Source organism: Oncorhynchus mykiss, chromosome 10 (assembly GCF_013265735.2).
Source record: "Oncorhynchus mykiss isolate Arlee chromosome 10, USDA_OmykA_1.1, whole genome shotgun sequence".
Taxonomy (NCBI): Eukaryota; Metazoa; Chordata; class Actinopteri; order Salmoniformes; family Salmonidae; genus Oncorhynchus; species Oncorhynchus mykiss.
The window spans coordinates 41,904,662-42,048,840 of NC_048574.1; the positions used below are offsets into that span (position 1 = coordinate 41,904,662).

At 45.2% G+C, this 144,179-nt stretch overlaps 4 protein-coding genes across 8 annotated transcripts; 3 read left to right on the forward strand and 1 right to left on the reverse strand.

The window, feature by feature from the left end:
* Positions 1-49,545: 49,545 nt before the first annotated feature.
* On the forward strand, positions 49,546-62,139 carry LOC110533893 (short transient receptor potential channel 7). Its single transcript, XM_021618482.2, has 12 exons — positions 49,546-50,257; positions 56,433-57,195; positions 58,042-58,224; positions 58,596-58,760; positions 58,890-59,106; positions 59,288-59,530; positions 60,012-60,276; positions 60,429-60,624; positions 60,924-61,145; positions 61,245-61,331; positions 61,442-61,517; positions 61,653-62,139. Exons 1-12 carry the CDS (start codon positions 49,866-49,868, stop codon positions 61,790-61,792), a joined length of 2,949 nt encoding a protein of 982 aa, XP_021474157.1. The 5' UTR covers positions 49,546-49,865; the 3' UTR covers positions 61,793-62,139.
* Positions 62,140-74,623: 12,484 nt separating this feature from the next.
* LOC110533894 (eukaryotic peptide chain release factor subunit 1) lies at positions 74,624-80,737 on the forward strand. Of its 4 annotated transcripts, none has more exons than XM_036990294.1 (11): positions 74,624-74,642; positions 75,521-75,631; positions 76,765-76,940; positions 77,081-77,220; positions 77,474-77,612; positions 77,711-77,901; positions 78,029-78,158; positions 78,286-78,468; positions 78,586-78,650; positions 78,872-79,019; positions 79,160-79,747. In XM_036990294.1, exons 2-11 carry the CDS (start codon positions 75,546-75,548, stop codon positions 79,240-79,242), a joined length of 1,341 nt encoding a protein of 446 aa, XP_036846189.1. In that variant the 5' UTR covers positions 74,624-74,642; positions 75,521-75,545; the 3' UTR covers positions 79,243-79,747. The 4 variants fall into 4 exon arrangements, with proteins under 4 accessions (XP_036846189.1, XP_021474159.1, XP_021474158.1 ...); XM_021618484.2 differs by lacking the exon at positions 74,624-74,642 and adding an exon at positions 74,735-75,154; XM_021618483.2 differs by lacking the exon at positions 74,624-74,642 and adding an exon at positions 74,736-75,119 and having other exon boundaries at positions 79,160-80,737.
* An 8,342-nt stretch (positions 80,738-89,079) lies between these two features.
* On the forward strand, positions 89,080-100,129 carry LOC110533895 (F-box/WD repeat-containing protein 11). Of its 2 annotated transcripts, none has more exons than XM_036990295.1 (13): positions 89,080-89,233; positions 90,834-90,896; positions 93,048-93,270; positions 94,530-94,716; positions 94,913-95,003; positions 95,111-95,248; positions 95,451-95,569; positions 95,696-95,945; positions 97,459-97,577; positions 97,732-97,842; positions 98,171-98,249; positions 98,332-98,496; positions 99,037-100,129. In XM_036990295.1, the coding sequence occupies exons 1-12, from the start codon at positions 89,195-89,197 to the stop codon at positions 98,491-98,493; spliced, it is 1,581 nt and encodes a 526-aa protein (XP_036846190.1). In that variant the 5' UTR covers positions 89,080-89,194; the 3' UTR covers positions 98,494-98,496; positions 99,037-100,129. The 2 variants fall into 2 exon arrangements, with proteins under 2 accessions (XP_036846190.1, XP_036846191.1); XM_036990296.1 differs by lacking the exon at positions 99,037-100,129 and adding an exon at positions 98,716-99,006.
* Positions 100,130-100,164: 35 nt separating this feature from the next.
* LOC110533896 (fibroblast growth factor 18) lies at positions 100,165-107,065 on the reverse strand. The gene is made up of 3 exons (XM_036989349.1): positions 106,861-107,065; positions 102,362-102,468; positions 100,165-102,053 (listed from the first exon to the last, which is right to left on the reverse strand). The coding sequence occupies exons 1-3, from the start codon at positions 107,063-107,065 to the stop codon at positions 101,766-101,768; spliced, it is 600 nt and encodes a 199-aa protein (XP_036845244.1). The 3' UTR covers positions 100,165-101,765.
* Positions 107,066-144,179: the final 37,114 nt, after the last annotated feature.

Consider the following 144,179-nt stretch of genomic DNA (forward strand, 5'->3'; position numbering starts at 1 on the left):
GCAGAGAGTAGCAGCAGTGTAAAAGAGGGGGTGGGGACGACGACAATGCAAATAGTCTGGGTAGACATTTGATTAGATGTTCAGGAGTGATATGGCTTGGGGGTAGAAGCTGTTTAGAAGCCTCTTGGACCTAGACTTGGCGCTCCGGTACTGCTTGCCATGCGGTAGCAGAGAGAACAGTCTATGACTAGAGTGGCTTAAGTCTTTGACAATTTTCAGGGCCTTCCTCTGACACCGTCTGGTATAGAGGTCCTGGATGGCTGGAAGCTTGGCCCCAGTGATGTACTGGGCCGTACGCCCTCTGTAGTGCCTTGCAGTCGGAGGCTGAGCTGTTGCCACACCAGGCAGTGATGCAACCATCTCGACGGTGCAGATGTAGAACCTTTTGAGGATCTGAGGACCAATGCCAAATCTTTTCAGTCTCCTGAGGGGGAACAAGTTTTGTCATGACCTCTTCACGACTGTCTTGGTGTGCTTGGACCATGTTACTTTGTTGGTGATGTGGACACCAAGGAACTTGAAGTTCGCATCCTGCTCCACTGCAGCCCCATCGATGAGAATGGGGGCGTGCTCGGTCCTCCTTTTCCTGTAGTTCACAATCATCTTCATTGTCTTGATCAAGTTGAGGGAGAGGTTGTTGTCCTTGCTCCACGCGGCCAGGTCTCTGACCTCCTCCCTATAGGCTGTCTCGTCTTTGTCAGTGATCAGCCCCACCACTGTTGTGTCATCGGGAAACTTAATGATGGTGTTGGAGTCGTACCTGGCCGTGCAGTCTTGGGTGAACAGGGAGTACAGGAGGAGACTTAGCACGCACCCGTGAGGGGCCCCCGTGTTGAGGATCAGCGTGTCGGATGTGTTGTTACCTACCCTTACCACCTGGGGGTGGCCAGTCAAAAAGTCCAGGATACAGTTGCAGAGGGAGGTGTTTAGTCCCAGGGTCGTTAGCTTAGTGATTAGCTTCGAAGGCACTATGGTGTTGAACGCTGAACTGTAGTCAATGAATAGCATTCTCACATAGGTGCTCCTTTTGTCCAGGTGGGAAAGGGCAGTGTGGAGTGCAAGAGAGATTGCATAATCTGTGGATCTGTTAGGGCGGTATGCAAATTGGAGTGGGTCTAAGGTTTCTTGGATGATGGAGTTGATGTGAGCCATGAACAGCCCTTCAAAGCACTTCATGGCTACAGAGTGAGTACTACGGGTCGGTAGTCATTTAGGCAGGTTACCTTATTGTTCTTGGGCAAAGGGACTATGGGGGTCTGCTTGAAACATGTTGGTATTACAGAGGTTGAACATGTCAGTGAAGACACTTGCCAGTTGGTCAGCGCATGCTCACAGTACATGTTCTGGTAACCTCTGATGTTCTCATGCATGTTTCAGTGTTACTTGCCTCGAAGTGAGCATAGAAGTTATTTTGCTCGTCTAGTAGGCTTGTGTCACTGGGCAGCTCTCAGCTGTGCTTCCCTTTGTAGTCTGTAATAGTTTGCAAGCCCTACCGCATCCGACGAGCGTCGGAGCCGGTGTAGTAAGATTCGATCTTAGTCCGGTATTGACTCTTTGCCTGTTTGATGGTTCGTCCGAGTTCATAGCAAGATTTCTTATAGATTTCTTATGAGTCCCACTCCTTAAAAGTGGCAGCTCAACCCTTTAGCTCAGTGCGGATGTTGCCTGTAATCCATGGCTTCTGGTTGGGGTATGTACGTACAGTCACTGTGGGGACAACGTCATCAATGCACTTATTGATTTAGCCAGTGACTGATGTGGTGTACTCCTCAATGCCATCGGAAGAATCCTGGAACATATTCCAGTCTGTGCTAGCAAAGCAGTTCTGCAGCTTAGCATCTGCTTCATCTGACCACTTTTTTATTGACCGAGTCACTGGTGCTTCCTGCTTTAATTTTTGCTTGTAAGCAGGAATCAGGAGGACAGAATTATGGTCAGATTTGCCAAATGGAGGGCGAGGGAGAGCTTTGTACGCATCTCTGTGTGTGGAGTAAAGATGGTCTAGAGTTTTTTTCCCTCTGGTTGCACATTTAACATGCTGATGGAAATTTGCTCAAATGGATTTAAGTTTCCCTACATTAAATTCCCAGGCCACTAGGAGCGCCACCTCTGGATGAGTATTTTCCTGCTTGCTTATGGCAGTATACAGCTCTTTGAGTGCGGTCTTAGTGCCAACATCAGTGTGTTGGTATGTAGACTGCTACGGAAAATGCAGATGAAAACTAGGTAGATAGTGTGGTTTACAGCTTATCATGAGATACTTTATCTCAGGCGAGCAAAACCTTGAGACTTCTTTAGATATCGTACACCAGCTTTTGTTTACAAATATACATAGACCGCCACCCCTTATCTTACCAGTGGCTGCTGTTCTATCCTGCCGATACAGTGTAAAACCCGCCAGCTGTATGTTGTTCATGTCGTCGTTCAGCCACGACTCGGTGAAACATAAGATATTACCGTTTTTTATTTCCCGTTGGTAGTTTAATCTTGCTCTTCGGTCATCGATTTTATTTTCCAATGATTGCATGTTTGCCAATAGAACGGAGAGCAGTGGGGGTTTACTCACTCACCTATGAATTCTCAAAAGGCAGTCCAACCTCCGCACCTTTTTCTCTGTCATTTCTTCACGCAAACGACAGGGATTTGGGCCTGTTCCCGGGAAAGCCGTTTTTCCTTCACGTCGGACTTGTCAGATTTGCTATTAAAGGAAAAAGCTTCTTCCAGTTCGTGGTGAGTAATTGCTGTTCTGATGTCCAGAAGTTATTTTCGGTCATAAGAGACCGTAGCAGCAACATTATGTCCAAAATAATTTTAAACAAATTACAAACAACACAAAAAAAACTGTTTGTTAGGAGCACGTAAAACATCAGCCATCCTCTCCGGTGCCATTATACAAAGGGCTATTTCATACAAAAGTGCTTTGTCAATTTCTTTAAAATGTACAATTCAACAATTTGAAAGGAATTCAAGAGTTTGTGTTTATGTTCCATTTTACAGTTTGCTACAACTTTCTCATAATGATACAGATCATTACACTGTAAAATGTTAACTACATCATAGTTACTTAATAATGGCTAATGTGTTTATTTGTTTCTGCTCTCTCAAACCTAGTGTGCGGGACATTCTGGGAATGTGTGTGTGTGTGTGTGTGTGTGTGTGTGTGTGTGTGTGTGTGTGTGTGTGTGTGTGTGTGTGTGTGTGTGTGTGTGTGTGTGTGTGTGTGTGTGTGTGTGTGTGTGTGTGTGTGTGTGTGTGTGTGTGTGTGTATTCAACTAGAGGAATGAGAAGGGTTTCATATATGTCTGCATATTGGTATTTACATGCATATAGGTGTATGCATGTGATTGGAGACCTTATGTAATTACATTTTTTGGACTGACTCAGGGTCTCCGGTTGCCATTTAATTAGCTCATAAATCAATTGCAGCCTGTAGTTGAACTCCTGTTGGAGTGCTTCCACACAAAGTGAGTAAGACTTATTTATTACGGAAGAACCTGGTCTTGAACTGTTGAGATAACTAGCACTGCATCAATTGTTGGTTCATTGTCGAATCCTTCAAAAGTGGGACACATAAAATGCCATCCGGCTCCCACACCTAAACGTGTTTTATGCCAAATAACTGGTAAGTTACTGTCACGTTCGTTGTAAGGAGGAGACCAAGGCGCAGTGTGATATGCGTACATTCTTCTTTAATAAAGAACAAAACATTGAACAAACTAACAATACGTGCCGCTAATATGGATAGTGCAGACAGGCAACTAAACATAGAACAAGAACCCACAAATACCCAAGGGAAAATGGCTACCTAAATAGGGTCCCCAATCAGAGACAACGATAAACAGCTGCTTCTGATTGGCAACCATATCAGGCCACCATAGACATACATATACCTAGACCTACAAAACCCCAGATATACAAAAACCCTAGACAAGACAAAACTAGCATACCCACCCTAGTCACACTCTGACCTAACCAAAATAATAAAGAAAACAGAGATAACTAAGGTCAGGGCGTAACAGTTACTGTGCAAAGTCATTTTCAGTTGTTACTTAAGAAATGTAATTTGCACTTGTATTTTAACTAGACAATTTATTTCTGAGATGACATATTTGTCATGATTATGGAGCTGCTGTCTCTTAGAGGTGGTAATAGCCAGAACTAACAGATTGTCTCACACACTTCATTTCAGATATTCATCATATCAAAACTAAAATATAGTTAGACAAATAAATGCTAAGTAATGTCTTTGTCAGGGTTATAAACATATATTCTATGAAATGGCGTAATAGCATTACTGGTATTTCACGAGCTGAATCCCTATTGACAGTGATCCAAAAATTATCTAAGGTATTTTCATATAAAGACATGAACAATATAGTTGCCATTCCACCTAAATCAACAGATTGACACCACAGGCGGCGGGTGGTACCTTAATTGGGTAGGTCAGGCTCATAGTAATGGCTGGAACGGAATCAATGAAATGGTATCAAACCCATCAAACAGATGTTTTCCATGTGTTTGATACCACTCCATTTACACCATTCCAGACGTTATTGTGAGCCGTCCTCAACTCAGCCTCCTGTGCTTGACATTATGATTCCTCTGACAGCTATTATTGTGCTCAGAAAGAAAAACAGTTTACCTTTTAGAACTATTCTGAATAAAAACTGTGGGAGCATAATGCCATAGTGCCCTCTATTGACAACCTGAGGTAAAATGTCATTACGGTTCCAGGAAGCTAAGCATCAGTATGTTATCAAATTTAGCATGAATTCAACATTCTCATGGCCTCAATATCCATTAATTCAGTCACCAGCCTGATTTATTGTCACCACCCTCATCAATTGGTCTAAAACCATTTAACTCAATCCTCACAATGTCTCCCACCTGACCACACCCAATAATTTACTGATCACATGCTCACACACCACCTTAAACTGGGCCATGACAAGTCAGTCAACCTCTCTCAACTTCTCTGATGTTCCCTGTCTCATGTGGCTCAACAGTCCTCCACCCCTCCTCTCACCACTCATTGTCCATGTCTGAATACCCATACTAGCGTACTACATTCATAAACTGCCTAATATGTACTCATCGTTGCATACTATTTAGCACATACTGTTTTAGAAAAAGTAGTATGACACGGCCGCAAGGCAGTAGCAGCTCTTTACTGGCTGAGTAGGTGGGGTTGGGTTCAGTGATGATGGATTTTTCCAAATTCAACAGACATGCATCGTATTAACCAAACAGATAATAGCTCACATCCAATTTGATTAATTTCTGTAAACTCTGAATAGAATAGGAATGGAGTTATAAGCCTAAGCAGGATGGTTATAGGCAGAATAACTCATTTGACCTATACTGGAGCCCATATAGTCCACCTATCCTATTTAAATAGGAAGGAAGAAACAGAATTTTGGTTCTATTTCAACATATTTGTTAGTAAAACCAAAGTGCTGTAACATACACGTACGAGTCAAAAGTTTGGACACACCTACTCATTCAGGGTTTTTTCTTTATTTGTGTTCTACGTTGTAGAATAATATTGAAAACATCAAAACTATGAAATAACACATACTGTATGTGGCCGGACGCCTTGATTCGGTCTTATGTAGCAAAATTTGAAATTGTGTTTTTACAGTGGATAAAAGCAGAGACAGAGCTACAAAATGAGATATTATACACTGCATTTGAGGAACAATGGGAAAGTAATTCTGCTTTGAAAGTTGACAAACTTGTAACCTCACTTTTGAGAAAATTACTTTGGAATGTTTTGCTACCTACTGGAGAGATCTTCTTTATCTACACCCATCACAGCATTGTTCACACCCTCTTAAGCTTTAGCCCCCACCCAAACTATGACAATTTTACTTGCTCTAGCAGAGCTGGTTAAGCTGTTTTCATGTTATCCAGAGCGTTGGTGACTGTAACTGTGCTGCTGCCAACAATTTAATAGCATTGCCATATTCAACAGTGTTGAGCGTTCGTAAATTCATCAGTTATTCTGCGCTCTGGCACACTCAGACGTGAATGTTCTGAAATTGGAGTAGATGGCCAGACTTAATTTACGAATGCACCCGAAATGGTTGCATGCATAGTGGAGACTTTTGTTAAGGCTAGCTAGCCAGTTAAACAATTAACCATAATCCCAATTCATGACGTTACTACCCTGCAGGTAGCTAACCAACCAGGTTCAATACTAGCTAGCTCACATTAGACTATAACTAGACAAGCAAATGACTGAGATACAAATAATAGGATCATACATGTAACGTTAGATAGCGAGACAGCCAGCCAACATCAGCTAGCTAACAGTACACTTTAACTTGCATGGACTCCACTTTCTGTCAAAATTAGAAACAAGTAATATCTGAAAATGTAACGAGCTAGACAATCTTACCTGTGTACATCATATATGGATGCATCTCCTGTCACGGACGCCATGGTTGCCCTTAGTTTGAAAATATAATCCGGAGACAGGTGTTTTCTCCATCTCTTTTGCTATCATACTTGAATTCCACTGATTTCAAAACTCGGTCCTCCAGAAAGTGAAGAGCAACACTTTTGCATTTTTACTGCGCCATAAAAAATGTTTAAAGCCGGGTTAGACAGGATTACCTACACATAATGACCAGCTCAAATAGACAGAAGAGTGATTTATGGCAGACCAATGCAACCTCATCTCTCGGCATGTCCAGCCCACTCATTGTCTTAGCCAATCATGGCCAGCGGGAAGGTTTCTTTTTCTAGGCTCATAATTATTTTATTTTTTTCATATTTACAGATCGCATATAAGTTTTTTATTAAGGCACATGAAAGTTCACATGTTCGAGAAGGCATTTCTGTCAAAAAAACGCATTTTGATTAAAAAAAGGTTTAAACGGCTCTCCTGTGAAGTAGTGACCCGCGACAAACGGCTAGTTTCATGAAATGGTTCACACATGGAGGTGTGTTGGGTCATTGTCCTGTTGAAAAACAAATTATTGTTCCACTAAGCGCAAACCAAATGGGATGGCATATTGCTGCAGAATGCTGTGTTAGCCATGCTGGTTAAGTGTGCCTTGAATTCTAAATAAATCACTGACAGTGCCACCGGCAAAGCACCCCGACACCATCACACCTCCTCATCCATGCTTCACGGTGGGAACCACACATGCGGAGATTATCCGTTTACCTACTCTGCTTCTCACAAAGACACGGTGGTTGGAACCAAAAATCTCAAATTTGGACTCATCACACCAAAGGACAGATTTCCACTGCTATAATTTCCATTGCTCGTGTTTCTTGGCCCAAGCAAGTCTCTTCTTATTATTGGTGTCCTTTAGAAGTAGTTTCTTTGCAGCAATCGACCATGAAGGCCTGATTCATACAGTCTCCTCTGAACAGTTGATGTTAAGATGTGTATGTTACTTGAAATATGTGAAGCATTTATTTGGGCTTCAATTTCTGAGGCTGATAACTCTAATGAACGTATCTTCTGCAGCAGAGGTAACTCTGGGTCTTCCATTCCTGTGGCGGTCCTCATGAAAGCCAGTTTTATCATAGCGCTTGATAGTTTTTGCAACTGCACTTGAAGAAACTTTAAAGGTTCTTGAAATGTTCTGCCTGAAATGAATCCATAATATGGATTTGGCCTTTTACCAATCAGGGCTATCTTCTGTGTACCACCCCTACCTTGTCACAACACAACTGATTGGCTCAAATGCATTAACTAAGAAGGAAAACAATTCCACAAATGAACTTTGAAGAAGGCACATCTGTTAATTGAAACAAAATCCAGGTGACTACCTTATGAAGCTGGTTGTCATCAAGCTGTCATCAAGGCAAAGGGTGGTTACTTTGAAGATTCTCAAATATAAAATATATTTTGATTTGTTTAATACTTTTTTGCTTACTACCTGATTCCATATGTGTTGTTTTGATGTGTTGTGAGGTCTTCACTATTATTATATAATGTAAAAAGAGTAAAATAAAGGAAAATCCTTGAATGAGTAGGTGTGTCCAAACTTTTGACTGGTACTGTATATACAGTTGAAGTTGGAAGTTTACATACACTTAGGTTGGAGTCATTAAAACTTGTTTTTCAACCACTCCACAAATTTCTTGTTAACAAACTATAGTTTTGGCAAGTCGGTTAGGACATCTACTTTGTGCATGACATAAGTAATTTTTCCAACAATTGTTTACAGAGATTATTTCACTTATAATTTACTGTATCACAATTCCAGTGGGTCTGAAGATTACATACACTAAGTTGATTGTACCTTTAAACAGCTAAGACAATTCCCGTAAATTATGTCATGGCTTTAGAAGCTTCTGTTAGGCTGATTGACATCATTTAAGTCAATTGGAGGTGTACCTGTGGATGTATTTCAAAGCCTACCTTCAAACTCAGTGCCTCTTTGCTTGACATTATGGGAAAATCAAAAGAAATCAGCCAAGATTTCAGAAAAAAAATTGTAGACCTCCACAAGTCTGGTTCATCCTTGGGAGCAATTTCCAAACGCCTGAAGGCACCACGTTCATCTGTACAAACAATAGTACACAAGCTTAAACACCATGGGATGACGCTCAGGAAGGAGACGCGTTCTGTCTCCTAGAAATGAACGTACTTTGGTGCAAAAAGTGCAAATCAATCCCAGAACAACAGCAAAGGACCTTGTGAAGATGCTGGAGGAAACAGGTAAAAAAGTATGTACATCCACAGTAAAACGAGTCCTATATCAAAATTACCTGAAATTCCGCTCAAAAAGAAAGCGAGTAAGGAAGCCTACAAAACCTGACTCAGTTACACCAGCTCTGTCAGGTGGAATGGGCTAAAATTCACCCAACTTATTGTGGGAAGCTTGTGGAAGTCTACCAGAAACGTTTGACCCAAATTAAACAATTTAAAGGCAATGTTACCAAATACTAATTGAGTGTATGTAAACGTCTGACCAACTGGGAATGTGATGAAAGAAATAAAAGCTAAAAGAAACTTCTTACGCCAGAAATCCCGTTAACGGGATTGATTTGACAACAGCCAGTGAAAGTGCAGGGCGCCAAATAAAATTCCTCAAACATAGAAGTTTTACATATCATTTTAAAGATAAACTTGTTGTTAATCCCACCACAGTGTCCGATTTCAAAAGGCTTTACAGCGAAAGCACACCATATGATTAAGTCACAGAAAAACATAGCCATTTTTCCAGCCAAAGAGAGGAGTCACAAAAAGCAGATATAGAGATACAATTAATCACTAACCTTTGATGATCTTCATCAGATGACACTCATAGGACTTCATGTTACACAATGTTTTGTTCGATAAAGTTCATATTTATATAAACAAATCTCAGTATACATTGCCGCGTTATGTTCAGTAGTTCCAAAACATCCAGTGATTTTGCAGAGAGCCACATCAATTTACAGAAATACTCATCATAAACATTGCCCGACAATGTATTTTTTCACATACTCAAACGGCCTACTATTTAGGACACAAGTATGGGTTTTTGGACAAGAGCCAAAGGTTTCCTGCTACCCCCATCTCACTTGGCAACTCATCCATTGGTTATCTCACGTGGGAATCATTACCTGATCCTGGGTGCTTCATAAGGCTGATCCTATATCGTCAAACCAACCCCCACAGACTGCTGTGTATAAGTACTGCATAAGTACTGTATAGTGTAGTCGTATAAACGCTATCACATAATCCCCTCTCTAAGAGCCCAGTTTCCCACTGGCCGATCTGAAAATTCCCTCTATAGGTGTCCAGTGTAATGCCTATAAATTCCCCAGCCTTTGAATAGCTTCATAGGATCTTATTTATAAACCCCCTCATTTGGTAAATCAATGTTCAATTAAATTGCATGGCAAAAAATGAGTATGATGGTCCTGTTTAAAGCCACCTACTGAGTAGGAAAGAGGAGTGAGAAAGAAAGCCTGATTCAAAGAGCAATACAAGGAAGAATCAAGGAGAACGATGTAGCCTTTAAAAAGACACCAGACTGGCACAAAGCAGCTTTTAAAGACATGGAAATGTGTTCTGACTAAAAAGGATAGCCTCGAACCCTCAAACATAATAATGGTCCAGACTCATGAAAGCAGGAGCAGGGTCATTGCAGACGATTGGATCTACCCACTCCCACAGTTATAAAGTCAGCCACAAAGTCAACAAACACCCCCAGTCAAATTTGAAGTGTGGTTTTCACCATGCAAAAATAAGTTTGAATAGATTGCAACAACATAGATGTTTTATTCTTTTTAATAAAGGTCTGAAAGCTATTTAAAACCGTCATAATTATCTTTTCAAAGACATGGATTCTATGGTGGAAAACCTTGGAAAATGTTTCTTCTTAATAAACATGGGTGATGATTCACCAGTGATAGAAATATATAACATTATAAAAGATAGCTTGCTGTAGGTTGGATGGGGAATGATATGAGTTCCTACACTCCCAGTCGCTATTCACATCATAAGAAGGAATTTCCCTAGACCACGCCCATCCCAATCTACAGTTTGCAATGTTCCCATGTAAGAAAATAGAGCCTGTGAGGAGAGCTCTGTGGCTTCAGGCTATTCGGCATTGAAGAGTGGGAAATTATGGGGACCCAGTGTCCAAGTACACATAACAATCCCACTGGGCGAAAACTGGTTTAATCAACATCGTTTCCATGTAATTTCCCCCCAAAAATGTATATGTGATGACGTTGAATCAGCATGGAAAACTGCTTGGATTTACAAAACGTCCTCAACGTAAGGGAATTTAGTATTTTTTTAACACAACTTTTGAACTTAAATCCACGGAAGCCCTGAATCCCAAGGCAACAACAAAAAAAGAAACATAGACTCTCGGAATTCTCGTTTTAACGACTTAGTATCTATTTTTAACAATTTAGTATCTCTTTTGAATTACTTATCGAAAAACATATTCCTGATTGAATTGTTTAATTAGGCCTAATTTGTTACGTAGCTTGACAGACAGTGTAATGATTGCTGCAGCCATTCCTTCACCGACGCCATCCATTGATATGATTGATAGCCTAAAGCAAGGCTGATTTTGAATGCCAGCGCATGTCAATGGGCGAGTGTGGATCTAGGGAACAGAGCATCATTTGAGAAGATTTTTTAAAAATCTGGTACTGCTCAGCCGAAAGCTCTGGGCATGCTCTGCCTAGAATTGTTTGTTTCCTTTATCACTGTTCTCTTAATTAGACATATTTGTTTGTAATGATTTAGCTTACCCCACCCACAGTAGCCCGAAGCAAATTAACATTTGCTTTGTTAATTCTCAGCAATTTGATCAAAGGTGGTTTTGGTACACCCTGTACAATACAAAGAAAGATACTTGTGCACATGTACAATTGATGCCAGTTTCAGTTTATTTGCTACGCTTTCGGTCTAGCAGACCTTAGATTAGAACACACAGCCAACGTACAGCCTGCACTGACAGTGTAGGCTAGAGCTGCCTCTTTCAAGCAGCGGGACACTAATCCGCACAATTATAAGAAATCCCGAACACCCTCCGACTAACCATCAAACAGGCAAAGGGTCAATACAGAACTAAGATTGAATTCTACTACACTGGCTCTGGCACTTGTCGGGTGTGGCAGGGCTTGCAAACTACACAGACTCTGGAGCAGTGGAAACGCGTTCTCTGGAGTGATGAATCGCGCTTAACCATCTGACAGCCGACGGACAATTCTGGGTTTGGCGGATGCCAGGAGAACGCTACCTGCCCGAATGCATAGTGCCAACTGTAAAGTGGCAACAGTTTGGACTTTGTGGCAACAGTTTGGAGAAGGCCCTTTCCTGTTTCAGCATGACAATGCCCCCATGCACAAAGCGAGGTCCATACAGAAATGGTTTTTTTTAGATCAATTTGAATGAACTTGACTGGCCTGCACACAGCCCTGACCTCAACCCCATCGAACACCTTTGGATGAATCAAAACTCTGACTGCGAGCCAGGCCTAATCGCACCACATCAATGTCTGACCTCACTAATGCTCGTGGCTGAATGGAAGCAAGTCCCTGCGGCAATGTTCCAACATCTAGTGGAAAGCTTTCTCAGAAGAGTGGAGGCTGTTATAGCAGCAAAGGGGGGACCAACTCTATTTTAATGCCCATGGTTTGGGAATGAGATGTTCAACGAGCAGTTGTCCACATACTTTTGTATTGTAGTGTATCATGCAAAATGGATGATGGCGATCTACAAATTAATACACACCATACGAAAAGTAACATATCATACTAATTGGAGTGTCCCAGATTTCTGTTTACTATGTTACATCTACCCCTGAGTCCAGGTTGGCAGAGCATGCATGCCCAGAGCCTGTGACTGAGCAGTGACATTCAAAATCAACCCTGCTTTAGCCTATCAAAGAACGGTCAATGAATAATCATATCAATGGATGGAATCAGTGAATGAATGGCTGCAGTAATCATTACACAGTCTGACAAGCTGCATCACAAATTCAGCCTAATTAGACAAAATAACAATTAAGTCATTCAAAAGAGATAATAAGTTGTTCAAATGACTTAGTATCTCGTTTGAACGACTTAGTATCTCAATTATCTCGTTTGAATGACTTACTAAGATTCTAATTTTAAAAAATGTGTCTTGGTCTTCTGGGCTTCCATACAAATCCAATGACAAGGTGACATTTTTTGTTGAATTCACGTTAGTTGACAACTCAACCAAACGTAAATCAAAACTAAATGTTGAACTGATGTCTGTTCCCAGTGCGATGTGTTTGGAAAACATTTCATCACAGGTAGTAGTTACTTTGTTTAGTATAGTCCGTTAGTAACTCCACTCAGGGCTTGTAACTACGACTCACTAGTAAAGTTTGTTTGTGTTGTTGGTCATGGCTAGCTTGATGTTCTGGTCGATAGCTAGCAAGCCCTCACTCTCTCACGTGGCTAGCACTGTCATGAAAAGGGGCATGAGGGAAGCCCTACAATATTATGTTTTTCTAAAGTAGCGAGAACGCTCAGGAGAAGGCAATGTTGAAAAGTAATCTTTATACATGTTATACTTTTCTTAAATGTAGGTTTGTAATTTACTAAAATAAGCAGACAAAAAAAAATCATTTGAAAAATGTTACGTTTTTTTCTGTGAGCCAATGGCGTAACCAAGGGTTGTTTTCCCTCAAGGCAGGCTGGGCTGCGAAGTTCTATCTAATATCCACAAGGAGTATAGGTTCCAAAACTGCTGGGCTTTACTTAAAGGAAATGAATTTGCATTAACAGTGAAATAATTCTAGGCATGACTTTAAAGTAACATGAGGTTGGAGAGCTACTTGGTAACAAACTAACCTAAAACTTTCTTAGCCGTTGTCGTGTTTTTTAAGCTCTTTTCATGAAATTCCAAACCAAGGTCAACTTGCCAACTTTCACTATTACCTCTGTAAAATGAGTGTTGATGAAGGAGCTAAGAGTTCATCCTGCTCCTCTGTTTCTCTAGAAGGTGGCTAGATGAGTTCCTTTATTGCTGGTTTAATATTAAACTATTAATTTGCCGTGATAATGTACTCCTCATTGTAGTCATTCTTATTGAGGAATGGGATAGTTAAAACGAATTACTGGCGCATTAGTAATATCTAAGCTTGAATTATTAATTACACACCGTCCTGCCGAGGGTTTTTACGAGAGTTGCTAGACAGAAAAGTAATAGCACTTTTGACTCAGTGAGATATGTCAGAACAGTGTCTGGTTGGTCTGGGAGCATGTTAATGTGAACTGTGATAGCATCGAAGGCAACATCCAGCAAGCATCAAACCCGCTGACCTCTGATGTTGCAAGCACCACGCCTAAACCAACTGATCCACCAGAACCAAGGTGTGAGTGTGTGCCTGTGTACACTATTCTGAGTGTTTGTGGGCCTGTACAATGCCTTTATCACAATGGGCATAGATGCATTGATTTCACATAGATCTCTTTCTCTCTCTGAAAAAGGAGCAAATACCATGAATAAGAGCAAGGGAGATGAGTGGCAAAGTGAGTGGAATTGAGCTAGCCATGCAACTGGCTTTCACACGGTCATCTCTGTAATGGAGCCCAATCATGATAAGTGCTTTGGATTGATTCAACGTTCCCCCCCTCCAACCTCCCATCCCAACTCATCTGATTTGCCCCTCTAGGTCAATGGTCCAGGTGAGCCTGTTATCAGCTTGGTTGTTACTGATACCCATCATTCAGGCTATATACAGGTTGAATCTATGGTCCATGGTTTATAGGTAAATGTGTTTGCGCTACGCCTGTTTGTATGTGTGTGTGCATGAGAGAGAGTGAAATAGAGAGAGTAGAGAGAGAGAAAGACTACCACTATGACTAGAAGATAGCTACTGGCTTTACACAGACTGAGAAACAGATGTAGATAGAAATTAAGGTATGAGGAAAAGGTGTTTCTCCTCTCCACATTCTGTACATTTCATCGGGTTCAGATATGAGGTAATAATAACAGCGAACATCCCATTCTCTCTCTCCCTCTCTCTCCTTCAATCTCTCTCGGAGTCTGGCATTTAAGCTCTAACAGTGATTTATGAGTTGTCCCCAACTGTCTCTGATATTTGGTATTTAAAACTTGAAATCCTACAAACGACATTCTTAGCATTCTCTGAGAGCGTTATCTGAAAAGAGGCTGGTAAGAGGAGCCTGAATCATAATCTCGTATGAGTGTCACCAGCACACATAGACAACCCACCATATGTCACTCCAAGATAAATCACAGTTTCAATTCTGAGCCTCTACCAAACGACAGTAGCCTATATTTCATTCATCCTCCTAAGAACACTGAGAGGGGGGCTATTACTGTGCACTCAGAATGAGGAAGTTGGAATGCGTTTGGATATCTTGTCAAATCCATGATTTCTCCAAATAATATGTAAATCAGTTCATCTCCTGTGAAATATTGTTCCATTGTCTGCTGGCTTAGACTTTTTGAGGAGCATCTGCCAGATATGCCAGTTACTTTTGAATTGTTATGTTTTATTAAAGATATTCAAAATTGATACTTTCACCACTGCTATCTGTTGAAGGTTTGTAGATGCTGTTTTGCTGTCTTTGCTTACTGCAATTTGAAAAAGTTAATCCAACACAATGAGTTTATTTTCCACTAATCTACCAATACAAGACCTCCCAGATTTACTGCTGAAAGACAAGGCAGATACTGACCTCTAGTGGTGCGATGGCTGTACAGCCTTCTTCTCTCGAGTGAGGTTGCGATGCAGCTTTTTATTATAAGGACAGAGACACCTGCATTTACCACTAAAAAGGACAACAAACTGCATAGACCTTATACCAGTGTAACTACCAGTTGAATACCTAGCAGCATTTTACATTGACTTACCCATAGAAATATAATCAATTTCTATGGGGTTACCGTAAGGTCATTTAGGTATCTGTAAAGCGTTTTTGCTATCTTTTTTTGTTTCACTGGACAAACACCACTGAATTAACAGTGGTAAGTACCATCTAATTGTCTGTTCTACTTTCTACAAGGTAATTACCCTGGTTATTCACTTATAGTTATCCTTTGAATGACAGTGTTTTGTATTTTTCCTGTGTGGGAATTATGCACCTGCAACTTCCCCACGGGGACAATGTGATATGAAGTACACATTCAGAGCTAAGTCAGAGCCAGAGCCAGGGTAGCAGCTTCATATTTCTCACAGACATGCACACTTGAACTCAGCTGGCCTTTTCTAGGAACATGTTCACGGTCATATGTCTTCAGTTTTACCCTTGAGAGAAAAAAAATACAATAGAATGTTTAACTGGAGCATGCGTATATGAAGAGGGTGAAAGGTATTACCAGCATATTTCAAAGTTAATGGCTCTGCAGTAGACCTCAAGATGAGGGCTGTTGTCGTGTGGCTGGTGTTGGTGATCTCTCTATGTGGAGCACAGGGACATATAAAGGTCAATGAAGATGAGACTAAAATAAATGAAGCTGGTGCCACTGCTGAGAAACAGACAACCAACCAAGCTGACATCTGGACTGAGCTGAGAGAGATGAGAGCAGTAGTGAAGAAACTAGGGGCTGTGTCGGTGGAGCACAAAATGGAGTTGACAACCGCTAGGTCACAACTGAAGGTCATGGAGGCTAGACTGAGAGCTAGTAAGCGTTTGGTGCAGTCAGAGGAGCATGATGGTAGAGCAGGCAGTGAGGCTGAGCATCACCCACTCTGAGCTGGGAAAGTTTGAGACAGGTGGGAGAGTGCTACAGGAGCACACCAACAATATGGTTAAGTTAGAAATTAAACTGAGCATTGCACAGATGCAGCTGCAAGCTGGGAAGCAGTACATTGAGGACCTCAGGAATGACAACTCAGGTATTATTTATATTATTATCAATATCGCTGTTGTAATTGTGGCTATCATCTGTTGTTTGATCTTGCCTCTACCATGTTCATGTCCATTCTGTTTTAGAGAAACACCATTCCATTCGTAAATTGACTGAATTGTATCATTTAGTTCAGGGTACCAAAAATAAGAGGGAATATTTTGAAGTGCAATTGCTTTGTCGTACAATTACAACCTTGGAAGCAAAAAGGTAACAGCCAATGACAGACAGGTGAATGAAATGAGGAAGGTGACTGAAAGTAATGTAAAAGAAGAGAGAACAATACACTGCAGCAAAGAGTACAAGGTTACCTCCCAAACTGAATCAATAATTATATTTTTAGCCAACTTGGCTGAACTAAGGCACTTGCAGGGCAGACTGAAGGCCAGTGAGACTGCTGTGGAGGTGAAGAAGGAGAACAGAGGTAATCAACTATGTTTAAAGACATGAACTGATGGGGAGATTATATCATCTTTACCTGTATAACGAGCAAGGCATTTTTGACAGTGATTTCAGCTCAAAGCATGGTACTGGAGGCACTTAATGCTAGGTCCAACAGCACTGAGACCCAGGTGGGAGAACAGGGGGTGGATTTGACTGAGCTGAAAGCTGAGGTGGAGGAGCTGAAGAGAGACAGTGAAGGTATGTTGTTCATAATAACCAACAGTCATTCAATTGTACATAGAGGTTGATTAAAGGTGAGGATGTTGTGGTCTGAAAAAATATATATCATGGGGCCACATTTATTAAACTGCCTCAAAGCCATCCAATTTCTTTTTCCACTCACTATGGCTGCTTTCTAAAGCTCAATAAGATGAACTGGAGGCCCTGACCATGAGGTCAAATGCCACCGAGACTCAACTGGAGGAACAGAAGATGAAGATGGTGAAGCTGACAATTGAAGTACTCAATCATAGCACGCAACAGAACATTGTACTGTCTACACTCGGTTTGTTGTTTATATTAAAATACATATAATTAAATCGATTTTAAATCAGAACTAAAGTATTGTTGCTAAGGATTCAACGAAGCGGTTAGCCTTTATGGCTGGGACTGCAAGTTTGTGTTCCATTTTTTTGTGTGGATGCTGCGAGTGCTAGCTGGCTGTACTACAGACACCTGTCGACGTAGTAGGAAAGACTCATTGTTATCTTTTCGTAAAACAACTGGTTGCAGTATAGAGCCAACCTGGATACTAAGGAGATCCTGAGGGAAATTGACGAGTACCAACAGCTTTTGTCGCGGTTGTCGTAAGAATGGAACCAAGGCGCAGCGGATGTTGAGTTCCACATATTTATTTCAAAGTGAAACTTAAAGCAAAACACAATAAACCAATAAACGAACAATGAAACGTGACTACGTGGTGCACAAACACAAAACAATATCCCACAAACACAGGTGGGAAAAATAGCTACTTAAATGTGATCCCCAATTAGAGACAACGATTACCAGCTGCCTCTAATTGGGAATCATACAAAAACACCAACATAGAAAATATAAACTAGAACACAACATAGAAATGATAAACTAGAATACCCCCTAGTCACGTACTACACCATAGAGAAACAAGGGCTCTCTATGGTCAGGGCGTGACAGCTTTACGCTATGGAGGAGCAACATACTCCATCATGGAAAGATCCGACTACCTCACAAAAGAACTTCAACCCGACATAAAAAGAGAATAACAGATTCATTCTTCAGACACGGCGATTTACTTACCATTGAATTAGAGGCTAGTGCTCTGGCTGGAATCCATGCAACACTGGAAAAGTTGTGTGAGGAGGAAGCAGGGCTGAGGGGGTCTTTGGAGTTTAGCCAGAGTGAAATTCTCAAGCTCCAAGGAGAAAACAAGGCACTCACAGCCAAGATAAAAATCCATGATTCCAACATGGATTGTCTACTCAGAGAAAACAGGGTGATGGAGTCGCTACTAGACATACAGGTCGTAGCATGCGTGAAAATCATATTTTTTTGTGTGATTCCTGAGGATGCATCCAATAATCCAGATGGCGTGATCAAAGAATTCATGCAATCTGCCTTGAAACTTCCTATAGAGACTGTAAACAAGGTGGCTTTCCACCGAGTACACAGACTTGGAGCTCAGAGCGACAAGACCGAGGGACATCGCAAAATTTGAACACTAACAACAAAACGAGTTGATCAAAAGCAGGGGAAGGGAGCTTAATGTCACGACTTCTACCGAAGGTAACTCCTCTCCCTGTTCGGGGGCGCTCGGCGCCGATCCCTTTTTCCTTTTCTGGTTGTTTTGTCTGTGTTCCTTTTCACACCTGGCCTCATTTGCGTTTATTTCTGTGTGTATATAGGGCACCTGTTGCCTGCCTTAGTTCGTGCGGGATTAAGCTTGTGTGTATTTGCGCTCGATTATCTTTGATGTTTATTGTTTTCACTATTACGCATGTGTATGTAAGTGTCAGAACTGAGTTTGTTCCTCCGTGCGTTTGCACGAGTTTCTGATTCTTCGAGAGTGTAGTTTTGGGATTTTCGTCTGTGCCATTTTTGTATTGGTGGACTTTATGATTAAACACACTTCTCAAAATTCCCTGCTGTCCTGCGCCTGACTTCTACACCTCTCACCGAGACGCACCTCATCACAGAATCTCGCACCACTATGGAATCAGCAGGAGCAGACGCACTCCCAGGGTCCGCGGAGTTGCGAGTTCAACACCACACGGCAGTGTTACACCTGCTGCTGAGGACCGCCATGGATCAGGTGATGGTGACGATGGAGAGATGGGAGAGAGGTGGCCTTCCCACACCCCAACCAGTACCACTACCCTCTCCTTCATTGCCTGGGCAATGAAGGAGAGTACGATGGGACGACGGGCGGGTGCCAGGGGTTCTTACTCCAGATGGACCTATACCTGGCGACCGTTTGTCCGGCTACTTCGCGAGGTTAGAGCGTGAACGCCCTCGTCTCCTGGCTCTCAGGTAAAGCCCTGGAGTGGGCCAATGCGGTATGGAACGATCCTGACTCTGCGAGGGACCACTACCCAGAGTTCACCCGCCGCTTTCCGGCCGTGTTTGATCACCCACCTGAGGGTCGAGCGGCTGTTCCATCTGAGACAGGAGAGGAGGCGTGCTCAGGACTTTGCTCTAGAGTTCCGGACCTTGGCCGCTGGCGCGGAATGGAACGACAGGGCCTTGATCGATCACTATAAGTGGTTTGAGTGAGGACGTCCGTAGGGAGCTGGCTTGTAGAGCCACTACCCTCTCCTTGGACCAGTTGATCGACATGTCAATTCGGTTGGACAACTTGCTGGCGACCCGTGGACGTCCAGATCGGGCTCTGTCAGTTCCATCCCCCAGCTCCACCACTCCAACGCCCATGGAGCTAGGAGGTGCTGCAGCGAGGGCGACCGGAGGAGGGGGCCTTTCCTGTGCCAGCTGTGGTCGCAGAGGGCACACTGCTGACCGGTGCTGGGGGGGTCCTCCAGGGAGTCGAGACGCCAGGCTCAGCTGTTGGTCACATGCATGTATGGATTGTTTTTCCTGAATTTTCCCCTCTTTCCCGGCATAAGGCGCTAGTAGATTCAGGCGTGGCAGGGAATTTTATTGACCACGGTTTAGCGCATAGGTTAGGGATCCCCCTTGTTTAGCTTGACAAACCCTTCCCAGTGCACGCCTTAGATAGCCGACCATTAGGGTCAGAGCTAGTCAGGGAAGCCACAGCTCCACTGGACATGGTCACGCAGGAGGGTCATGAGGAAAGAATTAGTGTTACAGGAATTAAATTCCTCTGTTTTAATAACCAATTAAAATTAATCACTCTGTCAATTCATAAGAGGTTGTAAGACTCTTATTGGTATAACATGGACAGAGACCAGCCTTTGAAATCAACCAGCTGTGTTTATTCTCGTGAGTACTGCTCCTTACACGTTTTACCACAGGTTATAAACTTAAAATGACGTCATTGGTTTCAGTACCAACCCGTGCCATCTCCGTTCAAGTACAAAGGCTGTTTGGTTCTCACATCGTCTCTCCCTATTAAGATAATATACGACCGAGCCAAGGTCATGCTTGTGAAGATAAGCCTTCTATCCAGACTGGCGATATAGTTCATTCATTTCTACCAAGGAACAGACAGTCATTGTTCTAATTCTTGATTATATTTACACACATTATATTCAGTACTAGGATTAAAAAGAAAATTCATACATATACAGTAACATAATAGTATTCTGATTAGTACATATACAGTAACATAATAGTATTCTGATTAGTCAGTCCTGATTGAAATGTATACATAATTAGTCATCGTTGATAAAAAATTCCCTTAACAATTAGTGCTGCTGGGGATCCCCTGATATGCCCGTCACAACCCCAGGATTTCGTGGCAACAGACATCAACGAGGGGATTGTGCGATAAATCTCCTGGTAGGCGCTGCACTTCCCAGGGGTCACGTGTATCCCCTGTCCCATGAGGAGACGGTGGGTATGGAGACATACATATTTGAATCTCTGGGGCAGGGGTACATTCGGCCCTCCATCTCACCTGCCTCCTCGAGTTTATTTTTTGTGAAGAAGAAGGAAGGAGGGCTGCGTTGACTATATAGGTCTAAATTCCATCACTGTGGGGTATAGTTACCCGCTACCTCTCATTGCCACGGCGATTGAAACTGGATCTCAGGAGTGCATATAATTTGGTGCGTATCCGGAAGGGAGATGAGTGGAAGACAGCGTTTAGTACCACATCTAGTGATGGAGTGTGACCGCATTGCAGCCGCATTGGCCGACTCCAACCACGGTAAAGGAGGTGCAGCGGTTCTTAGGGTTTGCCAATTACTACCGGTTTATCTGGGGTTTTGGGCAGGTGGCTACTCCCATTATGTCACTGCTGAAGGGGGGGGGGCGATGCGTCTGGAATGGTCGGCAGAGGCGGACAGGGCTTTTGGTCGCCTGAAGGCTCTTTTTACCTCGGCTCCCGTGCTGGCGCATCCAAACCCCTCTTTGGCTTTCATATTGGAGGTGGACGCATCCGAGGCTGGGGTTGGAGCCGTGCTCTCCCAGAACTTGGGTACTCCATCGAAGCTCCGCCCCTGTGCTTTCTTTTCTCAGAAGCTCAGCCCGCGGAGCGAAACTATGACGTGGGGGATCGGGAGCTGCTGGCTGTTGTCAGGGCCCTGAAGTTGTGGAGACATTAGCTTGAGCGTCAACACCCTTTTCTCATCTGGACTGACCACCGTAATCTAGAGTATATTCGGGCAGCAAGGAGACTGAACCCTCGTCAGGCAAGGTGGGCCATGTTTTTCACCCGATTTAGGTTTACCATCTCCTATAGACCAGGCTCCCAGAACACTAAGGCAGACGCACTGTCCCGACTATATGATACGGAGGAGCAGGCCATCGATCCTGTGCCCATCCTCCCGGCTTCTTGTCTAGTGGCACGTGGGAGGTGGACGCATCAAGCGAGCATCGCATGTTGAGCCTACTCCACCACAGTGTCCAGCGGGACTGGTGCACGTTCCACTGGAGGTTAGAGACAGGATAATTTGATGGGCTAACACGTCCCCCTCCTCTGGTCACCCAGGGATCGGTAGTACTCGATTACATGCTCACGTACTCGATTACATGCTCGCTTAAACATACAAACTTATACATACACACACCTGATATAGCTATCTTCTCTCACTCTCTTTCTCTCTTTTCTTTTCTCTTCTCTTCTCTCCCTCTATTGTTGAGAACTGTTTTATAATTTAATGTGTTTATTGTTTGTCTCTTTATGTATTTGTCTATAAGCTTTTATATATTTACAACAAGCAAGGGGAAGATATCAGAATAGGGGCATTGGGGAATAATAACATATTGTACAGAATACATTTGTAATGTAGTGAAGCCGTCTCTAGAGTAATGCAAGGTGTCTTTCATGATCATGTGAAACATCAATTGCTATGGAAATGCTGGGATGTGTCTGTCAATGATGTTAAAGGTAATTATGATGCAACTATAACGGGGTGATACGATATGATACAATATGGATTACAATTATCATGAATATTAAGGCTATACACATTACATGTTACACACAGACACTCAACAATGCAAATTAGTATTTATTTGGACATCACACATTATAGTCTTACTCATATACAGACATCGTACACACTCTCACTAAATCACATCCAAATCCCATCCAATATCACATCAACCTTCTCAGATTTACTACACACATAATATCTTGTCTCAATTTTCTAACATATGTGGCATTGGCTCACAGGCAAACAGGCAAGGGAATAAAACAAATATTGCTAGAACCTATTTCTTGAATTCTAAATGTCAGACCTTTGAAAGCTCTAATTTTGATCGTCATAGTACCTCTGATGGCAAAAACTTTACAAGCACTAATTATGGTCAGTTTAGACTGAGAATAGTATCTAGTTATGGTAACGGGAGAAATAAGTATAGCCAGTTATGATTGTAACGGTTTAGCACATCATAAAAAAAGATCAGTCTTTACATGGATAAAAGAAAAGAAATATAACATGTACTGTTTACAGGAAACTCACTCTACATCCTTAGATGAAGTTGCGTGGGGAAAGGAATGGGGCGGTGAAATCATTTTCTGTCTTTGACATAGGAACTCAAAAGTTGTGATGATATTAATTAACTAAAATTTTGATCTGAATGTGCAAATAGTCAGGAATGATTCGCAAGGAAGGTGGATCCTTTTCAATATGAATGTGGACTAAAAAAGAGATTTGGATCATTAATCTGTATGGTCCAAATCAGGATGATCCACACTTCTTTGAAAACATTTATACCAATTGATTGAATTTACAGGCAACAAATGATCAAATCATTATGGTAGGAGCTATAACACAGCACTAAGGACCTCAATGGTCCGTAAAGGTAATCACTCTACAAACTATTATCACTGTGCCCTTAAGGAAATCACAAATATTAGTGAGGTATACATGGAGAAGACCTAATCAAGCTAGTCGTCTTGACTACTTTCTTGTCTCTTTCTCTCTTGCATCAAAAGGTTAAAAAAGTTTTAATAGGAGACAGAATGCTATTGAAAATGTAATCAAAGTTTACTGGAGGACAACTTATTTTTAACTAAGACAAAATCATTTATAACTTAATTTTTCCAGTATAATAAAAGTTCAGCAAATCCCCTTATTGTTTGGGATATCTTTAAATGTACCTACAGATGTCATTCAATTCAATATTCATCAATAATAAACAAGCAGTTTCTGGCTTAAGAGACAAGACTAACAAAGGAAAAACATGAACTAATAGTACAGGTAGATAGCAATAAAAACAATACTACAGAGATACAAAATAGGTGAGAGTCCAGGTCATCCGTTGTTTAAAAATTGCCCTTTTGCCTTTGTGCAGATTGCCAGGTCTCATTCATTTTCGATTAATTGAAAATGATACTTTTTTCAAAGTATCTCTCTTTAACAAACAAACATTGCAGAGCTGGCTACAATTTCAATTTCATCCCCCTGAAAAGATAGAACAAATATTACGGCTGAACTCAAATGTGCCGGTTGATAAAATACCTGTATTTATCGGATTTTTTTTTGAAAAGGGTATTTTGTTCTTAAATGATATTGTAAATTGGAATGGTAGAGTTATGTCCTTCAAGGAGTTATCAGAATTGTATGGGAAGGTCTGCTCAATCCAAGAGTACAGCCAATTGATTACAGAATTACCCCAAAAATGGAGGCAGGTGGCAGTGGAAAGAGGTAGGGAACTGGTCTGTCCGCCCAATATAAAGGATCCAAACCTCCAGAGGAATGAGAATAGCAGAAATAGGAAAGTATACCAGTTTAATTTGAGGACCAGGATGTTGACAACTGTGCCACACAGATTGCAAAATAGTTGGGAAGTGATCTTTGATGTACCGATTCCATGGTACAGGGTGTATGAGTTGATATATAAAACAACGCAAGATTCACAAATTGTGCTTTTCAGCTAAAATGATTATATAGAATTCTTGCCACCAACAAAATGTTGAATATTTGGGACATAAAGTCATCGAAGCTCTGCAGATTTTGTTGTGAGGATACAGAATCAATAGACCATTTATTTTGGCATTGCCCTCAGGTAGTATGTTTCTGGTCTCAGGTTCAGGAATGGATGAGAATGCATAAAATTATCTAAAATTGACCCTAGAATTAGTACTGTTAGGCGATCTGGAGAGACCGGGTCAGTCAATTACTAATACTCTTAGTAAAAGTATTTATCTTCAACTGGCAATCTGTGGATTCTATTCGATTAGATAGATTGAAATTGTACGTTAAACATCACAGCATAGTTGAAAGATATATGTTGCTTAGAAATCCGAAGAGGGTGGTCAGCAGAGATAGGTGAGATGGGATGAGGGAAGCTGAGGGTTGGGATCTGGAATTGGAGACAAGTGGGAGTGGAGTTGCTGTGCGGGAGATAGAATGATAGTCAAAGATCAAAGTAAAAAGAAAGTCTAAATAAAACATAACGAACAATACGTTTAAATGACACTGAGGGGCAGTGTTTTTACAGCTAATGATGGTTTGCCTGAGGCTGATGCCGTGCAGGTGTTTGTACACATGCATATACACACACACTCATTCAAATAAACGCATACAAGAACACACACATACATGTAATTGTAAAGGCATTCTTCCTCCTCTTCTGAGGAGGAGTAGCGAGAAGGATCGGAGGACCAATGCGCAGCGGGGTAAGTGTCCATAACGTTTATTTTAAGACATAAACTGAACACTATGAAATACAAAACAATAAACGTGAACATGAAGGAAACCGAACCAGTACCGTATGGCAACAAACACTCACACGGAAACAAACACCCACAACTCAAAAGTGAAACCCAGGCTACCTAAGTATGATTCTCAATCAGGGACAACAATTGACAGCTGCCTCTGATTGAGAACCATACTAGGCCGAACTCAAAACCCCAACATAGAAAAACACAGATAGACTGCCCACCCAACTCACGCCCTGACCATACTAAAACAAAGACAAAGGAACTAAGGTCAGAACGTGACAGTAATAGTTTCAGACATGCACACAAACATATACAGTTGGCATTGCTGTTATGATTTTAGTTGTCCTTGATGTCCTGTGTTTAAATATATATATATATATCTATATATTTGCATTGTTGTTTGCTATTTTCTTCTGTCTTTTTCTTTCTCTTCAGTTCATTTTCTTGGTTGTTGGTGCATTGGGGGGGTTCTTGGGGGTGGGGAATGGAGTTAATTGCATTTTTTCCCCTAAAGTCTTGTGGGGACTTTAGGAGGGGTCTCAAATGGTTGAGGGACAGCTATTGGGAAACTGTGTGGGGATCTTGGAGGGTTCGGGTTCACGTTTTTTGGCCTGGTGGGAGATCTGTCAACGTGCCAGGGAGCAGGGCATTGACCCTCGATGCTTCTGTGTGTTGCTCTGAATGGGAGTCTGTTGGATGACTGGTATGATGTCGTTGTTGAGCGGCTTCACTGAAAGTATATTGTATGTTTCGGATATTCAATTAAAAATAATAATAAATTAAGATAAAATATAATTGAAGTACTCAAGCTGTGGAGTGAGGATGAAGGTAGGAAATCTATAATAGCAAAAATAAATGGTGTTTTGACCTGTGAACTTGAGGCTATTATTTAAGGCTATTCATCTGATTGCAGGGCAAGCCCAGGAATTGGTCATCCTTCATGTCAGGCTGAACAGCACTGTGGCTGAGGTCAGGGAACTGAAGACGGAGCTGACGTGTCAGAAAACTGAAGTAGTGCAACTGTGGAGGGAGCATTTTGGTACGTACACACAAGAGGCTACAGACTTGTTTACAAGTCTATAGTGTCCTCTGACAGTGAAAATAGAGTATGTGTTACTGCTGAAGAGAGCAAAGTAAATTGATATCCCAAAAACAACACCATGTTAGTGGAAGTGAGTGTATTGTGATATATTTCTATTGGTGTGTCTATTAATGTCAAGTCAAACAACACTGAGATCCAGCTAGAAGAGCAGGGGTACATAAGTGGAGTAGCTAGGAGCTGTGGTGGAAAACTTGAATAAAGTTGAAGTAGTAGCACTGTGCAGGCAGCATTTTGATACATGCTCTTTTACATTAAAGTCTAAAATGACCTCTGTCATGCAAAAAAAACAAGGTATGGTACTGCTAAAGAGAACAAAACATACAGTATGAAAGACCACCCTAATGTCTCAAAAACAACACAATGTTTTCTGGTAATGTTGTCATGGGAGTTAGTGTGTTGTAATATAGTATTTTTCTCTTAGGTCAAGTCCGAGAACTGGAGGCCCTTAATGCCAGGTCAAACAGCACTGAGATCCAGCTACAGGAGCAAGAGTCAGATGTGGAGAAGCTGAGAGCCGAGGTGGACAAGCTGAAGAACTCCGGTTCAGGTACAGCAAAGAGTACAGTTGTTGACTTAACAGCAGCTAACAATCCAAGAATCCATGCATCGATAATTAGTTTGCAACTGAATGTTTTTACCTTGTGATGACATTGAGTTCACAGACACACCGAAGGTGGCGTTCTTTGCATCTTTAGGAATTGATGGCTACTTTGGACCCTTCAACGGTGACACCACCCTGATCTACAGTAGAGTACAATCCACTGGTACACTACTGCGTTCATATTTATACTCCCATTCCGTTGTTGAGAATATTATTATACAGCAAATATATTGCGTCATATTATAATCCTATATAAAATATTAGCCTATATTTTCTTGCTGTGGATATATTCTATATCCACAGTATTTACATGTATTCACAAGGATGTTCCTACAGATGAGTATCTGCAGCAAGGTTGAGATGGGAGAGTATATTATTTTTGCCCACAGAACAGCCTCAATTAGGGCCTCCCAAGTGGCGCGGTGGTCTAAGGCACAGCATCGCAGAGGACAGAGTTGATGGTTTATATTTAGGATAATGTTTTATCGCAGTAGCACAGCATCTCAGTGCTAGCTGTGCCACTAGAGATTCTGGGTTCAGGTCCAGGCTCTGTCACAGCCGGGAGACCCATGGAGGGGTGCACAATTGGCCCAGCGTCGTCCCTGTTAGGGGTGGGTTTGGCCTGCAAGGATGTTCTTGTCCCATTGTGCACTAGCGACTATTGTGGCGGGCCGGGCGCAGTGCACGCTGACACGGTTGCCAGGTGTATGGTGTTTCCTCTGACACTTTGGCGCGGCTGGCTTCTGGGTTAAGCTGACATTGTGTCAAGAAGCTGTGCGGCTTGGCTGGGTTGTGTTTCGGAGGACGCACGGCTCTCCCGAGTCCGTATGGGAGTTGCAGCGATGAGACAAGACTATAACTATATTATGGGATTTATATGAATAATGACTAAATGATGTATACATTTAACGTATAACTATAACTAAACAGAATACTACCCTGTCGCTGTATGATTGTATGAATCTTATTATAATCATAACACTAAATATAATGTGTGTAGTTTTAGTTCTGAATTAGAACAAGGACTTTCTGTTCCTTGTTAGAAACTAATGGAACTATCGTCAGACCGGCTGGAATACTGTGTTCCTTACAGGACATTCTGTCCCCACCCAGGGAGGGGAGAGACCTTGGGCTTGTAGTAGATTGTTTAACAGGTGGCATAAAATGTGCATGAGTAGGAGAAGACTTGTGAACTATGTTGTCATTGTATCTGAGAGGAGGGATATTTATGATGAAATGTGAGGTATATAGACCAATGTACAGGAAATGATAAGCAGAACGTTCCCGTGAATAAACATTCAACTATTGTACTATTGTAGACTGGGCCTCTGTCTGTCTTCATTTATATCAGTATCTTACAAATCCTGATATACTGTAGCAGACTGAGTAATTCCAATTGAATTTGTTAATGAACAAAATTATCTTGACCAACTACCAATTAGATACCACGAAATTGGGGAGAAAAAGGGGTAAGTAAATCAATAATTGTAAAACAAAACAACCTCAATTCGTTGGAGCATGGACTCTACAACCTGTTGAGGCACCTCTATAGAAGGATCGGCGTCTGCCATTCCAACCCACCTCCCACCTGTATATGCCCAGTTCCTGAGTGTCTTCAGCAAGAAAAAGGCATCCATTCTGCCCCCTCATTGCCCAGGGGACTGCGCAATCGACCTCCTTCCTGGGGCGTCGCCAAGGTCGGATCTACCACTTGTCCACCCCAGAGAATGAGACTATGGACACCTATATAGAAGATGCTCTCGACATGGAATTCATCCGTCCATCCATGTCTCCAGCTGCATCCAGTTTCTTTATTTGTAAAAAAAAGGATGGTAGTCTCCATCCCTGCGTAGATTACCGACCCCTGAATGACCTTACCATCAATAATCGCTTCCCTCTGATTCTGGCCACACTAGAATACGTTGGACAGGCTACCATCTACTCCAAACCGGACCTAAGTAGTGAAGTGGGGATGAGTGGAAGAAAGCTTTCATCACAGCTAGGGGTCACTACGAATACCTGGTGATGCCCTACAGTCTCACCAACGCTCCCGAGGTCTTACAGTCCTTTATGAATGAAGTTTTCCAGGACATGATCATCCAGGTCCTCATCGTGTACATTGACAATATCTTGTTTAATCTCACTCCCTTGCAGAACACGTGCAACAGGTCCTCCAAAGTTAACAGGACCACCATCTTTATGTCAAGGCTGAGAAGAGTGCCTTTCATATTACTACGGTAACCTTCCTAGGGTTTCTGCTGACACCAGGAGGGGTCAACATGGACAAGGGCAAAGTCATGGCCGTGCTTAGCAAAGCAGCCACACACCCCCACAACATGATGCTGCCATCCCGTGCTTCACGGTTGGGATGGTGTTCTTCGGCTTGCAAGTCTCCCTCTTTTTCCTCCAAACATAATGATAGTCATCATGGTCAAAAAGCTCTAGTTTTGTTTAATCCGACCACAGGACATGTCTCCAAAAAGTACGATCTTTGTCCCCATTTGTAGTTGCAAACCGTAGCCTGGCTTTTTTATGACTGTTTTGGAGCAGTGGCTTCTTCCTTGAGGGCGGCCTTTCAGGTTGTCGATATAGGACTCGTTTTACTGTGGATATAGATACTTTTGTACCGGTTTCCCCCAGCATCGTCAAGGTCCTTTGCTGTTGTTCTGGGATTGATTTGCACCTTTCGCACCAAAGCACGTTCATCTCTAGGAGACAGAACGCATTTTCCTTCCTGAGCGGTATGACGTCTGTGTGGTCCCATGGTGTTTATACTTGCATACTATTTTGTACAGATGAATGTGGTACCTTCAGGCATTTGGAAATTGCTCCAGACTTGTAACCAGACTTGTGGAGGTATACAATTATTTTTCCGAGGTCTTGGCTGATTTCCCCATAATGTCAAGCAGAGGCACTGCGTTCGAAGGTCGGCCTTGAAATACATCCACAGATACACTTCCAATTGACTAAAATGATGTCAATTAGCCTAACAGACACTTCTAAAGCCATGACATAATTTTCTGGAATTTTTCAAGCTGTTTCAGGGCAGTCATCTTAGTGTATGTTAACTTCTGGCCCACTGGAATTGGAATACAGTGAAATCTGTCTGTAAACAATTGGCTGGCGAAATTACTTGTGTCATGCACGAAGATGTCCTAACCGACAGGCCAAAACTGTAGTTTGTTAACAAGAAATTTGTGGAGTGGTTGAAACACTGAGGTTGGCGGCATTAACTTGTTTATGTAAACTTCAACTGTACCTAATGCCATGGAAATGGCCGAATGCATGTTCCAACAGATGTTTCATCTGTATGGGATCCTGGAAGACATTGTTTCGGATCAGGGACCCCAGTTCGTCTCCAGGGTGTGGCGAGCCTTCTGCGACCGACTGGGGATCTCCATCAGCCTATCCTCCAGATACCATCCCCAAACCAACGGGCAGATGGAACACCTGAATCAGGAAATAGGGAAGTACCTCACCAACAACACGAGTAGATTCGCTATCTAGCCTGGGCTGAATACGCACAGAAGTCCCTGGTGCATTTTTCACTCATTTTCAGTGCACCAAATGCACCGGCTTATTGTGTCCAAGCCCTCCTTGACTCCAAGCGCCTGGGTGGTCGCATCCACTACTTGGTGGATTGGGAGGGGTACGGGCCCGATGAACGGTCCTGGGTCCCCACCCAGGACATCCTCGACCCAGCCATGATCCTGGCTTTCACCGTAACTGTCCTGACCACCCAGCTCCACGTCCGGGGGAGGCCCCCTGCTCAGCTTCCTAGGCCATCAAGAGCCGCACGTGGAGGGGGGGTACTGTAACCTCTGCTTCCAACTCACACCCTCAAACACCTAGATCCCCTGAATGCAGCTCACTCTCCAGATCTCAATCACCTGAATTCTAATCACCTTTTCACACACATGTATGTCATTATCACACACTATTTAGTACAGTTATTTGCACCCCATCACTGAGGTAGTGTTTGTTTTGTGACATGTCTTTCGGAACTCTGTTTTTCCCGTGATTTACTCCTCCCGTGTAAGTTTTTGCCTCACTAATCACAGCTTTTGCCTATTCCCTGCCTGTACTTTAGTCTATTTGATTTCCTGATATCTACCTATTGCCTGATCTCCCGGACTATGTTTTCCCTGCCTGTACTGTTGCCCTTTTGGACCCCCTGTGAATGACCATCCTTCTGCATGGAACCAGCTACCTGTCTCCTCCTGTGGTCCTTTTCAATAAACACCTGCTGCGCCTCGTGTTCATTACAGCAAAACTGTTTCTGGATGCTCATCACAAAAGGTACAGTTAATGTTAATGTGTTTTTTTTCAGGTAATGATTCACAGGGTAATACTTATGGATCATTCTGAGACCTCTGACCTCTCAAGAAGGTGAGGTCTGGTTACATCTATAAACAGCATGAGAGTTTCAGATGGAATCGCATCAGACTATGGCAAACTTTCTAGGTGTAACAGATTGTAAAGCGACTAAAAAAATAATACAATTATTGCGTAACAACCCTTCTGCATTTAATAAGTTGACTTACCTGTAGGATATGATTATCAAACCAGTTCTTAAAAAACTAAGATTTGTTTCTATACAAAAGATCCCTTGTCTATGAAAAGCAGGTACCTTTGTAAGAATCTCAATGTTATAGTTACAAAATTAAATTGAATCCACCAAAATGGATGGAAGTATGGTAATGTATTATGCTCATTTGAAAGAGTTTTGTTTGAGAATAAACCCAAGCATATCGTCCCCTATCTGGGTTAAGTAAAATGATAATCAGGCAAGACCTAAATATAATTTCTCTATTTGTGAAAAACTTCAATTTCATCATAACAATTTATGGCATGGAGATGGACTGCTCAGTTGTGGGAGTATAAAATAGTTCAGATAAAATCCAGTAGAGGGCAGCAAACAGAATACAGCCTCATCAGAGGAACATCAGGACAATGCTTTAATTTGACATTTTCCATATGCTCTTCTCCAGAGCAATTAGTGTTAAGTGCCTTGCTCATGGGCACATTGAAATATTTGTCACCTAGTCGTTCAGGGTTTTGAACCAGCAACCTTTCAGTTACAGGCCCAACGCTCTTAACTGAGGATCAAAAAATAAACTAGGCATCAAGAAAATAATACCAAAGCAACTGCAAATACGCTCAATGTCCATATCATAATTCCCATTTATCTCTAAGAACAGAGAACATCAGTGGTACCTCTATAGATCTCATGTCAGTGTGGTTTTAGTGATGTGAGATTGTGTTCTACAGAAACATTGCCCCATTTCCTGCTGTTTGGCATTTATTGTCTTGAATCTTTCCCTGGAGGCAGAACTGCAGAGTGGTGACTAGTTGGCACTGCCATAAAATCAGATTTAAAACCTAACCTTAACCAGACTTCTAACCCTAATGCCTAACCTTAAAATATGCAAATTTTTGTTTTCTTACATTTTTACGATATTGCAATTTTTTTTGCTTTGCATATGGCCCACAGAGGAAATCCCTCAGTTATGCTTCCAGGGCAAGATTCATGACAATTGTCAACCTTTCCCTTTTCCAGGCCTATGATAAGCAGTGAGGAGCTGTAGGCTACCTGGTACTCTTCCAGTTGTCTGCAGGGCTTAGAGCCACAGTGCGCACGCATTCACATGGTCTTCAATACTCTCTTCTCGTCTGGCAGTTGGAAACAAGCTACAGATATAATCAGATTATTGGTATCAATTCCTGGAGTTACAGGAAAGGTACCGTTTTGCTTAACACAGAATTTGACCAACCTTGACGATACCATCTTCGTTCCTTATTCGGCCAAACATGTATCAAACAATATCTGTGTCCAGGTGCAGATGATTAATTTGAACTTAGAAAATGCTCCTTTTATTTAAAAAAATATTTGTTTTTCTCCATGAAGTAATCCAGTGTGGTTATCACATTATCTGGTGTACAATCTGTAGCTACAGGAACCTGGGTCACAGAAGACATTCAAATCAGTTGCATCATAACATTGGCTTTTTGTCAGTCAAGGTCACATTCAGAAGGGAGATGAGGGCGAAGTTCAGTAGGGAAATACTGTGGAATGTTGCAGATAAAAATAGAACTGGTGTGATTCCTTATTTTGTATGTCAGAGGATGTTTGTTCGACATACTATATTTCCCATCTACTTTCCACAACGTTTGGCCTTGCTGAACGTATCCAAAGTTTTACATACACTCATCTGCCTCCCATAACACAGAAAGCAACAGGGGTTTGCAGACCCTGACTGCTGACCAAAACCAGTAGTTTGGCCTGTTCTGGACCCATGGCTCCTGGAGCGGTCTCCACTGCACTCTTTAAGAGGCCTCGGAGCTCAGAACCAACCGCCTCAATATGTCGCCATAATCCGTCACATTGCCCGAAAATATCTGTATGCAGAATAAGGTCACCACTACGGTCTGTCAATAATTGCAGATTAACTTCATGATATATTCAAATGCATTTTTAAAACCGAACAAACAAAAGTATAATGGATAACTATCTACTACATGATCTGTATTGTTACACTGATAACATTGCAGTCGTGCATTCAGAAGTGGAGCCTGTTGATTGTTCTCACTTTACCTGAGGTAGCAGATTTTCCAGAATTGCAGCAGGGAAAAGGAGATACTAATCCCTGTTAATCCAAACTAACTCATCATGATAGATTACTCTAAATTGCTCTGTTTAACATCACATTCACTTCATATACTGATTTACCAAGTTAATACTTGGTAAATCAATCCCACCTCCCATCCCCACCCTGGCTTTACACACCTTAATTAGGCACAGGCAGTAGTGCTAACACAACATTGGCATTTCAGTACCAGTGACTGGCGAGACATGGTCCTCTTTTTTTTTTTTTTACCAGCTCGTGTTTAAAGCAAATACAATATGTAAAACAACACTGGAAATAGAACTCACTAATTTAACTGTTCCTCTGCTATAGCCATTTTGTTTGCATCTCTGCATCTTCTCTGCTGTCACTCTGCTTTTTCGTCTTCTCTAACTGTCTGCTTAAGCCTTATACGTTATAAATGTCAAGCTAACGACTTGGGCTATGTTGCAAATTATGCCAGTAATAAGTGTTCCCCTGAATCCACACCTACCCCTAAGTGTTCATTACTGTTACAGGGCTCCAGACTAACATTTTCTCCTGGTGTCACTGGTGCCACTCATTTTTACAATCATCTTATAGAGTTGTTTTATGGTGCTTTATTAAGAAGTATGACAAATAGACTGAGGTATTCAATAACAGTTGTTTCATCTGATGCAGGAATGCATGATTCAAGATATTTTCATGTAAAACCTAAAGTAGTGCATTCTCATACTTGAGTAAAAGTAAAGATGCCTTAATGTTTCAGGGAAAAGGTGTACATTTGACCTCGATCATCTAGGATGTGACAATGGTTAATAAAATCTCTAAATTTCTGCCCATTTTTTTTGTGCGGTCTTGCAGGCCTTCTCATGCAGCTGCAACAGTAAGTGCATTTGTCAATCAGGACCTTTCTTGAGTTGGGCTCTGGGATGGTGCAACTGTTGAGAATGTGAGTTTATGGTTGTGTGGGGGGAAAGGGTTGAGTGTATGTGTGTATCCTACAACTGTTGCGAAGGAGTAAAATATGTTAGGGACAATCGAGGATGATCCACAGCTATATATAATACAAATCGAGGTGAGCGCGATGGAAATGCATTTGGCAGTTGATCTACTTCAATTCGGTAAATGGCACTGTGTGCTCTTTTCGAAGGATGGCTCCCAGTCTGTTCAGGGCTATGGGATGCGAGGGGTCGGAGGTGGTCTGCCGGGCATTGGGATGACGGCCCAGCTCAGGATGAGGAGGGCTTTTAGCGGGTGGAATGGTGGGGACCAATTGGAGGTTTACTTAATAGCAATGCAAATATCATGGTACAGCTATATAGACACTCAATCATGTTACTTTTTAATGGTACGTTTACAAACATATATTTTGATTTATAGAATTGAAAGTTGTGTCTCATTATGGTAAGTGGTGAAATAAGTATAGCTAGTTACAATTGTAATGGCCTAGCAGATAGTATTTTCTTATTATCAGTATTTACCTGGCTAAAAGAGAAGGAATATAATATATACTGTTTACAGCAAACCCATTCAACAATTTTAGATGAAGTTTTGTGGAAAAAGAACTGGGGGGCGAAATATATTTCTCCCATGGGCAAAGAAATTCAAAAGGGGTGATGGTTTTAATTAACAGTAATTTTGATCCAAATGTGCAAATTGTCCAAACAGATTATCAAGGTAGATGGATTATTTTAAATATGTTATGGGACAATAAACAGATATGGCTTATTAACCTATACGGTCCGAATAATGATGATCCAAACTTCTTTGAAAATATTTATGAATTTATCAACTCTACATGCAACACTAGACTCTATTATTATGGTGGGAGATTTTAATACGGTCTTAAATACCTCTATGGACCGGAAAGGAAATCACACTACAAACTATCACCCTCAGGCACTTAAGGAAATCATGAATGTCATGGATATATTGGAATTAGTGGATAAATGGAGACTTAAATACCCTGACCTAGTGAGATATACATGGCGGAGGTTAAATCAAGCTAGTCGTCTTGACTCATTTCTTATGTCATTCTCTCTGGCACCAAAAGTTTAAAATGTGTTGATAGGAGACAGAATGCAGTCGGATCATCACATAATTGGCATATATATTACTCTTGCAGAATTTCCACATGGGCGAGGATATTGGAAATTTAATCAAAGCCTACTAGATGATAAATTGTTTAGATCTAGGACAGAAGAATTTCTAACTTACTTTTTCCTACATAACATAGGTACAGCAGATCCCCTTACTGTATGGGACACTTTTAAATGTGCCTTTAGAGGCCATGCAACTCAGTACTCATCTATAAAACAAAAGCAATTTAGATCAAATGAGTCCATATTAACAAAGGAAATTGAAGGACTAACAGTACAGTTAGATAGCAATAAAAACTGTACCATCAAGGCACAGAATAAGTTAGAGGAAAAACAAAAATAAATGGAGGAACTTATTCAAGAAAGATCCAGTGTAATAGATTATAAAAATAAAGCGAACTGGATGGAATATGGGGAAAAATGCACCAAATAAATTTTCCATCTTCAATATAGAAATGCTACCTAAACAAATGTATTAACTTGCTACAAATTATGGAGTCACGCATGATTCACCAAAATATATTTTGAAAGAGGAAGTAAAGTACTTTAAGAATATGTTTTCGTTTCAGGCTCCTCCATCTCCACTAACTGAAACTAATTGTACGGATTTTTTTCCTAATAATAATGTAAAATTAACATTTGTACAGAAAGGCCAAATTACAGAGGAGGAACTGCTTGATGCAATTGGGGCCTTTAAGGCTGGGAAAACTCCAGGGCTGGATGGCATACCAGTGGAAGTATACAAAACCTTTTTTTGATATACTCGAAGGGCCATTTATTAGCATGTTTTAACCACTCCTATATAAATGGTAGATTATCAGACACGCAACAAGAAGGTCTGATATCATTATTACTGAAACAGGACCCGAGTGGTGTATATATAAAGATCCAGTCCATTTAAAAAATTGGAGACCTCTTACACTTCAAAAATCCTAGCTAAATGCTTGGCACATAGAATTAAAAAAGTATTGTCAGATATTATTCATCCTAATCAGACAGGTTTTTTACATGGACGATACATTGGAGATAATATAAGACAAGTACTGGAAACAATAGAATACTATGAAATATCAGGGACACCAGGCCTGGTTTTCATAGCTGATTTTGAAAAGGCTTTTGATAAAGTACGACTGGAGTTTATATATAAATGCCTAGAATATTTCCATTTTGGGGAATCTCTTATAAAATGGGTTAAAGTTATGTATAGTAACCCTAGGTGTAAAATAGTAAATAATGGTTACATCTCAGAGAGTTTTGGACTCTCTGGAGGAGTAAAACAAGGTTGTCAGCTATCAGCATATCTATTTATTATTGCCATCGAAATTTTAGCTGCTAAGATTAGATCAAACAATAATATTAAGGGATTAGAAATCCGTGGCTTAAAAACAAAGGTGTCATTGTACGCTGATGATTCATGTTTTCTTTTAAAACCACAATTAGAGTCTCTCCACAGCCTCATAGAGGATCTAGATACTTTTGCTATCCTCTCTGGATTAAAACCAAATTATGATAAATGTACCATATTATGTATTGGATCACAAAAAATGCAAATTTTACATTACCATGTAGTTTACCAATTAAATGGTATTACGGAGATGTGGACATACTCGGTATACAAATCCCAAAAGAAAAATGATCTTACTCCAATAATTTTTTATAGAAAGTTAGCAAAAATAGATAAGATCTTGCTACCATGGAAAGGTAAATACCTGTCTATTTGTGGAAAAATCACCCTGATTAACTCTTTAGTCATATCACAGTTTACCTATTTGCTTATGGTTTTGCCTACACCTAGTGACCTGCTTTTTAAATTATATGAACAAAAAATATTGAATTTTATTTGGAACGGCAAGCCAGACAAAATTAAAAGGGCCTATTTATATAACAATATGAATTCGGAGGGCAGAAATGATTAAATACTAAAGCATTAGACCTCTCACTAAAGGCATCAGTCATACAAAAGTTATACTTAATTCCAAACTGGTTCTCTAGTAAATAGGATGAGACATTCGTACCAATGTTCAAGAAGGGCCTTTTTCCCTTTATTCAGATTACACCGGCCCACTTTCGATTGTTTGAAAAGGAAATAATCTCCAAAATATATTTTATTTTTTAAACAAGCCTTAGAAAGTTGGTTGCAATTTCAGTTTAATGCACCTGAAAAGACAGAACAAATAATACAACAACTATTGCGGTTAAATTCAAATATACTAATTTATTTAAAAAAATATTTTTCGAAGGAACGTTAAAAAAAGATATAATTTTTGTGAATGATATCATAAATAGGACTGGTGGAGTTGTGTCACACATGCAGCTAACACAGACATATGGAAATGTCTGCTCTATCCAAAATTACAAACAATTAATTGCAGCATTACCACAAATGGAAGAGGCAAGTAGAAGGGGAAAAAAGTATGTTGGCCCTGAGTTAGCAATAAATAGTGTACACTCCCCTGTATTTTAGAATTTGACAAATAAACAAACATTCTTTGGTTATCTGAATGTCTAGCATCTGTTTGATGCTACAGAGCCCCGTACAACTTAAATACAGTGCCTTGCGAAAGTATTCGGCCCCCTTGAACTTTGCGACCTTTTGCCACATTTCAGGCTTCAAACATAAAGATATAAAACTGTATTTTTTTGTGAAGAATCAACAACAAGTGGGACACAATCATGAAGTGGAACGACATATTTATTGGATATTTCAAACTTTTTTAACAAATCAAAAACTGAAAAATTGGGCGTGCAAAATTATTCAGCCCCCTTGAGTTAATACTTTGTAGCGCCATCTTTTGCTGCGATTACAGCTGTAAGTCGCTTGGGGTATGTCTCTATCAGTTTTGCACATCGAGAGACTGACATTTTTTCCCATTCCTCCTTGCAAAACAGCTCGAGCTCAGTGAGGTTGGATGGAGAGCATTTGTGAACAGCAGTTTTCAGTTCTTTCCACAGATTCTCGATTGGATTCAGGTCTGGACTTTGACTTGGCCATTTTAACACCTGGATATGTTTATTTTTGAACCAATCCATTGTAGATTTTGCTTTATGTTTTGGATCATTGTCTTGTTAGAAGACAAATCTCCGTCCCAGTCTCAGGTCTTTTGCAGACTCCATCAGGTTTTCTTCCAGAATGGTCCTGTATTTGGCTCCATCCATCTTCCCATCAATTTTAACCATCTTCCCTGTCCCTGCTGAAGAAAAGCAGGCCCAAACCATGATGCTGCCACCACCATGTTTGACAGTGGGGATGGTGTGTTCAGCTGTGTTGCTTTTACGCCAAACATAACGTTTTGCATTGTTGCCAAAAAGTTCAATTTTGGTTTCATCTGACCAGAGCACCTTCTTCCACATGTTTGGTGTGTCTCCCAGGTGGCTTGTGGCAAACTTTAAACTACACTTTTTATGGATATCTTTAAGAAATGGCTTTCTTCTCGCCACTCTTCCATAAAGGCCAGATTTGTGCAATATACGACTGATTGTTGTCCTATGGACAGAGTCTCCCGCCTCAGCTGTAGATCTCTGCAGTTCATCCAGAGTGATCATGGGCCTCTTGGCTGCATCTCTGATCAGTCTTCTCCTTGTATGAGCTGAAAGTTTAGAGGGACGGCCAGGTCTTGGTAGATTTGCAGTGGTCTGATACTCCTTCCATTTCAATATTATCGCTTGCACAGTGCTCCTTGGGATGTTTAAAGCTTGGGAAATCTTTTTGTATCCAAATCCGGCTTTAAACTTCTTCACAACAGTATCTCGGACCTGCCTGGTGTATTCCTTGTTCTTCATGATGCTCTCTGCGCTTTTAACGGACCTCTGAGACTATCACAGTGCAGGTGCATTTATACGGAGACTTGATTACACACAGGTGGATTGTATTTATCATCATTAGTCATTTAGGTCAACATTGGATCATTCAGAGATCCTCACTGAACTTCTGGAGAGAGTTTGCTGCACTGAAAGTAAAGGGGCTGAATAATTTTGCACGCCCAATTTTTCAGTTTTTGATTTGTTAAAAAAGTTTGAAATATCCAATAAATGTCGTTCCACTTCATGATTGTGTCCCACTTGTTGTTGATTCTTCACAAAAAATACAGTTTTATATCTTTATGTTTGAAGCCTGAAATGTGGCAATAGGTCGCAAAGTTCAAGGGGGCCGAATACTTTCGCAAGGCACTGTACATTCTGCGAATCTATAAAGGCAGATTGATGTTTATTTTATGGTGGTCCTAAATCAGGGTTTCCAACCCGGTTCCTGGAGAGCTACCATCCACTAGGTTTTCACCCTATTCTAGCATACCTGATTCTAATATTTAGCTGGTTGATAAACTGAACCAGGTTAGTTACAACTGGTGTTGGAGCGAAACCTACAGGAGGGTAACTCCGGGAACAGGGTTGGAGACCCCTGTTTTACCACAGGAGGTTGGTGGCACCTTAATTGGGGAGGACTGGCTGGTAGTAATGGCTGTGTGGAATGAATGGAATGGTGTCAAATACATAAAACATGTGGTTTACATGTGTTGATGCCATTCCATTTACTCCGTTCATGCTCCTGAGTGGCGGCGCGGTCTAAGGCACTGCTATTGTACTTGGTTCAAATCCAGGCTATATCACATCCGGCTGTGATTGGGAGTCCCATAGGGCGGTGCACAATTGGCCCAGTGTCGCCGGAGTAGGCTGTCATTGCAAATAAGAATTTGTTCTCAACTGACTTGCCTTGTTAAAGAGAGGCTAAATTGAAAAAAGTATGTTTTTACAAATACAATATTATGAGCCGTCATCCCCTCAGCAGCCTCCTGTGTGTTCTACATGGTCTTATGCTGAGCCACACTGGCTGAGTTTAGACAGTCAGCCCAATTCTGATATTTTTTCCACTAATTGGTCTTAATCACATATCTAGCATCAGTTAATTGGCAGCAAGATTGCTAGCCAGCTGAGACTGGCTGAGAACCAATCATAGACGATTTTTACACATTCATCATTGCTACCAACACACAAACAGAGTGCGTTGCCATATCGACAATTCAATTTTTAGTAAGAGAGTGATATCCAGACGAGTGGAATAGATTGCAACCAAATTGAGATTCCAAATAAGAGTAAAATTAGTGAGCTAACATCAGTCAAAGATGGAACGAACAAACAAAACATTTACTATTGCTGGCAGTGACTAGCATAAACTAAATTGATTAGCCGTGGGTACATTTAGATTTGCCATTTAATAGACACTCTTATCCAGAGCAAGTTACAGTAGTGAGTGGACATTTTTTGGTATTTTTTACTCGTGGGTATCAAACCCACAACCCTGACATTGCAAGCGCCATGCTCTACCAACTGACCCACATGGGATGCCAAAAGCTACATGATTTAGCTGATGGCTAGTTCAATACAGCATTGTAACCTTAGCTAGCTAACTTACCCGGCTAGGCTAGCAAGCTAGCCAACGTTAGGTTACCTCAAATGGAGAATCTTCCATTTTGTGAAGGAGAATTTATTTTTATCTACGGTATCGCAATACTTCTCGGATGTCATCGAAATGGATTCCCCATCAGTTCAGCCTGAAAATCCCTCTGGTAATCTTTGGTCACCACATAATTCTTGTTAGCTGAAAACTGTGACTGATGACTGTCTTCAGCAAATTCTCTTCTAAGCAGTGATATAAAAAAACATTCTCAGATTCACTGTGGCCTAAGAATCGTTAGTTTAAACAGCGCATACACGTTAGTTTAAACAGCGCATAACAAAATAGTGTTGCATTTACCTTTCTGCGTTTACCTTTCTACCTTTCTACACGCATACACGTTAGTTTAAACAGCGCATAACAAAATAGTGTTGCATTTACCTTTCTGCGTTGCCGACCAACTTGAAACAAAATGCAACAATCCAAACACAGCTTGCTGTCTTCTACAACTTTTCCTCTAAACAGTGATATGCATATTCCCAAATTCCATTTTTCTTTTTTAGTAAGGTCATTTTTAACAGGACGTGTCCAACTCTCCCCTCCCATTCTATGGATTTCAACGTGATATCAATATGAGTGATCAACAAATAAGTGTTGCGTTTCTCTTTCCGTTTTGGTGACCCCCAAATCAAAATGCATCACTCAAATGTAGCTGGTTGTCTTCAGAAACCTTCCAGACATTGCTGGCTATCAATGATCCCGGTCAACAATTCCCCCAGCTCATCTGTCTCTGGTCTTACCAGTCTTGAAATGTTCCCTATGAGTAACAGCATGTCTTCTTTAAGATCATTTTTATGTTTTTCCACAGGACCTTAGAAAGACAATATATACTCTCATCGACGGGGCTGTAGTGGAGCAGATTGAGAGCTTCTAGTTCCTTGGTGTCCACAACAACAACAACAACAAACTATCATGGTCCAAACACACCAAGACAATCGTGAAGAGAGCATGACAATGCCTTTTCCCCTCAGGAGACTGAAAAGATTTGGCATGGGTCCTCAGGTCCTCAAAGTTCTACAACTGCACCATCAAGAGCATCCTTACTGGTTTCATCACTGCCTGGTATGGCAATTGCACGGCATCTGACCGCAAGGCACTACAAAGGGTAATGCATATGGCCCAGTACATCACTGGGGCCAACCTTCCTGCCATCCAGGACCTCTATACCAGGCAATATCAGAGGAAGGCCTAAAAAAATTGCTAAGGACTCCATCAACCCTAGTCATAGACTGTTCTGTCTGCTACCGCACGGCAAGCGGTACCGGAGCGCCAAGTCTAGGTCAAAAAGGCTTCTTAACAGCTTCTACCCCCAAGCCATGAGACTCCTAAACAGTTAATCAAATGGCTATCCGGACTATTTGCATTGTCCCCCCCCCCACCCCCCCCCCCCCCCCCCCCCCCCCCCCCCCCCCCCCCTTTTTACGCTGCTGCTAGTCTGTTTATTATTCATGCATAGTCACTTTCCCTTTAGCTCATGTACATATTATCTCAATTACCTCGGCTAACTGGTGCCCCGCACATTGACTCTGTACCGGAACCTTCTGTATATAGCCTAGCTACTGTTATTTTATTGTTGCTCCTTAATGTTTTGTTATATTTAGCAATGGATCCTCGTAAAATGTCAAATGTACTCATTCCAATTACAGGGCCAACAGAGAGTCCTGTTTTGTTCTTTTTGGGATACCTCCACAAGTTGGCAGTGGGTAATTTGCATGCCTGCTGCCTTAATCCTTGGGAATGGTAGCTGTTTCCTAGACTCCCATTCCGGGATCAAACCCTGAATCCCCATTACCAGTGTTAGGCACAGAAAGCACCATCAAAAGATGATAGGGCATACATTCGAATGAAACATCACTGCCAAGAAGGGCCTGTGATTGGCTCGAGGTTATCTAGAGTTAAAAAAAATTGTCCGGGGCACCGATAGTACACCACTTGAGTTTTGGGCCTGATAAATGCACGGATACCCAAAGGTAAACTCATTGGCATGTATTAACTCTAGAACTGCCACAGTTATCCAAGTAACATTGGAGCTATCAAGGAACTATAACTGATGAGCCATTCGCAGTTTCACTGTACGGGTAATGTGTACTTTGACTTCAAATCATATTTTAGTGGTCACAAACACGTGTTTAGCAGATGTTATTGCGGGTGTAGCGAAATGCCTGTGCTTCTAGTTCCGACAGTGCAGCAATATCTAACAAGTAATATCTAACAATTTCACAACAAATACCCAATACACACAAATCTACGGAATGGAATTAAGCATATATAAATATATGGACGCGCAATGTCAGAGCGACAAAGACTAAAATACAGTAGAATAGTATAGAATACAGTATATACATATCAGTAATGAAAGATATGTAAACATTAAAGTGACTAGTGTTCCATTTATTAAAGTGTCCAATGATTTCAAGTCGGTGTATATAGGCAGCAGCCTTTCTGTGCTAGTGATGGCTATTTAACAGTCTGATGGCCTTGAGATAGAAGCTGCTTTTCAGTCTCTCAGTCCCAGCTTTGATGCACCTGTACTGACCTCGCCTTCTGGATGATAGCAGGGTGAAGAGGCAGTGGCTCGGGTGGTTGTTTTCCTTGATAATCTTTTTGACCTTCCTGTGACATCGGGTGGTGTAGGTGTCCTAGAGGGCAGGTAGTCCCCCCCCCCCACCCCCCAGTGACGCGTTGGGCAGACCGTACCACCCTCTGGAGAGCCCTGTGGTTGTGGGCAGTGCAGTAGCCGTACCAGGCAGTGGTACAGCCCGACAGGATGCTCTCAATTGTGCATGGCTTAATCTTTGAGACAAGCATATGCTACTACGAGGCTTAACCAGTTATCCCCCAACAACATTGTGTTTAAAATGGGCACACAGCAAGGCGCAGGGGCACAGTCCTTTCATTTTATTTCATCACAACATGTTTTTATTGCTTGTTATACTTCAATTGTACTTTATGTTCATGATTTTCACATTTAATGTCACATGGTGTCGCACCAAAGGACTAAAAAACAGACTCCTTTTATGGCACTGCCAAAAAGCTTAGTCTGTCTAGACCATGTGCTCCAGCAATGTCTTTTGTACTTCCTCATTGCAAGAGGACAATCCCCTGTGCAATGGTGTCCGAATGCATACCCGTTTTTTTATCACAGTATTGTGTCACACCAAGTAGACATTGATTACATTTTGTCACCAAAACCAATGACAACTTTGGAAATGTCATGAATTGACATGGAGACTTTTATTTCTTGAAATAGACTTGTGTGTCACACCCTGACCTGAGTATTCTTTTTTTAAATTTTTATTATTTTATTGGTTAGGTCAGAGTGTCACATGGGTGATGTATGTGTTTCTCTACTGTCTAGGGGTTTTGTAGGTTTATGGGGTTGTTTACCATCTAGGTGTTTATGTATGTCTATGGTTGCCTAGATTGGTTCTCAATTAGAGGCAGCTGTTTATCGTTGTCTCTGATTGGGAACCATATTTAGGCAGTGATCTTCTTTGGGTATTTGGTGGGTTATTGTCTATGTGATGTTGCATGTTAGCACTCAGTTACGATAGCGGTCATGTTCGTTTTGTTATTTTGTTTGTTTGTTTAGTGTACTTCATGTTTTTTCGTCATTCTTTAAAAGTATGTATTCACACCACGCTGCGCTTTGGTCTCCTCACTACAACGATCGTGACAGAATAACCCACCAACAATGGACCAAGCAGCGTGGTAACGGGCAGCAGCGGCAAAGAACGCAGAACTCATGGACTTGGGAGGAGATTCTGGACGGCGAAGGACCCTGGGCACAGCCAGGGGAATATCGTCGCCCCAAAGCAGAGCTGGAGGCAGCGAAAGCAGAGAGGCGCCGGTATGAGGGGGCAGAGTGGCTGGAAGCCTGAGAGGCAGCCCCAAAAATGTATTGGGCGGGGGCACACGGGGAGTGTGGTGAGGACAGGTAGGAGACCTGCGCCAACTTCCCGTGCTTACCGGAGAGAGAGAGGGACCAGGCAGGCACCGTGTTATACGGTGGAGCGCACAGTCTCCCCAGTGCGTGTGCATAGCCCGGTGCGGTACATTCCAGCTCCTCGTATTGGCCGGGCTAGAGTGAGCATCGAGCCAGGTGTCATGAAGCCGGCTTTACGCATCTGGTTTCCAGTGCATCTCCTCGGGCCGGAGTACATGGCACGAGCCTTACGCATGGTGTCCCCGGTTCGCCAGCACAGCCCAGTGCGGGCTATTCCACCTTGCCGTACTGGCCTGGCTACCGGGAGCATTCAACCATGTGAGGTTGGGCAGGCTCGGTGCTCAAGAGCTCCAGTGCGCCTGCATGGTCCGGTCTATCCAGTGCCACCTCCACGCACCAGCCCTCCGGTGGCAGCCCCCCACACCAGGCTGTCTCTCCGTCTCATCCCTACAAGTGCTCCCGCCTGCCCAGTGCCGCCAGAGTCTCCCGTCTGTCCTGAGCCGCCAGAGTCTCCCGTCTGTCCTGAGCCGCCAGAGTCTCCCGTCTGTCCTGAGCCGCCAGAGTCTCCCGTCTGTCCTGAGCCGCCAGAGACTCCCGTCTGTCCTGAGCCGCCAGAGTCTCCCGTCTGTCCTGAGCCGCCAGAGTCTCCCGTCTGTCCTGAGCTGCCAGAGTCTCCCGTCTGTCCTGAGCCGCCAGAATCTCCCGTCTGTCCTGAGCTGCCAGAGTCTCCCGTCTGTCCTGAGCCGCCAGAGCCGCCAGCCAGCCAGGAGCCGCCAGCCAGCCAGGAGCCGCCAGAGCCGCCAGCCAGCCAGGAGCCGCCAGAGCCGTCAACCAGTCCTGAGCTGCCCCTCAGTCCGGAGCTGCCCCTCAGTCCAGAGCTGCCAGAGTCGCTCTTCCGTCCAGTGGCGCTCTCTACGACGATCTTCAGTCCGGGGCCCGCTGCGAGGGTCCCCGCTCCTGAGGCGCCACCTAAGTGTGCCAAGACTGAGGTAAAGCGGGGTCCACGTCCCGCACCCGAGCCGCCGCCGTGAAAGAGGCCCACCCGTACCCTCCCCTTTAGATTAGGTTATTGCGGCCAGAGTCCGCACCTTTGTGTGTGGGGGGGGGGGGGGGGGGGGGGGGGGTACTGTCACGCCCGGACCTGAGTATTCTTTGTTTTCTTTATATATTTTGGTTAGGTCAGGGTGTGACATGGGTGATGTATGTGTTTTTCTACTGTCTAGGGGTTTTGTAGGTTTATGGGGTTGTTTACCATCTAGGTGTTTAGGTATGTCTATGGTTGCCTAGATTGGTCCTCAATTAGCTTTAAACATCCCAAGGAGCACTGTGCAAGCGATAATATTGAAATGGAAGGAGTATCAGACCACTGCAAATCTACCAAGACCTGGCCGTCCCTCTAAACTTTCAGCTCATACAAGGAGAAGACTGATCAGAGATGCAGCCAAGAGGCCCATGATCACTCTGGATGAACTGCAGAGATCTACAGCTGAGGTGGGAGACTCTGTCCATAGGACAACAATCAGTCGTATATTGCACAAATCTGGCCTTTATGGAAGAGTGGCAAGAAGAAAGCCATTTCTTAAAGATATCCATAAAAAGTGTTGTTTAAAGTTTGCCACAAGCCACCTGGGAGACACACCAAACATGTGGAAGAAGGTGCTCTGGTCAGATGAAACCAAAATTGAACTTTTTGGCAACAATGCAAAACGTTATGTTTGGCGTAAAAGCAACACAGCTCATCACCCTGAACACACCATCCCCACTGTCAAACATGGTGGTGGCAGCATCATGGTTTGGGCCTGCTTTTCTTCAGCAGGGACAGGGAAGATGGTTAAAATTGATGAGAAGATGGATGGAGCCAAATACAGGACCATTCTGGAAGAAAACCTGATGGAGTCTGCAAAAGACCTGAGACTGGGACGGAGATTTGTCTTCCAACAAGACAATGATCCAAAACATAAAGCAAAATCTACAATGGAATGGTTCAAAAATAAACATATCCAGGTGTTAGAATGGCCAAGTCAAAGTCCAGACCTGAATCCAATCGAGAATCTGTGGAAAGAACTGAAAACCGCTGTTCACAAATGCTCTCCATCCAACCTCACTGAGCTCGAGCTGTTTTGCAAGGAGGAATGGGAAAAAATGTCAGTCTCTCGATTTTCAAAACTGATAGAGACATACCCCAAGCGACTTACAGCTGTAATCGCAGCAAAAGGTGGCGCTACAAAGTATTAACTTAAGGGGGCTGAATAATTTTGCACGCCCAATTTTTCAGTTTTTGATTTGTTAAAAAAGTTTGAAATATCCAATAAATGTCGTTCCACTTCATGATTGTGTCCCACTTGTTGTTGATTTCTCACAAAAAAATACAGTTTTATATCTTTATGTTTGGAGCCTGAAATGTGGCAAAAGGTCGCAAAGTTCAAGGGGGCCGAATACTTTCGCAAGGCACTGTATCTTAAGATGAATCCACTAAATGTAAGTCGCTCTAGTTAAGTGTTTGCTAATGACTAAAATGTAAATTAATGGACCAACTCCGATTAAATTCCTCGGCTGCATCTGTAATGTCGCATCACCTCCACAGTAACATGATGTTAATCCTGTGGTGATGTGGTTAACTATTTTGGGACAGCTTAACCAATATCAAATTGTGTGTGTGTGTGTGTGTGTGTGTGTGTGTGTGTGTGTCCTGTTCCTCTCAGACAGGCAGAAACAGCATTATAAACAGTGATGGGATTATTGGTCCATGTGAAGCTGGATCACTCTGCTTTTTCTGTATTCTTATGTGGGAGTTCAGTTATATTGTCCTTCGATACTCAAAGACAATCTTTAATAGAGTCAATAAAACATTTTGGGAAACTTCAAACACATTTTCTATGAAGGTAAGAGTAAATGTTACTCCTATATCTACATCTAACCGATGGATGATACATGTGTATTATGCATCTTACGTCATTTGAACTATCGGATATTCTGCATCTATCCATGTTTACAGCATGTAGGTCTATACCTCGGGTTGCAAAGCTACCGGTAATGTAACAAAGTTAGCAGAATATTCTGTAATTTTGATAATTAACAGTTAATGGCAATCTATGGTAATTTTATATTTGAATTGTTTATTTTTAAAAGTATTCATATTTGTTTGTTATCTGTGTCCATTTTAGATCATATGGTTGAAGAGAACTGCCTAATTAATGAAAACATATTCTAATCAACAATGGCATTATTTTCAATTAAGTCTGCAACTCTTCCAACTATTTACTTTTTTCACAACCGCCACAGGTTTGGCACCAAAATACTGAGAACAAAGACATAAAAAAATATATATAATAATATTGACAGTCAAATAAATAAGCATATAAAAAATATATAAATTATATTTCATGCTTAAACTCTCATATAAAACACTAATGATATTTAAGATGTTTTACAGCTTCGTCATTCTATTTTATATTTTAAAATCATCTTATTTAATTTATTTCATACATTTGACAAGGCCACACAAAGGACTAGAGATAATTACAGACACCTGTGATAATCTGAAGTACCCGAAAGGGCCACCCTACCTACATGTACAAAATAACTTGACTAACCTGTACCACCGCACATTGACTCGGTGCCGGTACCCCCTGTATATAGCCTCATTGTTGTTTTTATTTTACTATATTTACTTTCGTTTATTTAGTAAATATTTTCTTAACTCTCATGAACTGCATTGTCGTTAAGGGCTGGTAAGTAAGCATTTCACTGTTGTATGTGGAGCATGTGACTAATACGATTTGATGTCTTGTGATAAATTTACATAAAATCCTTGAAAGTTACCAAAATTCTGGCAGTTTACGGGTTCCCTTTACAACCCTACCTATACCACCACTACACATTATACATTTTCATATGGCCCAGAGATCTAATATTCAGTATGTTAAGTAGCCTTCATTTATGTTATGATACTCTTTGTCTCGTTAAAACATAATTTTCACTCTAATTTTGTGGAAATTGATTTCCTGGAGCAGCACTGTCTGTGACAGAGGTGTTCCTCCAGTAATCGAAGCCATTAATCCTGACATCTAATTGGTCATGCAAGGCCATTGATTAGGCTAAACCAGAGGGTCCCATAATAACCTGGACTCTGCTGTTGATCAGGTTTTTTCCCAGCACATTCTGTACTTTATCTTTTCTTTGACATCTTAAATGCTTTTTATTCATTACAGCTGCATATACAACCCATATAGGCACATCTTTTGTATTCTAATCTAATCCGCTGAAGATAATTAGATTAATGGGTGCGAGCAAGATTGCATACACATTATGATTTGTTATGAATTCTCACAAAATCAGGGCCCAACCACACATCATTCAAGTTAAAAAATCCTTAAAATAAAACCTTCAGCCACAAAATATCTTTCAATCCTCAACGCAGAAAGGAGGAAGCTGAGGGCCAAATTAGTTATGTTTTCTGGCAAAGACTAAATTGTTTTAGCTTGGATGGTGTGCAGTCACATTAGATTAGCATAATGTGCAACCTGCTGTACTACAAAACAGCCCTGTTTGCGCCTTTGAAGTGGATCAAAGCCCCACAACAGGATGTTGGGATTTAATAGACAGCCCCAATTCATCAGAGAAGATTTGGCAGTTCACAGGCGGCAATTAGTGCACCTGACATGTTATATATGGTACCTACTCCACTACAGATCACACAGGAGTTGAGTTCATGTCAAGCCTTACAGAGAAGAGTTGAAAACTGAAAACCCGTTTTGATTAGGCTAACACTGGCTGACAGACAAAAAGGTCCCAATTGAATTGGATTACAGCCTACTCCATATTTAGGCGTATATCAATTGCAGAGAGAGAACGAGAGAGAGAGAGATTTTCTCTGTCAATTTATTGCGACTGCTCAAAAGTGTTTTATGGGTAACTATTTGGTCAATCTTTCTATTCAGAACCACTAGAAGACTGTTGGAACTGGACGAGAGGTAAAGACACCTGGAGCCATACACTCGTGATGAGGGCAGCAGTGCTTTCCTCCCCACCTAATAGAGACTGTCATGAGAGCGCATCTGAGCAGTGGGAGGTTGATCCTCAACCATTACCATCCACTGTCGTCGATGACACCCAGTTTTTTAATCCCCCAATTTTAACCCGATGTATGACTCTGCCAGATGCTTTGTACAGACGACGACAGAATCCGAGAGGAGAGTGGTATGATAACACGGTGTACAGTGACGCCAACCATCACGACCAACAAATCGTCTCGATGAATACATATGAGGACCACAACGGTGCATATCAGTCTCAAGTAAAAGAAATCCCTTGGAATTCAGATGTCGGGCTGCACGATTTCAACAGCCAGTGGGATCATTCTGAGTACGATCACAGCAACTCACCTCAGAAAACGTAAGTGCGACACTTGTTGGGCGATACCGTAAATAACCACCATAATAATATAATAAGGACATGTTATCATATTACCGAGAGTGGGGTAGGTTGAGCCAGTTTTTACATTCAACATCACTACATCAAGGCAGTGGTGCAGTGGTGCCTGGTGAAGTGGGTATACTCTAATTTAGCCGAAAATGTCCCAAACGGTCCGCTCAGCGAAGGAAATACGCCCTGTGTGAAAAATGATATGACAAACAGTGACATACACTCTGAATTACCTAAAATTATAATTCCCATATTTGTCGTTCATAGTCAGGCCAACCCAAGCTGTACTGTGCAAGTAGGCTAATAGTAGGTCTACTACTGAATGATAAATGAGTCTGTCACCTGTCAGAAATTCAAAAATTTCAGATTTTTCTTTATTATTCAGGTTTTTGCTCAAACCTCTTAAGGATCCGCCCCGTTTTCTTTCAATTTTCTCCTAAAATGACATACCCAAATCTAACTAGCTGTAGCTCAGGCCCTGAAGCAAGGATGTGCATTTTCTTGATACCATTTGAAAGGAAACAGTTTGTGGAAATGTGAAAAGAATGTAGGAGAATATAACACACTAGATATGATAAAAGATAATACAAAGAAAAAAAAACGTTCGTTTTGTTTTTAACCATCATCTTTGAAATGTAAGAGAAAGGCCATAATGTATTATTCAAGCCCAGGTGGAATTTAGACTTTGGCCACGAGATTGCAGCAATTTGTGCAACGTTTTAGACTGATGCAATGAACCATTGCATTTCTGTTCAAAATTGTGTATAAAGACTTCCCAAATGTGCCTAATTTGTTTTATTAATAGCTTTATGTTCAAAATTGTGCACTATCCTCAAACAATAGCATGGTATTATTTCACTGTAATAGCTACTGTAAATTGTACAGTTCAGTTAGATTAACAAGAATTTAAACTTTCTGACAATATCAGATATGTCTATGTCCTGGGAAATTATCTTGTTACTTACAAACTCATGCTAATCGCATTAGCATACGTTAGCTCAACTGTCCCGTGGATGGTACAACGATCCCAATTATTTTAATGTCACACTTTTTTTTTAAATGCATTTTTCCAAAACAATGCTTAAACCACAATGCTTCCTCAGAAGATCACTCTTGATGTCTGGAAAAATTCTATGACATTTTGATTTTTCAGTGTAGTTAACCTTCAATTCAAGTGCACAGGCACCTAGCACTGTTGTCAGTTAGCAGTGTTTCTGTAGTACAGGAGATGGAGTTTGCAAAGCAGCTGGCCAATGGATTAACGCAAATATTCATGATATCATTCTGCCTGGTAGGCATAGAGTATCATTAGTATGGCTATATTTTTCCTGTCCGTTAATTGTTTGAAACCTGGACGTTTTACTTCATATTATGAGGCATGTCTTATCTTGCTTCAAAGTTACCTATAGCCAAAATCCCACCATAGAAACGTGTCGGCAATTATTTTTATAAAGACTTCCTCATACGTTCACATAGAATTCTTATACATTCTCCTGTTCTGTTGGTTTTCTTTCAACTTTCTTTCGTTGTCATTTCATAGTCATATTAGCAACTCATGATAGTGGTTGCATCTTTAGATCTTCCCTCTTTCAAAATGTCTAACTGATATTTCAATCTCTGTCCTTGAAACCGCTTTGTGCAGTGCTCATTTTAGAACTGTTTTTCCCGCAAATTGCATTTTGGAACAATCGTACATAGGCCTACCTCCATTGCTGCGCCTAAAATGTGATGATATAATAGTTTATCAACATTTTAACCTAAATATTCGGATCTATTCCATCAGCCTTATTAATTGATTTGGCGTATACCTCCACTACACTACTTTGATATGCATCCATGGGGATTATTAAGAAACGAGTATGCCCACATACAATAAGTGGGTATACCTGCGTATACCCTCCACTACACCACAGCATCAAGGGAAGTATACTATTTTTTTCTAACAAACATATCTACATATATTTCAGGATGTTGTGTATCCCTGGAAATAATCAGAATTAATGGAAACATAACATTATTGAAAACACAGTTTGTCCAAAAGAAGTAGTCGACTTACCCAGTGTCAGGGATTCTTGAAAGATGGGGAAAATCTCAACTCTTTTTAGTACACATTTTCTTAATATTGACAACATTTAAAATATATATTTTCAAAGACCAAAGTATCAGCTATCAGATCTAAAGGAACAACCTCCTAATTATTTTAAGTTTCTTGAAATGTAACTTAATAACTGGATTTATGTCAACTCCGTAAAACACCTTAAATGGTGTATTGAGAAATATTTTAAGCCAGACAGGGCTATTCCAAGAAACGACATTATTCATTGTCGCTCGTTTTTGGAATTTTAAACACTTGAGTTTGAAATAGACAAGGGCATTGACAGGCATAGAGCCGCCATCTTGTCTATTTCAAATCTTCTCTCATTGATTGAGAAAGGTGGGTGTTCACCACAAAGTGCCGAATTACATGGTGACACTCGTCTCGATCAATGAGAAGATTTGTACCCGTTGTATTACTTCATGGAGTAAAACATTGATTTAATAACGGAGCATTTTCTAAATTCAAATGAACCCCTTGGAACTAGACATTGAAGTTTAGAAGATGGTTGTCTTCCAAGTCAGAATTTAGGAAGTATGACCAAGTAAAGGTTGGTCGAAAATTCTGTGCTCTGCTTTACACTACCTACTGTGTAACTATCAGACCTCAGGATAAGACCCAGATGCAGATCATTTGAATCATAGAAGTTTATTTACAATGCAGGGGGTAGACAAACGACAGGTCAAGGGCAGACAGAGGTCGGTAATCCAGTAAGGTGCAGAACAGCAGGCAGACTCGGGGTCAGAGCAGACAGAATGGTCAAAACCGGAAGAACTAGAAAACAGGGACTAAAGCGAAAAGGAGTATAGGAAAACACGCTGGTAGGCTTGACGAGAAAAGACGAACAGACAAAACAGAGAACACAGGTATAAATGCACAGGTGATAATGGGAAAAATGGTGTAGCTACCCCTGTACTCCAGGTTGGCTCAGTGGAGAAGTCACGTAGATTTTTGCTACAGGTCAAATCAAAGGAACAAGCTTGCCTTTTATAATGTGCAACATGAACCCAACAATACACACCAATCTCAAAAGTAAAATAATGGAATTAAGAAATATTAGGATGAGCAATGTCAGAGTCAGGAGTGTGTGTGTGTGTGTGTGTGTGTGTGATGGGATGTATAGACAATATGGATAGAATGTGCAGTATATCTGAAGAATAGTATATGTACAGCAATAGTTAAATAGGATAGGCCTTGACTGGAATACAGAATATACATATGAAGTGGGTAAAACAATATGTAAACATCAAAAAACCTTAGACAAGACCAAAACACACATACCACCCTCGTCACACCCTGACCTAACCAAAATAATAAAGAAAACAAAGATTCCCCCCCCCCCCCCTGCAAAGGTGTGGACTCCTGGCCGCAAACCTAAACCTATATGGGAGGGTCTGGGTGGGCATCTAACCTCGGTGGCGGCTCTGGTTCTGGACGCCGCCCACCTTTACACGGAGTCCGCTCTTTTAGCACTGACCCGTGGATCATCGTCGGAGGCTCTAGACTGCGGATCCTCGCCGTAGGCCCCGGGCTGGGGACCCTCAATGCGTGGATCATCGCCGGATGCTGTAGACTGTGGCCCGTCACCTGGAGGCCCGTCGTTTCGTTGGAGACCCCGGGCTGTGACCCATCGTTTGCGGTTCCGGACTGTGGCCCGTCGTTTGCGGTTCCGGATGCCCTGGACTGGGTACTGTCGCCGGACGCTCTGGACTGCCGAGGCGCACTGTAGGCCTGGTGCGTGGTGCCGGCACTGGTGGTACCGGGCTGGGGACACGCACCTCAGTGCGAAGAGCAGAAACAGGGCGTACTGGACTGCCGAGGCGCACTGTAGGCCTGGTGCGTGGTGCCGGCACTGGTGGTACCGGGATGGGGACACACACTTCAGGGCGAGTGCGAGGAGCAGGAACAGGGCGTACTGGACTCTGGAGGCGCACTGGAGGCCTGGTGCGTGGTGCCGGCACTGGTGGTACCGGGCTGGGGACACGCACCTCAGGGCGAGTGCGGGGAGGAAGCACAGGATACACTGGACCGTGGAGACGCATTGGAGATCCAGAACATAGAGCTGGCTCAATACGTCCTGGCTGGATGCCCATTCTAGCCCGGAAAATGCGAGGAGCTGGAATAGAGCGCACCGGGCTAGAATAGAGCACTGGAGACACCTTGCGCATCTCTGCATAACACGGTACCTGACCAGTTACCCACTCCCCACGGTAAGCACTAGGAGTTGGCTCAGGTCTCCTACCTGACTCAGCCAATCTCCCTCGCGTTCCATCCCCCCCCCCCCCAAAAAAAACTTGGGGCTGCCTCTCGTGCTTCCGTGCTAGCCGTGTACCTTCATATCTTCGCAGTTCCTCTATTCTCCTGTATTTCTCCTCATAGTATCGCCATTACCCTTTCGCTGCCTCTAACTCCTCCTTAGGATGGCAATACTCCCCTGGCTGTGTCCAGGGTCCTGCTCCATCTAATATCTCCTCCCAGGTCCATCTCCCCATTAAGCGCTGTTCCTCCTTTTCACGCTGCTTGGTCCTTGTTTGGTGGGTTATTCTGTCACGTTCGTCATAACGATGAGACCAAAGCGCAGCGTGAGATGAATACATTCTTCTTTTATTAAAACAAAGAACACTTAAACAAAATAACAAAACGAACGTGCCGCTATAAACACGAGTGCTGACACGCAACAACACATAGACAATAACCCACAAAACCAAAATGGAAAATGGCAACCTAAATAGGATCCCCAATCAGAGACAAGGATAAACAGCTGCCTCTGATTGGGAACCAATTCAGGCCACCATAGACCTACATTTACCTAGACAAACCAAAACCCCATAGATGTACAAAAAACCCTAGACAAGACCAAAACACACATACCACCCTCGTCACACCCTGACCTATTAAAAAAAAAAAAGATAACTAAGGTCAGGGCGTGACAGGGTGGCTGAGGTCCTAGATGATATTCTTGGCCTTCCTGTAACACCGGGTGCTGTAGATGTCCTGCAGGGTAGGCAGTATGCCCCCGTGATGCATTGGGCAGACCTCACCACCCTCTGGAGAGCCCTGCGGTTGCGGTTGGTGCAGTTGCCATACCAGCCCGACAGGATGCTCTCATTGGTGCATCTGTAAACGTTTGTCAGGGTCTTAGGTGCTAAATTTAACTTCTTCAGCCTCCTGAGGTTGAAGAGGTGCTGTTGTACCTTCTTCACCACACTGTCTGTGTGGGTTGACCATGGTATAGCCATAGATTCCTGAAAAATAATTTATAAATCCGTCTTAAGGTTAGTACAACTGTCTTCCTACATCTGTCTTACTACATTATTTATGAGATACTACATTATTTATGGGTAGCCCTGCTATGATATGATATTCCTATTATGTCTACCACTCCCATTTTGTGTATTTGTAAACAAACATAATATAACCAAATGTGTAAAACTACTGTATCCTGTTGAGCTCATGGACCTTGCATCCATAGCACCCTATACGAATTTTAGAGTGGTAACATTTCCCCAGGCCCATCCTTCTGCTTCATATACCAAGTAGCTGCAGTAACTGTCATTGGACTGAAACAGATTCTTCAGATTTCTGAGTGTAGGCTACTCGAAGAACATCTTGAGCCTGCATTTATTTAACTGGGCATACAAACCCTATAGGACTGGATTGAGACAGAAGTCATCATCAGTAACTTAAGTATATGTCTTGCTTAGCTAGTACTGTAGGCCCACACACAGCAAACCTCTGGCTGTCAAACAAAGCCATCAGAATTCAACAGATCACACCCATCTCCATAGAGACAAACACCTGTCATCCAATGGCTTAGTAAAAAAATCTGGGAAGACTAAGAATGTTGTGTATCATACATGCTGAAATTACATACTCATGCCATTGTAGTTAACAAAAAAGTACTAAAGCACTCCCGACTCTATCATTTGGAAAAGTCTAAATAAACATCTGCACTGAATGTTGTTTTCTTCAGCTTACTCTTCTCTTCAGTTCCTGTCAACTTCCTTGTAGTCTGAATAGTGTTTTTTGTCACCGCCTTTCTCCATCCAGAGTTGAGAACATGCACCGTAGAAAAACGACTGTGCGAGAGAAGGGCCGTCGGCAGGCTATCCGTGGGCCTGCTTACATGTTCAGTGAGCGTGGCACCAGTCTCACTTCAGAGGAGGAGCGCTTCCTAGATGCTGCTGAGTACGGGAACATCCCAGTGGTTCGTAAGATGCTGGAAGAGTCCAAGACCCTCAACGTCAACTGTGTGGACTACATGGGCCAGAATGCGCTGCAGTTGGCTGTGGGTAATGAGCACTTGGAGGTGACAGAGCTGCTGCTGAAGAAGGAGGGGCTGGCGCGTGTGGGGGATGGTCTACTCTTTGCCATCAGTAAGGGATATGTGCGCATCGTAGAGGCTATCCTGGCCCACCCTGCATTCGGAGGTGGGCTGCGCCTAACCCTAAGCCCCCTGGAGCAGGAGCTAAGAGATGATGACTTTTATGCTTACGATGAAGACGGTACACGTTTTTCCCATGACGTGACCCCGGTCATCTTGGCTGCACACTGCCAGGAGTATGAGATAGTGCACACTCTGTTGATGAAGGGAGCACGCATCGAGAAGCCCCATGACTACTTTTGTAAATGTAATGAGTGTCATGACAAGCAATGCCGTGACTCGTTCAGCCACTCCCGCTCCAGGATGAATGCCTATAAAGGGTTAGCCAGCGCTGCCTACCTCTCCCTGTCTAGTGAGGACCCTGTATTCACAGCTCTGGAGCTCAGCAACGAGCTGGCTCGCCTCGCCAACATCGAGACTGAGTTCAAGGTGAGAAAAACACAAAGACCAAGCTTGAGGGTGAAGGAAAGGGTTTACTTTTCACCTATGTAATGTATTGGCTTGCTTTCTCTCACACATGCTCTCCCCCCTCTTACTCATTTTGTAATATTTAAAAGCTTTGTGCAGATATTTTTGTGAAAGCCCTAGAGCTGACTTTTGTCTTTTGATTACTCACAGAAATGATTAATTGGGAAGAGATCAAATCAGTTAGTCCATGTACAGCATACTTCAACAAATGACACACTCTAATATTATTGGAACCCGCTGTGAGAAAATTAAGATTGGTCCCAATCTCAAATCGGTCATTGACCGGTTAGAAATTATCGCAACGTTAATTTATACTGATTACAGACCTCTCCAAAGAGTTTGGTTGGAGGTTTAACATAGATAGGTATAAAGACAGACACACACACAAGGACACACACTGTATCTCCTCTGTCTGAGGAACACCCACAGAAAGACGTACAAATGCATGCATACACAGTTTATGCACATTATAAAGAACCATGTGTGACCAACACAAACAGTGGCATGCAAACTCACACCCACACACCCTGCCTGAATGAGATAAGAAAATATACACAGTATTTGTCAGTGCAGAAAAGGTCTGTGGTTTTCCAGGTTTCTATTGGAATATTTTACATGTAGAGCAAAAAGTGAGAGACTGACATTAACAATTCACCAAAAGGTGTGACCCCTGGGGTTTGCCTCATTTTAAATAATTCTCACATCTCTTTTCCTCTCCTTTTCTTTCTCTCCCTATCCTTCTCCCTTTCTCTCTCTCTCTCTCTCTCTCTCTCTCTCTCTCTCTCTCGCTTTCTACTCTCTGTGTAGAATGACTACAGGAAGCTGTCCATGCAGTGTAAAGACTTTGTGGTGGGAGTGCTTGACTTATGCAGAGACACGGAGGAGGTGGAGGCCATTTTGAATGGGGATGTGGACCAAGCTCTGCCCAGTGATCACAGTCGACCCTGCCTCATCCGGGTCAAACTGGCCATTAAGTACGAGGTCAAAAAGGTTAGCTGAACCACTCAACCTTAATCTGAAATCAAACATGCTATTTTAAATGTTTCCTAACTCTGGTGTTTGTCTTTGTACATCTCTGTTATTGTGTCTAGCGTGATTTAATGGTCTTAAATTTGAATTGCAATCAGTCTCGAGCACAATGAGAAAGACACATTTGATTATATTCTCCCAATCTTCACGTCCCCTATAAAGGGTTTATTTAAGAGGCAATCTGGAATGGGATATAAATGAAATACGTGTTTTACAGCTGTTTCACATCCAACAATGGATTCTACAACACAATAATATGCAAGCAGTCACCCTTGGGCTATGGTTATCAATGTTGTAGTATGTCATAGTTATTTTTCATCATGTCTCTGTAGTTTGTGGCCCATCCTAACTGCCAGCAGCAGCTTCTGACCCTGTGGTATGAGAACCTAGCTGGACTTAGGCAGCAGTCTGTTGGGGTCAAATGCTGGACAGTCCTGGGAGTGGCGATCGGCCTTCCTTTCCTCGCCATCGCATACTGGGTCATGCCCTGTAGTAAGGTACACACAATCCCCTTTCTATTGTGTTATTAGAATCACTCATTATCTATTGTGTTATTAAAAATAGTGATATGTTTATATCATGAGGTTGATGGTTGCCATTTATGCGGTTGATTTCCTCTATATCAGTTGGGTCAGATTCTCCGCAGTCCCTTCATGAAGTTTGTGGCCCATGCTGTGTCATTCACGATCTTCCTTGGACTACTGGTAATCAATGCCTCGGACCGCTTCGAAGGGGTCAAGAACCTTCCCAATGAGACAATAACAGACCACCCTCATCAGGTGTTCAGGGTCAAAACCAGTCAGTTCTCCTGGACTGAGATGCTCATCATGAATTGGGTGCTTGGTAATTTATTCTGGTTTTCAAACAGCTGCTTTTGTGGGAGAGACTTTATTATCTAGTCTATTCATATGTCTTTGTACCTGTCTCTTCACCATGAATAAAATCTTAAAGTATTCAAATCATACCACTCGTATGCTCAAAACAGAGAGCTTTTGCACCTACTGAAAAGCACTCTCTTCATTAGGGATGATCTGGTCGGAGTGTAAGGAGATCTGGGCTGATGGGCCTAGGGAGTACATCATGCACCTGTGGAACGTGCTAGACTTTGGCATGCTGTCCATCTTCGTGGCATCCTTCACAGCTCGGCTCATGGCCTTCCTGAGGGCCTCTGAGGCCCAGCTGTATGTGGACATGTATGTGCCCAACATGCCCAACATAGACCTGAGCAACGCCTCACTGCCACCAAATGTAGCATACTACACCCATGGTCAGTGACACTTAGAGAATGATAATAACAATGCTTCATCTCTGGCCATTCTTTTGAAAAAGCGGTGATTAAAAAAAGTCATGTAAAAAAAGGACTGCAACCTATGATATGAAAAATCAAGGACTTGGTACTATGAGGTTCTATCTGCAAAATATGGAGTTTTGAAATGAGTATTTTTCAAGTCCCAGATCTCAGAACTGTTTTGTGATGTCTTCCTCTTTCATGCCTAAATAAATATATCACCTTGCATACAAATATTTCTGATTGACATACGCAGTGTTGTGTGATCAGACTGCAGGTAGAACCTTTTATAGCGCCAAGATAAAAAGGTGTTTGCACAGATGTTTCTAGAGTCTCCCATGTGAAGTACCACCTAATGAGCAATTCCATGTGAATAGCACATTTTTTATCAAAATGTCATAGAACCTGAGTCAGTCCCCAGGTCACAAAGTGACATTTAACAGCAACCTCTCTCTCTCAGCCAGGAACAGGTGGTTACCCTCCGACCCTCAGCTGATCTCCGAGGGTTTGTACTCCATTGCGGTGGTGCTCAGTTTCTCCCGCATTGCCTACATCTTGCCTGCCAATGAGAGCTTCGGCCCACTTCAAATCTCCCTCGGCCGGACGGTCAAGGACATCTTCAAGTTCATGGTCATCTTCATAATGGTCTTCCTAGCTTTCATGATTGGCATGTTCAATCTATATTCCTATTACCTTGGTGCCAAGTACAACCCCGCCTTCACCACGTAAGTGCCCTCCTGCCTGTTCCTGTAAATTAAGTGCTTTAAGGCGAGATGTATGTATGTATGTCTATGTATTCATTTGTGTGTTATTTATTAATGTCCGTGTGTGTGCGTTTGCACGCGTGTGTGTTTTGTTTGATTATGTGTGTTCACAGGGTGGAGGAGAGCTTTAAGACTCTATTTTGGTCCATCTTCGGCTTGTCCGAGGTTATCTCTGTGGTCTTGAAGTATGACCATAAGTTCATAGAGAACATTGGTTATGTTCTCTTTGGCGTCTACAATGTAACCATGGTAATCGTACTGCTCAACATGCTGATTGCAATGATCAATCACTCCTATCAAGAGATTGAGGTGAGACTAGGAACCAATAGGCCTAAACACCACTAGGGAATTCACAGGAGATATATTGTCAATAATCAATGATTTGAGGTCAGAGTGGAATTATGTCAATTTACAGTATGGGTGAGTTGTTATACTGTTATGTTCATGTTGTATTCATGTACCATTTTGTGAGTACACTGTTGTGAGCAGTTATGATAAAATAATCAGACCATATTAGATTAATTGTATGATTGTGCTCCAAACTGAGTCATTGCCCCTCACCTATTACTACCCTCCATTTATATCATGGCTTGTCTCAATCTCAACAGGAGGATGCTGATGTGGAGTGGAAGTTTGCCCGTGCTAAACTCTGGCTATCCTACTTTGACGAGGGGCGTACTTTGCCCCCACCATTTAACCTGGTTCCCAGCCCCAAGTCTTTCTACTACCTAGCTCTGCGCACAAGGGCTTGTCTGGTGAGGCTGTGCAAGGCCAAAGCTCATCACCATGACAACCAGCGTGAGACAGCCATGATCAATTTGCGATTTAAGGTCAGAAGTTGGCTTTTAGGGAGAGGCTGTAGCCAGTTATATATCTTCCTCTTTAATTAATGAAATTTTAATGGGTATGTGGTTTCTGTTCCATTTCAGCTTAATCAGTACAGACCTCAAACCAGGACACCAGGGCAGGATGACTTCACCATTAGAAAACCCATCAAACATCCTACTCGATACCAGGTACTTCCTTCATACAGGTCAATTTGATTAATTAGCAAGATCAGACGATATTCAGACATGCTACATTCTGAACTGTTCTGAAGTTCCGATTCTCCCTATTTTCTTGAAAGAAACTGATGAAGAGGCTCATTAAGAGATATGTGCTAAAGGCTCAGGTTGACAGTGAAAATGACGAAATCAACGAAGGTGAGAATGATTCCTATCCATTTATGTAAGATCTCAAAGCTGTTGTGGAATACTCATCATTCTTACAGCTGCAAGGCTGTGACATGGAGTTGTAGTGGATTGAGCGATCAATAACCTGTGGTGCATGCCTTGCAGGTGAGCTGAAGGAGATCAAGCAGGACATCTCCAGCCTGCGATATGAGCTCCTGGAGGAGAAGTCTCAGGCCACAGAGGAACTAGCTGACTTGATCCAACAGCTTGGTGACAAGCTTAGCAAGAATGCCAAGAAACCCTGATGGGAATTGAGGGGTGTTCTCTGTATAAGAACTTTGTATAAAACCTTCAAACTTAGATTCATAGTGTGTTGTTAAATTCTGGGATTGCACTCCACTTTGAGATGTAGTGTAGGCTCGCTGTAGTTGTGTTCCTCTATATTCAAATATATATATATATATATATATATATATATATATATATATATATATATATATATATATTACACATTAAATCATTCTGCCTGTAAAGTAGTAGGATAACCTTGGCGGAATGCTGATGAATGTGTGTAGACAAGAGTATTTTACATTTGTAAAAAAAAATGTTTGTATTGAAATATTTAGACATTTTTAAATAAAATTATTATTATTATTGAGTAGGCCTGCCTGTGTTATTGATGCTATTGCAGCACACTCCTCAGCCTGAAACATCCCCACTTGCACCACCAAATAGCTAGCTTGCTCGTGTGTTGCCAATTGGTAAAGCACTTCAGGAGGGTGGTCATGTGTGCTACCAAGGCAGAGGTCCTGGGTTCAAGCCTCGGTGTGAGCTGAATCAGGTAGTGGTAATCACTAAACAGGCAGTGTTATGTCCTTTACAGTGGTGCCTTGACCCGGATCTTCGGTTGCACTCAGCTCAAAGTTGGGGTAAGTGTAAGGGGTGGGGATGTGTGAAATTTACTCCCTAGCTAGCTTTTTCTTTTAGCGCTGACTGGTAAGATCCTTTTGGAGGGCGGCTACATGTGCTAGCAAGACAGAGGTCATAGGTTCGAGAATCTGTGTGCGTCGAATCAGGAGTAAGTGATACTTGCTATAAAATAAGCGGCATGATGTCCTTTATCAGTGAACATGAATTAGGAAATTCAAATGAATGATGAACAAGGCAAGCAAATATATCTTCCAGCAGCCCAAACTGACCGTTGCAAACAATACACACATTTATCTACAATCTCCCAAGAGAAATGTCATCCTGAAAATAACTTTATTAAAGGAGCAATAGTACTGTACTCAACTTGCCATACTCCAGATCTAGTAAATCTGTCTTTCAACAATACAGTATATTGGTCTAATAAGACAAAACACAAGTGAGGATCAACATGTAGATCTAGATCGCCAGCTTATAGTCCTAAAAACCTGAAAGAAGTTACCTCTAGTTCGTTCAGCAATTCCTTAGGGGAAAATGAATGGGGAATGAATAAGGTTTTGAGTTAAATGCCGGAAATAAGGTCTGTGGTTAACACAGGCTTAGGAGATCTTATACATTTTGTTCTATGAGACATCAGTCAGTTCAGTTAACACAACCTTTATGAGTTATGAAAACATGTGCTTTTTTGTTTATTTCATAAATGCTTAAAAATTCACAAAGTGACGTTAGCTGATGAAGATAATCTCATGGAACAAAACGTATACCACAGACCTTATCTACGGCATATATCAAAACACTCCAATCATTTCACCATAAGCTTTGTCCAACAAACTATGACGGAGGTAGTACCTTGAAAAAAAGACTCTCATTATTATTCCTCTCAATAGCTATGTTTACATCCAATTGGTGACAGATTGTCATACGATTATTGTAAAATCTGCATAAAAACAATATGCACCAGAGATGTGTTTCCATCAAATCCTATTAAAAGCTGTGCGTGATGACAGAGCACATAAAAATACCCTTTGCTATTAAATTCCCATGTACTGAATAAACAAATAGAAGTTAAATGGGTTTGCATCACATTTTCAACTCTACTGATGGTTTTCTCACAAAAATTGTTTAGTGTTATATAGCGAGTGTGCCCACTCTGGTATTGGAACGTACACTCTAGCCAACATCTTGCCACTACAGTGCAGGTGTATATATGAACTTCACCAACAGAGCAGAGCAGATACCAGGCTTTGTGGAAACTAGCTCTGACTACATTGATTCACCCCAAGGTCAATACTTCAAAAATATAAATCATTAAACACCTACCTTGTACCCATTTCTGTCCTCTGCAGATGCATGCCTTTCGTTGTTTGCTGAAATCCACACTTTCTAAATAAACGTTAATGAAATACAACCAGCAACTTTGTGCTTGTTTAGGTTTCTCAAAGACGGCAAATTGAATCTCCGAAGATGTGGGCCTAGAGCTCCAAATACTAATTGTCAAAAAAATAAATAATCATACAATCAACAGATCCCACCAATTTTGATTTTCACATACTTCGTAAATAACAGGTGTAAAATATCAGTGAAATGCTTTCTTACGGGCCCTTCCCAGCAATGCAAAATGTAAAAAAAGAACAATACAAATAATTGTAACACAAGGAATAAATACACAATGAGCAATGATAGCTTGGCTATACACATGGGGTACCAGTACCAACCAGGGGTACAAGGAAATTGAGGTCGATATGTACAGTACCAGTCAATAGTTTGAACACCTACTATTCAAGGGTTTTTCTTAGTTTAAAAAAAACTATTTTCTACATTGTAGAACAATATTGAAGACATCAAAACTATTAAATATCTCATATGGAATCATGTAGTAATCAAAAAAGTGTTAAACAAGCCAAAATATATTTTAGATTGTAGATCCTTCAAAGTAGCCACACGTTGCCTTGGTGACAGCTTTGGCATTCTCTCAACCAGTTTCACTTGGAATGCTTTTCCAACAGTCTTGAAGGAGTTCCCACATATGCTGAGCACTTTCCTTCACTCTGCAGTCCAACTCATCCCAAACCATCTCAATTGGGATGAGGTTGGGTGATTGTGGAGGCCAGGTCATCTTATGCAGATCTCCATCCCTCTCCTTCTTGGTCAAATAGCCCTTACACAGCCTGGGGGTGTGTTGGGTCATTGTCCTGTTGTAAAACAAATGATAGTAGGACTAAGCGCAAACCAGATGGGATGACGTATCGCTGCAGAATTCTGTGGTAGTCATGCTGTTAAAGTGTGCCTTGAATTGTAAATAAATCAGACAGTGTCACCAGCAAAGCACACCCACACCATCAAACCTCCAATTCCATGCTTCACGGTGGGAACTACACATGCGGAGATCATTCGTTCACCTACTCTGCGACTTACAAAGACACGGCGGTTGGAACTAAACATTTCACATTTGTTCTCATCAGACTAAAGGACCGTTTTCCACTGGTTTAATGTCCATTGCTCATTTCTTGGCCCAAGCAAGTCTCTTCTTCTTTTGGTGTCCTTTGGTAGTGGTTTCTTTGCAGCAATTCGACCATGAAGGCCTGATTCACGCAGTCCCCTCTGAACAGTTGATGTTGAGATGTGTCTATTACTTGAACTCTGTGAAGCATTTTTTGGGGCTGCAGTTTCTGAGGCTGGTAACTCTAATGAACTTATCCCCTGCAGCAGAGGTAACTCTAGGTCTTCCTGTGGCGGTCCTCATGAGAGTCAGTTTCATCATAGATCTTGATGGTTTTTGCGACTGCACTTGAAGAAACTTTCATAGTTCTTGAAATGTTCCGGATTGACTGACCTTCATGTCTTGAAGTAATGATGGACTGTCATTTCTCTTTGCTTATTTGAGCTGTTCTTGCCATAATATGGACTTGGCCTTTTACCAAATAGGGCTATCTTCTGTATACCACCCCTACCTTATCACAACACGACTGATTGGCTCAAACACATCAAGAAGGATAGAAATTCCACAAATTAACAAGGCACATCTGTTAATTGAAATGCATTCCAAATGCACCTCATGAAGCTGGTTGAGAGAATACCAACAGTGTGCAAAGCTGTCATCAAGGCAAAGGGTGGCAACATTGAAGAATCTCACCCCACTTTGGTGCCACCTCTGGTGAGCGGACCCTCGTAGCGGGCCCCGGACTGGGGACTCTCGTAGTGGTCCCCGGACTGGGCGCCCTCGTTGCGGGCCCAGGACTGGGGACCGTCGTCGCTGGAGGTTCCGGACTGGCGACCGTCGTCTCTGGAGGCTCCGGAACATAGGGCGCCTCTGGAGGCTCCGGACTGGAGGGCGCCTCTGGAGGCTCCGGACTGGCGACCGTCGTCTCTGGAGGCTCCGGACTGGAGGGCGCCTCTGGAGGCTCCGGACTGGCGACCGTCGTCTCTGGAGGCTAAGGACCGGAGGAGGCATCTGGAGGCTAAGGACTGGAGGGCGACTCTGGAGGGACCGGGCTGGAGGCCGTCTCTGGAGGCTCCGGGCTGGTGCGAACACGGGGGCCTCACTGCGGTGGCGGTCAGCGCTCCTCTTCTGCCACCCACCAGCTTGTTTGAGTGAGTGATTCCTGGATGGCCCTCCAGGTCTCCTTTGAGCACTGCACCCACTCCTCCACCGCAGGAGCTTCGGTCTGGCTCTGATGCCACGGTGACAGGACCGGCTGGTAGCCCAACACGCACTGAAAAGGCAACATGTTCATGGAGGAGAGGCGGAGTGAGTTCTGAGCTACCTCCTCCCATGGGACGTACCTCGCCCATTCTCCTGGCCGGTCCTGGCAATACGACTGCAGAAACCTACCCACATCCTGGTTCACTCTCTCCACCTGCCCATTACTCTCGGGGTGATAACCCAAGGTCAGGCTGACCGAGACCCCCAGACGCTCCATAAATGCCCTCCAAACTCGGGACGTGAACTGGGGATGCCGGTCAGAAACGATGTCCTCAAGCACCCCATAGTGCCGAAAGACGTGGGTAAACAGGGCCTCCGCAGTCTGTAGGGCCGTAGGGAGACCGGGCAATGGGAGGAGACGGCAGAACTTGGAAAACCGATCCACAACAACCAGGATCGTAGTGTTCCCCTGAGACGGGGTAAGATCGGTGAGAAAATCCACCGACAGATGGGACCACGACCGTTGTGGAACGGGGAGGGGCTGTAACTTCCCTCCAGGCAGGTGTCTAGGAGCCTTACTCTGAGCGCACACTGAACAGGAGGAGACATAAAACCTCACATCCTTAGCTACGGTGGGCCACCAGTACTTTCCCCTAAGACCCCGCACTGTCCTCTCAACACCCGGATGACCCGAAGAGGGTAGCGTATGAGCCCACCGAATCAATTGATCACGAACACCAAGCGGCACATACTGAAGACCCGCTGGACACTGTGGAAGCGCAGGTTCCAATCATAACGCCCGCTCGATGTCCGCGTCCACCTCCCATACCACCGGTGCCACCAGACATGAAGCTGGAAGGATGGGAGTAGGATCGATGGACCGATCCTCGGTGTCATAGAGACTGGACAGCGCATCGGCCTTCGTGTTAAGAGATAGTGAGAGATAGTGAACCTAAATCTGGTGAAAAACATGGCCCACCTTGCCTGACGAGGATTCAGTCTCCTCGCTGCCCAGATATACTCCAGATTACAGTGGTCAGTCCAGATGAGGAACGGGTGCTTAGCCCCCTCAAGCCAATGTCTCCACACCTTCAGAGCTTTTATCACAGCTAACAACTCCCGGTCCCCCACATCATAGTTTCCCTCCGCCGGACCGAACTTCTTCGAAATGAAAGCACAGGGGAGGAGCTTCGGTGGAGTGCCCGAGAGCTTTGATAGCACGGCTCCAACCCCAGCCTCATACGCGTCCACCTCCACTATGAACACCAAAGAGGGGTCCGGATGGGCCAACATGGGAGCGTCGGTAAACAGCGCCTTCAGACGATTGAAAGCTCTGTCCCCCTCTGCTGACCACCGTAAACACGCCGTCTCACCGTTCAGCAGTGAGGTAATGGGAGTTGCCACCTGGCCAAAACTCTGGATAAACCTCCGGTAGTAATTGGCAAACCCTAAAAACCGATGCACCTCCTTTACCGTGGTCGGAGTCGGCCAATTGAGCACGGCCTTGACGCAGTCACACTCCATCTCCACCCCCGAAGTGGAAATGCGATAACCCAGGAAGGAAACAGCTTGTTTGGAGAACACACGTTTCTCCGCCTTGACATACAGGTCATGCTCCAGCAGTCGCCCAAGTAACTTGCGCACCAGAGACACATGCACGGCGTGACGAGGTACTCATAATGGCCTGATGTGGTACTAAACGCGGTTTCCTACTCATCTCCCTCCTGGATACGCACCAGATTATACACGTTCCTGACGTCCAGTTTAGTGAAAAAACGAGCTCCGTGAAATGATTCTACCGCAGTAGCGATGAGCGGTAGCGGGTAACTAAACCCCACTGTGATGGCATTTAGACCCCTATAATCAATGCACGGACGCAGACCTCCCTCCTTTTTTTTCACAAAAAAGAAACTTGTGGAGACGGGTGACGTGGAGGGCCGAATGTACCCCTGCCCCAGAGATTCAGTGACATATGTCTCCATAGCCACTGTCTCCTCCTGTGACAATGGGTACACGTGACTCCTGGGAAGTGCTGCGTTTACCTGGAGGTTTATCGCGTCCCCTCGTCGATGAGGTGGTAATTTGGTCGCCCTCTTCTTACAGAAGGCGATAGCCAAACCGACATATTCTGAGGGAATGCTCACAATGGAAACCTGGTCTGGACTCTCCACCGTCGTGGCACCAATGGAAACTCCTATACCTGCCTGAACACTCCTTTGACCACTCCTGGAGAGCCCCCTGTTTCCAAGAAATCTTAGGTTTGTGACTAGCCAGCCAGGGAAACCCCAGCACCACCGGAAACGCAGGTGAATCAATAAGGAAGAGACTAATCTGCTCCCCATGATCCCCCTGCGCTACCATGTCCAGTGGAACCGTGGCCTCCCTGACCAGCCCTGACCCTAACGGTCGGCTATCTAAGGAGTGCACGGGGAAGGGTGGATCTATCGGCACCAGCAGAGTCCTACGAGCGAGTCCGCGATCCATAAAGTTCCCAGCTGTTCCTGAATCGACTAGCACCTTATGCTGGAGAGAGGGAGAAAACTCAGGGAAAGAGATTAGTAAAAACATGTGACCAACAGGGAGCTCTGGGAGAGTTTGGTGCTGACTCACCTGGGGTGACCGAGAAGTGCTCTGCCTGCCCTCTCGACTCTCAGACGGGCTCCTCCAGCACCGGTCGGCAGTGTGTCCTCTCCGACTACAGCTGGTGCAGGAGGAGCCTCCTCCTCCGGTTCCCCTCGATGCTCCCCCCCCTAACTCCATAGGTATTGGAGGGGGAGGGCCGGGAGGTGGAACTAACAGGGCCCGTTCTGAACGCCCGCGGGAAGCTAGCAGGTTGTCCAGTCGGATCGACATGTCTATGAGCTCGTCGAGGGAGAGGGTGGTGTCCCGACAAGCTAGCTCAATGCAGACGTCCTCCCGGGGGCTACACCGGTAGTGGTCCATCAGGGCCCTGTCATTCCACCCCACTCCAGCTCCAGCGGCCAAGATCCGAAACTCCAGCGCAAAGTTCTGCACGCTCCTCGTCTCCTGCCTAAGGTGGAACAGCCGTTCACCCGCCACTCTGCCCTCTGGAGGGTGGTAGAACACGGCCCGGAACCGGCGGGTGAACTCTGGGTAGTGGTTCCTTGCAGGGTGTCTGGGCTGTTCCAAACCGCGTTTGCCCACTCCAGGGCTCTGCCCGTAAGTCAGGAGACGAGGACTCTCACTTCACCAGAGGGAGTCAGGTGAACGTTAGCCAGGTATAGATCGAGCTGGAGCAAGAATCCCTTGTACCCAGCCGCCTCTCCATTATACTCCCTTGGGGGAGCGAGACGAAGAGCGCTGGATCCGGACGCCGCTGGAGGATTTAGTTGAGTAGTTGAAGGAGGAGCTGGAGGCGCGGTAGGGAGACCACTCCTCTCCCATCGGTCCATTCTCTCCATCATCTGGTCCATCACTGACCCAATTCTATGGAGGATGTGTCACGAATCCCGTTTCCTGAGTCTGTTTTTGCCTGTGTTCTGTCCTGGAGTGTTTTTTCCGGCATCCTGGAACGCACCCTGTCTGGTTGCCGGGCAATGTAGCCAGTTGGGAGTTCTGATTACCCGCACCTGTATCCCATCAGCTATCTGCACATCCATTCCCTGCCGGATCGTTAGCCATGAACATTACTCACCCGGATCATTTACCCCATTCCCACCTGGTCGTCGGAGGATTCCGCTTCCCCATAGGATCCACCTATTTACTCCCATCAACTCACCACCGCTGCCCGCTACGCCACCTGGATATATCTACCCATTCACATTCACTTGTAAATAAATGCTCACCTTCTTCCTACTCTCCTTGTCCTGGTCTGCTTCTGGGTTCGATTTTGAAGAAACGTGACAGGATGGTGTGGGAGAAATTAGGTACATATATGGATAAATATACTGTCCTATATAAAAGAGGGATGCATTTGCCATTCTGGTAAGGTACATTGTCTATTGTATAGGACAGGAAGCCAGAGTGGGGCCATGGGAGAGGGCAACACATAGACGCCTAGGGCAGCTGGACATACAAAGGTCAGAGGTTGTCTAAGGAGGGGGTCAGCCAAAGGACCAATTGATGGATTACAGACATCAATCACATCACAGGAGACAAGTCTGTTTGATCTTAGACAACCATATGAAGAGAAGGCGACCAGAACAGCTAGGCACCCTAAAGCTAAAGGAGATGAAAGACACCAAAAGGGACACATGGAGTTAATTACAGGGTATGAACACAGGCCACAGGAAAGGGGAATGTATAGTATTTTTAGTATAGCTGAGCATGCTAAAAACAGAAGAGACACATAGTCTGCTGACCCTAGATAACACACAAACAGGAGAACGCATTAAGCTGAGTGAAGGGTCAAAGCAAGGGTCTTGTCACCATTAGGATCTAATGGAAAGCAGATGGGGGCGTTATTGGGCTGAACAAGCAGGAAGCACGGATTGGGATGTAACTTAATTTGCATATGGGAGGGACTTATATGATAGGTGTATAACTCAGAGCGAGGGCTCTGAAAAAGTGTGTGTGTTCCGCGGACCGCTCCGGCTTATGATACTGTTGTATTAAAAGTCTATATTGATTTTCACAAAGTTCTTGGTTGTGTCATATTTGAACCGATTTGCCACTACAATGGCCGTTTGATGGAGGACACAATCCTCCACAGATGGGAGAGGGGTTGCAGCTGCTCCTGCTGACTCCATACTTGGTGCGGGCTTCTGTTAAGTAACTAGGAGTGGTGTGTGCAGAGTCAGGCGCAGAGAGCAGAGGGTAAAGGAAAAACGTATTTATTCCAGTGAGAAAACGTCATGCCAAAACAGCAGGCAAATAAATGACCGGCCAATAAGACATAACCAACAGAAAAGGAAAAGGGAATCGATGGCAGCTAGTAGACCGGTGACGACGACCGCCGAGCGCCGCCCAAACAGGAAGTGGAGCCACCTTCCGTGGAAGTCGTGACAGTCAGGAGTCAGCTAAGCTGTCCAATCAATGAGACGAGATTGGAGATGTTGGTTAGAGCTGCCAGGCCCTATAAAAAAGTCACAACATTTGAGTTTGCTATTCACAAGAAGCTTTGCCTGATGTGAATCATGCCTCGAACAAAAGGGATTTCAGAAGACCTAAGGTTAAAAATAGTTGACTTGCATAAAGCTGGAAAGGGTTACAAAACTATCTTTAAAAGCCTTAATGTTCATCAGTCCAGGGTAAGACAAATTGTCTATAAATGGAGCAAGTTCAGCACTGTGGACATCCTGCAAAGATGACGGCAAGAGCACAGTGAAGAATGCTCAATGATGTTAAGAAGAATCATAGAGTGTCAGCTAAAGACTTACAGAAATCTCTGGAACATGCTAACATCTGACGAGTCTACAATATGTAAAACACTAAACAAAAATGGTGTTCATAGGAGGACTCCACAGAATAAGCCACTGCCGTCCAAAGTTCACAACAGAGCACCTGGATGTTCCACAGCGCTTCTGGCAAAATATTCTGTGGACAGATGAATCTAAAGTTGAGTTGTTTGGAAGGAACACACAACACTATGTGGAGAAAAAAATGGTACAGCACACCAACATCAAAACCTCATCCCAACTATAAAGTATGGTGGAGGGAGCACCGTGGTTTGGGGCTGCTTTGCTGCCTCAGGGCCTGGACAGCTTGCTATCATCGACGGAAAAATGTATTCCGACGTTTTATCAAGACATTTTGCAGGATAATGTAAGGCTATATGGCCATCAATTGAAGCTCAACAGAAGTTGGGTGATGCAACAGGACAATGACCCCAAACACAGAAGTAAATCAACAACAGAAGAAAATATGCCTTCTGGAGTGGCCCAGTCCTGACCTCAACCGACTTAAAATGTTGTGGCATGACCTGCAGAGCAGTTCACACCAGACATCTTAAGAATACTGCTGAACTGAAACAGTTTTGTAAAGCTTAATGATCCAACATTTCTGACCGTTGTGCAGGTCTGATCCGCAACTACAGGAAACGTTTTGTTGAGTTGCTGCCAAAGGAGGGTCAACCAGTTATTAAAAACTTCTTAGGGATAGGTGTCCAACTTGCAGTGAAACTGGATGGCGTGTAAGTCAAATAAATGATAAATATTATGGATTTAACATTGAGGTACATATAAGTGTCATATCGGCTGAAAGCTTAAATTCGTGTTTATCTAACTGCACTGTCCAATTTACAGTAGCTATTAACAGCGAAAGCATGCCACGCAACTGTTTGAGGACGGAACCCCACATCAACATAAAAAAAAATCCACCGGCACAGATTTCATACATTCACATATATAGATTTAATATTCACTTTTTGAAAATCTTCCTCTGATGTGTCATCCAAAGGGTCCCAGTTATAACATGTGTAATTTTGTTAGATAAAATATTTTTTTATATCCCAAAAAGTCTGTTTAGTTGGCGCCATCGATTTGAGTAATCCACTCGTTCAACTTGCAAAGAAAGGAATCCAAAAATCTACAAATATCTACATCCAAAAGTCAAAATATGTTTGTATTTACTCCACAGACACCCTAAAATGTAACCAAACTATAATATTTATTTTGGAAACTACTTTATTTGTTTTTGAAGTTACAAGCCTGAAACTTTGAACATAGACTGCTGACACCCAGTGGAAGCCATATGAATTGCATCAATATGACAATATACAATATGACATTTCTCTTGCATTTCTAAGAGGACCTTATAAATATAATTGTGCTAATAGCAAAATGTAATATTCATAAATGTAAATTTACTAATAAAAAAACACGCTTCTGTGTTTTCTATAAGGAATTCGAGCAGTACATTAAGACCATTATACATTCTTCTAATAAGAAAGATGTTATAACAATCAATGTGTGCATCTTTTAAGGTCTTTGTATAATCTGTCATTTGTTGTACCCCCTAGCATATGTTATCATTGTCTGTTTGTATACTTATATGTATACTGATTTTTCTCCAATAAAAAAAATAAAGAAATTAAATGAAAAAAATAAAATTCTAAGAGGATAGTCTCGCCAAAAAAGAATCCCAGTTAGTTTTTCTTTGGATTTTCTCCTACAATATATTTTGTGTTATATTCTCCTACACTATTTTTGTAATGGCAGATATCCTCTTCGTCTGAAGAGGAGTAAGGATCGGACCAAGATGTAGCATGGTAAGTGTTCATGACGATTTATTAAAAACGAACTGAACACTGAAATACAAAACAATAACCGCTGTGATGAAACCGGACCAGTACCGTGTGGCGACAAACACTCACACGGAAACAAACACCCACAAACCAACAGTGAAACCCAGGCTACCTAAGTATTATTCTCAATCAGAGACAACTAATGACACCTGCCTCTGATTGAGAACCATACTAGGCTGAACACAAAAACCAACATAGAAAAACAAACATAGACTGCCCACCCCAACTCACGCCCTGACCATACTAAATAAAGACTAAACAAAGGAAATAAAGGTCCGAACGTGATAATTTTGACATTTCTACAAAATTCAAAGCGTTGTTTTTCCAATGGTACCAATTGTATGCATATGCTGGCTTCAGGACCTGAGCTACAGGCAGTTTACTTTGGGCATGTCATTCAGGCAGAAAGTGGATAAAAAAAGGGGGCCTATCCGTAAGAAGTTAAATCCAAGGGTTCACATACTTTTCCCACCCTACACGGTGAATGTTTACACGGCTTGTTCAATAAATACATGAGCAAGTATAGTTGTTTGTGTTTTATTAGTTTAAGCAAACTGTTCGTCTATTGTTGTGACTTAGATGAAGATCAGATCAAATTGTATGACTAATATATGCAGAAATCCAGGTAATTCCAAAGGGTTCACATACTTTTTCCTTGCTATTGTATGTTTCTAAAAACCAATGAGAAGATGGCACGTGGGTATATGCTTCTAAAAATAAATTAGGGGATGGGAGATGCAAGACTTGCAGCGAGTTCTGCGTCATAAATAGAATCAACTTCTATTTTAGCGCCCGCCAACACACGAGCAGTGTGGGTACAATGATTGAATAACGTGTGTGTGTACATTTACTTTTGCAACGCTCGCGACCGGTGCATGTTACAGCGAGCTGTCATTAGACCACGCACTTCACGCAAGACTTCCTATCATTATCAGGAAGTCTACCACTGTCTTCACAGTAGGAATATGGTGCAATTGGGACTAAAGTTGGATTCAGACAATTATTTATCTTTTTACCCAATTATACATTTTACCCACATAAAAATGTATATCCCACATTGTCTAGTGTATTTTGTTTTGTCGATATTTTAAAAGATTACCGAAAACTGTTTCCATCAGGCCTGTCGTGACATGTTTTATCGGACATGTACTTTACTCGCATTAAAAGCTTGGATGGGAACTTGGTTTATTAGCCTACAGAAGCATTTCCCAAACTCGGTCCTTGGTTTTGCCACAACATTTCAAAATGGATTGAAATCTTGTTATTTGAATCAGCTGTGTAGTACTAGGACAAAAAACCAAAACGTGAACCGAGATTGGGAAACCCTTGCCTACAGCAAAAATATTGGAACACACTGAGTTGACTTCCTTTCTGATTACAGGTACGTTTTCAGGTGCATTTTCTCAGGTCCACCCACCCGCTCTTTAGCCCAATGAAACATGTCCGAGTGAACCGTAACTATGTCGTTTCCAGGAAATGATCCTCAACCGGAATTCTTTCAACCGCCTACAAATCAATCTTGTTTCTAGTTACCAAAGCTATGTCGTAAAAATTCGTGAAAACAAAACATCTCTTTTTTGGTCTTAATTCAAAATTTGGCATAAGGTTAGCACTGTGGTCAGGGTTAAGGTTAAGTTTAAAATCAGATTGTAAAACAATACATTGTCGAAATGGGCGGTGGTTAAGCCTAAATGGAAGATGACAATATATTTTCGACCTAGGGTTTACAATAATTATGAATTTGTGGCTGTGGTAAATAGTGACGACACCAACATAACGAGGCCCCATCGGGAAGCAACAAACCGGCTTGAGTAGAGCTCGAGCTCAACAACGTCAGGGCTGACGACAAATTAAATAGGTGAGAGATAACGTGCAGACAGAACGGCACTTGGGGCAAGTAACATTGCATGTTTTTGAGCGATCATTGTTAGGAATTGGCGTTTAATCCATATGCATAATTATGTTTCTAATAACGTTGACATTCCGCAATACTTGAGCTAGTGGGGTGGACTCTGGGGCCTGGGCAGGATTTAAAAGCCAGGGCATTTCCCAGCCGAGACCGGTAGCTACTAGGACCTGGTTGCTGACAAGATCAGCTGGGCAAATATTATCGTCCTTGCTGGTGTGTTGGGGAAAAAGTATTATATATCCATTTAATGTTGCTATATTTATCTTGAGGCGTACAACAAACTGTCTGTGTTGTTAACGCCGTCCATAGTTTGATGCTGCTGCTAACGTTACTACATACCCTCACACTAGGTCCTAAATAGACACCGCGGGAAAAATGGCCGACGACCCCAACGCAGCAGACAGGAACGTGGAGATATGGAAGATAAAGAAGTTGATCAAAAGTCTGGAAGCTGCTCGGGGGTACGTGTGGACATGACTAGTGGAAGACATGGCAAATGCCTGGTTTTGTCAGTGACTTTCTTCGTCATATTGAGCCACTAACTGGAAGTTAATGGTACCAGGCCCATATATGAGCTAGCGAACAATTATTTTAGTATAAGTTTTAGCTAGCTTACTAACTAGCAAGTGGTGTTAGTTTGAATATTTATTTGAACACATAGCTAGCTTTTCAGCTAGCCAACTAAGTCACATGTCAGTGGCATTGATCTAGGTTTCGAAAGTTTGAGTAGTCATGTAGCTAGCTAATGTTACCACAGCTAACGTTAGCTAGGCAGTTATTCGTTTTGTAACTTCAAGGGCTTCTTTACATTCACAGCTAGCTAGCTGACAATACTAGTATCTGAAATTCACAGCTAGTTAGCCTACTAGTATCTAAACCTACACATTGTTTTAGTATAGCAAACACCGCTGATGCCCAACCATATCTAGGTCATCGTTACATTCAAATTGTTTGACACTGGACAAGTTTTCTGCTTTAAATTGTAATTTCATGGCAGTTTTCACTAAGTTAAAACTGTCAGTGCCACATCACGCCTTGACTGGCTGGCAATAGACCTGTCAGCCGGAATAGCTGATGTAGTTGATTTTAGATCAAAAGGTCAAGCAATTCCTATGCCTTTCATTGACCTTAGCTTATCTACATTCCACACCTGTCCTGTGCAATGAGCACTCTCCCAAGTGTTTGTCTATATAGTGCAGTGGGTTGTTTTGAGTTCACTCTGTGAACAAACTACTGTGACCTTCACAACCCTTGACTAGGGGCAGCAGAACTTGTGGCCCACACCTGTCAACATGATAGTCAAAACAAAAATGTGGAAATATGAAGACCACTACTGTAGTAATGTTGTCATCTGACAACCTGTCATAAGAGTTTGCCTTAGAGCAGTCAGGTTTAATACTATACGTGTATGAAAAGGCCTAGCTTGCTTAGGTAAACAGGACACATCTGTAGGACAGGTTTAGCTATCCATAGTTTGTGGTTCTTGTTTTTACAAAGTTGTTTCAATAAATAGCTTGCTGACTTACTGTGCAACTGACTTTCTACTCAAAGGATGTGTTTTAACGTGGGTTTAATGCAGTTGATCTCCTCTCAGGAATGGTACGAGTATGATCTCCTTGATTATCCCTCCAAAGGATCAGATCTCCAGAGTGGCCAAGATGTTGGCTGATGAGTTTGGCACTGCATCCAATATTAAAAGCAGAGTCAACAGGCTCTCTGTGCTCGGAGCCATCACCTCTGTACAGCAGAGACTCAAACTCTACAATAAAGGTGTGTATGTGTGAAGTCAGCAGTGAAACCCTCTCTCTCTGTATGAAGTAATTTGGGGTGGTCCTGGCTTGGTTACGGGCTATTCTTATTTCAATCAATTGATCTCTGAGAGCTAACTTATTTATTTTTTTACCCTGCAGTGCCTCCCAACGGCTTGGTTGTATACTGTGGCACCATTGTGACGGACGAGGGCAAAGAGAAAAAAGTCAATATTGACTTTGAGCCTTTTAAACCCATCAACACTTCTCTGTATCTCTGTGACAACAAGTTCCACACAGAGGTAAGGTTGTTCAACACTCTGGGTTCATTATATTCCCACCTTACTATCTTTCCTATGGGCTTATTGTGACTAACTGGGAAATAAGGAGTTTTAGATATAAAAAAAATATCTGTGTTGCCTGTTTTGGTGAAACAAGTTGGTGTTGTGTGTGTGTGTGTGTAGCCTGAATTTATGCATAGCTGACAGTCAATATTGACCACCTTCTATTTAGATGAGAAATTACATCTTATCTAATGTATTTTCTGTCTCTTAGGCTCTTACAGCCTTGCTGTCAGATGACAGCAAGTTTGGTTTTATTGTGATTGATGGAAGTGGCGCCCTCTTCGGAACCCTGCAGGGAAACACCAGGGAAGTGCTGCACAAGTTCACTGTGGACCTACCCAAGAAGCACGGTTAAAAACCCTACATTCACATGCAACATGCACTCATGAACAGAATTACAGCCAGCCTGTCCACACACAACCACGTATAACAAATGGTCCTCTTTCAGGCAGAGGAGGGCAGTCTGCCTTGCGTTTTGCTCGTTTGAGGATGGAGAAGAGACACAACTATGTCCGAAAGGTGGCGGAGACGGCAGTCACGCTTTTTGTTTCCAACGACAAGGTCAACGTAGCAGGCATGGTCTTGGCTGGTTCAGCTGACTTCAAGACTGAGCTCAGCCAGTCCGATATGTTTGACCCGGTCAGTATCTCCAGACCCACCATTCCAGGGTTTTCTGGTGCCATTGTCAGCATTGCCATTGTAGCATTATACGTCTGATATGTGATCTGTTTGTTGACTGATGAATTGCTGACTCATGTCCATGCAGAGGCTACAAGCAAAGATCCTGAAGCTGGTTGACATATCATATGGTGGGGAGAATGGGTTCAACCAGGCCATTGAGCTGTCTGCAGAAGTGCTTTCCAATGTTAAATTCATTCAGGAGAAGAAACTTATAGGTACTTGGGTACAGCTGATTTGTTCATTTGTGTGAATGTCTACTCCAATATCTATCATGAGTGTCTCTGGCATGGACATGATCCATCCTATTGTCATATTGATAATATAGAGGACCTCTTCTCCCAGGACGATACTTTGATGAGATCAGCCAGGATACAGGGAAATACTGCTTTGGGGTGGAAGACACACTGAAAGCCCTGGAAATGGGTGCTGTTGAGATTCTGATTGTCTACGAGAACCTGGATACCATGAGATACATCCTGAGATGCCACGGAGCAGAGGGACTTGCAATGGTGGAGAAGGGTACAGGTATGTAAATGATGTGCGCCCTCTACAAAATGCATTCAGTTGAGGGATTCTGGTCTTAACGTGTCTCTCTATTTCTTGCCCTATGTCTGTTCTGTTCAACCTTTTCCACTGATCCAGATGAGAAAACGTTGTATTTGACACCAGAGCAGGAGAAAGACAAGTCTCACTTCACAGACAAAGAGGTCAGTGAGAAGTTCTTTCCATAACCTACACAAGTGTATGAAGGAAGTTCTTTTGTGGTTCTAGAGGCTCTTTTTAAAATGTGATGTCATTTTGTCTATTCAATTTCACCTATGTCTACTTCCTGTGTTTTGCATCCACCACTTTTATAAGGAGAATTCTCATAAAATGATCTCACAGTTTTCCCTGATCTACTTTTTTGGGTGTGGGTGTATTTCTACAGACTGGGCAGGAGCATGAGCTGATCGAGAGCATGCCGTTACTTGAATGGTTCGCCAACAGCTATAAGAAGTTTGGAGCCTGTCTGGAGATTGTCACTGACAAGAGCCAAGAAGGATCCCAGTTTGTCAAGGGCTTTGGTGGAATTGGTGGTAAGAGTTTGATTATACATTCATAACTAAAGGCTTTTACTATTATTCTGGGGTCATGTGAATATATAAACAAATATTTTCACTGTAATGCACCTCTGCAGAGTTACCTAAGACTATGATTCTTCCTTTCACCTCCACAGGGATCTTGCGGTACAGGGTGGATTTCCAGGCCATAGAGTACCAAGGAGAAGACGATGAGTTATTTGATTTGGATGACTACTAGGTAGTTGAGACTGACAAGAAATGAATCAATTGAAAGGCTTTCCCTGATTTGACCGAGATACTGGTGGAAGGAAAGCAAGTAGTCAGGAGGGAGACCCAGACCTTCAAATAAAAGACATGGATGTGATGCCGTATATCAACGTTTCCCTGACTTGAAGCAGTGACTCATCACCTGGCTGGATGGAGCTAGCCTTGGTTTGTTCCTCTCCACTCTACATTAATGACTGATTCAAAGTGACTGATTCAAAGTGACTGACAGCAAGGCCACACTTCTCCTGCCTGCTTGGCCTTCTCTAGGCCACACTGATAGGTTATACAAATCTATTTTTGTCATCACTCCCCACTTTCTTCTTCCAACTCAATTTTCCTTTATTTTTTAACATTTTTACTGGTACCAGCTGCTGTTGTGTTTTGAGATTTTGATTCTGATTATTTTGTTTTCCTTTTTAAAATCAAATTTATGTAGAGGGCAAGGAAATAATGATTAAATTGGAGCTGCTTTACTATCCCATACCCAGTCCCTGCCTCCCGTCTCATCCGATCTTTATTTCAGCACCTGCTTTATTTTGTCCCAGCTCCCCCCTGGTAATTTATTCACTGTCACAGGTGCTGTACTCTGAGCCCGTACTGTTTTCTTGTATGTTTTTTCATTTAGAGGACCCTTGCCCTTTATGACTCATACAGAGTTCCCAGAGCTGAGATTTAGGTTTGTACGTCTGCTTTTATGTTGCCTTGTACACACACCACTCTATTAAGCATAATGAACCATGCCCTCAGTGCTGTGACCATTCATACCCCCCCCCCCCCTCTGTTCCACAGAGACATGTGTCCAATGTTTACTGATTGATTGGTCAGTTAGGCACTGTGCAATTCAGACAATGAGAGCCAGTGTGCTTGTTGCCAGGCAGTTTTGTATGTCTTGTCTTCCAGGCATGTTACTGGGTCGTGTTCAATACTGAACGACCAGTTGAAGAGTGTGATTATGATGGCCCAGGGGGCAGTTACCATACGGTGTACAGTACGAGTTCTGTGATTTTTAGATGGTCACAGCCATGTTGATCAGGCCACCACCAAAGCTGTTGAAGAACGGTGTGTAGTGTTTTTGGGGAAACGTGTCATTCAATACAAACCGTTGCGCGATGTTGCAAACGTTGACGTGTCCTGAATGCACCCCTGGTATGAGCACTCTATAGGCAAGAAGATTGTCCACCAGGGATGGGGGGGGGGGCGGATTGGTGTCACACTTTTTCCCCATCCATAGCAAACAGCTGATTTTAAACTAATTGCATTCTAAACTGTAGAGCTTGATTATTGGCATCACATGCTTTAACAACAGGTGTAGACTAACAGTGAAATGCTTACTTACTGGTCTTCCCAACAATGCAGATTTTTTTTTAAAGACAAATAATAGAATAACATGGAATAAATACAATGATTAATGATAACTTGGCTATATACACACAGTAGTACTGAGTCTGCAGGGGTATGAGATAATTGAGGTAGATATGTACATATAGGGAGGGATAAAGTGACTAGACAACAGGATAGATAAACGGCAACGTATGTGATGAGTCCGACTTAGTGCAAAAAGTGTCAATGCAGATAATTAGTCTGGGTAGCTATTGCTTAACTATTTAGCAGTCGTGGCTTGGGGGTAGAAGTTGTTCGGGGTCGTGTTGGTTCCAGTCAGGCGTTTCAGCTGGGGTTGGGGGAAATGTGACAACAATCAGGCCCCTGAGGACTGGAGTTGCCCATCCTGATCCACATCAATAGAAATCTGTATAGTTATTATTTCTGAGTACGATGGTACTGGATGAGAATGACTAATGGCTCTGACTGTCTCTAGTCTTTCCCCTACCATTATATACAGTGCCTTGCGAAAGTATTCGGCCCCCTTGAACTTTGACCTTTTGCCACATTTCAGGCTTCAAACATAGATATAAAACTGTATTTTTTTTTGTGAAGAATCAACAACAAGTGGGACACAATCATGAAGTGGAACGACATTTATTGGATATTTCAAACTTTTTTAACAAATCAAAAACTGAAAAATTGGGCGTGCAAAATTATTCAGCCCCCTTAAGTTAATACTTTGTAGCGCCACCTTTTGCTGCGATTACAGCTGTAAGTCGCTTGGGGTATGTCTCTATCAGTTTTGCACATCGAGAGACTGAATTTTTTTCCCATTCCTCCTTGCAAAACAGCTCGAGCTCAGTGGTTGGATGGAGAGCATTTGTGAACAGCAGTTTTCAGTTCTTTCCACAGATTCTCGATTGGATTCAGGTCTGGACTTTGACTTGGCCATTCTAACACCTGGATATGTTTATTTTTGAACCATTCCATTGTAGATTTTGCTTTATGTTTTGGATCATTGTCTTGTTGGAAGACAAATCTCCGTCCCAGTCTCAGGTCTTTTGCAGACTCCATCAGGTTTTCTTCCAGAATGGTCCTGTATTTGGCTCCATCCATCTTCCCATCAATTTTAACCATATTCCCTGTCCCTGCTGAAGAAAAGCAGGCCCAAACCATGATGCTGCCACCACCATGTTTGACAGTAGGGATGGTGTGTTCAGCTGTGTTGCTTTTACGCCAAACATAACGTTTTGCATTGTTGCCAAAAAGTTCAATTTTGGTTTCATCTGACCAGAGCACCTTCTTCCACATGTTTGGTGTGTCTCCCAGGTGGCTTGTGGCAAACTTTAAACTACACTTTTTATGGATATCTTTAAGAAATGGCTTTCTTCTTGCCACTCTTCCATAAAGGCCAGATTTGTGCAATATACGACTGATTGTTGTCCTATGGACAGAGTCTCCCACCTCAGCTGTAGATCTCTGCAGTTCATCCAGAGTGATCATGGGCCTCTTGGCTGCATCTCTGATCAGTCTTCTCCTTGTATGAGCTGAAAGTTTAGAGGGACGGCCAGGTCTTGGTAGATTTGCAGTGGTCTGATACTCCTTCCATTTCAATATTATCGCTTGCACAGTGCTCCTTGGGATGTTTTAAAGCTTGGGAAATCTTTTTGTATCCAAATCCGGCTTTAAACTTCTTCACAACAGTATCTCGGACCTGCCTGGTGTGTTCCTTGTTCTTCATGATGCTCTCTGCGCTTTTAACGGACCTCTGAGACTATCACAGTGCAGGTGCATTTATACGGAGACTTGATTACACACAGGTGGATTGTATTTATCATCATTAGTCATTTAGGTCAACATTGGATCATTCAGAGATCCTCACTGAACTTCTGGAGAGAGTTTGCTGCACTGAAAGTAAAGGGGCTGAATAATTTTGCACGCCCAATTTTTCAGTTTTTGATTTGTTAAAAAAGTTTGAAATATCCAATAAATGTCGTTCCACTTCATGATTGTGTCCCACTTGTTGTTGATTCTTCACAAAAAATACAGTTTTTTATATCTTTGTTTGAAGTCTGAAATGTGGCAAAAGGTCGCAAAGTTCAAGGGGGCCAAATACTTTCGCAAGGCACTGTATACAGTGGGGAGAAAAAGTATTTGATACACTGCTGATTTTGCAGGTTTTCCTACTTACAAAGCATGTAGACGTCTAATTTTTATCATAGGTACACGTCAACTGTGAGAGATGGAATCAAACAAAAACCCAGAAAACCACTTTGTATAATTAAGTAACTAATTTGCATTTTATTGCATGACATAAGTATTTGATACATCAGAAAAGCAGAACTTCATATTTGGTACAGAAACCTTTGTTTGCAATTACAGAGATCATACATTTCCTGTTGTTCTTGACCATGTTTGCACATACTGTAGCAGGGATATTGGCCCACTCCTCCATACCGACCTTCTCCAGATCCTTCAGGTTTTGGGGCTGTCGCTGGGCAATACGGACTTTCAGCTCCCTCAAGATTTTCTATTGGGTCTGGAGACTGGCTAGGCCACTCCAGGACCTTGAGATGCTTCTTACAGAGCCACTCCTTAGTTGCCCTGGCTGTGTGTTTCGGGTCGTTGTCATGCTGGAAGACCCAGCCACGACCCATCTTCAATGCTTTTACTGAGGGAAGGAGGTTGTTGGCCAAGATCTTGCGATACGTGGCCCCATCCATCCTCCCCTCAATACGGTGCAGTCGTCCTGTCCCCTTTGCAGAAAAGCATCCCCAAAGAATGTTTCCACCTCCATGCTTCACGGTTGGGATGGTGTTCTTGGGGTTGTACTCATCCTTCATCTTCCTCCAAACACGGCGAGTGGAGTTTAGACCAAAAAGCGCTATTTTTGTCTAATCAGACCACATGACCTTCTCCCATTCCTCCTCTGGATCATTCAGATGGTCATTGGCAAACTTCAGATGGGCCTGAACATGCGCTGGTTTGAGCAGGGGCACCTTGCGTGCCCTGCAGGATTTTAATCCACGACGGGTAGTGTTACTAATGGTTTTCTTTGAGACTGTGGTCCCAGTTCTCTTCAGGTCATTTGACCAGGTCCTGCCGTGTGGTTCTGGGCTGATCCTCACCTTCCTCATGATCATCGATGCCCCACGAGGTGAGATCTTGCATGGAGCCCCAGACCGAGGGTGATTGACCGTCATCTTGAACTTCTTCCATTTTCTAATAATTGCGCCAACAGTTGTTGCCTTCTCACCAAGCTGCTTGCCTATTGTCCTGTAGCCCATCCCAGCCTTGTGCAGGTCTACAATTTTATCCCTGATGTCCTTACACAGCTATCTGGTCTTGACCATTGTGGAGAGGTTGGAGTCTGATTTAGTGTGTGGACAGGTGTCTTTTACACAGGTAATGAGTTCAAACAGGTGCAGGTAATGACTTGAGAACGGGAGGGCTTAAAGAAAAACTAACAGGTCTGTGAGAGCTGGAATTCTTACTGGTTGGTAGGTGATCAAATACTTATGTCATGCAATAAAATGCAAATTAATTAAAAATCATACAATTTGATTTTCTGGATTTTGTTTAATTTTCAGTCTCACAATTTTCCATCTCACAGTGTACCTTATGATGATAAAAATTACATGCTTTGTAAGTAGGAAAACAAATACTTGTTCTCCCCACTGTAGGTAACTGCCAAAATATAGCAAATGAGGGATACAAAGTCTATTGAAAGCAGGTGGTTCCACACAGGTGTGGCTCCTAAGAATTCATATGCTTATGGTCACGTATAAAAATGCTGGGCAAGCCCAGTTGCCGATTATTTGGGCTACCATGGCTATGCCCCCATAGGATGACAATGCACCCATCCACAAGGTATGAGTGGGCACTAAATGGTTTGATGAGCATGAAAACAATGTAAACCATATGCCATAGCCGTCTCAGTCACCAGATCTCAACCCAACTGAACACTTATGGGAGATTCTGGAGCGGTGCCCGAGATGGTGTTTTTCACCACCATGTCCAACAAAACACAATGATTGCATTTCTCGTGTAATAATGGTGTCACATCCCTCCAATAGACTTCCAGACCCATGTAGAATCTATGCCAATGCGCATTGAAGCTGTTCTGGCTCGTTGTGGTCCGGCGACCTATTAAGACGCTTTAGTTTAGTGTTCCCTTTATTTTGGCAGTTATCTGTAGGTTTGACACAGCCCTGCCTGGCTCTGTTTCTCCCTGCCCGAAAGGATTTAGTCACGGAACATTTTGGTCAGAGGTACTGGATGTTGGTTTGGGGGCCTTTGTGGCTTGCGGTGTCTAAAAAAATATATTTTGTCAGCCTGAATGTGAGCTATTGGGGTGGGGACTATTGTCTGGATCTGGCACGTAAGAATGGGATGGTTCTATGTAGCCCCTTTCGGGGCACAGTGAGCTATTTTATCAAGTTATGAATGTGATGTCTTTTGAACATCAAAAGCCGCCCATGTTATGACATTTTCTGGATTAGATCTATTCATCTTGTCACCATTTTGTATGAGATGTATTAAATGACCTCATTGTTTGCAAATCAGGTGTCAAGACTTGGTTGGCCCAGTGGATTTCCTATTAGAAAGGTTCATAAAATTAAGATTATGGGATATATATACACACACAAAGGGAACACTTAAACAACACAATGTAACTCCAAGTCAATCACACTTCTGTGAAATCAAACTTTATTTTTGAGCAGTGTGTGTGTGTATATATATACACTGCTCAAATATATAAAAAATAATAAAATAACACATCCTAGATCTGAATGAAAATAATATTCTTATTAAATACTTTTTTCTTTACATAGTTGAATGTGCTGACAACAAAATCACACATTATCAATGGAAATCAAATGTATCAACCCATGGAGGTCTGGATTTGAAGTCACACTCAAAATTAAAGTGGAAAACCACACTACAGGCTGATCCAACTTTGATGTAATGTTCTTAAAACAAGTCAAAATTAGGCTCAGTAGTGTGTGTAGCCTCCACGTGCCTGTATGACCTCCCTACAACGCCTGGGCATGCTCCTGATGAGGTGGCGGATGGTCTTCTGAGGGATCTCCTCCCATACCTGGACTAAAGCATCCGCCAACTCCTGGACAGTCTGTGGATGGAGCGAGACATGATGTCCCAGATGTGCTCAATTGGATTCAGGTCTGGGGGACGGGCGGGCCAGTCCATAGCATCAATGCCTTCCTCTTGCAGGAACTGCTGACGCACTCCAGCCACATGAGGTCTAGCAATGTCTTGCTTCAGGAGGAACCCAGGGCCAACCGCACCAGCATATGGTCTCACAAGGGGTCTGAGGATCTCATCTCGGTACCTAATGGCAGTCAGGCTACCTCTGGCGAGCACATGGAGGGCTGTGCGGCCCCCCAAAGAAATGCCACCCCACACCATGACTGACCCACCGCCAAACCGGTCATGCTGGAGGATGTTGCAGGCAGCAGAACGTTCTCCGCGGCGTCTCCAGACTGTCACGTCTGTCACGTGCTCAGTGTGAATCTGCTTTCATCTGTGAAGAGCACAGGGCGCCAGTGGCGAATTTGCCAATCTTGGTGTTCTCTGGCAAATGCCAAACGTCCTGCACGCTGTTGGGCTGTAAGCACAACCCCCACCTGTGGACGTCGGGCCCTCATACCACCCTCATGGAGTCTGTTTCTGACAGACACATGCACATTTATGGCCTGCTGGAGGTAATTTTGCAGGGCTCTGGCAGTGCTCCTCCTTGCACAAAGGCGAAGGTAGCGGTCCTGCTGCTGGGTTGTTGGCCTCCTCCACGTCTCCTGATGTACTGGCCTGTCTCCTGGTAGTGCCTCCATGCTCTGGACACTACGCTGACAGACACAGCAAACCTTCTTGCCACAGCTCGCATTGATGTACCATCCTGGATGAGCTGCACTACCTGAGCCACTTGTGTGGGTTGTAGACTCCATCTCATGCTACCACTAGAGTGAAAGCACTGCCAGCATTCAAAAGTGACCAAAACATCAGCCAGGAAGCATAGGAACTGAGAAGTGGTCTGTGGTTATCACCTGCAGAACCACTCCTTTATTGGGGGTGTCTTGCTAATTGCCTATAATTTCCACCTGTTGTCTATTCCATTTGCACAACAGCATGTGAAATTTATTGTCAATCAGTGTTGCTTCCTAAGTGGACAGTTTGATTTCACAGAAGTGTGATTGACTTGGAGTTACATTGTGTTGTTTAAGTGTTCCCTTTATTTTTTTGAGCAGTGTGTATGTGTATGTGTGTATATATATATATATATATATATATATATATATATATATATATATATATATATATACACACACACATACACACATAAAAAAAAAAGTATTTAGTCAGCCACCAATTGTGCAAGTTCTCCCACTTAAAAAGATGAGATGCCTGTAATTTTCATCATATGTACACTTCAACTATGACAGACAAAATGAGAAATAAAATCCTGAAAATCACATTGTAGGATTTTTATGAATTTATTTGCAAATTATGGTGGAAAATAAGTATTTGGTCACCTACAAACAAGCAAGATTTCTGGCTCTCACAGACCTGTAACTTCTTTAAGAGGCTCCTCTGTCCTCCACTTGTTACCTGTATTAATGCCACCTGTTTGAACTTGTTATCAGTATAAAAGACACCTGTCCACAACCTCAAACAGTCACACTCCAAACTCCACTATGGCCAAGACCAAAGAGCTGTCAAAGGACACCAGAAACAAAATTGTAGACCTGCACCAGGCTGGGAAGACTGAATCTGCAATAGGTAAGCAGCTTGGTTTGAAGAAATCAACTGTGGGAGCAATTATTAGGAAATGGAAGACATACAAGACCACTGATAATCTCCCTCGATCTGGGGCTCCACGCAAGATCTCACCCCATGGGGTCAAAATGATCACAAGAACGGTGAGCAAAAATCCCAGAACCACACAGGGGGACCTAGTGAATGACCTGCAGAGAGCTGGGACCAAAGTAACAAAGCCTACCATCAGTAACACTATGCCGCCAGGGACTCAAATCCTGCAGTGCCAGACGTGTCTCCCTGCTTAAGCCAGTACATGACCAGGCCCGTCTGAAGTTTGCTAGAGAGCATTTGGATGATCCAGAAGAAGAATGGGAGATTGTCATATGGTCAGATGAAACCAAAATATAACTTTTTGGTAAAAACTCAACTCGTTGTGTTTGGAGGACAAAGATTGCTGAGTTGCATCCAAAGAACACCATACCTACTGTGAAGCATGGGGGTGGAAACATCATGCTTTGGGGCTGTTTTTCTGCAAAGGGACCAGGACGACTGATCCGTTTAAAGGAAAGAATGAATGGGGCCATGTATCGTGAGATTTTGAGTAAAATCCTCCTTCCATCAGCAAGGGCATTGAAGATGAAACGTGGCTGGGTCTTTCAGCATGACAATGATCCCAAACACACCGCCCGGGCAACGAAGGAGTGGCTTCGTAAGAAGCATTTCAAGGTCCTGGAGTGGCCTAGCCAGTCTCCAGATCTCAACCCCATAGAAAATCTTTGGAGGGAGTTGAAAGTCCGTGTTGCCCAGCAACAGCCCCAAAACATCATTGCTCTAGAGGAGATCTGCATGGAGGAATGGGCCAAAATACCAGCAACAGTGTGTGAAAACCTTGTGAAGACTTACAGAAAACGTTTGACCTCTGTCATTGCCAACAAAGGGTATATAACAAAGTATTGAGATAAACTTTTGTTATTGACCAAATACTTATTTTCCACCATAATTTGCAAATAATTCATAAAAAATCCTACAATGTGATTTTCTGGATTTTTTTTCTCATTTTGTCTGTCATAGTTGAAGTGTACATATGATGAAAATTACAGGCCTCTCATCTTTTTAAGTGGGAGAACTTGCACAATTGGTGGCTGACTAAATACTTTTTTGCCCCACTGTATATATACTCCTGAATATGACTTTCGTGTGACTGCAGGTGTGTGCTGCTTGATTCAGGGCTTATTTAGTATACACAAAGTAAATATTACCCTTTGCATTTTTTTTCCAACAGGAATTTTAGTGTATTGAATGTCTTGGTACATCCAGTGAAAAGTACACTATTCTCTTCGCTGTTAAACGGGAAAGTTACGTGTCATATTTATACCCAGCCCGTGCCAATATAACAGTAATTAGCTAGTGGGATGCATTAAGGGAAGACCATTTATAATATATAACTTTCAATACAATTGTTATGATCATCTTCCCAATTCTAGACACGGTGTAGATTCGCTAATCTTAACACCATGAACTGTTGTAATCTGTTTTTTGCAAGTGGAGGTGATTTGTAGATCAGATCATCTGAGCAGGACCTGGCGGAAGTCGACCCTCGAACAAGCACAACTCTTTCCCTTAGCAGCAGAAAAGAGCCAACCACAGAATGACAATACCTTCTTTATAATTTCTCGACCAACCAAGTAAGTCTATGCTTCAGTGAACCCACCCCTGAATCCCCAGTCCAGTTGTGTTCTGTGACGTCATACGATCTGCGGCCCGTCGCGGACTCAGGGCTGGGTTTCCATTTTCGCAGCGAGCGAGTTTCGGGGAGCAACAATATGGAGCCGGAGATGGAGGACAAAACGTTGGAGCTAATGGTGAGTTTTGGATTGGATGAATAATTTCTGCCCCATAATATCGATATCGGAGTGCGTAATATGGTATTAACACTCGAGTAGAACCGATCGAAACGATTTTGAACAAACGGGAGAGCCGAGATGACATACAAAATAGAATATGCCTAGCTAACATTAGCTAGTAGTACCGTTAGCTACCTAGCGAGTAGAGGGAGGGCCCGATATCTGATCTAACATTAACCCGTGGCTCATGTTTGTAATTATTCTAGGTTACACCATAATGATTTTGGAAATGATTGGGAAGTGAATGATTGTCATCCTAATGGTAGAGGTCGACAGGACGAGGAGTGAGTCTGCTAGTACGAGAAAAGGCCGGGAAGTGGCCCCGTCTTTAAATACTCACATGCTAACCAGTTAACTAGCAAAGGTACTAGCTAGGCGATTGGATCTCACTGCGTCGCCGCTGCGCCATTTGTCCGACTCCAAGTTAGCCACAAGCTTTCCAGGTTAAACATAAAGTTAGGTTTCCGATAAATGTGTACTGTTTCTTGAGCGCCAACCATTGGCTAACGATTTCTTGTTAGCCGACTAGGTACATAACTACCCTGATTGTCAACCACGCACATAGATAAATATATTTATAACTAACGTTAGCTAAAAGAGGCACTCCCCACTCTGTCCATTACCGAACACTAGAGTTTCTGTCATTGTGAATCAGTGGCGTTTCGAGATGCTTAGAGGAAGTGCTGACGTTAGCTTGCGTAATAAACAAATAATTATGTTTGATATGTTCGAAGCAAACAGCTGGCGTTTTGTCTACATTTTCTGAGTAGGTAACGCTAGCTAACAAGTCAGTATGACAATCTCGTCAGGCAAAAAGGCCAGGTAGTCAGGTTAGCTATTCAGAAATGAACGTAATCGTAGGTAATGTTAGATACAATTATGATGGGTAACTATTATCGTGACGCTATTTTTGATTTAGCCATCCGTAGATTGTCAGCCGATTATCTTGTTAACGTAGCTACTACATAGGTGCATTTTGTTCCAGACAGTGTTCTCTGTTTTGTCACCTTAGCCAGTGAACTATGGGCAAATATTTGCTATCACATAATATGTCACTGGCTGTCTTGCAAATTAACGTTAGCATCCTAGTCCTATGCTTCTGTATTGGACAAAGCGTGCCAATCTAGGCTTGTGGCATATGGCACAATCACTTAATGTCGATACAGGCAGGAGTAATGTCAGCTAAATAAAAATGACCGCATGTGTTTAGGTTCAGTTGTAGATAATCTGTTGCCCCAAACAAACATACCCACATTCTCCTAGGAGGACACAGACTGATCACATTTAGACAAAGCCGGGACTGTTTTAAATGGAATTATCATACCATCTGGTGTTGCCTCTCACAGCCAACCCTATAAGGTCTGATTTCTTTATCAGATTTCATGTCAATCTTCTGAATACATGTCAGATTGACATGGCTTTGCGGGTCTGAATAAGGGGCAGCTGTTGACAAGCCATGGATTCCTCCCTCCCATTTTGGGCCAGAAGGTTTGGACTAGCTGTGTGTTTATGTTAATGAATAATGTCTCTTGATTTACCAATGGCCTCTCCCCCTCAGAACACCACTTTCATGGACTCCCAGACAGATGACCTCTCATCAAAGAAGATCATAGTGTTCAAGGTGAGGCAACAGACCATGGGTCCACGGCCAGACAGTCACCGAAGCGTAATGGTAGTATATTAGCCTAGTCCACCTCCAAAAAACAAATGTATAACCCGTTAGCGTATCTCCCCTTTTTATGTCTTCATAATTATCTTTAAGGTGTGCCTTGTGCCATCAATATTGACAATCTCGTTGTGGTTTCCAGTGGGCAGTGAAACGGTGTGTGTACTAATGCCAGACTACAGTGTCATCAAAAACCTTCTCCGAGCACAACGTCATGGCAATTTGAAGAGGCAATCCACACACACCAAAGCCAGATTCATTATGTAAAGCCAGTTTCCCAGACATACAGTTGAGGTTGGAAGTTTACATACACGTAGGTTGGAGTCATTTTAAAACTCATTTTTCAACCACTCCACAAATGTCTTGTTATCAAACTATAGTTTTGGCAAGTCTACAAATCTACTTTGCATGACACAAGTAATTTTTCCAACAATTGTTTACAGACAGATCATTTCACTTATACATCACTGTAGCGCAATTCCAGTGGGTCAAATGTTTACATACACTAAGTTGACTGTTTCTTTAAACAGCTTGGAAAATTCCAGAAAATTATGTCATGGCCTGGTCTGATAGGCTAATTGACATTATTTGAGTCAATTGGAGGTGTACCTGTGGATGTATTTCAAGGCCTACCTTCAAACTCAGCGCCTCTTTGCTTGACATCATGGGAAAATCAAAAGAAATCAGCTAAGACCAGTCCACAAGTCTGGTTCATCCTTGGGAGCAATTTCCAAACGCCTGAACGTTCCACGTTCATCTGTACAAACTATAGTACGCAAGTAATAACACCATGGGACCACGCAGCCATCATACCGCTCAGGAAGGAAACGTGTTCTGTCTCCTAGAGGTGAATGTACTTTGGTGCTAAAAGTGCAAATCAATCCCAGAACAACAGCAAAGGACCTTGTGAAGATGCTGGAGGAAACAGGTACATAAGTATCTATATCCACAGTAAAATGAGTCCTATATCGACATAACCTGAAAGGCCGCTCAGCAAGGAAGAAGCCACCGCTCCAAAACCGCCATATAGCCAGACTACGGTTTGCAACTGCACATGGGGACAAAGATTGTACTTTTTGGAGAAATGTCCTCTGGTCTGATGAAACAAAAATGTTACTTTTTGGCAATGATGACCGTTGTTATATTTTGAGAAAAAAGGGGGAGAATTGCAAGCCAAAGAACATCATCCCAACCGTGAAGCACGGGGGTGGCAGCATTGTGTTGTGGGGGTGCTTTGCTGCGGGAGGGACTGGTGCACTTCACAAAATAGATCGCATTGAGGCAGGAAAATTACGTGGATATATTGAAGCAACATCTCAAGACATCAGTCAGGAAGTTTAAGCTTGGTCGCAATTGGGTCTTCCAAATGGACAATGACCCCAAGCAGACTTCCAAAGTTGTGGCAAAATTGCTTAAGTACAGAAAAGTCAAGGTATTGAAGTGGCCATCACAAAGCCCTGACCTCAATCCCATTAGAACATTTGTGGGTAGAACAGAAAAGGCTTGTGCGAGCAAGGAGGCCTACAAACCTGACTCGGTTACACCAGCTCTGTCAGGAGGAATGGGCCAAAATTCACCCAACTTATTGTGGGAAGCTTGTGGAAGGCTACCCAAAACGTTTGACCCAAGTTAAACAATTTAAAGGCAATGCTACCAAATACTGAGTGTATGTTAACTTCTGACCCACTGGGAATGTGATGAAAGAAATAAAAGCCTAAATAAATCATTCTCTCTACTATTATTCTGACATTTTACGTTCTTAAAATAAAATAGTGATCCTAATTGACCTAAGACAGGGAATTTTTACTAGGATTAAAGATCATGAATTGTGAAAAACTGTGTCTAAATGTATTTGGCTAATGTGTATGTAAACTTCCGACTTCAACTGTACATTCATTCTAGTACTGGACTTAAAAGAATACTCAATAGAGATTGTCCGGGAAACCGGCCCAGAGTTCTGTACACTGACTAGCTTTATCAAGGCCCAAAGCCCGTCCCTCATTTGACAAGAGATCCATGTCGACTGAAGCTCTGACGAGTCCATATATTTTACAGTACACACCACTGTGGACTGATGGTTTATAACCGTTCCATTTCTGTGTTCAGACGATCACCAATGGTCCGATGACGGGCTCAAGGAAGCGGCCATCGGAAGGGAACTATGAGAAGGAGAAGGACGTGTGCATCCAGCTGTTTGACCAGTGGTCTGAGGCTGACCAGGTGGAGTTTGTGGAACACCTGATTTCACGCATGTGCCACTACCAACACGGCCACATCAACTCCTACCTCAAACCCATGCTCCAAAGGGACTTCATCACTGCATTGCCAGGTATGGTTCACACTGCAGTTTGATATTACTTTGTTAGCATGGCCTTGTCATGTATTATATTAGGGGGGTGAATGCGGAAATTTTTAAACAAAATTGGGATCCTTAATGTTAAGAAAAATCACAAATGGAAAAATGATGTCTTTTAATATTATTTTCAGACATTTTAAATCAGTGCAGCTGGCTCACCTGCTCTTTCTCTTTGCTAATGATGCGATTGTGTGTTCAGGCTTCGGTCTGTTGCGTGTATAATATCCTTGTCTATTCATTGATCATATGCCCTGCCAGCCAAGAAATGACAAAATAGAGCATGCCATTGCGAGATACATCTTTTGATTGCCGATAGATAGGCCTAGCGCTCTGTTCTGACTCTGCCTGCCAAGTGGCCGACCTGCCTGTACTGTGCCCCCTACCCTCTCTCTCCGTCCCTCGCTACCTCGCTATGAAAGATGCGTGTGTTTGATTAGTTGCCGTTCCTCCGAGAACAGTCTCAGTTTAGCGGAAGATGTTTTCTTTCTGCTAAACGCCTTGGTAAGTCACGGTATTTAACAAACCTTAAAGTACTTTTTTAGGAGTCAGTGGTCTGCGTGCGGGCAGTCTACGCGCAGGCGGTTCGAGGTTATTTGATTGACAGTTATGGTCTCCTAGTGATGGATGTGAGTCCTGCTTCAGAAGCGTCATTCCTTTTCAGAAAGATACCAGTTCAGGGGCACTTTGAAACTATCTTCCGAGAAGGTTTCATGTCGCCATTTAAAAAGCCGTAGTGTACCCTTAGACAACCAAATATGTCGTAGCCGAGGCGCTTTCAACGATATGACCTTGGTAGATATAACTTCATTGCCCGGCCATATGTAATAAGGCCATTACTCTGCATTGTGAATTGAAGTGGAATTTGGGCATTTTCTCTTATCGTTTTAACGGTAAACTGATACAAAACTGTCCATTTGTCACATCCCTAAAATGAGTGCGCTTATACGGAATATACCACAACCAATATAACTTCTACCTCACCACCAGTAAATGCTGCAAAGGAAACCACTTTAGAGGGGTGTATATTGACTAGGAACCAAACTGAAGCTATTGAAACCGGTAGGGACCTACCTGGATTTGTCCAATAAACTCATTTACGCGGGTAAAACCTTTTCATTAGGCTAAACATTTTGCAATTGTTTGCTGCGGTATCTGACTAATGAACACACCCCAGGCTCAGTTCATCCACACATTCACAATTTCTTGAGTACTTCTACTCTTTGTGGTTATAGCTCAGGGTCTGGACCACATAGCGGAGAACATCCTGTCCTTCCTGGACGCACGCTCGCTGTGCTCGGCAGAGCTGGTGTGTAAGGAGTGGCAGAGGGTCATCTCAGAGGGCATGCTGTGGAAGAAACTCATAGAGCGTATGGTCCGTACAGACCCCCTCTGGAAAGGCCTGTCAGAGAGGCACCAGTGGTGAGTACAGACTGGGAACACCGGCCGGGCCACCCTGAATCACAATGAGTTTCATTCAGATCACCAGTAGAATGGATCAATAACTGTTCTCAACAATCAACATAATAGAATGTATCCAAGCAACTTCACCTTAGGAAAAGACAATTGATGTTGTGGAGATTAATATATTTAATTGTGAATGTGTTCTCTCTTCTAGGGAAAAGTACCTGTTCAAGAATCGAACCACAGAAGTCCCACCAAACTCCTACTACCGCTCCCTGTACCCCAAAATCATCCAGGACATAGAGGTGAGTGTTTCTGCTGCTCCCCTTGTCCCCTTCAACCTCCCTCCCTTCTCACTGATCTTTCCTGTGTTTCCCGTTCACTAACCCCCCCCCCCTCCGGCTCTCTTTAGACAATTGAGGCCAACTGGAGGTGTGGTCGGCACAATCTGCAGCGGATCCAGTGTCGCTCAGAGAACAGTAAGGGGGTTTACTGTCTGCAGTATGACGACGACAAGATCATCAGCGGCCTCAGAGACAACTCCATCAAGGTCGGCGTTCCTGTTTGATGTTGATTGAAGAGCGGGGGGGCGGGTGTAATCTAATGTCTACTGGATATTTTGAATACACGATTTCTAAATATGGATATTGTATAACAAGAAAGCTTCTTACAGTGTGTCAATGCAACACATAGTACATTTTGTTTGATAAATGTTATTTTGTGTGAATTTCTCCCCCTCTGTTTCTGTTTAGATCTGGGACAAGCAGTCTCTGGAGTGTCTGAAGATCTTGACGGGTCATACAGGTTCAGTGTTGTGTCTGCAGTATGATGAGAGGGTCATCGTCACCGGGTCCTCAGACTCCACCGTCAGGTCAGCAACTCCTCTCCCGCTCTGCCCTCTTACCCATGCTCCAGGAAGCTCCAAAGCTTATTTAATTCAAGAGGCATGTGGTATGTTGTGTTTGACGGATATTGATGATCTCTCTCGGTGTCTCAGGGTGTGGGATGTGAACACTGGGGAGGTGCTGAACACTCTGATCCACCACAACGAGGCGGTTCTCCACTTGCGGTTCTGTAACGGTCTGATGGTGACATGCTCGAAGGACCGTTCCATCGCCGTGTGGGACATGGCCTCGCCCACAGACATCAGTCTGCGCCGCGTGCTGGTCGGCCATAGAGCAGCGGTCAACGTGGTGGACTTTGACGACAAGTACATCGTGTCAGCGTCCGGTGACCGTACCATCAAGGCAAGTTTGCCCCGATGACCTAAGGTCCACTCACGAGAGCCTCAAGCATGGCAACATCTCAACAAGCATATGTTCTAGTACTTTGGCAGTGGCACAAGACTTACTAACTTAGATCCCACTAGGGCCAAAGAAGAAGGCCGCAACAACCTCTGCCACTACAGTATTTTTGCCGTAGCTTGGGTCCTGTCCCATGAGAGATCTAGCTCAGCCACCAGTCTGTCGCCATGTTGTCTTTGGTCTGCCTTCCTTGTATTTTCCAGAGAGCAACTTTTTAGGGATCCTTTCTTGAGACATTCGTAGCATGTCCAACACACTGGATCCTGTGCATCTTGATCTTAAAAGTCTTTATTATTTAAAAAAAAAAAGTGTTGCCTTATTTGCTGTAAAGATCTTCTGCCTGTGGATGTTGCAGATCTTGCAAAGACAACCGTTTGGCATCAACTTGGTTCATGTCTGTCTGAATGATCCTTCAGCACACTGAACCACACAAAAGGAATGACTATACATTGCTTTAGCAGAGTCTACTGAATGCACAACCAGCGTTATTCAGCCGGGCTTTGATTTCTTGGTTAGTGTGTGTGTGTTTATCGTCCTGTGAGCTAGAATGATAAATGAGTGGCTTCAGTTCTCTCCCCCTGCTCTTAATCAAAAGCTAGTTATCTTCCCCATCACTGCTTGTCATTGTTCATTCACAGAAGATACTTGAAATGCAAAATACAAGCCAGCCACACCTATCAAGTGTCCCCTACCCAAACCTACCAAATCCTCTCATTCTGGTTGAGTTCAGTTGTGCAACGTGTCCAGTAGAGGGCAGCATAGAGCTTGAGTTAGCCCAGAGTGTGAGGCCTGCTGTGGGAAGCACTGACTGAACCCAGAGTCCAGAGCTGACGTCTTGTCTCTTCCTGGGGCTAAACTGTGGACCTGCATGTCTGTCTCGTCTCAGCCCCAACCCCAGTCTCATCCCCAGCTCCCCAGTACCTCCCTGTATTCCAGACGGTGGATTTGTGGGCAGCCAGGATTCCAGGAACAAAGAGACCCTGGCTAGCCCACCCATCGCCCTGGGAGACGGGCCAAGGCATTCCGTACCGAGCCGTCTCCCGCACACTACGCCCCAGCTCTCTGAAAACATTCCCCAAGTAATAAGGGAGGGACGGCAGACTGCAATATCTGTGTTTGGGAGAGGGAGTGTTACTCGACACCCCTAAATGTGTATCACTGTTATACCTTTGTGTTTACATTCATGTTTTCATGCAGCTGCACAGTGTCACTCTCTGACGTGTATGTGAAGACAGAGAGGTGTACAGCTGGATTATAGCTCTGGCTGCAGATTGTTCTCAGCAGCTTCATTGTCCGGTCTAGTACAGAAGCATTCTAATGAAGGAAAACAGGAAGGAAGAGATTTCAAAAGTAAAAACTGTTAGTGTTGACAAGAAGGATTATTTAGGCTAAATGCCTCTTCTTTTTTTTTGTTGACCTCTGGGTGGTGTGTGTTTTTGCCTTGACGCCCCTCCAGGTGTGGAGCACCAGCACGTGTGAGTTTGTACGTACGCTGAATGGCCATAAGAGAGGCATTGCCTGTCTGCAGTACAGAGACAGACTAGTGGTCAGCGGCTCGTCGGACAACACTATCCGGTGAGTGTCTGTCGTATGTGTTTGAGGGTGGAATATTCTTCTGGGTGTTTCTTACTGGTTTATATTTATAGAATCTGTAACCGGGAGATGAACGTGCTTTGTCACGACTATTTTGTCAAATGTTACTAAACTAACACGGATTCTCTCTCCTCAGGTTGTGGGATATTGAGTGCGGGGCATGTTTGCGGGTATTGGAAGGCCATGAGGAGTTGGTCCGTTGCATTCGCTTCGACAACAAAAGGATCGTTAGCGGAGCCTACGATGGGTAAGGGAGGGTTCATCTCACTGTGGCTGAGCTGATCTCTCAATACTAATGGAGATCTGACTGTTAATGGCTTTATTCCCTCACTCTAATCCTGCACTTGGCCTCTGTTAATCCTTGTTATTCTCTCACTGCTGATCTCAGACTCCTGATTCCCCCCAATCCTGGCCTCGGCCTGTTAATCAGAGTGAATTTGTTAGGCTGCTAGTCAAACTTTTATAGGCCGGAGTATGAGGTCCTCCAGCTTATCAACTGACAAGACTTGAATACTATTGTGTTGTTTCCATTATGATGTTAAGAGTGTGTGCGCGCCTGTGCTGTTCCTTTGTAGTAAAATCAAAGTATGGGACTTACAAGCTGCTCTGGACCCTCGTGCCCCTGCCAGCACCCTCTGTCTGCGCACACTGGTGGTGAGTTTAGCTTGGATCTAGAGCATGATGGTGGAGATAATGGTTATTGTAGAGGATACTGATGAATTTGACGGTCTTTCAGGAGCACTCTGGGCGTGTATTCCGGCTACAGTTTGATGAATTCCAGATCATCAGCAGTTCCCATGACGACACTATCCTCATCTGGGACTTCCTGAACGTGTCGACCAATGGACAGACTGAGGGCAGGTCGCCCTCTCGCACGTATACATACATCTCCAGATAGCAGGTACACACGACTCTCACACTCACCAGAACTTACACACAATAGGAATGAATACAACAAACTAAAGTGATTCAAATTCAAATTGTGTGGCTTTTCGGTAGTTAAGATAAGTAAGCAAGCACACGTCTTTCTATATTTTGCAGGCCAGATTCATACAAAAACAAATATTTGATTCATCAGCCCTACCCCCCCCCCCACACACACACACACTTTTTCCTACAGGCAAATAAATGAAGTGACACCCGTACAGGATCATTAGTGGAAGTAGGATTGTGATGCAAGACGCTGCACACTGTGCATATGGGTGCGGCTTCAGTTGACCTGAAATTGCTGTTTACTTTCTGCATTGCTGACTCAATCTTTAAGCCTCCCACCCTTTTTCTTTTAACTCTACCAAAGGGGGGGGGGGGTAAGCAAGCACTGCAGCTCATTTACAACTCTTAACTTCATTCTTTGCTTGGAGGTGGGACTCCTGACCTAAATTGAACACTTCTACAGGATTACTTGCATAGTGCGCTGAGTGTCTTTCTCTCTGCATGGCAGGCCCGGTGGAATGTGATGTGTGTGCGGGGACAGTCCTAATGGCCAAGTCAATGTGCCAGGGTCAGAGGTCACTTCCCACTCCATCATCCTCGCTGCATCATCTCTGTCCTCCTCCTGGTGTTCGTGTGGAGGGGTCGTCCCGCCCTCATCGGGCCTTCGGTGCTCAAACACATTGCCCCTTACACCCCCCCACCCCAACCAAATCGCACACAAACATGCACACAAAGCGGAGTCTACTAGGTCACACTCTAAGGCCCAACTCCCCTTACTCTGGTCACCCAAGACCGAGTAACAGACATGGACATGAAGGAATCTGAACTGAATGGCTGGAGGAATGGAGAAAGAGGGTTGGAAACGGCCTGTTAAAGATGCCCTGGGGAGGAAAGGAAGGAAGGAGGCAGGGCCGGGGCTCAACTCAACGGGGCTCATACTCCGGCCTCTTCATCCAGACTGAGTGACAGATGCCTCAGGCCCGCCCCTTTGGGCACCAAGGACATATCTATCTTGTTATTTTCTCATTTTGTTTGGTAGAAGAAAAAAAATGTGGAAGAGAGCTGATGTTTTTTTTCCCCTGAAGACAGTACTGCATGGATAAGTGATGGGACAACAGTGTGCTAGTGACCTATTTAAGTTTTTCTATATATTTTTTTATTTTTGACCCAATTAATTTAGTTTGTTAGTGTACTAAGAATTTTTCTTCTCTCCAAACCCCTCTCAAATTCACCCCCTCTCATCCTTAGTTCTCTACCCTGCGTTCGTCTTTCACTTACTCTCCCTCTGTCCTGTTCTGTCCCCCCTCTTGCTGCCTGTCTAGGTTCTGAATGACCCCTTACTGAGCTGAAATTAGTTGTAAACAGAATTGTCTTGTCTAAAATGGTGTTGTATATTGAAAAGTTTTTTTTAAAGGAAAAAAAAAAAACATTAATAAGAATAAAGTACTTGAATGTGAAGGAGTGTAAACCAGAGTGTGAGTAATGTACTGGTTCAGTATCATGCATCTATGCCATCGGTACTGTATGTACAGACCAAACCACCACTCATTTGAAGTGAACCTCCCATTGCTCGTCTATTAAATATAATCTTGATATACAGAGGGAGGCCTGGTCTGAAAATGACAAGCAGGACGTGTTGTGTGTTTCACATTTTTTGTTTAATGAGTGTGGCTCTGGAAATTGGCAAGAAACTAGAGAATTTAGGATATATTATTAACTCTGAATTGGTGTTTGGAAAGTGTGTGTGTAGTGTATCGAGGGGAGGATCAAAGTTAGTCTGCAGACGGAATGCTGGTACCCAGAAAGGGTGATCAGGAATGCAGTAATGCACTGGAACCCACATTCCTCCACACACACGTCCAGCCCATTCTCTGCCTCGCACATTCTCTCAAGAAAATGTTTCATGGTGTTGGGCAGTGAGAAACTACCTCCTGCCCCGCCCTCCTCCGTACTAGTGCCCACATGTCTGAGCTGTGCAGGCCGCCTGCCTGGGAAAGACATCCCAGCTGCAGGAAATGACATGGTTATGAGTGTGGCTGTTGAGGCCTTGATCCAGGTATGAAAGGGCTGTACTTCTCACAACTAGATACATTCAGATATGTTCGTATAGGTATTCCCTGCATGTTTTTTAACTCATTTTCCCATTCAGTTTTCAACTCGTGTATTAACCTGATCAGAATTGATTCTATGTATTGGCAGCTGCATTCCATCAAGAAGGTCGCTATAGGCTCAGCTTGTTTTCCAAGGGATAAATCAGTGAACTGTGGTTTGGCACATATTCTGTGTTCTGTGCAGATGCTCCCATTTCCAGTGACCACTAGATGGCACTTGTACTTTTTTTATGGAACCTCAATGACCCACAGTATGGTGCCTACAATGTCAAGGTTAGGTTACGAGTCTTTTCCTGTATGGTCCACAAACACGGAGTATTTACATTTCTTTTAGAGAAAAACAATTGTGGATTAGCATATTGATAATGAGTATCACACAATATCGCAAACCGGTAACATTTAGGACCATATGTTTGTATTCTATTTGGCAATACCATTGGTCTAAAACAGCTATCATACCATCAAGTTAAATAAATAATTGTAATAATAACAATGGTAATAAAATGCATATAGTTTCAACAATTCTCCTTAAATATTTCCATACGAGACAGACTGAAGATAGTGTACTTACTATGTTACAGCAGCTTTCTGTATTGAGTGAAAAGGCAGGAACAGTAGCTCCTAAGTCATATGAAGACAAACATACAAATAATGCATTGAGAAACCTTGACTGTCCCTCTGTGTTGGGTACACGCTACAGTCGCCTTTGGTGGTTCGGGTGTTTGGTACTGAACAGTTGACCAGTTGTCTTTGGGATGTTGAAAACACGGATATTCGGTATTGAACGCTATGGTTCAGTCGTCTTTGGTAGTTCAACTTTAGTGCCTCTGGAAACAAACACTGAGTATAGCTGTCTTCTGTGGCCTAACTAGAATGGTTGGCACTGTACATTGTAATTCAACAGTCTTTGAGACAACACTGTCTCTGGAATGGGGAGGAAAAGGGCAAGGACAACATCTTCCCTGATGTGGTCAGATTGTTTAGCTCCAAGTCTTTTGATGCACATATTGTACTATGCACCACTTAGTTAGGTCTTTACCTGGGTTCAGCCCAGCAAACTCCTTACATTCAATTCACACAGGGGAGGACAGTTGTCGAGTCATTTGGGTATGTTGTGTGGCATTGACTATGTAGGTGCTGTAGTGGCTGTGGGTCGGGTCCCTCTCACTTTCTTGCTTCTCTTGCTGACTGTGGTGAAGCGGAAGGGCTGCAGGTCGGGCTGCTCCCCGGGGGGCAGGCGCTTCATGAAGTGAACGTCCTGCTGGTTGGGCAGTGTCTGAGGGCCTCTCCTGGGGCGCCCCCTCTTGGTGAAGCCCACGTACCAGCCCGTATAGCGTGCTGACATCAGAGCTGTATAGTGGTTCTCCAACACCATCTCAACGAAGACACAGTCTGCACTGCGATTACTAGCCTTCTGGAATACACACACATATATGATAATTTCCAGTGTCTGACTTGGACTGAAATATGTGCCGGTACTCATTTTGGCTGTCAAAACTATATTTAGGTGCAGGGGTTCAACAATACTTTTGAGCTAATATTCTATAAAAGGAAGCAGTAGACATGTTGAGGGGCCGGTACTCCGCTCCAGCAAGCTCCTGCCCAAGTCAAGCACTGGTAGTGTCAATATGAGATGCAAAGTGAACAACTCCAGGTTGTTTAAATGTATACATTAAAAGGAACGTGCAGCAAGAGTCAGAATTAGAATTGTGTTTGTCTCACCTTCCCCACAAGCTTGCCTCGATGGTTCATGCACAGGTAGAAGTTGGTCTCTTTACCACGGATTCTCACCTGACTTCCAAAAGTATCAGCCTCCACAACAAGCTGGGCTTGGAAAGAGACAGAGGCACAAAAATACAGATTGTAAGAGCCCACATGACAAAATGCTATAGTATGGTATGAATACTGTAGTATTACTATATTTATGTACTGTAGTATTCACTGAAGTGTTTTTGTGGACATTACTGTAGTATGCACATTATAGTGTGTTTGTCAAATCAAATTTTATTTGTCACATACACATGGTTAGCAGATGTTAATGCGAGTGTAGCGAAATGCTTGTGCTTCTAGTTCCGACAATGCAGTAATAACAAGTAATCTAACTAACAATTCCAAAACTACTGTCTTGTACACAGTGTAAGGGGATAAAGAATATGTACATAAGGATATATGAATGAGTGATGGTACAGAGCAGCATAGGCAAGATACAGTAGATGGTATCGAGTACAGTATGTACAAATGAGATGAGTATGTAAACAAAGTGGCATAGTATAGTATAAAGTGGCTAGTGATACATGTATTACATAAGGATACCGTCGATGATATAGAGTACAGTATATACGTATGCATATGAGATGAATAATGTAGGGTAAGTAACATTTATATAAGGTAGCATTGCTTAAAGTGGCTAGTGATATATTTACATAATTTCCCATCAATTCCCATTATTAAAGTGGCTGGAGTTGAGTCAGTGTCAGTGTGTTGGCAGCAGCCACTCAGTGTTAGTGGTGGCTGTTTAACAGTCTGATGGCCTTGAGATAGAAGCTGTTTTTCAGTCTCTCGGTCCCAGCTTTGATGCACCTGTACTGACCTCGCCTTCTGGATGATAGCGGGGTGAACAGGCAGTGGCTCGGGTGGTTGATGTCCTTGATGATCTTTATGGCCTTCCTGTGACATCGGGTGGTGTAGGTGTCCTGGAGGGCAGGTAGTTTGCCCCCGGTGATGCGTTGTGCAGACCTCACTACCCTCTGGAGAGCCTTACGGTTGAGGGCGGTGCAGTTGCCATACCAGGCGGTGATACAGCCCGCCAGGATGCTCTCGATTGTGCATCTGTAGAAGTTTGTGAGTGCTTTTGGTGACAAGCCGAATTTCTTCAGCCTCCTGAGGTTGAAGAGGCGCTGCTGCGCCTTCTTCACGATGCTGTCTGTGTGAGTGGACCAATTCAGTTTGTCTGTGATGTGTATGCCGAGGAACTTAAAACTTGCTACCCTCTCCACTACTGTTCCATCGATGTGGATAGGGGGGTTCCCTCTGCTGTTTCCTGAAGTCCACAATCATCTCCTTAGTTTTGTTGACGTTGAGTGTGAGGTTATTTTCCTGACACCACACTCCGAGGGCCCTCACCTCCTCCCTGTAGGCCGTCTCGTCGTTGTTGGTAATCAAGCCTACCACTGTTGTGTCGTCCGCAAACTTGATGATTGAGTTGGAGGCGTGCGTGGCCACGCAGTCGTGGGTGAACAGGGAGTACAGGAGAGGGCTCAGAACGCACCCTTGTGGGGCCCCAGTGTTGAGGATCAGCGGGGAGGAGATGTTGTTGCCTACCCTCACCACCTGGGGGCGGCCCGTCAGGAAGTCCAGTACCCAGTTGCACAGGGCGGGGTCGAGACCCAGGGTCTCGAGCTTGATGACGAGCTTGGAGGGTACTATGGTGTTGAATGCCGAGCTGTAGTCGATGAACAGCATTCTCACATAGGTATTCCTCTTGTCCAGATGGGTTAGGGCAGTGTGCAGTGTGGTTGAGATTGCATCGTCTGTGGACCTATTTGGGCGGTAAGCAAATTGGAGTGGGTCTAGGGTGTCAGGTAGGGTGGAGGTGATATGGTCCTTGACTAGTCTCTCAAAGCACTTCATGATGACGGATGTGAGTGCTACGGGGCGGTAGTCGTTTAGCTCAGTTACCTTAGCTTTCTTGGGAACAGGAACAATGGTGGCCCTCTTGAAGCATGTGGGAACAGCAGACTGGTATAGGGATTGATTGAATATGTCCGTAAACACACCGGCCAGCTGGTCTGCGCATGCTCTGAGGGCGCGGCTGGGGATGCCGTCTGGGCCTGCAGCCTTGCGAGGGTTAACACGTTTAAATGTCTTACTCACCTCGGCTGCAGTGAAGGAGAGACCGCATGTTTTCGTTGCAGGCCGTGTCAGTGGCACTGTATTGTCCTCAAAGCGGGCAAAAAAGTTATTTAGTCTGCCTGGGAGCAAGACATCCTGGTCCGTGACTGGGCTGGATTTCTTCCTGTAGTCCGTGATTGACTGTAGACCCTGCCACATGCCTCTTGTGTCTGAGCCGTTGAATTGAGATTCTACTTTGTCTCTGTACTGGCGCTTAGCTTGTTTGATAGCCTTGCGGAGCCTTGCGGAGGGAATAGCTGCACTGTTTGTATTGTTGTGTTGTCTTTGACTCAGAAGTGGGGGCTTTCTCCTTGAGGAAACTTGCTGGATAAATACTAAAATAGTCATACACTGTCGGTAAGACTGGAATATGAATGGATAGTTCAAAGCTTCTGCTCTTTTCTATAACCTGTAGGGAACACAATATATGGTATATACTTGGCATGTAGGTGTCTCACTTGTGAGTGGCACAAATTGGAATATGTGGGAGGGGAATAGGTGGGGTATATGCAAATGAAATACTGTAGTACTACTATTGTTAAAAAAACTGCAGTATTTTTGCAGACACTAGTGTTTTTGTGGACATTACTGTAGTATTTACTATGTTTTTTTTGTGGATAATACTGCCGTATTTACTATAGTATTCTACAGTATACTACACTAAGAAATTAAATATATTTTATGTTTAGCCTACGGAAAAATACTTTTTCCCATCTCAGGCATTAAAATCCTATGAACTAAGAGCATTTTATCTGCACTTGAACCACACTGTCAACCCTGTTACAGACACTTATGTAACTGCCTAACTATTATTTATTAAACTCATCTTTGAGATAAATCTAACATTTTCTCATTGATCTAGTATCCCTTGTACAAATGAATTCACATATAATATCAACCTGATAGAGTTACCATTGGGCCTCTAACAGGGTTGACGATAACAGGTTTTAGGTGAAGATTGGCCATTACTCCCCATGTGGTGAAGAGCATGATGAAAGATAAATCAAATTCAAGTTTCCCTAGCATGAATTGAGCTTACAGGGTTGATGTGTTAAGCTCGACCATCTCAGTCAAAGATGATAAAACAATTATAAATAGACCAAAAAGAGAGAGAAGACTTCCTTCCTTTTCCACCATGCTGTTCAGAAGACCCAAATGATGTCACCTGCTGTGAATAATTTAACTTGGTGGAATGGTCCATTATTTTAAAGGGGTAAATTGTTTGCTTAACAGGGTTGGCCTTAACACGAGGGACAGATGTAAATGCGTCACTAATATTATGAATATAAATAATAATCTTCAGAAATGACTTTGTCAAAGCAGAAAAATAACTAGGCATTTAGAATGATGGTGAAACGTGGATACATTTTCGGGATTAAGTCGGTTGAAATTGTCCTAGAAGTGACACAGGGTTGACGAAGGGACGTGTCAAAATACTGGATTTTGGCACTAGAAAGCCTTTGTTCATATTAAAGATGCACTTTATTCTCTATTTGGTCTATATTAAAGTGCACTTCATTTAATATAACAGGCTTTTTAAAATGAAATATTGGTGCATAATTTCTACTTCCATGAAAAGGCACCCTCTTCGTGGAATGACCCACACATGATTGAGAGACACTTCAGTGTGTACTATAGTATTTTACATTATACTACAGAATTATATAGTAAGCACTACATAATCGATGGCTACTACAGTGTGTAGTATAGTATACTACAACATTTTATGGTAAGTACTATATGTGATTGAGGGATATTACAGTGTGAAATATAGTATTCTACAGTATACTACGAAATTACATAGTAAGTACTACACATGATCGAGGGATACTACAGTGTGGAGTATAGGATTCTACAGTATAGTACAGCTTACTACAGAATTATACATAAAGTACTGTAGTATTATATAGTAAACTGTAGTATTTTGTCATGTGGGAAAGGGCATAGATATTGAGCACATAGGACGGGATGGGGGGGATTGTTACATGCAATTAGTTCATAGATGTAGCCACAATACAGAGGTCAAACCAAATCAATAACATTAGTCTCCCTCTCACTACCCAAATCCCCCTACAACAAAGCAACATAGCGGGGTAAATGGGAAATCGATGACCTTATCGATATCGGGACTGAGTCTACCACACAGAAACCGCTGCGCCATCTTTCTATTTCTCTCTGTGTGTCATAGGCTTGTCTGGCCGGTTTCTACTTCATGATTTTGAGGGCCATGTACTGTAGGTGTGATAACATAGAGGAAATGATTGCTTGTTGATTCTGATTTGTATTGGAGTGTTCTGTATATTGTAGGAAGTAGTAGTACTATATCTTACCATATTTATCCCCATCGTCTCCCTTGGCACTGATTCTCCTCCCCATCACCTGCACGTGTTTGGCACTTGTCCTGCTGTACAGCTGGTACACTCTGTGCTGCCGGCGACTCATGGCGTCTCGACCCCGTGTCTGATTCTCCACGTATACGCTGAAATTAACATGGTCATGCGCTAAGACCTGTGCCACCACAAAACAGACAGGCATGTGGTTAGAATGAGAGACTTTATTGAGAATGGAATATTAGAAAACATAATGGATACAATTGTATACACACATTTACCTGCAGGGGGCTGCAGACCACCAGTAAAGCCTGGACAGATCTGAGAGAAGGGGAGAATGGATCTGCATTGAGATTACATGTGGTATTTTTGCATCCCAAAATAATACAAAAGCAGTCTGTCTGCCACAGTCCTGCCTCTTTTCTGTCTCCACCACCAATTTTAAACCTATGTCTCTATGCCGCCAAAAAAGGTCATTTCTAGATAAAACCATCACGGCAACAGACAGTGGCCATGCTGTCTCTCTCTAGGGACAGCTGCTGAGCTCAGCTCATATCTATGATGAGCTAATAGGATATCAATATTCACTAATCCGTCCAGCCATCTATCTAAGCACTTCAATCTCTTATCCCTCCCTGTATAAATACAGCACACACAGCACATGCATAGATACATAGATTACAGCACACAAATAAGGCTGACCTCCATCTTAAATAAAGAGGGGGAAGAGCAGGAGAAACATTAGCAGACACGTTAGCAGTAGAGAGTGTTCTTTCATATCTTCCTGTACCCCCTGGCCTTGTGCTCATTAGGGGACCCCATACCCCCTGTGCTGTCCAGATGTAGGGATGCCTGGAACGCAGCCTACAGCTGGCCCAAAGCACACACAGATGTCTGGGCTCCAATGCTACTTTTGGTCTACTTCTGTGTTACCTCAGATGAAACCTCTGTAAAAATCTGACCAAGTGGAGAGTAAGTTTGAGAGATACAAAGGGGTGACAGGGACACTTTAAAGGTAAATTTGTCATTGTAAATGTAAGATTTGTTAATGAGTCTGGCAGAATTGCTTTAGGTTTGGTTAAAGTGGATTGATGCCCTAATTTGGGGAAGAGCTAATTGCTGATAATCCCCTTCACGAATCACATGATCCTGTTAAACACAGACACCCATCAAAGACACCAATAAGGCACAGTCATACTGTACATCCACTCATTCATTCATAACCCGTTAGCAGACCTTCTGTCAGTGACAAATGTCTGGTCTTTCAGTCTGGGGAGAATGAAAAGAGGTGTCTGGGTCATGGGACATGGTTGAGTGGCCAGAGGAGAAATATGCTACCATGTGGAACAGCCTCAGAGGAATTGTACAGATAACAAAATACAAGATTCCACCACCACTTGGTATTGGAAAAACAGATGACATTTCTATTTCAGTTAGCTGTTCAGAAAATAGTTTTTCATTATTACAATGGGTAAAGGAGAACATGCACCCTATATGACAGTGTACGAAACACCACACCTGCTGTGCTGGACTGATGGTCAGAGCATGCATGAAGAGAAACATGTGCGCTGACACACACACACACACACACACACAATACCTCCATTCATTTCTCTCCAGAAAACCTTAGTTTGCGCATCAAGGGTTACTGCACATTTAACTTACAACATGACTAGTGTAGAGAGGAGGGAACTCATCTCTCGTCCCGCGCAGCTACCCGGCCAGCAAAAGTCAGGCACCGTTACCGAGGATCTCTAGCTGGTACTGTCTGTAATCCGTTCGTTTGAGAAGGGTTTGGGGGACGGCAACAACTCCTGCGGTAATTCCTGCGGGCATCAGCAGAGCATGCCGAGCACATCGGTTAGAATGCTGGCGGAGGGGAATGGGTTTGCTCTGCAAAAATGGTATCATGTAGCCAAAATTTGAGCGAATGCGCGCTGGGTATGTCCAGTTTGTTCAATTCTCTGAAATCATGACAGGTGTTTGGCGAAATAGGATTTTTCGCAGGTTTGCCTCCTTTTTTAAAAACGTAGTATGTTTCTACAGCTATGCCTACAATGCTTCTATGAGAAAATTGTAAAATAGGCTTATTTTACACGCAGAACTCAGTTGCACTTGTATTGCCATTGTCCATTAGTTCCCATTGTCTTATTTCCTTTCTTCTGTATATCACTTTTCTTTGTCCGACAATCTATGTTAATTTGTCACGTATAGTCGTTCAGAAAAACAGCAATTCCTAGTATCACGGAAAGTCTATTCGGGGAGTGAGAGCGGGGCATGAGAGGAGTAGTGGCGGGGAAGGGGAGGCGGCACACGGCCGGTGTAATCCCAGTGATGATATAGGTGTGTCCCGCGGGAGACGAGACCACTTGGCAGGACAGAGGCGAAGGCGGAGTAGAAAGGGGAACAGATTACAGAAAACGTCAGTCATAGCAATACCTAGTAAATCGAGCAATGGCAATGCGACTTTCAGAGAACCCAGTGAGTTAGCAGACACCGAGGAAAATTAAAAGTGGTTCAGACATCCAGACTGGTCACATAGACTAGACATAACATAGTTAACGTAAATCTGGGACACTGGGAATAGTATAATATGTTACATTTGGTATGGTTATATAAAATAGAAGGTTACCTAAGGCAAAATCAAAAGGCACAGTAAACACAAACCTGGGACGCTCAAATTAGTATGATGTGTTACGTTTGGTATGGTATGTATTAATTTGCGAAGTTTCAAATTACAATTAATATGATATGTTACAAATTAGTCTACAATTCGTATGATATATTCTGATTTGCAATTCGTACATGTTACGAATTTGCAATACATATTATTTGTTATGAATCCCAATTTGTTGTTACTAATGTTAGTAGGCTAGGGGTTAAGGTTAGGTTTAGGAGTTAGGTTAAATGGTTAAGGTTAGGATTAGGTTAAAGGGTTAAGGTTAGGGGAAGGTTTAGCTAACATGCCAAGTAGTTCCAAAATAGCTAAAAAAAAAATTAATAAGTAGTTACAAAGTTGTTAATTAGCTAAAATGCTAAAGTTGTCTGTGATGAGACTTGAACATGCAACCTTTGGGTTACTAGACATTCGCATTATATATCCACCCATCCACTCCGACAAATTTGATCATCCTGGATTTTCGTTTACTATGTTACGTCTAGTCTGTGTGTCAAGTGAGTAGGCTACCATTGCATTTGCACTACACAAACATGATGGGTACATTGTAGGACTGCTCATGATTTGAGAGGGGGACACAGTAGTAGCCTATAGTCTTGCCATGTTATTTAGTTTTAAGTTCCGTTAAGGTTATGAAATCCATAATGGAAAAGGAAAGGGAATGAGAAAGTTGGAAATGAGGGGGAGGGTGGGTGTGCGTAAGGTATGTAAGCAAAGAGTAGAATCCAAAAAGAACATTTCTTAGGGGTTTAACAACACCAGGAGATCCTCACTCCCCTCCACCACAGAACCGCAGACATACGGTCAGCCAACCATACTAACGCCTACTACCCCCCTCTCTCCCTTCCTCTCTCTCTCCCTCTCTCTCTTCCCCCCCCCCCCCCCCCCCCCCCTCTGTCTCTCTCTCTCTCTCTCTCTCTCTCTCTCTCTCACATGCACAGAGATATCCACTGTTTTCTTTTCTCACTTTAAGGATGATGAACTACCTTAGCTGGCACCTGAGGTAGAGGTCAAATCAGGGTCAGTAGAGTTGATGTTACACATTTCATTCTTTCCAGTGCGTTTGAGTGTGAATTGAGTGAGTGCGTCATGCACTGCCAGATCCAGAATGTTCAAAGTGGTCCCATTAGTGTAATTACACAAACTAAAATAGCCTATGCCTACTGCATATTGTCTGTAGGTGTCATTTCAATTATCCTTGTAATACCCAGTGCCATGGTCTCATTTGGTATGAATTTTAGGATTATTGGGTCCATGGGAGAAACCATCTTGTTCTGCTACAATAGTGCAGCCTATGCAGAGTACTTTAGGTAAGCGGTACCTCACATTCAAGTTGTCAGACATGAGCATTTGCCCCATAGGGCTAGGCTACCTACCGTTTAGGCATATAGTCTGGCCTTGAAATAACTAGGCTACAATATGGCATCAAATTACTGTTCATTGGGGGTGGCCTAGCTGTCAAATAACATTTACTTTGTTGAGATGTTACGCCTCAGGCATTTGTTTGCTAGTTAGTTTGGATGCAGTAGAGATGATTCATGTGGATCAGATGTTCTTCTGACACCCGCAGATGAAACACATAGTTTTAAGACTAACAGGGCTTGGTGGCACAGAGCCTACTAGACAACACTAGCCTCCATCACCACTAGCCTCCATCACCACTAGCCACCACTAGCCTCCATCACCACTAGCCTTCATCACCACTAGCCTCCATCACCACTAGCCTCCATCACCACTAGCCTCCATCACCACTAGCCTTCATCACCACTAGCCTCCATCACCACTAGCCTCCATCACCACTAGCCTCCATCACCACTAGCCTTCATCACCACTAGCCTCCATCACCACTAGCCTTCATCACCACTAGCCTCCACCACCACTAGCCTTCATCTCCACTAGCCTCCATCACCACTATCCTCCATCACCACTAGCCTCCATCACCACTAGCCTTCATCACCACTAGCCTCCATCACAGCTAGCCACCACTAGCCTCCATCACCACTAGCCACCACTAACCTTCATCACCACTAGCCACCACTATCCTTCATCACCACTAGCCTCCATCACCACTAGCCACCACTAGCCTTGATCACCACTAGCCACCACTAGCCTTAATCACCACTAGTCTTCATCACCACTAGCCACCCCTAACCTCCATCACCACTAGCCTTCATCACCATTAGCCTTCATCACCACTAGCCTCCATCACAGCTAGCCACCACTAGCCTTTATCAGCACTAGCCACCACTAACCTTCATCACCACTAGCAACCACTAGCCTTCATCACCACTAGGCTCCATCACCACTAGCCACCACTAGCCTCCATCACCACTAGCCTCAATCACCACTAGCCTCCATCACCACTAGCCACCACTATCCTTCATCACCACTAGCCTCCATCACCACTAGCCACCACTAGCCTTGATCACCACTAGCCACCACTAGCCTTCATCACCACTAGCCTTCATCACCACTAGCCTTCACCACTAGTCTCCATCACCACAAGCCTCCATCACCACTAGCCTCCATCACCACTAGCCACCACTAGCCTCCACCAGCACTAGCCTCCATCACCTTTAGCCTTCATAACCACTAGCCTCCATCACCACTAGCCTCCATCACCAGTAGCCTCCATCACCACTAGCCTCCATCACCACTAGACTTCATCACCACTAGCCTCCACCACCACTAGCCTTCATTTCCACTGGCCTCCATCACCACTATCCTCCATCACCACTAGCCTCCATCACCACTAGCCTTCATCACCACTAGCCTCCATCACAGCTAGCCACCACTAGCCTTCATCACCACTAGCCTTGATTGATCACCACTAGACACCACTAGCCTTGATCACCACTTGCCACCACTAGCCTTCATCACCACTAGCTTTCAGCACTAGCCACCATTAGCCTCCATCAACACTAACCTCCATCACCACTAGCCTTCATCACCGCCAGCCTCCATCACCACTAGCCTCCATCACCACTAGACTTCATCACCATTAGCCTTCATCACCACTAGCCTTCATCACCACTAGCCTTCATCACCACTATCCTCCATAACCATGAGCCTCCATCACCATTAGCCTTCATCCCCACTAGCCTTCATCACCACTATCCTCCATCACGACTAGCCTTCATCAACATTAACCTTCATCACCACTAGCCACAGCTAGCCTCCATCACCACAAGCCTTCATCACCACTAGCCAACACCACTATCCTTGATCATCACAAGCCTCCATCACCACTAGCCACCACCACCACTAGCCTCCATTACCACTAGCCTCCACAACCCCTAGCCAACACCACTATTCTTCATCACCACTAGCCTCCATCACCACTAGACTTCATCACCACTAGCCTCCACCACCACTAGCCTTCATCTCCACTAGCCTCCATCACCACTAGCCTCCATCACCACTATCCTCCATCACCACTAGCCTTCATCACCACTAGCCTTCATCACCACTAGCCTCCATCACCACTAGCCTCCATCACCACTAGCCTTCATCACCACTAGCCTCCATCACCACTAGACTTCATCACCACTAGCCTCCACCACCACTAGCCTTCATCTCCACTAGCCTCCATCACCACTAGCCTCCATCACCACTATCCTCCATCACCACTAGCCTCCATGACCACTAGCCTTCATCACCACTAGCCTCCATCACAGCTAGCCACCACTAGCCTTCATCACCACTAGCCTTGATTGATCACCACTAGACACCACTAGCCTTGATCACCACTTGCCACCACTAGCCTTCATCACCACTAGCTTTCATCACCACTAGCCAACATTAGCCTCCATCACCACTAACCTCCATCACCACTAGCCTTCATCACCGCCAGCCTCCATCACCACTAGCCTCCATCACCACTAGACTTCATCACCATTAGCCTTCATCACCACTAGCCACCACCAGCCTTCATCACCACTAGCCACCACTAGCCTCCATCACCACTAGCCTCCATCACCATTAGCTTCCATCAACACGAGCCTCCATCACCACTAGCCTTCATCACCACTATCCTCCATAATCATGAGCCTCCATCACCATTAGCCTTCATCACCACTAGCCTTCATCACCACTATCCTCCATCACGACTAGCCTTCATCAACATTAGCTTTCATCACCACTAGCCACAACTAGCCTCCATCACCACAAGCCTTCATCACCACTAGCCAACACCACTATCCTTGATCACCACTAGCCTCCATCACCACTATCCACCACCACCACTAGCCTCCATTACCACTAGCCTCCACAACCACTAGCCAACACCACTATCCTTCATCACCACTAGCCTCCGTCACCACTAGCCACTATCACCACTAGCCACCATCACCACTAGTCACCATCACCACTAGCCTCCATCACCACTAGCTTCCATAACCACTAGCCTCCATCACCACTAGTCTCCATCACCACAAGCCTCCATCACCACTAGCCACCACTAGCCTCCACCAGCACTAGCCTCCATCACCTTTGGCCTTCATGAACACTAGCCTCCATCACCACTAGCCTTCATCACCATTAACCTTCATCACAACTAGCCACCATTAGCCTCCATCACCAATAGCCTCCCTCACCACTTGCCTCTATCACCACTAGCCTTCATCACCACTAGCCCCCGCAACCACTAGCCTCCACTAGCTAATGGTGATGGAGACTAGTGGTGGTGAAGGCTAGTGGTGGCTAGTGGTGATGAAGGCTAATGGTGATGAAGGCTAGTGGTGATGAAGCCACCCCTAACCTCCATCACCACTAGACTCCATCACCACTAGCTTCCATCACAACTAGCCTTCATCACCATTAGCCTCCATCACCACTAGCCTTCATCACCATTAGCCTTCATCACCACTAGCCACCACTAGCCTTCATCACCACTAGCGACCACTAGCCTTCACCACCACTAGTCTCCATCACCACTAGCCTCCATCACCAATAGCCTTAATCACCATTTGCCTTCATCACCACTAGCCACCATTGGCCTCCATCCCAACTAGCCTCCCTCACCACTTGCCTCCGCAACCACTAGCCTCCATCACCACTAGTCTCAATCACCACAAGCCACCACCAATAGGCTTCATCACCACTAGCCACCAATTATCCTTCATCACCACTAGCCTCCATCACCAATAGCGTCCATCACCACTAGCCTTCATCACCACTAGACTCCATCACCACTAGCCTCCATCACCACCAACCTCTATCACCAGTAGCCTCCATCACCACTAGCCTTCATCACCATTAGCCTTCATCACCACTAGCCACCACAAATATTCATCACCACTAGCCACCACCAGCCTTCATCACCACTAGCCTACATCACCACTTGCCTCCATCACCACTAGCCTTCATCACCACTAGCCTCCACCACCACCAGACTCCATTACCACTAGCCTTCATCACCCCTAGCCATCATATCCTTCATCACCACTAGCCACCACTAGCCTCCATAACCACTAGCCACCACTTGCCTTCATCGCCACTAGCCTTCATCACCACTAGGCTCCATCACCACTAGCCACAACTAGCCTCCATCACCACAAGGCACAACTAGCCACCATCACCACTAGCCTCCATCACCACTAGTCTCCATCACCACAAGCCTCCATCGCCACTAGCCTCCATCACCACTAGCCGCCACTAGCCTCCACCAGCACTAGCCTCCATCACCACTAGCCTTCATAACCACTAGCCTCCATCACCACTAGCCTTCATCACCACTAGCCTTCATCACCTCTAGCCTCCAGCACCACTAGATTCCATCACCACTAGCCTCCATCACCACTAGCCTTCATCACCACTAGCCTTCATCACCACTAGCCTCCATCACCACTAGACTCCATCACCACTAGCCTCCATCACCACTAGGCACCACCACCACTAGCCACCACCACTATCCTTCATCACCACTAGCCTCCATCACCACTAGCCTCCATCATCACCAGCCTTCATCACCAGTAGCCTCAATCACCAGTAGCCTACATCACCACTAGCCTTTATCACCACTAGCCTCCACCACCACTAGCCTCCATCACCACTAGCCTTCATCACCACGAGCCACCAATAGCCTCCATCACCACTGGCCTCCATCACCACTTGCCTTCATCACCACGAGTCTCCATAACCACTAGCCTTCATCACCATTAGCCTTCATCACTACTAGCCTCCATCACCATTAGTCTCCATCACTACTAGCCCCCATAACCACTAGCCTCCACCACCACTAGCCACCACCACTATCCTTCATCACCACTAGCCTCCATCACCACTAGCCTCCATCACCACCAGCGTTCATCACCAGTAGCCTCCATCACCACTATCCTCCATCACCACTAGCCTCCATTACCACTAGCCACCACCACCATTAGCCTTAATCACCACTAGCCTCCATCATCACTAGCCTTCATCACCACTAGCCTCCAACACCACTAGCCTCCATCACCACTAGCTTTCAGCACCATTAGCCTTCATCACCACTAGCCTTCATCGCTACTAGCCTCCATCACTACTAGCCTCCATCACCACTTGCCTCCACCACCACAAGCCTTTTATCACCACTAGCCTCCATCACCACAAGCCTTCATCACCACTAGCCACCACCACCACTAGCCTTCATCACCACTAGCCTCCATCACCAGTAGCCTCAATCACCACTAGCCTCCACCACCACTAGCCTCCATCACCACTAGCCTCCATCACCACTTGCCTTCATCACCACGAGTCTCCATAACCACTAGCCTTCATCACCATTAGCTTTCATCACCATTCGCCTCCATCACCACTAGTCTCCATCACTACTAGCCCCCATAACCACTAGCCTCCACCACCACTAGCCACCACCACTATCCTTCATCACCACTAGCCTCCATCACCACTAGCCTCCATCACCACCAGCCTTCATCACCAGTAGCCTCCATTCCAGTAGCCTCCATCACCACTATCCTCCATCACCACTAGCCTCCATTACCACTAGCCACCACCACCATTAGCCTTCATCACCACTAGCCTCCAACACCACTAGCCTCCATCACCACTAGCTTTCAGCACCATTAGCCTTCATCACCACTAGCCTTCATCACTACTAGCCTCCATCACTACTAGCCTCCATCACCACTTGCCTCCACCACCACAAGCCTTTATCACCACGAGCCTCCATCACCACAAGCCTTCATCACCACTAGCCACCACCACCACTAGCCTTCATCACCACTAGCCACCACCTCCACTATCCTTCATCACCACTAGCCACCATTAGCCTTCATCACCACGAGCCACCATTAGCCTTCATCACCACGAGCCACCATTAGCCTCATTCATCAGTAGACTCCATCACCACTAGCCTCCATCACCACTAACCTCTATCACCAGTAGCCTCCATCACCACTAGCCTTCATCACCATTAGCCTTCATCACCACTAGCCACCACAAATATTCATCACCACTAGCCACCACTAGCCTTCATCACCATTAGCCTACATCACCACTTGCCTCCATCACCACTAGCCTCCACCACCACCAGACTCCATTACCACTGGCCTTCATCACCCCTAGCCATCATTATCCTTCATCACCACTAGCCACCACTAGCCTCCATAACCACTAGCCACCACTAGCCTTCATCGCCACTAGCCTTCATCACCACTAGGCTCCATCACCACTAGCCACAACTAGCCTCCATCACCACAAGGCACAACTAGCCACCATCACCACTAGCCTTCATCACCACTAGCCACCATCACCACTAGCCTCCATCGCCACTAGCCTCCATCACCACTAGCCACCACTAGCCTCCACCAGCACTAGCCTCCATCACCTTTAGCCTTCATAACTACTAGCCTCCATCACCACTAGCCTTCATCACCACTAGCCTTCATCACCTCTAGCCTCCATCACCACTAGATTCCATCACCACTAGCCTCCATCACCACTAGCCTTCATCACCACTAGCCTTCATCACCACTAGCCTCCATCACCACTAGACTCCATCACCACTAGCCTCCATCACCACTAGGCACCACCACAACTAGCCACCACCACTATCCTTCATCACCACTAGCCTCCATCACCACTAGCCTCCATCACCACCAGCCTTCATCACCAGTAGCCTCCATCACCAGTAGCCTACATCACCACTAGCCTTTATCACCACTAGCCTCCACCACCACTAGCCTCCATCACCACTAGCCTCCATTACCACTAGCCACCACTAGCCTTCATCACCACGAGCCACCAATAGCCTCCATCACCACTTGCCTTCATCACCACGAGTCTCCATAACCACTAGCCTTCATCACCATTAGCCTTCATCACTACTAGCCCCCATAACCACTAGCCTCCACCACCACTAGCCACCACCACTATCCTTCATCACCACTAGCCTCCATCACCACTAGCCTCCATCACCACCAGCCTTCATCACCAGTAGCCTCCATCACCAGTAGCCTCCATCACCACTATCCTCCATCACCACTAGCCTCCATTACCACTAGCCACCACCACCATTAGCCTTAATCAACACTAGCCTCCATCACCACTAGCCTTCATCACCAGTAGCCTCCATCACCACAAGCCTTCATCACCACTAGCCTCCATCACCACTAGCCTCCATCACCACCAGCCTTCATCACCAGTAGCCTCCATCACCAGTAGCCTACATCACCACTAGCCTTTATCACCACTAGCCTCCACCACCACTAGCCTCCATCACCACTAGCCTCCATTACCACTAGCCACCACTAGCCTTCATCACCACGAGCCACCAATAGCCTCCATCACCATTAGCCTTCATCACCCCTAGCCATCATTATCCTTCATCACCACTAGCCTCCATAACCACTAGCCACCACTAGCCTTCATCGCCACTAGCCTTCATCACCACTAGGCTCCATCACCACTAGCCACAACTAGCCTCCATCACCACAAGGCACAACTAGCCACCATCACCACTAGCCTTCATCACCACTAGCCACCATCACCACTAGCCTCCATAACCACTAGCCTCCATCACCACTAGTCTCCATCACCACAAGCCTCCATCGCCACTAGCCTCCATCACCACTAGCCACCACTAGCCTCCACCAGCACTAGCCTCCATCACCTTTAGCCTTCATAACCACTAGCCTCCATCACCACTAGCCTTCATCACCACTAGCCTTCATCACCTCTAGCCTCCATCACCACTAGATTCCATCACCACTAGCCTCCATCACCACTAGCCTTCATCACCACTAGCCTTCATCACCACTAGCCTCCATCACCACTAGACTCCATCACCACTAGCCTCCATCACCACTAGGCACCACCACCACTAGCCACCACCACTATCCTTCATCACCACTAGCCTCCATCACCACTAACCTCCATCACCACCAGCCTTCATCACCAGTAGCCTCCATCACCAGTAGCCTACATCACCACTAGCCTTTATCACCACTAGCCTCCATCACCACTAGCCTCCATTACCACTAGCCACCACTAGCCTTCATCACCACGAGCCACCAATAGCCTCCATCACCACTAGCCTCCATCACCACTTGCCTTCATCACCACGAGTCTCCATAACCACTAGCCTTCATCACCATTAGCCTTCATCACACTTAGCCTCCATCACCACTAGTCTCCATCACCACTAGCCTCCACCACCACTAGCCACCACCACTATCCTTCATCACCACTAGCCTCCATCACCACTAGCCTCCATCACCACCAGCCTTCATCACCAGTAGCCTCCATCACCAGTAGCCTCCATCACCACTATCCTCCATCACCACTAGCCTCCATTACCACTAGCCACCACCACCATTAGCCTTAATCACCACTAGCCTCCATCACCACTAGCCTTCATCACTACTAGCCTCCATCACTACTAGCCTCCATCACTACTAGCCTCCATCACCACTTGCCTCCACCACCACAAGCCTTTATCACCACTAGCCTCCATCACCACAAGCCTTCATCACCACTAGCCTCCATCACCACTAGCCTCCATCACCACCAGCCTTCATCACCAGTAGCCTCCATCACCAGTAGCCTACATCACCACTAGCCTTTATCACCACTAGCCTCCACCACCACTAGCCTCCATCACCACTAGCCTCCATTAACACTAGCCACCACTAGCCTTCATCACCACGAGCCACCAATAGCCTCCATCACCACTAGCCTCCATCACCACTTGCCTCAACCACCACAAGCCTTTATCACCACTAGCCTCCATCACCACAAGCCTTCATCACCACTAGCCACCACCACCACTAGTCTTCATCACCACTAGCCTCCATCACCAGTAGCCTCAATCACCACTAGCCTTTATCACCACTAGCCTCCACCACCACTATCCTCCATCACCACTAGCCTCCATCACCACTTGCCTTCATCACCACGAGTCTCCATAACCACTAGCCTTCATCACCATTAGCCTTCATCACCATTCGCCTCCATCACCACTAGTCTCCATCACTACTAGCCCCCATAACCACTAGCCTCCACCACCACTAGCCAGCACCACTACCCTTCATCACCACTAGCCTCCATCACCACTAGCCTCCATCACCACTAGCCTCCATCACCACTAGCCTCCATCACCACTATCCTCCATCACCACTAGCCTCCATTACCACTAGCCACCACCACCATTAGCCTTAATCACCACTAGCCTCCATCACCACTAGCCTTCATCACCACTAGCCTCCAACACCACTAGCCTCCATCACCACTAGCTTTCAGCACCATTAGCCTTCATCACCACTAGCCTTCATCACTACTAGCCTCCATCACTACTAGCCTCCATCACCACTTGCCTCCACCACCACAAGCCTCCATTACCACTAGCCACCACCACCATTAGCCTTAATCACCACTAGCCTCCATCACCACTAGCCTTCATCACTACTAGCCTCCATCACCACTTGCCTCCACCACCACAAGCCTTTATCACCACTAGCCTCCATCACCACAAGCCTTCATCACCACTAGCCACCACCATCACTAGCCTTCATCACCACTTGCCTCCATCACCACTATTCTCAATCACCACTAGCCTCCATCACCACTAGCCACCACCTCCACTAGCCTTCATCACCACTAGCCTCCATCACCACCAGCCTTCATCACCAGTAGCCTCCATCACCAGTAGCCTACATCACCACTAGCCTTTATCACCACTAGCCTCCATCACCACTAGCCTCCATTACCACTAGCCACCACTAGCCTTCATCACCACGAGCCACCAATAGCCTCCATCACCACTAGCCTCCATCACCACTTGCCTTCATCACCACGAGTCTCCATAACCACTAGCCTTCATCACCATTAGCCTTCATCACACTTAGCCTCCATCACCACTAGTCTCCATCACCACTAGCCTCCACCACCACTAGCCACCACCACTATCCTTCATCACCACTAGCCTCCATCACCACTAGCCTCCATCACCACCAGCCTTCATCACCAGTAGCCTCCATCACCAGTAGCCTCCATCACCACTATCCTCCATCACCACTAGCCTCCATTACCACTAGCCACCACCACCATTAGCCTTAATCACCACTAGCCTCCATCACCACTAGCCTTCATCACTACTAGCCTCCATCACTACTAGCCTCCATCACTACTAGCCTCCATCACCACTTGCCTCCACCACCACAAGCCTTTATCACCACTAGCCTCCATCACCACAAGCCTTCATCACCACTAGCCTCCATCACCACTAGCCTCCATCACCACCAGCCTTCATCACCAGTAGCCTCCATCACCAGTAGCCTACATCACCACTAGCCTTTATCACCACTAGCCTCCACCACCACTAGCCTCCATCACCACTAGCCTCCATTAACACTAGCCACCACTAGCCTTCATCACCACGAGCCACCAATAGCCTCCATCACCACTAGCCTCCATCACCACTTGCCTCAACCACCACAAGCCTTTATCACCACTAGCCTCCATCACCACAAGCCTTCATCACCACTAGCCACCACCACCACTAGTCTTCATCACCACTAGCCTCCATCACCAGTAGCCTCAATCACCACTAGCCTTTATCACCACTAGCCTCCACCACCACTATCCTCCATCACCACTAGCCTCCATCACCACTTGCCTTCATCACCACGAGTCTCCATAACCACTAGCCTTCATCACCATTAGCCTTCATCACCATTCGCCTCCATCACCACTAGTCTCCATCACTACTAGCCCCCATAACCACTAGCCTCCACCACCACTAGCCAGCACCACTACCCTTCATCACCACTAGCCTCCATCACCACTAGCCTCCATCACCACTAGCCTCCATCACCACTAGCCTCCATCACCACTATCCTCCATCACCACTAGCCTCCATTACCACTAGCCACCACCACCATTAGCCTTAATCACCACTAGCCTCCATCACCACTAGCCTTCATCACCACTAGCCTCCAACACCACTAGCCTCCATCACCACTAGCTTTCAGCACCATTAGCCTTCATCACCACTAGCCTTCATCACTACTAGCCTCCATCACTACTAGCCTCCATCACCACTTGCCTCCACCACCACAAGCCTCCATTACCACTAGCCACCACCACCATTAGCCTTAATCACCACTAGCCTCCATCACCACTAGCCTTCATCACTACTAGCCTCCATCACCACTTGCCTCCACCACCACAAGCCTTTATCACCACTAGCCTCCATCACCACAAGCCTTCATCACCACTAGCCACCACCATCACTAGCCTTCATCACCACTTGCCTCCATCACCACTATTCTCAATCACCACTAGCCTCCATCACCACTAGCCACCACCTCCACTAGCCTTCATCACCACTAGCCTCCATCACCATCACCACTAGCCTCCATCACCACTATCCTTCATCACCACGAGCCACCATTAGCCTCATTCATCACTAGCCTCCATCACCATTAGCCTTCATCACCACAAGCCTCCATCACCACTAGCCTCCATCACCACTAGCCTCCATCACCACGAGCTTCATCACCAGTAGCCTCCATCACCAGTAGCCTACATCACCACTAGCCTTTATCACCACTAGCCTCCACCACCACTAGCCTCCATCACCACTAGCCTCCATTACCACTAGCCACCACTAGCCTTCATCACCACGAGCCACCAATAGCCTCCATCACCACTAGCCTTCATCACCCCTAGCCATCATTATCCTTCATCACCACTAGCCTCCATAACCACTAGCCACCACTAGCCTCCATAACCACTAGCCACCACTAGCCTTCATCACCACTAGGCTCCATCACCACTAGCCACAACTAGCCTCCATCACCACAAGGCACAACTAGCCACCATCACCACTAGCCTTCATCACCACTAGCCACCATCACCACTAGCCTCCATAACCACTAGCCTCCATCACCACTAGTCTCCATCACCACAAGCCTCCATCGCCACTAGCCTCCATCACCACTAGCCACCACTAGCCTCCACCAGCACTAGCCTCCATCACCTTTAGCCTTCATAACCACTAGCCTCCATCACCACTAGCCTTCATCACCACTAGCCTTCATCACCTCTAGCCTCCATCACCACTAGATTCCATCACCACTAGCCTCCATCACCACTAGCCTTCATCACCACTAGCCTTCATCACCACTAGCCTCCATCACCACTAGACTCCATCACCACTAGCCTCCATCACCACTAGGCACCACCACCACTAGCCACCACCACTATCCTTCATCACCACTAGCCTCCATCACCACTAACCTCCATCACCACCAGCCTTCATCACCAGTAGCCTCCATCACCAGTAGCCTACATCACCACTAGCCTTTATCACCACTAGCCTCCATCACCACTAGCCTCCATTACCACTAGCCACCACTAGCCTTCATCACCACGAGCCACCAATAGCCTCCATCACCACTAGCCTCCATCACCACTTGCCTTCATCACCACGAGTCTCCATAACCACTAGCCTTCATCACCATTAGCCTTCATCACACTTAGCCTCCATCACCACTAGTCTCCATCACCACTAGCCTCCACCACCACTAGCCACCACCACTATCCTTCATCACCACTAGCTTCCATCACCACTAGCCTCCATCACCACCAGCCTTCATCACCAGTAGCCTCCATCACCAGTAGCCTCCATCACCACTATCCTCCATCACCACTAGCCTCCATTACCACTAGCCACCACCACCATTAGCCTTAATCACCACTAGCCTCCATCACCACTAGCCTTCATCACTACTAGCCTCCATCACTACTAGCCTCCATCACCACTTGCCTCCACCACCACAAGCCTTTATCACCACTAGCCTCCATCACCACCAGCCTTCATCACCAGTAGCCTCCATCACCAGTAGCCTACATCACCACTAGCCTTTATCACCACTAGCCTCCACCACCACTAGCCTCCATCACCACTAGCCTCCATTACCACTAGCCACCACTAGCCTTCATCACCACGAGCCACCAATAGCCTCCATCACCACTAGCCTCCATCACCACTTGCCTCAACCACCACAAGCCTTTATCACCACTAGCCTCCATCACCACAAGCCTTCATCACCACTAGCCACCACCACCACTAGTCTTCATCACCACTAGCCTCCATCACCAGTAGCCTCAATCACCACTAGCCTTTATCACCACTAGCCTCCACCACCACTAGCCTCCATCACCACTAGCCTCCATCACCACTTGCCTTCATCACCACGAGTCTCCATAACCACTAGCCTTCATCACCATTAGCCTTCATCACCATTCGCCTCCATCACCACTAGTCTCCATCACTACTAGCCCCCATAACCACTAGCCTCCACCACCACTAGCCAGCACCACTACCCTTCATCACCACTAGCCTCCATCACCACTAGCCTCCATCACCACTAGCCTCCATCACCAGTAGCCTCCATCACCACTATCCTCCATCACCACTAGCCTCCATTACCACTAGCCACCACCACCATTAGCCTTAATCACCACTAGCCTCCATCACCACTAGCCTTCATCACCACTAGCCTCCACCACCACTAGCCTCCATCACCACTAGCTTTCAGCACCATTAGCCTTCATCACCACTAGCCTTCATCACTACTAGCCTCCATCACTACTAGCCTCCATCACCACTTGCCTCCACCACCACAAGCCTCCATTACCACTAGCCACCACCACCATTAGCCTTAATCACCACTAGCCTCCATCACCACTAGCCTTCATCACTACTAGCCTCCATCACCACTTGCCTCCACCACCACAAGCCTTTATCACCACTAGCCTCCATCACCACAAGCCTTCATCACCACTAGCCACCACCATCACTAGCCTTCATCACCACTTGCCTCCATCACCACTATTCTCAATCACCACTAGCCTCCATCACCACTAGCCACCACCTCCACTAGCCTTCATCACCACTAGCCTCCATCACCATCACCACTAGCCTCCATCACCATTATCCTTCATCACCACGAGCCACCATTAGCCTCATTCATCACTAGCCTCCATCACCATTAGCCTTCATCACCACAAGCCTCCATCACCACTAGCCTCCATCACCACTAGCCTCCATCACCACTAGCCTCCATCACCACTAGCCTTCATCATCAGTAGTCTTCATCACCACTAGCCTCCATCACCACTTGCCTTTTTCACCACTAGCCTCCATCACCACTAGCCTTCATTACCACGAACCACCATTACTCTCCATCATCACTAGCCTCCATCACCACTAGCCTTCATCACCACTAGCCTTCATCACCACTAGCCTTCATCACCATTAGCCTTCATCACCATTAGCCTTCATCACCACTAGCCTCCATCACCACTAGCCTCCATCACCACTTGCCTCCATTCCCACTAGTCTCCATTACCACTAGCCTCCATCACCACTAGCCACCACCACCGATAGCCACCACCAACACTAGCCACCACCACTATTCTTCATCACCACTAGCCTCCATCACCACTAGCCTTCATCATCAGTAGCCTTCATCACCACTAGCCTCCATCACCACTAGCCTTCATCACCACTATCGTCCATCACCACTAGCCTCCATTACCACTAGCCTCCATTACCACTAGCCTCCATCACAGCTAGCCACCACTAGCCAACACTAGCCTTCATCACCACTAGCCACCACTAGCCACCACCACCACTAGTCTCCATCACCACTAGCCACCACTAGCCTACATCACCATGAGCCACCATTAGCCTCCATCATCACTAGCCTCCATCACCACTAGGCTTCATCACCACGAGTCTCCATGTCCACTAGCCTTCATCACCGTTAGCCTTCATCACCATTAGCCTGCATTACCACTATCCTCCATCACCACTAGCCTCCATCACCACTAGCCTCCATCACCACTAGCCTTCATCATCAGTAGCCTTCATCACCACTAGCCTCCATCACCACTAGCCTTTTTCACCACTAGCCTCCATCACCACTAGCCTTCATTACCACAAACCACAATTAGCCTCCATCATCACTAGCCTCCATCACCACTAGCCTTCATCACCACTAGCCTTCATCACCACTAGCCTTCATCACCATTAGCCTTCATCACCACTAGCCTCCATCACCACTAGCCTCCATCACCACTAGCCTCCATTACCACTATCCTCCATCACCACTAGCCTCCATCACCACGAGCTTCCAACACCACTATCCTTCATCACCACTAGCCTTCATCACCACTAGCCTCCATCACCACTAGCTTCCATCACCACTAGCCTCTAACACCACTAGGCTCTATCACCACTTGCCACCACCACCACTAGCCACCAGGAGCTTTCATCACCACTAGCCACCACCAGCCTCCATCACAGCTAGCCACCACTAGCCTTCATCACCACTAGCCTTCATCACCACCAGCCTCCACTAGCCTTCATCACCACTAGCCACCACTAGTCTTTCCATCACCACTAGCCACCACTAGCCTTCATCACCACGAGCCACCATTAGCCTCCATCATCACTAGCCTCCATCACCACTAGCCTTCATCACCGCGAGTCTCCATCACCACTAGCCTTCATCACCATTAGCCTTCATCTCCATTAGCCTCCATCACCACTATCCTCCATCACCACTAGCCTCCATTACCACTAGCCTCCATTACCACTAGGCTCCATCACCACAAGCCACCACCACCGATAGCCACCACCGCCACTAGCCACCACCACTATTTTTCATCACCACTAGCCTCCATCACCACTAGCCTCCATCACCACTAGCCTTTATCATCAGTAGCCTTCATCACCACTAGCCTTTATCACCACTAGCCTTTATCACCACTAGCCTCCATCACCACTAGCCTGCATTACCACTAGCCTCCGCCACCACTATTCTTTATCGCCACTAGCCACCACTAACCTTCATCACCACTATTCACCACTAGTCTTCATCACCACTAGCCACCACTAGCCTTCATCACCACTAGCCACCACTAGCTCTATAGGCTCTATAACCACTAGCCACCACCACCACTAGCCACCAGGAGCTTTCATCACCACTAGCCACCACTAGACTTCATCACCACCAGCCTCCAACACAGCTAGCCACCACTAGTCTTCATCACCACTAGCCACCACTAGCCTTCATCACCACTAGCCACCACTAGCCACCACCACCACTAGTCTCCATCACCACTAGCCACCACTAGCCTTCATCACCACGAGCCACCATTAGCCTCCTTCATCACTACCCTCCATCACCACTAGCCTTCATCACAACGAGCCTCCATCACCACTAGCCTTCATCACCATTAGCCTTCGTCACCATTAGACACCATTACCACTATCCTCCATCACCACTATCCTCCATCACCACTAGCCTCCATTACCACTAGCCTCCACCACCACTAGCCTTCATCACCACGAGCCACCATTAGCCTCCTTCATCACTACCCTCCATCACCACTAGCCTTCATCACAACGAGCCTCCATCACCACTAGCCTTCATCACCATTAGCCTTCATCACCATTAGCCTCCATTACCACTATCCTCCATCACCACTATCCTCCATCACCACTAGCCTCCATCACCACTAGCCTCCATTACCACTAGCCTCCATTACCACTAGCCTCCATCACCACTAGCCACCACCACTATTCTTCATCACCACTAGCCTCCATCACCACTAGCCTTCATCACCACTAGCCTCCATCACAGCTAGCCACCACTAGCCTCCATTACCACTAGCCTCCATCACCACTAGCCACCACCACCAATAGCCACCACCACCACTAGCCACCACTACTATTCTTCATCACCACTAGCCTCCATCACCACTAGCCTTCATCACCACCAGCCTCCATCACAGCTAGCCACCACTAGCCTTCATCACCACTAGCCAACACTAGCCTTCGTCACCACTAGCCACCACTAGCCACCACCACCACTAGTCTCCATCACCACTAGCCACCACTAGCCTACATCACCACGAGCCACCATTAGCCTCCATCATCACTAGCCTCCATCACCACTAGGCTTCATCACCACGAGTCTCCATCTCCACTAGCCTTCATCACCGTTAGCCTTCATCACCATTAGCCTGCATTACCACTATCCTCCATCACCACTAGTCTCCATCACCACTAGCCTCCATCACCACTAGCCTTCATCATCAGTAGCCTTCATCACCACTAGCCTCCATCACCACTAGCCTTTTTCACCACTAGCCTCCATCACCACTAGCCTTCATTACCACAAACCACCATTAGCCTCCATCATCCCTAGCCTCCATCACCACTAGCCTTCATCACCACTAGCCTTCATCACCACTAGCCTTCATCACCATTAGCCTTCATCACCACTAGCCTCCATCACCACTAGCCTCCATCACCACTAGCCTCCATTACCACTATCCTCCATCACCACTAGCCTCCATCACCACGAGCTTCCAACACCACTGTCCTTCATCACCACTAGCCTTCATCACCACTAGCCTCCATCACCACTAGCTTCCATCACCACTAGCCTCTAACACCACTAGGCTCTATCACCACTTGCCACCACCACCACTAGCCACCAGGAGCTTTCATCACCACTAGCCACCACCAGCCTCCATCACAGCTAGCCACCACTAGCCTTCATCACCACTAGCCTTCATCACCACCAGCCTCCATCACAGCTAGCCACCACTAGCCTTCATCACCACTAGCCACCACTAGCCTTCATCACCACTAGCCACCACTAGCCACCACCACCACTAGTCTCCATCACCACTAGCCACCACTAGCCTTCATCACCACGAGCCACCATTAGCCTCCTTCATCACTACCCTCCATCACCACTAGCCTTCATCACAACGAGCCTCCATCACCACTAGCCTTCATCACCATTAGCCTCCATTACCACTATCCTCCATCACCACTAGCCTCCTTCACCACTGGCCTCCATCACCACTAGCCTCCATCACCACTAGCCTTTTTCACCACTAGCCTTCATCACCACTAGCCTTCATCACCATGAAACACCATTAGCCTCCATCATCACTAGCCTCCATCACCACTAGCCTTCATCACCGCGAGTCTCCATCACCACTAGCCTTCATCACCATTAGCCTTCATCTCCATTAGCCTCCATCACCACTATCCTCCATCACCACTAGCCTCCATTACCACTAGCCTCCATTACCACTAGCCTCCATCACCACAAGCCACCACCACCGATAGCCACCACCGCCACTAGCCACCACCACTATTTTTCATCACCACTAGCCTCCATCACCACTAGCCTCCATCACCACTAGCCTTTATCATCAGTAGCCTTCATCACCACTAGCCTTTATCACCACTAGCCTTTATCACCACTAGCCTCCATCACCACTAGCCTGCATTACCACTAGCCTCCGCCACCACTATTCTTTATCGCCACTAGCCACCACTAGCCTTCATCACCACTAGCCTCCATCACCACCAGCCTTCATCACCCCTAGCCTCAATCACAGCTAGCAACCAATTGCCTTCATCACCACTAGACACCACTAACCTTCATCACCACTATTCACCACTAGTCTTCATCACCACTAGCCACCACTAGCGTTCATCACCACTAGCCACCACTAGCCTCCATCACCACTAGCCTCTATCACCACTAGCCTTCATCACCACGAGCTTCCAACACCACTGGCTTTTATCACCACTAGCCTTCATCACCACTAGCCTCCATCACCAATAGCTTCCATCACCACTAGCCTCTAACACCACTAGGCTCTATCACCACTAGCCACCACCACTAGCCACCAGGAGCTTTCATCACCACTAGCCACCACTAGCCTTCATCACCACCAGCCTCCATCACAGCTAGCCACCACTAGCCTTCATCACCACTAGCCTTCATCACCACTAGCCTCCATCACCAATAGCTTCCATCACCACTAGCCTATAACACCACTAGGCTCTATCACCACTAGCCACCACCACCACTAGCCACCAGGAGCCTTCATCACCATTAGCCTTCATCACCATTAGCCTCCATTACCACTATCCTCACTCACCACTAGCCTTCATCACCACTAGCCACCACTAGCCTTCATCACCACTAGCCACCACTAACCTCCATCACCACTATCCCCTATCACCACTAGCCTTCATCACCACGATCGTCCAACACCACTGGCCTTCATCACCACTAGCTTTCATCACCACTAGCCTCCATCACCACTAGCTTCCATCACCACTAGCCTCTACCGCCACTAGGCTCTATCACCACTAGCCACCACCACCACTAGCCACCAGGAGCCTTCATCACCATTAGCCTTCATCACCATTAGCCTCCATTACCACTAGCCTCCCTCACCACTAGCCTCCATCATCACTAGCCTCCATCACAACTAGCCTTCATCATCAGTAGCCTTCATCACCACTAGCCTCTATCATCACTAGCCTCCATCACCACTAGCCTTTTTCACCACTAGCCTTCATCACCACTAGCCTTCATCACCATGAAACACCATTAGCCTCCATCATCACTAGCCTCCATCACCACTAGCCTTCATCACCGCGAGTCTCCATCACCACTAGCCTTCATCACCATTAGCCTTCATCTCCATTAGCCTCCATCACCACTATCCTCCATCACCACTAGCCTCCATTACCACTAGCCTCCATTACCACTAGCCTCCATCACCACTAGCCTTCATCACCACTAGCCTTCATCACCTCTAGCCTCCATCACCACTAGATTCCATCACCACTAGCCTCCATCACCACTAGCCTTCATCACCACTAGCCTTCATCACCACTAGCCTCCATCACCACTAGACTCCATCACCACTAGCCTCCATCACCACTAGGCACCACCACCACTAGCCACCACCACTATCCTTCATCACCACTAGCCTCCATCACCACTAACCTCCATCACCACCAGCCTTCATCACCAGTAGCCTCCATCACCAGTAGCCTACATCACCACTAGCCTTTATCACCACTAGCCTCCATCACCACTAGCCTCCATTACCACTAGCCACCACTAGCCTTCATCACCACGAGCCACCAATAGCCTCCATCACCACTAGCCTCCATCACCACTTGCCTTCATCACCACGAGTCTCCATAACCACTAGCCTTCATCACCATTAGCCTTCATCACACTTAGCCTCCATCACCACTAGTCTCCATCACCACTAGCCTCCACCACCACTAGCCACCACCACTATCCTTCATCACCACTAGCTTCCATCACCACTAGCCTCCATCACCACCAGCCTTCATCACCAGTAGCCTCCATCACCAGTAGCCTCCATCACCACTATCCTCCATCACCACTAGCCTCCATTACCACTAGCCACCACCACCATTAGCCTTAATCACCACTAGCCTCCATCACCACTAGCCTTCATCACTACTAGCCTCCATCACTACTAGCCTCCATCACCACTTGCCTCCACCACCACAAGCCTTTATCACCACTAGCCTCCATCACCACAAGCCTTCATCACCACTAGCCTCCATCACCACTAGCCTCCATCACCACCAGCCTTCATCACCAGTAGCCTCCATCACCAGTAGCCTACATCACCACTAGCCTTTATCACCACTAGCCTCCACCACCACTAGCCTCCATCACCACTAGCCTCCATTACCACTAGCCACCACTAGCCTTCATCACCACGAGCCACCAATAGCCTCCATCACCACTAGCCTCCATCACCACTTGCCTCAACCACCACAAGCCTTTATCACCACTAGCCTCCATCACCACAAGCCTTCATCACCACTAGCCACCACCACCACTAGTCTTCATCACCACTAGCCTCCATCACCAGTAGCCTCAATCACCACTAGCCTTTATCACCACTAGCCTCCACCACCACTAGCCTCCATCACCACTAGCCTCCATCACCACTTGCCTTCATCACCACGAGTCTCCATAACCACTAGCCTTCATCACCATTAGCCTTCATCACCATTCGCCTCCATCACCACTAGTCTCCATCACTACTAGCCCCCATAACCACTAGCCTCCACCACCACTAGCCAGCACCACTACCCTTCATCACCACTAGCCTCCATCACCACTAGCCTCCATCACCACTAGCCTCCATCACCAGTAGCCTCCATCACCACTATCCTCCATCACCACTAGCCTCCATTACCACTAGCCACCACCACCATTAGCCTTAATCACCACTAGCCTCCATCACCACTAGCCTTCATCACCACTAGCCTCCACCACCACTAGCCTCCATCACCACTAGCTTTCAGCACCATTAGCCTTCATCACCACTAGCCTTCATCACTACTAGCCTCCATCACTACTAGCCTCCATCACCACTTGCCTCCACCACCACAAGCCTCCATTACCACTAGCCACCACCACCATTAGCCTTAATCACCACTAGCCTCCATCACCACTAGCCTTCATCACTACTAGCCTCCATCACCACTTGCCTCCACCACCACAAGCCTTTATCACCACTAGCCTCCATCACCACAAGCCTTCATCACCACTAGCCACCACCATCACTAGCCTTCATCACCACTTGCCTCCATCACCACTATTCTCAATCACCACTAGCCTCCATCACCACTAGCCACCACCTCCACTAGCCTTCATCACCACTAGCCTCCATCACCATCACCACTAGCCTCCATCACCATTATCCTTCATCACCACGAGCCACCATTAGCCTCATTCATCACTAGCCTCCATCACCATTAGCCTTCATCACCACAAGCCTCCATCACCACTAGCCTCCATCACCACTAGCCTCCATCACCACTAGCCTCCATCACCACTAGCCTTCATCATCAGTAGTCTTCATCACCACTAGCCTCCATCACCACTTGCCTTTTTCACCACTAGCCTCCATCACCACTAGCCTTCATTACCACGAACCACCATTACTCTCCATCATCACTAGCCTCCATCACCACTAGCCTTCATCACCACTAGCCTTCATCACCATTAGCCTTCATCACCATTAGCCTTCATTACCACTAGCCTCCATCACCACTAGCCTCCATCACCACTAGCCTCCATTCCCACTAGTCTCCATTACCACTAGCCTCCATCACCACTAGCCACCACCACCGATAGCCACCACCAACACTAGCCACCACCACTATTCTTCATCACCACTAGCCTCCATCACCACTAGCCTTCATCATCAGTAGCCTTCATCACCACTAGCCTCCATCACCACTAGCCTTCATCACCACTATCGTCCATCACCACTAGCCTCCATTACCACTAGCCTCCATTACCACTAGCCTCCATCACAGCTAGCCACCACTAGCCAACACTAGCCTTCATCACCACTAGCCACCACTAGCCACCACCACCACTAGTCTCCATCACCACTAGCCACATCTAGCCTACATCACCATGAGCCACCATTAGCCTCCATCATCACTAGCCTCCATCACCACTAGGCTTCATCACCACGAGTCTCCATCTCCACTAGCCTTCATCACCGTTAGCCTTCATCACCATTAGCCTGCATTACCACTATCCTCCATCACCACTAGCCTCCATCACCACTAGCCTCCATCACCACTAGCCTTCATCATCAGTAGCCTTCATCACCACTAGCCTCCATCACCACTAGCCTTTTTCACCACTAGCCTCCATCACCACTAGCCTTCATTACCACAAACCACAATTAGCCTCCATCATCACTAGCCTCCATCACCACTAGCCTTCATCACCACTAGCCTTCATCACCACTAGCCTACATCACCATTAGCCTTCATCACCACTAGCCTCCATCACCACTAGCCTCCATCACCACTAGCCTCCATTACCACTATCCTCCATCACCACTAGCCTCCATCACCACGAGCTTCCAACACCACTATCCTTCATCACCACTAGCCTTCATCACCACTAGCCTCCATCACCACTAGCTTCCATCACCACTAGCCTCTAACACCACTAGGCTCTATCACCACTTGCCACCACCACCACTAGCCACCAGGAGCTTTCATCACCACTAGCCACCACCAGCCTCCATCACAGCTAGCCACCACTAGCCTTCATCACCACTAGCCTTCATCACCACCAGCCTCCACTAGCCTTCATCACCACTAGCCACCACTAGTCTTTCCATCACCACTAGCCACCACTAGCCTTCATCACCACGAGCCACCATTAGCCTCCATCATCACTAGCCTCCATCACCACTAGCCTTCATCACCGCGAGTCTCCATCACCACTAGCCTTCATCACCATTAGCCTTCATCTCCATTAGCCTCCATCACCACTATCCTCCATCACCACTAGCCTCCATTACCACTAGCCTCCATTACCACTAGGCTCCATCACCACAAGCCACCACCACCGATAGCCACCACCGCCACTAGCCACCACCACTATTTTTCATCACCACTAGCCTCCATCACCACTAGCCTCCATCACCACTAGCCTTTATCATCAGTAGCCTTCATCACCACTAGCCTTTATCACCACTAGCCTTTATCACCACTAGCCTCCATCACCACTAGCCTGCATTACCACTAGCCTCCGCCACCACTATTCTTTATCGCCACTAGCCACCACTAACCTTCATCACCACTATTCACCACTAGTCTTCATCACCACTAGCCACCACTAGCCTTCATCACCACTAGCCACCACTAGCTCTATAGGCTCTATAACCACTAGCCACCACCACCACTAGCCACCAGGAGCTTTCATCACCACTAGCCACCACTAGACTTCATCACCACCAGCCTCCAACACAGCTAGCCACCACTAGTCTTCATCACCACTAGCCACCACTAGCCTTCATCACCACTAGCCACCACTAGCCACCACCACCACTAGTCTCCATCACCACTAGCCACCACTAGCCTTCATCACCACGAGCCACCATTAGCCTCCTTCATCACTACCCTCCATCACCACTAGCCTTCATCACAACGAGCCTCCATCACCACTAGCCTTCATCACCATTAGCCTTCGTCACCATTAGACACCATTACCACTATCCTCCATCACCACTATCCTCCATCACCACTAGCCTCCATTACCACTAGCCTCCACCACCACTAGCCTTCATCACCACGAGCCACCATTAGCCTCCTTCATCACTACCCTCCATCACCACTAGCCTTCATCACAACGAGCCTCCATCACCACTAGCCTTCATCACCATTAGCCTTCATCACCATTAGCCTCCATTACCACTATCCTCCATCACCACTATCCTCCATCACCACTAGCCTCCATCACCACTAGCCTCCATTACCACTAGCCTCCATTACCACTAGCCTCCATCACCACTAGCCACCACCACTATTCTTCATCACCACTAGCCTCCATCACCACTAGCCTTCATCACCACTAGCCTCCATCACAGCTAGCCACCACTAGCCTCCATTACCACTAGCCTCCATCACCACTAGCCACCACCACCAATAGCCACCACCACCACTAGCCACCACTACTATTCTTCATCACCACTAGCCTCCATCACCACTAGCCTTCATCACCACCAGCCTCCATCACAGCTAGCCACCACTAGCCTTCATCACCACTAGCCAACACTAGCCTTCGTCACCACTAGCCACCACTAGCCACCACCACCACTAGTCTCCATCACCACTAGCCACCACTAGCCTACATCACCACGAGCCACCATTAGCCTCCATCATCACTAGCCTCCATCACCACTAGGCTTCATCACCACGAGTCTCCATCTCCACTAGCCTTCATCACCGTTAGCCTTCATCACCATTAGCCTGCATTACCACTATCCTCCATCACCACTAGTCTCCATCACCACTAGCCTCCATCACCACTAGCCTTCATCATCAGTAGCCTTCATCACCACTAGCCTCCATCACCACTAGCCTTTTTCACCACTAGCCTCCATCACCACTAGCCTTCATTACCACAAACAACCATTAGCCTCCATCATCCCTAGCCTCCATCACCACTAGCCTTCATCACCACTAGCCTTCATCACCACTAGCCTTCATCACCATTAGCCTTCATCACCACTAGCCTCCATCACCACTAGCCTCCATCACCACTAGCCTCCATTACCACTATCCTCCATCACCACTAGCCTCCATCACCACGAGCTTCCAACACCACTGTCCTTCATCACCACTAGCCTTCATCACCACTAGCCTCCATCACCACTAGCTTCCATCACCACTAGCCTCTAACACCACTAGGCTCTATCACCACTTGCCACCACCACCACTAGCCACCAGGAGCTTTCATCACCACTAGCCACCACCAGCCTCCATCACAGCTAGCCACCACTAGCCTTCATCACCACTAGCCTTCATCACCACCAGCCTCCATCACAGCTAGCCACCACTAGCCTTCATCACCACTAGCCACCACTAGCCTTCATCACCACTAGCCACCACTAGCCACCACCACCACTAGTCTCCATCACCACTAGCCACCACTAGCCTTCATCACCACGAGCCACCATTAGCCTCCTTCATCACTAACCTCCATCACCACTAGCCTTCATCACAACGAGCCTCCATCACCACTAGCCTTCATCACCATTAGCCTCCATTACCACTATCCTCCATCACCACTAGCCTCCTTCACCACTGGCCTCCATCACCACTAGCCTCCATCACCACTACCCTTTTTCACCACTAGCCTTCATCACCACTAGCCTTCATCACCATGAAACACCATTAGCCTCCATCATCACTAGCCTCCATCACCACTAGCCTTCATCACCGCGAGTCTCCATCACCACTAGCCTTCATCACCATTAGCCTTCATCTCCATTAGCCTCCATCACCACTATCCTCCATCACCACTAGCCTCCATTACCACTAGCCTCCATTACCACTAGCCTCCATCACCACAAGCCACCACCACCGATAGCCACCACCGCCACTAGCCACCACCACTATTTTTCATCACCACTAGCCTCCATCACCACTAGCCTCCATCACCACTAGCCTTTATCATCAGTAGCCTTCATCACCACTAGCCTTTATCACCACTAGCCTTTATCACCACTAGCCTCCATCACCACTAGCCTGCATTACCACTAGCCTCCGCCACCACTATTCTTTATCGCCACTAGCCACCACTAGCCTTCATCACCACTAGCCTCCATCACCACCAGCCTTCATCACCCCTAGCCTCAATCACAGCTAGCAACCAATTGCCTTCATCACCACTAGACACCACTAACCTTCATCACCACTATTCACCACTAGTCTTCATCACCACTAGCCACCACTAGCGTTCATCACCACTAGCCACCACTAGCCTCCATCACCACTAGCCTCTATCACCACTAGCCTTCATCACCACGAGCTTCCAACACCACTGGCCTTTATCACCACTAGCCTTCATCACCACTAGCCTCCATCACCAATAGCTTCCATCACCACTAGCCTCTAACACCACTAGGCTCTATCACCACTAGCCACCACCACTAGCCACCAGGAGCTTTCATCACCACTAGCCACCACTAGCCTTCATAACCACCACCCTCCATCACAGCTAGCCACCACTAGCCTTCATCACCACTAGCCTTCATCACCACTAGCCTCCATCACCAATAGCTTCCATCACCACTAGCCTCTAACACCACTAGGCTCTATCACCACTAGCCACCACCACTAGCCACCAGGAGCTTTCATCACCACTAGCCACCACTAGCCTTCATAACCACCACCCTCCATCACAGCTAGCCACCACTAGCCTTCATCACCACCAGCCTCCATCACAGCTAGCCACCACTAGCCTTCATCACCACTAGCCTTCATCACCACTAGCCTCCATCACCAATAGCTTCCATCACCACTAGCCTATAACACCACTAGGCTCTATCACCACTAGCCACCACCACCACTAGCCACCAGGAGCCTTCATCACCATTAGCCTTCATCACCATTAGCCTCCATTACCACTATCCTCACTCACCACTAGCCTTCATCACCACTAGCCACCACTAGCCTTCATCACCACTAGCCACCACTAACCTCCATCACCACTATCCCCTATCACCACTAGCCTTCATCACCACGATCGTCCAACACCACTGGCCTTCATCACCACTAGCTTTCATCACCACTAGCCTCCATCACCACTAGCTTCCATCACCACTAGCCTCTACCGCCACTAGGCTCTATCACCACTAGCCACCACCACCACTAGCCACCAGGAGCCTTCATCACCATTAGCCTTCATCACCATTAGCCTCCATTACCACTAGCCTCCCTCACCACTAGCCTCCATCATCACTAGCCTCCATCACAACTAGCCTTCATCATCAGTAGCCTTCATCACCACTAGCCTCTATCATCACTAGCCTCCATCACCACTAGCCTTTTTCACCACTAGCCTTCATCACCACTAGCCTTCATCACCATGAAACACCATTAGCCTCCATCATCACTAGCCTCCATCACCACTAGCCTTCATCACCGCGAGTCTCCATCACCACTAGCCTTCATCACCATTAGCCTTCATCTCCATTAGCCTCCATCACCACTATCCTCCATCACCACTAGCCTCCATTACCACTAGCCTCCATTACCACTAGCCTCCATCACCACAAGCCACCACCACCGATAGCCACCACCGCCACTAGCCACCACCACTATTTTTCATCACCACTAGCCTCCATCACCACTAGCCTCCATCACCACAAGCCTTTATCATCAGTAGCCTTCATCACCACTAGCCTTTATCACCACTAGCCTTTATCACCACTAGCCTCCATCACCACTAGCCTGCATTACCACTAGCCTCCGCCACCACTATTCTTTATCGCCACTAGCCACCACTAGCCTTCATCACCACTAGCCTCCATCACCACCAGCCTTCATCACCCCTAGCCTCAATCACAGCTAGCAACCAATTGCCTTCATCACCACTAGACACCACTAACCTTCATCACCACTATTCACCACTAGTCTTCATCACCACTAGCCACCACTAGCCTTCATCACCACTAGCCACCACTAGCCTCCATCACCACTAGCCTCTATCACCACTAGCCTTCATCACCACGAGCTTCCAACACCACTGGCCTTTATCACCACTAGCCTTCATCACCACTAGCCTCCATCACCAATAGCTTCCATCACCACTAGCCTCTAACACCACTAGGCTCTATCACCACTAGCCACCAGGAGCTTTCATCACCACTAGCCACCACTAGCCTTCATCACCACCAGCCTCCATCACAGCTAGCCACCACTAGCCTTCATCACCACTAGCCTCCATCACCAATAGCTTCCATCACCACTAGCCTCTAACACCACTAGGCACTATCACCACTAGCCACCACCACTAGCCACCAGGAGCTTTCATCACCACTAGCCACCACTAGCCTTCATCACCACCAGCCTCCATCACAGCTAGCCACCACTAGCCTTCATCACCACTAGCCTTCATCACCACTAGCCTCCATCACCAATAGCTTCCATCACCACTAGCCTCTACCACCACTAGGCTCTATCACCACTAGCCACCACCACCACTAGCCACCAGGAGCCTTCATCACCATTAGCCTTCATCACCATTAGCCTCCATTACCACTATCCTCACTCACCACTAGCCTTCATCACCACTAGCCACCACTAGCCTTCATCACCACTAGCCACCACTAACCTCCATCACCACTATCCCCTATCACCACTAGCCTTCATCACCACGATCGTCCAACACCACTGGCCTTCATCACCACTAGCTTTCATCACCACTAGCCTCCATCACCACTAGCTTCCATCACCACTAGCCTCTACCACCACTAGGCTCTATCACCACTAGCCACCACCACCACTAGCCACCAGGAGCCTTCATCATCATTAGCCTTCATCACCATTAGCCTCCATTACCACTAGCCTCCCTCACCACTAGCCTCCATCATCACTAGCCTCCATCACAACTAGCCTTCATCATCAGTAGCCTTCATCACCACTAGCCTCTATCATCACTAGCCTCCATCACCACTAGCCTTTTTCACCACTAGCCTTCATCACCACTAGCCTTCATCACCATGAAACACCATTAGCCTCCATCATCACTAGCCTCCATCACCACTAGCCTTCATCACCGCGAGTCTCCATCACCACTAGCCTTCATCACCATTAGCCTTCATCTCCATTAGCCTCCATCACCACTATCCTCCATCACCACTAGCCTCCATTACCACTAGCCTCCATTACCACTAGCCTTCATCACCACAAGCCACCACCACCGATAGCCACCACCGCCACTAGCCACCACCACTATTTTTCATCACCACTAGCCTCCATCACCACTAGCCTCCATCACCACTAGCCTTTATCATCAGTAGCCTTCATCACCACTAGCCTTTATCACCACTAGCCTTTATCACCACTAGCCTCCATCACCACTAGCCTGCATTACCACTAGCCTCCGCCACCACTATTCTTTATCGCCACTAGCCACCACTAGCCTTCATCACCACTAGCCTCCATCACCACCAGCCCTCATCACCCCTAGCCTCAATCACAGCTAGCAACCAATTGCCTTCATCACCACTAGACACCACTAACCTTCATCACCACTATTCACCACTAGTCTTCATCACCACTAGCCACCACTAGCCTTCATCACCACTAGCCACCACTAGCCTCCATCACCACTAGCCTCTATCACCACTAGCCTTCATCACCACGAGCTTCCAACACCACTGGCCTTTATCACCACTAGCCTTCATCACCACTAGCCTCCATCACCAATAGCTTCCATCACCACTAGCCTCTAACACCACTAGCCACCAGGAGCTTTCATCACCACTAGCCACCACTAGCCTTCATCACCACCAGCCTCCATCACAGCTAGCCACCACTAGCCTTCATCACCACTAGCCTTCATCACCACTAGCCTCCATCACCAATAGCTTCCATCACCACTAGCCTCTAACACCACTAGGCTCTATCACCACTAGCCACCACCACCACTAGCCACCAGGAGCTTTCATCACCACTAGCCTCCAACACAGCTATCCACCACTAGACTTCATCACAGCTAGCCACCACTAGCCTTCATCACCACTAGCCACCACTAGCCACCACCACCACTAGTCTCCATCACCACTAGCCACCACTAGCCTTCATCACCACGAGCCACCATTAGCCTCCTTCATCACTACCCTCCATCACCACTAGCCTTCATCACAACAAGCCTCCATCACCACTAGCCTTCATCACCATTAGCCTTCGTCACCATTAGACACCATTACCACTATCCTCCATCACCACTATCCTCCATCACCACTGGCCTCCATTACCACTAGCCTCCATTACCACTAGCCTTCATCACCATGAAACACCATTAGCCTCCATCATCACTAGCCTCCATCACCACTAGCCTTCATCACCTCGAGTCTCCATCACCACTAGCCTTCATCACCATTAGCCTTCATCTCCTTTAGCCTCCATCACCACTATCCTCCATCACCACTAGCCTCCATTACCACTAGCCTCCATTACCACTAGCCTCCATCACCACAAGCCACCACCACGATAGCCACCACCGCCACTAGCCACCACCACTATTTTTCATCACCACTATTTTTCATCACCACTAGCCTCCATCACCACTAGCCTTTATCATCAGTAGCCTTCATCACCACTAGCCTTTATCACCACTAGCCTTTATCACCACTAGCCTCCATCACCACTAGCCTGCATTACCACTAGCCTCCGCCACCACTATTCTTTATCGCCACTAGCCACCACTAGCCTTCATCACCACTAGCCTCCATCACCACCAGCCTTCATCACCCCTAGCCTCAATCACATCTAGCAACCAATTGCCTTCATCACCACTAGACACCACTAACCTTCATCACCACTATTCACCACTAGTCTTCATCACCACTAGCCACCACTAGCCTTCATCACCACTAGCCACCACTAGCCTCCATCACCACTAGCCTCTATCACCACTAGCCTTCATCACCACTAGCCTTCATCACCATTAGCCTTCATCACCACTAGCCTCCATCACCACTAGCCTCCATCACCACTAGCCTCCATTACCACTATCCTCCATCACCACTAGCCTCCATCACCACTAGCCTCTATCACCACGAGCTTCCAACACCACTGTCCTTCATCACCACTAGCCTTCATCACCACTAGCCTCCATCACCACTAGCTTCCATCACCACTAGCCTCTAACACCACTAGGCTCTATCACCACTTGCCACCACCACCACTAGCCACCAGGAGCTTTCATCACAACTAGCCACCACCAGCCTCAATCACAGCTAGCCACCACTAGCCTTCATCACCACTAGCCTTCATCACCACCAGCCTCCATCACAGCTAGCCACCACTAGCCTTCATCACCACTAGCCACCACTAGCCTTCATCACCACTAGCCACCACTAGCCACCACCACCACTAGTCTCCATCACCACTAGCCTCCACTAGCCTTCATCACCACGAGCCACCATTAGCCTCCTTCATCACTACCCTCCATCACCACTAGCCTTCATCACAACGAGCCTCCATCACCACTAGCCTTCATCACCATTAGCCTTCATCACCATTAGCCTCCATTACCACTATCCTCCATCACCACTAGCCTCCTTCACCACTGGCCTCCATCACCACTAGCCGCCATCACCACTAGCCTTTTTCACCACTAGCCTTCATCACCACTAGCCTTCATCACCATGAAACGCCATTAGCCTCCATCATCACTAGCCTCCATCACCACTAGCCTTCATCACCGCGAGTCTCCATCACCACTAGCCTTCATCACCATTAGCCTTCATCTCCATTAGCCTCCATCACCACTATCCTCCATCACCACTAGCCTCCATTACCACTAGCCTCCATTACCACTAGCCTCCATCACCACAAGCCACCACCACCGATAGCCACCACCGCCACTAGCCACCACCACTATTTTTCATCACCACTAGCCTCCATCACCACTAGCCTTTATCATCAGTAGCCTTCATCACCACTAGCCTTTATCACCACTAGCCTTTATCACCACTAGCCTCCATCACCACTAGCCTGCATTACCACTAGCCTCCGCCACCACTATTCTTTATCGCCACTAGCCACCACTAGCCTTCATCACCACTAGCCTCCATAACCACTAGCCACCACTAGCCTTCATCGCCACTAGCCTTCATCACCACTAGGCTCCATCACCACTAGCCACAACTAGCCTCCATCACCACAAGGCACAACTAGCCACCATCACCACTAGCCTTCATCACCACTAGCCACCATCACCACTAGCCTCCATAACCACTAGCCTCCATCACCACTAGTCTCCATCACCACAAGCCTCCATCGCCACTAGCCTCCATCACCACTAGCCACCACTAGCCTCCACCAGCACTAGCCTCCATCACCTTTAGCCTTCATAACCACTAGCCTCCATCACCACTAGCCTTCATCACCACTAGCCTTCATCACCTCTAGCCTCCATCACCACTAGATTCCATCACCACTAGCCTCCATCACCACTAGCCTTCATCACCACTAGACTCCATCACCACTAGCCTCCATCACCACTAGGCACCACCACCACTAGCCACCACCACTATCCTTCATCACCACTAGCCTCCATCACCACTAACCTCCATCACCACCAGCCTTCATCACCAGTAGCCTCCATCACCAGTAGCCTACATCACCACTAGCCTTTATCACCACTAGCCTCCATCACCACTAGCCTCCATTACCACTAGCCACCACTAGCCTTCATCACCACGAGCCACCAATAGCCTCCATCACCACTAGCCTCCATCACCACTTGCCTTCATCACCACGAGTCTCCATAACCACTAGCCTTCATCACCATTAGCCTTCATCACACTTAGCCTCCATCACCACTAGTCTCCATCACCACTAGCCTCCACCACCACTAGCCACCACCACTATCCTTCATCACCACTAGCTTCCATCACCACTAGCCTCCATCACCACCAGCCTTCATCACCAGTAGCCTCCATCACCAGTAGCCTCCATCACCACTATCCTCCATCACCACTAGCCTCCATTACCACTAGCCACCACCACCATTAGCCTTAATCACCACTAGCCTCCATCACCACTAGCCTTCATCACTACTAGCCTCCATCACTACTAGCCTCCATCACCACTTGCCTCCACCACCACAAGCCTTTATCACCACTAGCCTCCATCACCACAAGCCTTCATCACCACTAGCCTCCATCACCACTAGCCTCCATCACCACCAGC

Excerpts from the sequence above, each read along its gene's own strand:
- LOC110533893 (XM_021618482.2), top strand. The coding sequence starts at position 49,866 with ATGAGGGCAGCAGTGCTTTCCTCCCCACCTAATAGAGACTGTCATGAG. Across the intron at positions 58,761-58,889 it reads GGGTCATGCCCTGTAGTAAG|TTGGGTCAGATTCTCCGCAG; the intron begins GTACACACAATC and ends CCTCTATATCAG. Across the intron at positions 59,107-59,287 it reads CATCATGAATTGGGTGCTTG|GGATGATCTGGTCGGAGTGT; the intron begins GTAATTTATTCT and ends TCTCTTCATTAG.
- LOC110533894 (XM_036990294.1), top strand. The coding sequence starts at position 75,546 with ATGGCCGACGACCCCAACGCAGCAGACAGGAACGTGGAGATATGGAAG. Across the intron at positions 77,902-78,028 it reads AGTCCGATATGTTTGACCCG|AGGCTACAAGCAAAGATCCT; the intron begins GTCAGTATCTCC and ends ATGTCCATGCAG. Across the intron at positions 78,469-78,585 it reads AATGGTGGAGAAGGGTACAG|ATGAGAAAACGTTGTATTTG; the intron begins GTATGTAAATGA and ends CCACTGATCCAG.
- LOC110533895 (XM_036990295.1), top strand. The coding sequence starts at position 89,195 with ATGGAGCCGGAGATGGAGGACAAAACGTTGGAGCTAATG. Across the intron at positions 93,271-94,529 it reads CTTCATCACTGCATTGCCAG|CTCAGGGTCTGGACCACATA; the intron begins GTATGGTTCACA and ends TTGTGGTTATAG. Across the intron at positions 95,004-95,110 it reads AAATCATCCAGGACATAGAG|ACAATTGAGGCCAACTGGAG; the intron begins GTGAGTGTTTCT and ends GGCTCTCTTTAG.
- LOC110533896 (XM_036989349.1), bottom strand. The coding sequence starts at position 107,065 with ATGCCTGTCTGTTTTGTGGTGGCACAGGTCTTAGCGCATGACCATGTT. Across the intron at positions 102,469-106,860 it reads AGACGATGGGGATAAATATG|CCCAGCTTGTTGTGGAGGCT; the intron begins GTAAGATATAGT and ends TCTCTTTCCAAG. Across the intron at positions 102,054-102,361 it reads GAGGCAAGCTTGTGGGGAAG|AAGGCTAGTAATCGCAGTGC; the intron begins GTGAGACAAACA and ends TGTGTATTCCAG.